The sequence below is a fragment of the Mustela nivalis genome (genome assembly GCF_964662115.1).
Source record: "Mustela nivalis genome assembly, chromosome: 12".
Taxonomy (NCBI): domain Eukaryota; kingdom Metazoa; phylum Chordata; class Mammalia; order Carnivora; family Mustelidae; genus Mustela; species Mustela nivalis.
This window is the reverse complement of record NC_139031.1, coordinates 64,763,804-64,907,982: the sequence shown is the minus strand read 5'-3', so window position 1 is coordinate 64,907,982 and position 144,179 is coordinate 64,763,804. Positions and strand designations below refer to the sequence as shown.

General features: G+C 38.0%; 1 protein-coding gene across 2 annotated transcripts; it reads left to right on the top strand.

Annotated features, from left to right (window-relative positions):
- Positions 1 to 36,892: 36,892 nt before the first annotated feature.
- On the top strand, positions 36,893 to 97,735 carry SDHAF3 (succinate dehydrogenase complex assembly factor 3). Of its 2 annotated transcripts, none has more exons than XM_082693595.1 (2): positions 36,893 to 37,185; positions 96,972 to 97,735. In XM_082693595.1, exons 1-2 carry the CDS (start codon positions 37,012 to 37,014, stop codon positions 97,173 to 97,175), a joined length of 378 nt encoding a protein of 125 aa, XP_082549721.1. In that variant the 5' UTR covers positions 36,893 to 37,011; the 3' UTR covers positions 97,176 to 97,735. The 2 variants fall into 2 exon arrangements, with proteins under 2 accessions (XP_082549721.1, XP_082549722.1); XM_082693596.1 differs by having other exon boundaries at positions 36,922 to 37,226.
- The last annotated feature ends 46,444 nt before the right edge of the window (positions 97,736 to 144,179 follow it).

Genomic DNA, 144,179 nt, shown 5'->3' with positions numbered 1-144,179 from the left:
TGCAAGGTTTTGAACACATACGCTGAAATGTGTGATGTGTGTTGAGAAGGGAAGTAGAGAGAACAGTGGGGCAAATAACTGGGGGACCTAAGCTTGGGTAGGGAAAGCTGCCTTCCAAAGGCAGTGAGACCTGAAACGTAAATTCGAGTTAGCAGGTACAGGGGTGGGGAAGTATTCCAGGGATAGGGAACAGCATGTGGCAGATTTCAGAGAGGAAAATGAGCAAGCTGTTGGGTTCACGAATTTATGTGTTTTAGGAAACTACCTTAACAGAGCTTTTTAATTTTTTTGTTTATTTAAAAAAAAAAGATTTTATTTATTTATTTGACAGAGAGACAAATCACAAGTAGGCAGAGAGGCAGGCAGAGAGAGAGGAGGAAGCAGTCTCCCCGCTGAGCAGAGAGACCGATGCGGGGCTCGATCCCAGGACCCTGAGATCATGACCTGAGCCGAAAGCAGAGGCTTTAACCCACTGCTCCCTCCCCACCCCTTTTTTAAAGTGGGATTGGATGATACCTGTTTGCCCACAGCTTCTTACCATTTGTAGGACGTGCCCCATAGACACAGTCTTCCGCGGGAGAGAGATCTCCTCTACAGAAAGAACAAGTTCATCGTTACATTCACTCTATGAGTGTCGTCTGCTCATTTTTTTTTTTTAAGGTTTAATTTGTTTGAGAGAGGGATAACAAGTAGGCAGAGCAACAGGCAGAGAGGGGAGGAAGCAGGCTCCCTGCCGAGCAGAGAGCCCGATGTGGGGCTCGATCCCAGGACCCTGAGATCATGACCCGAGCCGAAGGCAGAGGCCTAACCCACTGAGCCACCCAGGTGCCCCTGCTCATTTTTTTATACAAGATTTGTATTATTCTATTACATCTATACATGTAGAGAGATTGTATTATGAATTCATTGCTTAGCTTTAGTGATTATCAACGTAGATCTGGTTTATCTCTGTACCCCTTCCTCCCCACCACGTCATAGTTGTTTGGAAGTAAATACGTGGCTTTGGGTTTTGGTATGAAATAATATTTTGTGAGCCTGTTCCGGAGTGGAGGCTATGGGAAGATTATTACTGAGTTTCCTCGAGGAACTTGGGAAGGAGGGTCTAAGGTGCCCTCATAGTCCTGAAAGAGGAAGAAATTGGAAAAAGATGTATGCGTCCAAGAGAAAAAGATCGTCTAAAATATGCTGGAGTGTGGAGTCCAGGGAGAACAAACTGACATTCAGAAATTCCCTAGGTCTGTGATGGGTAAGAATATTTTAGATGTATAAAATTCCACTTAATGTTCTTCATTATTTAAGGCTGACTTGTAGTTTGTCTCCATTTCCCTCAAATTCTAGTAAAAATGTGAATGTCCATAGAGCTTTGGTTGCAAACCAAAATCAACTCTGGATAATTAAAACAAAAAAAGGAAATTAGTAGAAGGATATTGTTACCAGAATGAAAAAAAAAAAAAAACCTCCCACCCTCCAAAGGATGGGAATTAGAATAGTCTAGGGATGTATGTAGCAAGCATCAGTGGGCTGTTCTTAAGGTTACTGCCATTAGAGTGAACAACTTGAATTTATGTTTGCCTTGGTGACCTGCTCATGGTTCAGATTCTAGCAAGAGAGCCTCAGATGGACCTAGCCTGGATCACAGGCTCATGGCCTTGATTTATGTCCTTTCAGAGGCATAGCCAATGGATGAGCTTGGTCTCCCGGAGTAGAACAGTTAGTAGATGCTGAGCGGGCAAAAACAACAGATGTGTGCTTCTCAAAAGCATTTTCTTTTACAAAAATATAAAGTGCCACATAAGTAGCATTTCCGTTGTACCATGCAGAGTGATTCTTGAGCTTGAAATTTTGATTAGGATTCATGAATGCGAAGCTACTGTCTTCGTGGCTTTTTTGTCAGTGGTGGTGTTAATTCACCAGAACTGAGTTCTAGATTCCAATTAATACGGCACAGAATGCAGATACCCAAACGCAGAGACACTTCTGCATCAAACAATAGTCCCATATAAATGCAAGTCATAGGCCTGCCTTGAAAACCAGAAAAAGCAAACAGTTTTCCAGAGTCCCATGCTAAAATCTTTTTTAAAAGATAAATCCTGCTTGTAGTCAAATTATGTATCCGGGTAGGAGAGGAGAGGGAACCACTGTCTTCTCGGGACTTGGGGTCAGCTCTCAGCAGGAAAGGAGGCAGAGGGATGAGTTGGGGGAGGTTGGAGGCCATCCTCAGAGAAGATCGTGTCTTTTTTAGATAAGGGTAGTGGCAGTGGAAAGGAAGACAAATATGGAGACTTGAGATACTTCGGAAGTCAGACTTGTAGGATTCTACACTGTAAATACTTTCTGAAGTGAGAATCCAAAAAGGCTGTAATGCCTACTACTGTTTGCTTTTCATAACCACAAAATGTTCCTCCAAATCTGAGTAACATTATTATTCTTCCAGCTCCGCAAATACAGAAAGAAGCCCCGCACGTGTTTAGTGATTTATCCAAGATGAAAAATGAATCCTGTCTCTTTGTTGATTTCCAACTTGTTTTATATTATATTATAGCACACGTGGCATCTCATTTTTCTTAACGATAGGGTTTGAAGGCACTTCCAGGTACCTTGATATCTTCAAAACCAAGATATCGTCTGTCTAAAAGCCCCCATTCTTTTTCATGTTGTTCATTTTGGAATGGATGACAACCGTCTATGTGTTTTGAGTAAGGAAACGGACAGCATATCACAGAAATCAGGACCTTTTCAGAAACCTACTTGGAAATTCTACTTTTCTTATATCTATTTTGTCATATTTTGTTCATTCTGACAGATGATGACAATTTCCATGAAGAACGTTTGTTAGGGCAGAAACCAATCATGATTTCTTTTTACCACATCTCCTATGTGGAGACTCCACAGTTGCAAAAAGACAGATGGCACAAACCATGTCTGCTCCACGGAAAACATGAGGTTTCTTAGCATTTGTTTAATTAAATACGGCTGCTTCCACAGCTTCTGAACCGATGTTTTGAAGAAATAAACTCTCGAAAAAGAAAAACTTATTCATTTCATTTTATTTGCAGAGTTCATGCCAAGTTTTCCAACCAACGCTGTTTCCAGAGCTATAATAATATCCCAGAGAACTCAGGAAACTATGTGAAAAATGGACTGACTCGCGAGTGTTTAGAGCAGGGACTTGGGTTCAGCTCTGAGCGCGCCCTCGTTCATATGTAGCACTTCCTGGTGGCATTACAGTTTGCCTGATTTCTAGCCTTCGGAATGCACACCCAGAAAAATCCAATTGCTGAGGTTATGATGCTTGTTGGAGGGATCTAGGGATTAAACCGGAGGAAACAGGATTTTGGTTGCTGGCTCTGTTAGTGATTGTCTGTGTGACTTCAGACAAGTTCCTCAGCTTCTTTGTGCGACTCCCCTTCCCCACCTGGCACCTTTCTTTCTCCCCAGCAGTGAGAGGAGCCATGAAAAAGAGAGGGGAAGACACTTCCCGGCCAACCTAAGTAAATCTGAACTCAGGGTTCCTGATACTCGGTCTCTTTAAGTGGAAAAGAGGATGATTAAGAAGACCAAGTAACTGGCAAATGATCCTATGTAACCCGGTTCTTTGGTCTACACTTCCAGAGAAGTCTTTTTTTCATTTGATTGTGACATACAGTGTTAGTTTCAGGGGTACAATATAGTGATTTGACACTGTATACCTTGTGAAAAGGTCACCACCATAAGTCTCAGTCTCATCTGTCTCCACACGAAGTTGATACAGTGCTCGGAATACAGTGTATTCCGTATGCCATACATGACACCCCCATCACGGGCTTATTTTTATAACTGGAACTTGGTACGTCATCCTTTTGGCTCTCTCCCTCAGCCCCTCCACTCTGGCATCCACTAATCTGTTCTCTGTATCTATGAGTCTGGGTTTTGTTTGGTTTGGTTCTTTTAGATTCTACATATAAGTGAACTCGTGCAGTATTTGTCTTTCACTGTCTGGCTTATTTCATTTAGCATCATACCCCTCAAGGTCCATCCATGTTGTTGCAAATGGCAAGATAGATTTCATTCTTTTTTAATAGGCCTGTGTGTGTGTGTGTACTTTTCAAGTAGTGTTTTTGTTTTCCTCACATAAATACTCAGAAGTGGGATTGCTGTATCCTCTGATAGCACTATCATTAATTTTTCGAGGAACCTCTGTGCAGTTTTCCATAGTGGCTGTGCCAAATTATATGTCCACCAATGGCATAGGATAGTTGGTTCTCTTTTCTCCACATCCTTACTAGCATTTGTTATTTTTTGTTATTTTGATACTAGTTATTCTGACAGGGGTAAGTTGGTATCTCACTGTGGTTTTCATTTACATTCTCCCAATGATGAGTTAAGTTGAGCATCCTTTCCTATGCCCATTGGCCACCTGTATGTCTATTCAGAATCTCTGTCCATCTGGGGGGAAATACCTATTCAGAATCTTTGGGAGAATGTCTATTCAGAATATCTGTCCATTTTTTAAAAAAGGATTTATTTATTTATTTTGGGGGAGGGGCAGAGGGAGAGGGAAAGAGAATCTCAGGCAGACTCCCTGATGAGTGTAGAGCCCAACTTGGGGCTCAGCCCCAGGACCCTGAGATTGTGACCTGAGCTAAAATCAAGAGCAGGCCACTTAACCAACTCAGATGCCCAGGTGTCCCTCTGTCCATTTTTAAATTGGATTGTTTGTCTTTCGGTCATTTAATTGTATGAGTTCTCACATATTTTGGATGTTTCCCTTATAGGATATATGATTTGCCTTGTCTCAATCAGTAGCTTACCTTTCTCTTTTTGTTGATGGTTTCCTTCATTTTGCAGAAGCTTTTAATTTTAGTGTAGTCCCAATAGTTTATTTTTGGTTTTGCTTCCCTTGCCTTTGGAGTCAGAGCCAAAAAAATAGCACTAAGACTGATATCAGCTTATCGCCTATGTTTTCTTCTAGGATTTTTAAAAAAGATTTTATTTATTTATTTGACAGACAGAGATCACAATTAAGCAGAGAGGCAGGCGGAGAGAGAGGAAAGGAAGCAGGCTTTCTGCTCAGCAGAGAGCCCGATGCAGGGCTTGATCCCAGGACCCTGGGATCATGATCTGAGCCAAAGGCAGAGGCTTTAACCCACTGAGCCACCTAGGCACCCCTCTTCTAGGATTTTTATAGATTCAGGTCTCACATTTAGGTCTTTAATCAATTTTGAGTTGATTTTTGTGTATCGTGTAAGAAAACAATCCAGTTTCATTCTGGTTGGTTTTTTTTTTTTTTTTTTTAAGTGCATTTGTTTATTTATTTATTTTTAGTAATCTCTACACCCAACATGGGGCTTGAACTTAACCATCCCGAGATCAAGAGTCGCGTGCTCTTCTGACCGAGTCAGCCAGGTGCCCTACATTCTTCTGCATGTGGCTGTTCAGAGTCCCTGGCACCGTTTATTGAAGAGACTATCCTTTCCTTGCTGTATATCCTTGCCTCCTTTGTTGCAAATTAATTGGCCATGTATACTTGGGTTAATTTTGGGCTCTCTAGTCTGTTCCAGTGGTCTGTGTGTCTGGTTTTATGCCGACACCTACGGTTTTGATTATGATAGCTTTGTAGATGGTGTGAAATCAGGGAGAATACCTTCAACTTTGTTCTATCTTTCTCAGAATAGTTTTGTTTGGTTCTTTGGAATCTTTTGCTTTTCTGTCTACATTTTAGAATTATTTATTCTAGTTCTGTGAAAAATGCCATTGGAATTTTGATAGGGATTGTGCTCAATCTATAGATTACTTTGGGTGATATGGACATTTTAACAATATCAATTCTTCCAATCCATGAGTATGGAATATCTTTTTCTAAATTTGCACCTTCTTCCACTCCTTCATCAATGTCTTATGGTTTTGTTGTTGTTGTTGTTTTGTCTATGGTTTTCAGAGTATAGGTCCTTCACCTTCTTGGGTTAGTTAAATTTATTCCTAGTTATTTCATTTTTATAGAAGACTTTCATTGTACAATTCCACGCATTGTTGAATGTCTAGATTTCAAAATTCAGTTCAATCAGCTTCTAATGGTTTATATCTATCTGAACCCTACAAGCTGAAAATGTTTCTCTAAAAAGATATACTTTTCCGTTATTATTTTTTACAAAGGTTTTTATTGTTCTTTTTTGCTCCAGAGAAATTTTGTGCGGAGGAAAAGATAATAATGACTGATGTGTCAAGGGAAGGTTTGTTTAGACATGCGTTAAGGATACAACCTGATGTTGTCATAATATACTGTGTACAGTAGATCTAGTCCAATTCTTGCTTTTAGCAGATGCCTAGCTCTAAAAGAGAGCATTAGTTTTGTCTGCGGGAAGTTAAGTACTTGATAATTGGTCACCGGCAAGTACATCCTGCCTTTTACAAATGATTACTTTGTGATTATTTGTTCTTCAATTCCCTTTAGCCCAGGAGAATTTACACCCAGTTGAAGCATGGAAATACACTAACGCCGTACATCATGGTGTATCTACAGTTAGGGACTTTGTAGTTTTCCTTGGCTTGGCTCAGGGACTTGTGCCATGCAATCCTTGTTGCTCCAAGCTCAGCTGGGCTGACTCCATCCCTTGGTATCTCGGTTGGCATATGACCTAGGCTTCACAAATGAAAGTACTACTCTATCCTTGCCCCTGGTGACTGGTTCAGGACTCTGTGTGTTATCCTCTCCAGGCCAGTGATAGTTTGGGAAAGAGAAGTTCTTTTGGCACAGCCTTGCTGGTAGGATGTAAGCCCAGAACTGTCTTGCCCATCTTTGCCATCATAGCCTATTTGTTCTTGTAAAAGGACATAAAAAGACAATTTGCTAAAAAGGTAGTAAAAATGAATAATAAATATTCAGTCTTATTAGTAATTAAATCAATGCAAATTAAAACAATAATAAGACATAATTTACTTTTTGAATTGGAAGGTGACTAATTAATTAATTAGATGACAAGTGTTGGGATGCTATAAATGCTCAAGCTTATAGGGGTAGAAATTTCTGTGGTGTTTTCGAAAGCAATTTGAATGTGTATCAGTATTCTTTTTTAATTTTTTTATTTATTATTATTTTTTAAAAGATTTTATTTATTATTTGACAGAGAAAGACACAGTGAGATAGGGAACACAAGCTGGGGGATTGGGAGAGGAAGAAGCAGGCTTCCCACCCTGCAGAGAGCCCAGTGCGGGGTTTGATCCAAGGACTCTGGGATCATGACCTGAGCGGAAGGCAGACACCTAACAACTGAGCCACCCAGGTGCCCCAATATTCTTTTTTTTTTTTTTTAAAGGTTTTATTTATTCATTTGAGAGAGAGAGAGAGAGAGCATGCACAAGCAAGAGGAGCAGCAGAAGGAGAGGGAGAAGAAGGGTCCACAATGAGTAGGGAACCTGATGTGAGTTTCGACCCCAGGACCCTGAGACCATGACCTGAGCTGAAGGCAGATGCTTAACTGACTGAGCCACCCAGGCACTCTTGTATCCATATTCTTTACCAATATCATTTCTTTGTTGCAATAACTGGGCATCTATTTTAAGGAAGTAATTCTAAATACAGAAGAGTTTGGGGCAAAAAACCAGAAACAATTACTATCTAAAGGTATGAAAATGTTGAGTAAATTATAGGAGATACATTTGGGATACTTTAACATCAAGCAGATCCAGCAGAATATAAAATTGTAGTTTCATAGTCTCTTAATGCCATTTGTGATATAATTGAGTTGTTATATATAATAGGATTTGTCTCTATGATATTTTCCTTTGAAATAAATACATTAACTAATGACTATTGTCCACTTTCAAGATCTTTTTCCTCCTGCTGCAAGGACTGCTGTGCTCTCTCCTCAGGTGAGACCTAGGGGATTCTCAGGTCAAAGGTCACTAACCTCTGCAGCAGAATAGGCACAGGTGCTATTTACACTTGGAGGGTCCCTCTTCATACAGTTTGTACTGAGTGAAGGGTTTGGCCTCGAAATGGTGGACACAATGTACGTACGTGGTAGTGGAACCGTCACTTCCAAGCATTGGGTATTAAAGCCCAATTTTTCTGGAAGCTTGAGGAGTCTTCAAGGAAATGGCAGAGGAAATAAGAAGTGAAATAAAATGAGTAAAGAGGATCAGGAGGTTAGGAATTGGGGGAAATCCTTCAACCTTCTGGAAACATCTAAACATCACTGCAAATCAGTAAGCTTTTTTAGAACAGAATTTCTCTTTTTGTTTATGGGAAAACAGCTCTTTCTGACTATTTTTGTAACACATTTTTATAACACATTTCTGACTAAATTTATAACACATAGGGAAAATGTAATACAGACTCTCCGTAATGCATGCATAGTACTCTGCAGAATAAAAACATTCCGACTACGTAATTTTTAAGTCTCAATGCATAAGTAAAAGTATGGAGCCCTTGTTTAGAAGATTTTTTTTTTTTTTTTTTTTTTAAAGATTTTATTTATTTGACAGGCAGAGAGAGAGAGAGAGAGAGGGAAGCAGGCTCCCTGCTGAGCAGAGAGCCCGATGCGGGACTCGATCCCAGGACCCTGAGATCATGACCTGAGCCGAAGGCAGCGGCTTAACCCACTGAGCCACCCCAGGCGCCCTGTTTAGAAGATTTTATACAGAGAGAGGAGACGCAGCCAGAGAGGGAACCCAAGCAGGGGGAGTGGGAGAGGGGGAGAAGCAGGCTTCCTGATCCAAAGACCCTGGGATCATGACCTGAGCTGAAGGCAAATGCTTAACAACTGAGTCCCCCCACCTTAACAACTGAGCCCCCTGGGCGTCCCTGGAGCCCTTATTTAAAAAGCAGGGGGGAAAATAAACAAAAAGCGGGGAGAAAAGTGCTGTTAAAGGTACCCAAGAAGCCTTTTCCTTTTTGCCGTGGTCTCTCTCTCTCTCTCCACGTTGTCAATGTGTTTTATTTGGTATCCTATGTCATTCGAAGTAAAGAAAATTTAGATATTAAATGTTTGCATGAGATTTCCCATTTATTTTTATACCGTGCAGTGCCAATTTTCAATGTAAGTATCAGGACACAGTATAAAAACGAAGGGGAAACCTTCTGCCTCTGGGGGTTCGGAAGAGAAATACGAGCCCTACTGAGGCAGAGTGGAAGAGGGGCAGGAGCAGAGCAGAGCCGTGAGGGGAGTGCAGACCCTCCCAGCCGTTCCAGGGCGCATGTGGCTTGTGTGTAGGGCCTGATGGTTACTGGCTTCTGCTGCCGCCAGCTGCTGCCAGCCCAGCCTTCGTGGGGAGAGGGACAAGCGTGGGATCACACAAAAACTGTGGCTCCAAGATCCTGGGGCGTGCCCCACGGTCCCATTGGACTTCAGTCACAAAATCCAAATCCAAAGATAACATTATTAAGAATTTCAAGGCGGTGACCACAGACCATGACACCCCCGTGTGAGGCCCTCCTGAGCACCTGGCCCCGTGACTGCCCTAGTCTCACGGCCCATGTGAAGAACGCACCTCCGCTTGCTCGCCTTGCTGCCGTCTCAGTTTCGGGATATGTGGTTCCAGTCTAGGTCACATTTCTCTCTCCCTGGGTGCAAACGGAGCTTAAGATTATATGACCGAATTCCGTGCTTATTAAAAAACATTACCCATGGGCACCCAGGTGGCTAAATCAGACTTTTTTTTTCCTTTTTCTTGTTAGAATGGCTATTGCTATTTTTTTAAATTTAAATTAAAATAGCCAATGTATAGTCCATCATTAGTTTCAGATGTAGTGTTCAATAATTTATCAGTTGCATATAACACCCAGTTAAGCATTGGACTCTTGATTTCAGCTCAGGTTATGATCTCAGAGTAACGGGATTGAGCCCAGCCTTGGGCTCCACATTCAGCTTGAGATTCCCTCCCTCTCCCTCTGCCCCTCCCCTCTCTCAAATAAATAAATGAATCTTCAAAAAAAAATATTACCCAAATAAAACCACTGGACACTAATTAGACCCTTAGTGTGACAAGACCGATGTGAACCTCAGTTATTTTCTTACAGTGAGGGTTCTGTTTCCCTAGCTGGTCTGCAAAAGCCCTTGTGGGCAGAGACACTGTTTTGTACTTCTTGAACCCCTTGCCCCTCTCATCACCTCCTCATTGCCTAACATGGGACTGGAGTCTTCTATTTCTGATGGCGATAACTTGGCATGTTAAGGTTGATCTCTCGAAATGAGGTAGTTACTCTCTCTTTTTTTTTTTTTTAAGATTTTTTTTATTTATTTGTCAGAGAGAGAGGGAGAGAGAGAGAATACAGGCAGACAGAATGGCAGACAGAGGCAGAGGGAGAAGCAGACTCCCTGCCGAGCAAGGAGCCCGATGTGGGACTCGATCCCAGGACGCTGGGATCATGACCTGAGCCAAAGGCAGCTGCTTAACCAACTGAGCCACCCAGGCGTCCCAGGTAGTTACTCTCTTTAGAACAATGAACCAGTGCCTAGTCCTGGGTACTGTTCTAAAATTATTCGCAAGTTCATTAAGAAAGCATATTGAATCATATAATTTTAAAGCTGGAAGAAGGTGGTGGGGTTCACCAGCAGGTTTGCACTTCTGGTCTAAAGTCACACAGCTCATTCCTGACAAAGCCAGGACTAGACACCCCGTCTCCAAATCTCAGGTCAAACGTTCTTCATAATACATGAAACTCCTGTTAAAGCTTTAATTAGCAACCTAATTTGAATCCTCAGAGCTAGCTGTATGACACACGATGGGGGAGATGGCGGATATCTGAGAATGAGAAGAGTAAGAACGAATGAGAACTGATAGAGAAATGTTAGAACGATTCATTAGCAACTTGAGAAGAAGAATGAGAAAAAGGGAACGGCTTCTTCACGTGATTTAAAGTACCGCTGTTTGTGTTTTCCTCTTGAGTCTCCATCGCCTCCATGTAGTTTATCCTCTGTGGTATAGAAATGGAAAATGTAACCTCCAGACCAGCTCCCCCATCGTTCTCCACTTGGCTGGCAGCCTTCCTCCACCGTCCACGGTGCTAATATTAACATCAGTCTGCTGTTCCTCTAAAGCTACACCCGTCGATTTCCCGCAGGTTTTTGGTGCATTTATCTCGTCTTGGCTGCAAATCTAAGCTGTTGGATACTGTGGAGGATATAAAGGTAATTAAATAAACAACAAAACAAGACAATCCTGTCTTTAAGGAGCTCAGAAGCAAGGACAGGAGACACCGGGTTTCTTTGCTGTTTTGTTTAATCCAAGTCACTGCTACCTGTTATTATGACTAATCAAAAGTTGAGGTGTACTAGAGAAAAACAAACAGCAGATGGAGAAGCTGGAGACACTGAATCTAGTTCTTACTCAGCTTTTAATTAGCTGTATGACTTGGGCAGCTCACTTAATCACACTGGATCTCCAGTTTTGTTTTTTCATCTCTCAAATGAGAGGCTTAGATGGGAAATAATTTCAAAGCGCCCTTCGAAGTCTAAAATCCCAATTTATGATTACAATATATTTATGTGAAGTAAGCCATCACCTAATTTATTCCAGATTATGCTGAAATGATCTTATAATTAACTGATGTTACCCTCACTCTCATTCAGAGTGCCGAATAAAATCGAAGTTACAAATTGAAGTGAAAACGAAACCGAGCTTTTTAGCGTTGGTGATGTTGGCAAGAAAGTCAGCAGAGAAGGTTTAAATGATGATTATATTATATTCTTTTTGTTTAGCCTTTGCCTAATCCATAGCAGCTGAGTGGGGAGGCCCCGCCGTGTCCTGTCTTTTTATTTTAAGGTACAAAGTGCACACGTGTGTGTGCGTGCACACACACACATCTTATTTCAGGGCAAAGGAAGGTAAAAGAAGGTATTTTGGCCCAGGGCTCACAATTCACCTATTCTTTGCGCCAAGTGAGGGTTTCCTCTTTCAGCTGTGGTTAGTCTTGATTTCTGCATGAAGCTCTGGGCAGGCTGGTACATATGCATATACAGCTTTGCCACAGATCATGCCCAGAAACCCTAACAGCTACAAACTGTGCATTGGTGGTCCTGACCTGAGGACCCCGATTGGACGGGATGCAGTATAGAACGCGCGTTCTTGTCCGCATCCTCAAGGTTGGCTTTTTTTCCCTTAACATTTCAGCATATCTTTGCTTTCCTTTGATTCTTCTGAGGCTTTAGGGCGGCCACTGGCAGAATTACACAAATAGAGTGTTCACAGCTCAGCAGTCCTTGGGTCCGCATTGGGAGTTCTACGTGGGTGGCATGGGAGTAAATGCCAAGAAGAAGCCAGGACAGATCTGTTAACAGAAATTAAATGACTCAGGATACGGCTCTGAAAGCTTCCATTAAAAGGCTGGCGACACTTAAAAATTGTAATAGGAGAAGAGAAACGTCGATTTAAAAATTGCTAATAGTTTGAATTTGTGGGCCTTTTAAAAATACAACTTTTCACATGTCTGCCAATTAGTATTTTTCATACTTTTAAAATTAGGAGGCAAGGTAACCTTTAGGATGGAGTTTAGTTTTGCACTGGATTTTTTAAAAATTGAATTCAGCAACAAATTTTCTTTGTGTTTCTACTCTGGCAAAAATAGGGCTGTGGAAACAGATTGAAAGGTGAAGAAAATATCAGCAAAACGTCACCTAAAACATAGCCTGTTCATTTACATTTATATCTTCTAAGGGATACTATCATTTATCTTGATATAATCAAAATCAATTTCACTGAATTCAGTGTGACTACAATAACTGCCATATCAATGATCTGTGCCCATCTTTCTTTTTTAAGATTAATGATCTTACTATTAATGCATAACCTGCTCAGGATTTCCATTAAAAAATTACAATGATTGAGCAGTTCATATTACATATATTTAAAAGTATAGTCATTTTCCCCCCCAGAAAATAGTCTCCATTTTAGCTTTTCAGGTGGCAGATATTTCAAGTTCTGTTTTTGTCTGGTTAGAGGCATACCTATCTGAGTATACAGCAAAATAATTCATTTTCATTATTTTCCTTTAACTATTGGACATCAGAAGGTTAAGAACTGTCCCTGCAGTTGCTTCCCCCGGTTGTTAGCCTCCCCCCACTGAGCAGCCACAGAGCCTGGTTTCTACACCAGAGCAATCTTTTCCTCCAGGAGGCGCCATACTAAGCTAAGATCTGCATCAAGTAATGGCTTCAGACAAGGCTTTCCTGGGACACAGTTAGGTAGGTGTTCTTCCCTGCCTCATTGCCAGGACCATTATTCTCAGGGAAAAACTACTTCCAGAGAGATTATAAGAGACTTACTGGCTGCCAAGGGGAGGAATTTTGAAAAGAGCTGTGGAGCTGGAGGAAATGATTCTGAAATCGTTCCCTGGGATCTCAGAAAAAGCAACTCATAACAAGAGAAGACTTCAATTCCTTCTCCTTCCTTCTGGAGGAAATGATTCTGAAATCGTTCCCTGGGATCTCAGAGAAAGCAACTCATAACAAGAGAAGACTTCAGTTCCTTCTCCTTCCTGAAGACAAGGGGGTCTTCCCCCTGTGGAGTAACAACAAAGATTTAAGATTTAAGATGGGAAGCAGCATTCCCCCCTACAATCAAGGAAGGGCTAAGATCTTTCATCTGTAATGGAGTAAGTCAGAAGATAACTGACATTTAATTGCAGTCGACTCTACTGAGTCTATTGGTGTTGCAGTAGAGGGAAGCCTACCCATCAAATTGTTATCCCTTTCATGCAGCTTTGGCTTCTTACATGACCTTCCGGAAGATGAGCAGACATAAGGCAATCATGGTAACATTTCACGTTACCATGGTAACAATCAGGTAACATTTCCTGAACACTTTCCTTGGGAGGATTGTTCTTCTGGTGTCTTGTTGTCCTTCACAGCCTTCTTGAGAGCCACACAGGCTCTTTGTAGATGCAGATTCTGAAAAACTCAAATAAATTACTTAAGTTATCCTTTATAAGCAAGTTGGAACAAAGGATAAAGACCAAGACTTTTGAATCCAGACTCTGTGGTCTCTATGCTAAAATTCTTAGGTTGCTAAAATTCTCCCTCATGGTCCCAGCAAAATTAGGTAGTGGGTTCTTTGCTTTTGGTGACTGTTATAGTCATCTATGCTGTGTAACAAGCCACCCCAAAATTTAGTGGCTTAAAATAATAGTATCTTTTATAGTATTTCATTTTTTTAATGGTATAGCGATTTAAGAAGGGCTCAGCTGGGTAGCTCTGGCTCAGAATTTCTCATCTGATTGTAGTCAGACAGTGGCTGGAGCTGGAATCGTAGATGGCTAGAAATCTGAGAGCTGGCCAGTCATCTCTCTTTTTATGTAGTATTTCAGGCCTCTCCCTGTGGACTCTCCCTATAGGTTTAGTTTGTGCTTCCTCACAGCATGGCAGCCCCAGGATAAGACTTCTTAATGTGGTATCGTAGGGCTTCAGTATAAGTGTTTCAGCAAATTAGGTAGAAGTTGTATCTGAGATTGAGAGTTAAGAGGTATGCAGCTTCTGGCTTCTCTGATTGGAGCCCTCCTTCTAGGACCCCAGTTTTTAGACCTAATGTGTTCCTGGAAAATATACTATATGGTAGAGTTCTTCCTTGGACTACTAGGGCATTGTTGAAAAACTGCAAATGCATGCACTTATGTAACAAAAAGTGACACTTAAGTCTGCATTTGGCAAAAGAAAGACAAAATGAGAAAAGGCCAAAATTCGATGGCCACCTCCTAGAGAAACCACAGTCTGTAACTCAAATAAAACAATAGTTGGTGAAGGAGATGTGCCATGTGTGTATTGTTATTACATTCTTTTTTTTTTTAAGATTTTATTTATTTATTTGACAGACAGAGATCACAAGTAGGCAGAGAGGCAGGCAGAGAGAGAGGGGAAGCAGAGTCCCCGCTGAACAGAGAGCCCGATGTGGGGCTCGATCCCAGGACCCTGAGACCATGACCTGAGCCGAAGGCAGAGGCTTAACCCACTGAGCCACCCAGGTGCCCCTTGTTATTACATTCTTAGATAGATTTGTATATTGAGATCAATCCAGCCAGAAGCCAGATCCTGTGCATAAGCTTCTGGAAAGTAAAGTATGTGGTATAATCAAGGAACAGAAGTTGGTCTTAACAAGTCTATATTAATTAGGGCAAATGATAAATGACTCTCACAAAAAGATTTGAAAATACTATGGTGCAAATGAGAAAGAATGTTATATTTCCTTTATACATTGGTCCATAATTAATTGGCAATTTAGAGTATGTGGGTTGTTAAGCTTCATGATGTAACTTAGGGACTCGGGATGCCTTCGGTCTTGTTAAGTCACCCTCTCATGTGCTGGTATGTTCAAAATTGGTTCATTAGTTGTTTTTTTTTTTTTTTTTTAAGATTTTATTTATTTGTTTATTTGTCAGAGAAAGAGAGAGAGAGAGAGAACACAAGTAGGCAGAGAGGCAGGCAGAGGCAGAAAGAGAAGCAGGCTCCCCACTGACAAAGGAGCCCGATGTGGGACTCAATCCCAGGACCCTGGGATCATGACCTGAGCTGAAGGCAGTGGCTTAACCAACTGAGCCACCCAGGCGTCCTGGTTCTTTAGTTTTATGCTCTGCATTTGAGCCTGGGTGCCGGAAGGGGAAATAACTTCGATAGAAAAGAATTTCAGTTCTTTTTTGGTGGATCTGACTCAGAATGTGCACACATCACTTTTGTTTGCACCCACTGGTTAGGATTGAGTCATATGCCTCTGCCTAGATATAAGGAAGACTGGACGAGGTGATGTCGGCTTGGCAGCTGCGCGTTCAGTTAAAATGTGAGATTTCTGTCTCTAAGAGGAAGAAGGGAGAATAGTATTAGGGGACCATGAACAATCTCTGCCATAAAATTATCCTGGAGTTACAGAGTCTCATGGAAGTGCTAGGTCGGGAGGTAATTATGCTGAAGACATGATGTTCTCCTCATTCTCACTTTTGTCATCTGAACCACTGAAAACATATGTAGTTAGAATATTGTTGGAGAATACACAGGGTTCTGGCTGAGGGTCCAAAAGGAGTGGAGCCAGATAGCTCATCAGCTCCAGATTACAAGGCAAGTTTTTTCTTGTGGTATTTCTATGGGACCACTTTGCCATTGATAGTGTTGCATGAGAAATCAAGAAACACATACCTGTTGAGCACTTAACATATGCCAAGTATTGTTTTGGGAGCTCTGTTAGATAAAAGGAGTGTGAGGTAATCCTTGCCTCCACAGAGCATAACATCTACTTGGGTAGGGTCAATCTTGTAAAGTTGAAGAGAATGAGATCATAAATAATGATTTAACATCTTTGATGACTCATTGTGTGCTCTGTAACCCAAAAGGACCCTATGGCCTGTTGAAGATCCATTCTAAGGGCTCAGCTGGGTGGGCTGCCTTATGCAGGCGGAAGATAAGCAAAGACAGAACAACGACATTACTGAATGAGAAGCTAGAGAGAGAAGGTACCCCAAGAGTGGTGGATGGGGGATTGACAGTGCCGTTCGATCCAAATCATCTACCTGATTATCCCGACTCCTGGTCTAGTGAGTTCTACAGAGAGTAGCACAATGGAGTCCAAGGATGAAAGGCATTCTCTGGGTTGAAGTTCTCTTAGGAAATTTCCTGGGGAAGTAAATGTCACCTATCTTGGAGAATGGATAAAATGGAGAAAACAAAGGGGATCTTTGAGGATAAAGAGACAAAAATGGGAAAGGGAGAGGCGTATTCTAGAACCCATCAGTTTTGCCAGTTGCCTGGACTGAAAGGTTACACAGAAACAGACTGGGAGGAACAAGGGCTGGCATCAGTTTATGAAGGAGTATAAAGGCCTCGTCAAGAAATCTTTTTAATGTGCTGTCTATTGTGGAAAGCAACAGGGTGGGCTTGGCAGCAGATGTTTTTAAATAACATGCTACACCTAGACAGTGAAGGCACATGACTTAGCTACATTAGAATTTAAATGTTAGCTGGGAGTTGCTAATCACAGTGGTTTCTTGTGGAACCTGGGGCACACACAAAAGTTCCATTTTGGAGATCTATATTTAACTAGCTAAGCATCTTTTACTGACTTTGGTCTTTGAGTGTTTGATCAGTTTCTGTTTATTGTGTTTAATGAGCCTGGTCTCACACAGCCTCCTTCGGGGCTTCCTAAATATGAGTGTCTTCAGCAGGGGTTCACTGAGGCCTCCCCAGGCCTGTCTCTCCCTCAGAGGAGTGTGGGGGCTGCGGTAGCATTACTGGTTGTTGGCACAAAGCCATGAAAAGATAGACCCGGGGCCTATACATGTGTGCTTTCATGGCCAAAGTCAAGTACTCCTGTAACATCTGGGGACATCACCTTAAAGATCTGAACAAAGTGATAAAAAAAAAAAAACTTGCTTGAAGTCATTCTACTCTACCAATATTACAGAAAGGCAGAAAATAAGGAGAAATTAAGTAGAGGAGCAAGTGTAACCTGGTGCCTGCATTTCTTGCACCTTTCCACAGGCCAATGAAAAGCATTTGGCTAGACATTTGTTTGATAAAAACATGTAATGTGTGTATATTGGCACATTCCCAATGCCAAGCACAATGTCTGGCACATAGGAGATTTTTAATAGATTGTGTTGGATGATTGAATTAGTGATCATGTAAAATAGTTGCGGGACAAAAATCAACAAGAAAAATCATTAATTATGTGCCTGCTTGTGGAATAGCTTTTTTGTTTGTTTTATTTTAAAAAGGTTAAAGGGGGGAGAAAGAAGTAAGGCATAAAGAAAAAAATGAAAAATCACTTCTAATTTCACTTTTCCAAGATAATCACTATTAACATTTAGGTATATTTCTTCCATTCTTTTTTCTTTGTATGTCTTGGTCATATATACATTTTAGCTAATTTAAGCCTAGTACATAACCTGCAAAACAGAGACATAGATTACAGAATACTGCAGGGACTTATTAAGCTTTTTTATAAGACATAAAAAAGATATGCAAATTGATAACTATATCTTATATGAGTCACCATCGCTTTTTTGTGAAATGAAATTTATTTATCAAAAAATCACTTAAACATTAATATTAAAACAATGATTGATATTTTACAACCTTTTTACATTTTATTGTGTTAGGTCTGAGATATCTGATGTGTGCCGTTGTTCCTTGAGCAACATGGGTTTGAATGACATGGGTCTACGTATATGCAGATCCTTTTTGATAAACACGGTATGGGATTATAAATGTATTTTCTCTTCCTTATAATTTTCTTCTTAACATTTTCTTTTCTCTAGCTTTATTTTAAGAATGCAGGTATACACTAAATATAACGTACAAAATATGCGTTCAAATCAACTATGTTATTGGTCTGAGATAATGGTAAGTGGGGAAAGTCAAAAGTTATACATGAATTTTTGACAGTGCAGGGGTTTGGCACCCCAACCCCTGTGTTGTTCAAGGCTCAACTGTGTTTGATTTTACATTTAATTCAGACCCGCCGTATCCACATTTCAAGTGCTCCAAAGCCAGGCGTTCGTCCCACATGTCTGGAGCCTACTGTATCGAAACACATACCTCATGTTGTGCATATGCTCCTTTTTCCTGTAGATTTTTAGCAGCATTCAATTAAGGTCTACTTGATATTAAACTAGAAGAGAGCAAGATTTAAAAAAAAAAGCAGATAAAAATTCGAAAGATTTTGAAACCACTCAGTAGTGTGTGTGCGTTAGTCAAACTTGACCTTCTCTGCTGAGGCTTTAACAAAAGCAAGAGGGAAGTAAGAGGCGTGTATCCTGATTGCCCCCGTACTGGTTATTTTGCTAGGACATGATTGCAGCCTCTAAGAATTGGCTTCTCAGAGGAGCCTTCAGTCCAGAGATCTAGGGTGAAGATAGCACTCAGGCCAGCAAAATATTTTAATACATTGGCATTATGTAAATTGGATGCTATCCTTGTTTTCCATGAGCCCTGGAAGGCTGTCCACATACTTGAAGTTCAATGTTTGAGCCTCCTCTGCTCTATCAGTACGCCAGGAAAATAATGGGCTTTTCTTAAATAAGATATAAGGCAGCTTCTGTGAAAGGCATTTATTGTGCAGTCAGGATGTTTTCCCCTCCCTTTTCTTCTGCTTTTCTATCTAGCTGCACAGGAGGTACGATCAGGCGCCTGGGAGGGGCTCCAGGGGGGCTGGTATGTGTTCTCCCAAACCTTCACCACAAACCCAGGCTGCCTAAGCTGAAGCAGCCACACAGAGAGCTAAGGAAACTTTAAAAACTTAATTAAGGGAAAAAAAGCAAACAAAATAATACTATAGTGGATTTACTTCGTGCTGTAGCCTCGCCAGGGAAACCGCAGAGCCTGCGTTTATATGTTTCTTCTGTAAGACGTATCTAATTAAAACAGGAGACCAGACAACAAGCTTTCTTCTAAATTCATTTAAATACATGTTTATGTTTGTGTTTAAATTCCCTGTGGGGTAATGTAATGCTGATCCAAAGGCATAAAAGCAATTTGGTTAGGCAAGTGTAGGCCTTCATGAATACTTTTAGCCTTAAGTACTTAAGATTTAATCCCTCCCTTACCTCATACAAAAGCCGTCTACTGAGGCTGGGCAAGCCCCATGACCTGAAGAGAAAACTTCCCTGTTGGGCTGATTCATCTCCGTAGTATCTTTTCTCTATTGCCTTGGCCTTATTAACTCAAAGATTTTTATACCTGAGCCTTATTTTTGTTCTTTTCTTTTCTTTTTTTTTTTTTTGCTCTTGATTATTTGTTATTCTTTCAGATAATGTTTTTCTTTAAAAAAATTATTATTTCTCTTTTCTTTTTCTTCTTTCTTTCTTTTCTTTCTTTTTTTTTTTTTTTAATTTTATTTATTTCTGAGAGCAAGCAAGCACAAGCAGGGGGAGCAGTGGGCAGAGGGAGAGGGAGAAGCAGGCTCCCTGCTGAGCAGGGAACCCTGGGATCATGCCCAGAGCCGAAGGCAGAGACTTACCCAACTGAGCCAACCAAGCGCCCCTTCTTTTTCTTCTCATACCACTTTTTTTTTTTTTTTTGAGAGCGATGAAAATATTTTACACTGGACTTCAATTTGGAAAAAATTTAGATAATGGCAAGTTATCAAAAATATCCACATTATACATATCTGAATAAGAAGATGCAATTTGGGTAGGTGAGATGTCATTCTCTGTTAGCTGAAGATATGGATTATGTTTTAGGACCTCACTTCTTCATGTGTGGTCCGTGGTCCGGCAACATCGGCATCACCTGGGCGCTTGTTAGAGATGCAGAATTTCAGCCCCCCCCCCCAGTCAGCTGGATCGAAATCTGCATCTCATTAAGATACCCAGATGTTTCGTAGGCACGTTACAGTTTGAGAAGCAACAACGCAGAGTAAATGCTCTTTCCAGACAAATCATTCTTTCCTCAGGCTCATCTTCTGGCAACATTATATAGGTTCTTCAGTAAGAAGACTATGGAAAACATGGTGTGTGCTGGTATTAGGCTTCTCAAGTGGCCTTTTATGGACCGATTAGGAGCCTTTTCAATAGAGTAAAAGTGAAACATTACTGGATAATTTTTTAAGCCTTCCCTTAATTATGTCTGAACTGAATTTATAATGGTGCTGGACTCTAATGAGGTATTTTTTTAAAAATATTTTATTTATTTATTTGACAGACAGAGATCACAAGTAGGCAGAGAGGCTGGCAGGGTCGGGGAGGGCGTGGAAACAGGCTCCCTGATGAGCAGACAGCCCGATGTGGGGCTCGATCCCAGGACCCTGAGATCATGACCTGAGCCGAAGACAGGGGCTTTAACCTACTGAGCCACCCAGGCACCCCTCTAGTTAGGTATCTTATAAAGTGATTTGTTTTAATTTGTGAACGTGTTTAAATTGGGTACCTGTGAACAAATAAATTTCTTTCTTTTTATTTTAAAAAAATTTTTAAGTAATCTCTATAACCCATGTGTAGAGGCTCAAACTTACAACCCCGAGATCAAGAGTGTCATGCTCTACTAACTGAGCCAGGCAAGTGTCCCCCCAAACTTTTCTTTAATATCATGCACGTATACACAGCATAATAGACTCTCTCTGTTTCTTCTGCCATGGTACTCAAGAGAGGCTGTAATTCCAACATATTTTCATAAAGGAAGATTGGGCTTATATTCTTTTTCTTTTAAAAAAATTTTGTTCTTGGGGCACCTGGGTGGCTCAGTGGCTTAAAGCCTCCACCTTCGGCTCAGGTCATGATCCCAGGGTCCTGGGATCGAGCTCCTCATTGGGCTCTCTGCTCGGTGGGGAGCCTGCTTCCCCCCCTCTCTCTGCCTGCCTCTCTGCCTACTTGTGATCTCTCTCTCTCTGTCAAATAACTAAATAAAACCTTTTAAAAAAATAAAAAATATTTGTTCATTTGATCCTATTTGAACTTAGAAATGTATATTTCATTACCAGTTGCATATGTTGTGACATACTTGAGAAAGGCTATAATTCCATCATATCTCCATTTAAAATAATCTCAGGCTTCCTACTGGGAAGGGAGCCCGATGTGGGGCTTGATTACAGGACCCTGGGATCATGACTTGAGCTGAGGGCAGATGTTTAACAACTGAGCCATCCAGGCGCCCCAAGAACAGTTGTTCTTCAAGAGATAATCTCTTGGAAATCTGCACCACGTTTACTGATTCAAGATAAATACTGCAAGATCTGACAGACTCTCAGCATCAATGATAGGAACAGAACGTTTTAGTCTTGGACTTGTGTTGTGAAATCACTCGAATTGCTACTACTCATGCCACCTGAGAATGACAAATTAAGTGAAAATTAGTGGTTAGTCTCTGTCTACCATTCTATAGTCATGATGATGAAGAAGGATCATTTATCTGGGGAACGAAGCGCGGAGGCTGGGATAATTCTAGGGACTACATTATTCTGAACCAGTAATGTCTTAGAAATTGTTTTCAAGGTTCCATTAAGAGTGTTTAAGCAAAGTAACATTTGTTCTTTCTTTATAAAATAAGACTTTGGCAGTGAATGTTCACAGGATATTTTAAAAAATATAACAGCAAATATCACAAATGTCTTAGAATTAGGCTCAATTTTAGAACAAATCATAAATTTTTAAATTACTTTATCTAATTGGATCTCAAAAGGCCTTTTGGATAGTATGATTTCAGTTAATTTAAGTTTCATACATCTGAGATTGATGTTATGTCTAAAGTGAAGTAAGTTTAGGGGCACCTGGGTGACTCAGTCGGTTAAGTGTTCGCCTACAGCTCAGGTCATGATCTTGGGGTCCGAGGAGACTGCTTCTCTCTCTCCCTCTGCCCCTCCCGCCTGGGCTTGTGTGCATTCTCTCTCTCTGTCTCTCTCTCTCTCTCATTCACTCTCTCCCAAATGAATAAATAAAATCATGAATAAAAAATAAAGCGAGATAAGATTAAAAAGACCCACTTCTTAAAATAAGAAGCGCACTTTCTACTGGCTATCAGTTTATATCATCATCATCGCTAACACTAATCAGCACTTTTTTTTTTTCCTAAAGATTTTACTCATCTCTGACAGAGAGAAGGAGAGAGAGCACAAGCAGGGGAAGTGGCAGGTACTTCAGACGAGGGGCTCAATCCCAGGACTCTGGGATCATGACCTGAGCCCAGGCAGCTTAACCAAGGAGCCTGGGTGCCACCCAGGCGTCCCTAATCTCCAGTTTTCTTTTTCTTTTCTTTTTTTCTTTCTTTCCTTTTTAAAAGATTTTATTTATTTATTTGACAGAGAGAGAGAAGCAAAGAGAGAGGGAACACAAGCAAGGGGAGTGGGAGAGGGAGAAGCAGGCTTCCCGAGGGCAGGGAGCCGGGTGTGGAGTTGGATTCTAGGATCCTGGGATCATGACCTGAGCTGAAGGCAGACGCTTAAGGACTGAGCCACCCAGGTGCCCCTAATCAGCACTCTCTATATGTGCTGTAGACTAGCTAGTCTAAATCCTTTTTGCATATTAAATTGTTAAAACACAGAAGAGGCTTTTGAGGTACAAAATATCATTCTCATTTTAAGAGATGGAAACAGACCCAGAGAGCTTCAACATTAGTCCAAGATCACGTAATTTAAAAATGGCAGAGCTGGAGTCTAACTGAATATAAATATGATTTAGTCACTTTAAATTTGTGAGTATAAACAACACATATTGTGAACTTACTTCAATTTGGGGGTTGGGGAAGAGGAATGACTTCTCTTGTCAGATAATTCTTTTTTTGTATTTGTTTATACATATGCTTACCTTTGCTTTCTGCAGCTTAAAACCATAATGGCACTATGAAGTTGAAATCTTTGTCTGAGTTTATCATTTAGAATTTTCTTCTTCATTTAAAAAAAAAAGATTTTATTTATTTATTTAATTGACAGACAAAGATCACAAGTAGGCAAAGAGGCAGGCAGGGAGAGAGGGAGAAGCAGGCTTCCTACTGAGCAGAGAGCCCGATGTGGAGCTCGATCCCAGGACCCTGGGACCATGACCTGAGCCGAAGGCAGAGGCTTTAACCCACTGAGCCACCCAGATGCCCCTTCTTCTTCAGTTTTAAAGAAAATTATATAATATACAATTTTACATTATAATGTATATATAATAAAATTATATTGTATATTATAAAAATTCTTTTATACACATATAATATAATGAGAAAGTAGATTAATAACTGCTCAGCTGAAAGTCTTGCCTTTGGTTTCAATGTGATGTTTTAATCCAGTTTTATATTCTGTGGGCATAGACTTTACCCTCAAGACAATGGGAAAGCTTTGAAGACTGAAGACATTAGCTGACTGTGTGATCATTTAAATGAGGGAAAGAGTTTCGGCAGGTAGATCAATGACACCGGAAAAAAGAAGTTTCAACAAGAATTTCTCAATAACAAGATAGAGGAAGAGCGTGAAAAGTGTTATAGGTGTCTCTCCAGTCTTGAGTCTAGGTATACTGAAGAATGGTAGAGAAAGAGGTCTTTGGAGGAAAATGGTGAGTTTAAATGGGACCTAGACTCAAAAGAGATGATGCGCTGTCCAATTTGAACTTATCCTATGTTTAGATAGAAGGGAAGGCTGAAATTGTAGAGAGGTCAGTGGTGTGTGTGATTTGATAAGGTGTCTTGGCACTTTTCTAGGCAAGGGTACATTGAGAACCTCCAAAGTGGTTAGAATGGGCTTGGCCAGGTGGGGGCAGCAGAGCATCACCAATCACTGGGGACCGCTGGACAAGACAGGGGCACTGACTGAAAGCTGATATTTGGACTGAGCCTTTTATATTAACATTTAGGGATGGGAAGAAGAACTGCAGCTCGCTAAGGACACAGAGGAAATGGGGCCCTAGAGCTGGGGTCACTTGCACAGTACAGACATATGGGAGCCAAAAGATTTGATTTCTAGAAAGATTTCCAAAGGTTAGGAGATAGGTATATAAACCGAAACCAAATGTCAAGTGACTTTGAAGTAAGTGATTTTAGAAGAGTAGTGGGGCCAGTAATATATTAAAAGGGATTAAGTGGGGGAATAAGAATGGAGATAGAGAAATATGTAATTTTTTTTCAAGTTTGCCAGTGAAGGAAGCAGAGTGATAGGATGGTAGTTTGAGGGGGAGGCAGACTAGATGGAGGCTTTTTTTTTTTTTAATTTTTTTTAAAAGTATTCTCTTAAGTGTTTCTGAGCTGCATAGAATAATCTCATAAAGAGAATAATTGCAGATACCAGTGAGAGAAAGAATGAGTGGATAATTATGAAGCCACTTCGCAGAAGGATTGGGATATAATCAAGAATGGAAGTTTTGGGTTAGAGGAGAGTGGGAAGGAAGATCAGGATAATGGAGATTTTGTGGATCTTTATCGAGACAGCCCACTTTTTATAGGTAAGCTGTGTTCTGAGTGCTGATTAGTTACTTGGACAGCTTGCACCATGTTTGGAGAGAAACACTCCGGCATATGGGGGATGTGGCATGTGGGAAGCGGGGTCAGTTCTGGACTGAGCTCTTCACCTCCTGCTCTGTCATTGTGGATACAACCCAGAGTTCTATTCATCTCTTTTCACTTTTACATTCTCTTCCTCAGAGACAATTTTTGCCTTTATGGCTTAAAATATTGTTAGCTATGTAAAATCTCCATTCCCATGATCGTAGAAACTCTTTGGTATTGAAGTACTGGATATTTAGTAGCCAGTTTTTAACACGGTTCTTGATACCTTGGGTACTTTTCCCAGAACCCACGTGTCTCCAAGTTGGAAATTTAGACCATAGGTTCCCAATCCTGCCTGCACATTAGAATCACTGGAGGAGCTTCTAAGCAGTGTCAGTGCTTCACCCCACTCTCAGGGATTCTGATTCAAGTGGTTTGGGGTGGGGCTTGATTATCAGTATTTTTTTTTTTACTAGTTTTCCAGGTGATTGTAGTATACAGCCAAAGTTGAGAAGCACTGATATAGGCCAATAGCAAATTCCACTGGTACAAAAAGCAACTTTTCAATGCATGATGTAGGGTTGGGCTGACCCTTCAAATTCAATGTGACCAAAATATAATGCATTTCCAAAAGCAGCACCCCCCCAACCGACTTCTGTCTTTGTCAGTTGTACCACCCAAGGAAGAACAGGGATACTCACTCTTTCATTCAACCAGTTTTCCCATACCCCCCCCCCCACCCCGCCAATCTGGTTTGTCCCTAAATCCGGCGGCCTTCAAAGTCCCACGACTGTACTCCTACTAGAGGTCTGCTTACCTCAGCCATCACCTCCTGGCTATCTCTTTGTAGTCATGGGTTCATTACAAGGCCCTTCTTTCATTTGAATGAAAGTAGGTATTAATTTTTTCTTTTAACAGCCTATTTTGCTCATGGCTGCCAGATTATTCTTTTTCAAGCACTGTTCTCACCATGTCCTTCTGGTTCAAAGTTTCTAGTAACTCCTTATTCTTACCCTTTAATAGTGAACTGTGGGGGCATCTGGCTGGCTTAGGCAGTAGAGCATGTGGCTCTTGATCTCAGGTTTGGGGTTCAAGCCCCACGTTGGACATAGAGCTTACTTTAAAAAAATGGTAACCGGTGTTGTATGCTTTTTAGGACTCTCCATATTCTAAATCCGTTCAAATTGCAAAGTCATTTCTCTGGTCTCAGTTTCACCAACTGTAATCAGATGTTAAAAAATCTGTACGTGTAAAATATATGTGTTATATCTACCTATCTATAGCTATATCAAAACATATGTATATTCTTTTTAGCTCCAAACATTGTATTTTTTGACAATTTCCCACTACTATCTGGACTATTCACAGTAACTAGCCTATTCACAATTCTGACTAGCTTGACTTCTTCACTGTTTTAATGTTTTAATGACACAAGTGCGATGTTGCTTCTTATGTTGTTTTTCTCTTTTGAAGACCACTCAGTCTTTCCTTCACCTGCCCATACTGTGTCTGTCATTCCAGGCCTAGCAAAAATGCCAGTCATCTCTAGTGTCTTCCTAGAAGAGCAACTGAGTATACATCACACAACTTAAAATGAAGTGCATGTTTCGTGTAGTTCCCAGTCCTTCACTGCCTCCTCTTAATATTTTCTAAATACTCTGTTATTGTTATATCCCTTTCTCTTGCTGTAACGTTTACATAAGAGAATATTTGAAAACTTCCAAATGGTTGTACTTTTCTAATGTAAACTTTTGTTATGATTTTCTAATTGCCTGTGTGGTGGTCAGAGCATTTGGTCTGTGTATTTCCTGCTTTTTAAAAAAATTCAGTGGGGGCGCCTGGGTGGCTCAGTGGGTTAAAGCCTCTGCCTTTGGCTCGGGTCATGATCTCAGGGTCCAGGGATCGAGCCCCGCATCGGGCTCTCTGATCAGCAGGGAACTTGCTTCCTCCTCTCTCTCTGCCTGCTTCTCTGCCTACTTGTGATCTCTGTCTGTCAAATAAATAAATAAAATCTTTAAAAAAAAATTTATTGAAGCTTTTCTTTATGATACGATCTACTTTGTTTTTGAAAAGATTTTATTTATTTGAGAGAGACAGAGTGCAAGCAGGGGGAGGAGGAGAGGGGAGGGAGAAGGACAAGCAGACTCTGCACTGAGCAAGGAGCCTGGTGCAGAACTTGATCCCAGGAGCCTGACATCATGACCTGAGCTGAAACCAAGAGTCGGACACTTAACCAACTGAGCCATTCAGGTGCCCCATGAGCTAGTTTTTGATCAGTTTTTGTAAAGATTTCATGCAAGCTTGAAAATAATATGAACTTTTTTCAACAGCTTTTAAAAATAATAACATAAAATAAAACATATTTTATAAATAAAAGAGATAGAACCTATTCAGAACTGGAAAGTACATCAACAATCCTCCCAGAAACAACAGTATTGTTAATATTTTAAGTATTTATTTCTAGATTTCCTCTTTACCTTAAAAAAATTACTATTTATCTGTCTATCTATCTATCTATCTATCATCTTCTGCTTTTGGTGCTGGTGCTTAACAATAATTCAGATGCACTTTCTCACACTAAATATCATCATAGGCATCATTTTTAAAAGCATATTAGATATTCCATTACATATATATCTCATAATTTACTTAATCAGGTCCCTGATGTCAGGCATTTCAATTTGATTCTGATTTTTACAACAATAAATAATGTTTTGTACTTCAAATCTTAAGGTAATGGGCAGGAAAAATAGTATAGTCACTCCTTTCTGCTAATTCTTAAAAATGCAATTAAAGGTATATTTTCAAAAGCTGCAACTGGATTGGAAAAATAAAGGAAGTTCATCATGTTCTAGGAAGAATCCCTGAGAAAAGGAGAGTGGATGGAACCTCCTTTAATTTCCTTTAAAAAGGAAATTAAGCTCAAAAGGTGAGTAGAAGAGTAGTGCTAGCAGCAGATGAGAGTGATTCAAAGAACAGGCCACGTTTGGGGAGATGGAACTAGGAGCAGGGAGGGCCCTTTCAGCTAAGAAGGTGACTGGTCCGGCACTTAACAGCAGGAGCAGCCAAGTATGTCTGTACGCAGGTGACTGTGGTGAGTACAGGAGCCTGGCTTAGAGAGGAGAGTGCCCTTTGGTGGCTTGACAAGGGGAAAGGAATTTTTAGAAGTGGAAGACTTCCCACTGAGATACCCACACTGGTATGACAGCCTACTGGTTCAGCCTTTCTGTCCTGCTACTCTCACTGAAAATAGATGGGCAGACAATCCTTCGAGCTCACTTTGCCTTTCCCTTGAATAAAGCAGAGAGGATAGAAGCTCCAGTACAGCATCTGAACCCAACAGTATGTCCTCAGTGAGAATCACCCACATTTAAGGAGAACCAATATCAGGAAAGATAACGAACTTAAACAGAGGAATCCACACCTCGGGAAATAGTTCCAGACAAGCAGAACAGGGCTTTAGAGGAAGTAGACAAGGACTTTTGCATAAGAGTATCCAAGAAGAGAAGAAAGGAGAGTGCATTGTTAACTAAGAACAGTGAATGAGACAGTAACTAAGACAGTGAATGAAGGGCAGAGGAACACACTGGGAGAGTCAAGGAATTCTTCCAGAGCAGAGTACCAGGGGATACAATTATGTAAAGTAGAGATATAAGTGACTGATGTAAAGTCTCAGCATCCATCCTGCATAAATTCCAGAAGGCAACAAGGGAGATAATAGAGGGAAGATAAATTTTAAAGAAATATAATAGACCAGCATGTTTCAGATTTGAAGGTCACATATCCTCAATCTGAAGTGGCTTAGAATTAAACACAACCAAAGCAAACCTAATAAACCCAAAGCACCAGAAGCCTAGTCCTAGGTTCGAAAATAAACTGAGGAAGAAGAAATGGGGTACAGAAGTTGTGCTAAGGCAAGAAATTCATAAAAATTAAATATGTATTGATTAAAAGAGTACTTTTAAGCAACCCACAATTCCAGCTGATAACCACAGGGGACTTGGCTGAAGGTAGGCAGGCAGGGAAACAGAATCATGCCAACGTTTTTAATTTTAGGGGAGGAGGTGGCTACTGCTTAACTTTAAATATTGTTTGAACAATGTAAGAGTATAGACATACCTTTTTTTTTTAGTATATGTGCTGCCGAAGCGAGCACTAGACATACCTTTAAAATGCAAGAGTTATAACCAGAAATACAGAAATAGAATATAAATCTTTCCAATTCGTAGTTCAATAAAACGAAATACAGTAGAAATAATCTGGACTTTGTGGTAAGCAGAAAATAAAATATGACAGCAGGGACTATTTCAAAAAGGCACAATCAATATGAATAAGCTAAACTCATTTACAGAGAGAGTTAATAAAAGTAAATCTAGCTATAAATAATGAACAGGGCATGAAAGAGAATGATAGATGATGGCTGACAATAAAAAGGTACCAGAAACAAACACTAATAAAAGGAGAGTAATTGTAACTATGTATTAATATTAGACAAAATAGAATTTAAGACAAACTATTTTAAGGGTCCAGAGTAACTCTTTGCTAAAAGGTATAAGATATAACAATCATAAATCTTTTTTTAAAAGATTGTTATTTGTTTATTTGTCAGAGAGAGAGAGAGCACAAGCAGTAGGGAGCAGTAGGTAGAGAGAGAGGCAAGCAGAGGGAGAAGCAGGCTCCCCGCTGAGCAAGGAGCCCGATGTAGGACTCAATCCTAGGACCCTGGGATCATGACCCGAGCCGAAGGCAGACGCTTAACCGATTGAGCCACCCAGGTGTCCCAACAATCACAAATCTTAATAGTCTAATATAACTGACTTTCAAACTGACTTTTCTGTTTAATTTAACTTCCAAAACATAGAAAGCAAAACCAGATATAACCAAATAGAGAAATGAACAAACCTACAATCGTACTGGGCAACTCCAATGCTCTACTTTCTGAAACTGAAAATCAAGTAGACAAAAACTTAAAAAACAGAAAATTTGAATAATTTAGCTTGATCTAAGATATGTTTCACATATACATTTTGTACCTGCACAGTAGAAAGAATGTGGTCTTTTAAAATTTATTTTTCCTTTTTTGTTGTTTTTAATTTGAATTCCAGTAAAGTTTCCATATAGTGTAATATTAGTTTTGGGTGTGCAATATAGCGATTCGACACTTCCATACAACAGCCAGTGCTCATCACGTATCTCACCCATCCCCCACTCCCTCCCCTCTGTAACCACCAGTTTGTTCTCTATAGTTCAGAGTCTGTGTCTCTCTCTCTTTCCCTCCTTTGCTCATTTGTTTTGTTTCTTAAATTCCACATATGAGTGAAAGCATATCGTATTTATGTTTCTCTGAGTTATTTCACTTAGCATTGTACTCTCTAGGTTCATTCATGTTGTTGGAATGGCAAGATTACATACCTTTTTTTTTTTTTAAAGATTATATTGATTTATTTGAGAGAGAGGGAGAGAGAGGAAGAGCACACAGTGGGGGTGGGAGCAGAGGAAGAGGAAGAAGCAGACTCCCTGCTGAGCAGGGAGCCCAATGTGGGTCTCTATCCCAGGACCCTGAGATCATGACCTGAGCCCAAGTCTGAGGCTTAACCAACTGAGCCACACAGGCATCCCAAGATTTCATTCTTTTTTAATGGGTGAGTAATGTTCTATTGTATATATGTTCTATATCTTCTTTATCCATCCACTTACTGATGGACACTTGGGCTGCTTCCATAATTTGGCTATCATTGATAGTGCTGCTATAAACATAGGAGGGCACATATCCCTTTGAATTAGTGTTTTTGTATTCTTTCAGCAAATACCCAGTAGGAGAACTACTGTATCATAAGGTAGATCTGTTTTTAACTTTGTGAAGAAACTCCATACTGCTCCAGTGGCTGCACCAGTTTGCATTCCCACCAACAGTGCAAGGTGGTTCCTTTTTCTCCACATCTTCTTCAACACTTACTGGTTATTGTGAAACACCATATTCTTTTAAGCATACTTAGAGCCTCAAAAAACTGTAAAAAGGCTCAAAGGAAATTTGAAGAATTCCTTTTCCCAACAAGTTGATAAATTACAACTTTTCTATTGATTATAATGCAGTAAAATTAAAGAACAGTTATGAAAGAGAAGTAAACATCATTTTTTACACCAACTAAATAACTTTTGGGAAAGGAGGATATAGGTGTAAGTGATGAACTATTTTGAACAAAATTCACATTGTGTGGCCAAAGCAGTGTTCAGCAATCATTCTTAAGGTTTGCTTTTTTTTTTTTTTTTAAGATTTTATTTATTTATTTGTCAGAGAGAGAGAGAGAGAGGGCGCAAGCAGGCAGAGTGGCAGGCAGAGGCAGAGGGAGAAGCAGGCTCCCTGCCAAGCAAGGAGCCCAATGTGGGACTTAGTCCCAGGACGCTGGGATCATGACCCAACCTGAAGGCAGCCACTTAACTGAGTGAGCCACCCAGGTGTCCCTTAAGGTTTGCTTTCTATATTAGTGTTAACTTCTAAAAAATTTAATGTGGGTTTTTTTTTCCCTATGTAAGATATTTTCATTGCTCAAAAGTTGAAACTATATAAAAATGTAAACCTAGGAGCATTTCACTTTCATTCCTAGCCCCTCTGCCTTGCCTCTCACTGAAACTCATCCCCATAGGTAACTTTAAAAAATAATTTTTGGTTTATTTTTTTGTATGAGGGATATATCATATATTTTCTTTCTCAATTCCCATTTATGCAAAAGCTTGCCTACTATATTAGACATTTTCCTATTAACTAATATGATGGATTTTGTGTTGAGAAATCCATTGATCTCTGGGGTGCCTGAGTGACTCAGTCAGTTAAGCATCCGACTCTTGATTTCAGCTTAGGGTCACGAGGTTGAGCCCCATGTTAGGCTCCATGCTGGGCCTAGGATTCTCTCTCTCCCTCTCCCTCTGCTCCTCCCCACTTCTCTAAAAAGTTAAAACAAACAAACAAACAAACAAAAGAAATCTATTGATTTTATTATTATTTTAAAATCAGAAATGGGTGTTGAATTTGTTTTCAGCTTCTGGGGCAATGGTCATTTTTTTCCTCTTAGGAAATACTAGTATCATTAGTATTTTAAATTATTACGTATGACAGTGTACCTCAAGTTGATTAATTTTCCATCCTCATTTATCAGCAATTGTAAATATTTAAAACATTCCTTAGAGTTAGATATTTCTGTACAGGTATAAACACATTTAGTGCCTCCTTGATATTTCTTATGTAACATACTTCAGAAACTTTGGAATATACTAAATGAAGACTAATATATTTTCTAAACTGACTTTCAAAGAATAGCCTCTCCATGAATGTATTTGCTTCTTCCATTCTTTGAGCTGTTATGTTTAAGCTTGAAATTTTGGCTTTCAAGAAAATGTGCTTCCTTACCATTGCATTTCCGTAGTTAAGAGATACTCAGACGCCAAGTCAAAGGGTTTAAAGCAGTCCTTCCTCTTACATTTTCACCTTCACGTAGTGATGTTCCTATTTAGGATTTAGGGCAAGCGGAAAATGAAAGACCATTTGCGGCGGTGCTGTTTGGGGGACTATAGGTAGTGACCGTAGTTAAATCCAACTTATTCATCTCTCCAGGCTTCTAAGCATGTGAAGGTTGTTTGAGTCAGAGATGTATCTTGTTCCAGGCATTTAATTTTTCATTATTCTCAAAGACTGAACATGTAGAATTTAGTAGAAGTAAGTTAAAAAATGAGCCACTTCTGCAACAAATCCAAGTCTGCAGGTGTGTTTCCATACCTAATGACATAAAACAGTTTCCAGATCTTTCACTATTCTCCCATTCACCAACCCTCTCTTATTCTGCTGTAACCTTATTCCCTAGTAAGAATTTTTTTTCAACATACTCATGTAAACACTAGAGAATAATACAAAGTAACAGTGCAGTATGTGCCACACAGGTGTTTCCTCTCTTCTTTCAGTTTACTTTTTCTTTTTTTAAATTAAATTTAAAAAAATTTTTCATTGCATTTTTTAACAACATTTTGTTTTTAAAGATTTTTATTTATTTATTTGAGAGAGAGACAGTGAGAGAGAGCATGAGCAAGGAGAAGGTCAGAGGGAGAAGCAGACTCCCCATGGAGCTGGGAGCCCGATGTGGGACTCGATCCCTCAACTCCGGGATCATGACCTGAGCCGAAGGCAGCGTCCAACCAACTGAGCCACTCAGGCGTCCCTTCATTACATTTTTTATTGATCACAAAAAAAACCTGAATAGCTTTTTCTGATGCATAGAAGTACACAATTAAAAGCTAAAAGAAACAAACCCAGCGACACAAGTAATATAAAGCTATAACCTAATATAACGAAATAGGAAATGTAAATGTACAGGGCGCCTGGCTGGCCCAGTCAGAAGAGCATGTGACTCTTGATCTTGAGGTTGTAGGTTCAAACCCCACACTTGGTGTAGAAGTTACTTAAAAGTAGAATCTCGCCCCCTCCTCAAGTTTATTTTTTCTTATTCACTGTTTTTTCTCTGTCTCCTTTGACCTCAAAGTTCTCTATCTGCTTGTCTGCTTGTCCAGAAACTTCTCTAGCAGCTTCTTCTATGTTTGTGCGGAAGTTGGTCTGCACAAGTACCACACTGCAGAGAGCAGCTGCTGCGCTGACTACTTTATGGGTATGGGTATATCGTGCTGGTTTTGTTTTGTATGCCCTGAAAAGCTTACATGATGTGTTCAACACAGAGTTTGGAGGAGTTTCCCCTTTCTCTTAAAAGTCCTTTCAGAGCAGGGGTGCTTGGGTGGTGCAGCCAGTTAAGTGAGTGGCTGGTTTTTTTTTTGTTTGTTTTTTGTTTTTAAAGATTTTATTTATTTGTTAAAGAGAGAGAGAAAAAGATAGAAGGAGCAGGGTAGGGGAGAGGCAGGGAGGGAAGCAGGCTCCCCGCTGAGCAGGGAGCCGGGTAGGTGTGGGTGAGGAGGGTGGGGGGGTGCTATCAATCCCAGCACCCTGGGATTATGACCTGAGCAGTGACTTAACTGACTGAGCCCTCCAGGTGCTCTGGAACTGACTTTGATCTCAGCTCAGGTCTTGATCTCATGAGTCTGAACCCTGCACTGGGCTCTAGCTGGGCGTGGAGTCTATTTAAAAAAAAAAAAAAAAAGATCTTTCAAAGCAGTGATTTTAGAATGGATATGTGTCTGCTTCTACGTTTACAAAACATTTTGGAGGAAATCTGGGAGAAATCATGATTAGATTAGTAGAAGTGGGAGATACTGAAAATTACCTAACCCAGCATTTGGCGTGTAAGACAATCCAGCACAGAGTGCTTGAGTGACTTGCTTAATAACACACAGGAAAAAGAAACACATGGAAGAAGGATAAAGGAAAGGCCTACATGAAGTGTACTGATCCAGATTAGTGGCCAGGAGTAAAACTCAGATCTTATTTTCAATTCATGGCTATTTTGACCACAGAGGAAAACTGGTCAGCCTAAACTGGAAGCTCAAGGAATAAGAGAAAATTTTATCTTCAAAACATACCTCACTGTCCAGCTCATTGTAATAAATAAATAAATAAATAAATAAAGGCCATCTGTCATTATAGATGTTATTACTTGATTCCTCTTCCCAAGGCCTAACCGCTACATCTTGGCTTCTCTCTCACCCATCATTTGCCATTTCTGAGTATTGATTGCCCAATGTTCTGTGGCCCTTTTCTGCTCCCTTTAGACTGAATTAAGTCTTTTATTGTTATTTTTTATTAATTCATTGGCAGAATGTTTTCCCCACATTTTTATAAGAGCTTTGGCTCTGAAAGAAGTATTTATTATACGTGTAATTTAGCCCCAAAGGAAACCAGAAAAAAAGTAAACTGGAACAAGAAATTAATTTTCAATTTATAAGGATATTAACAGATGAAGGGTGGTTAAAAAAAATTTCCTGAGGTAAAATAACCACACTGCCATCAGTTCTTGCCATTAATGTGGTTTGTCATAATACCAAATTAAATCCATTTTTAAAAAACTGTTCTGTGCTCTTTTAAACAAATATTTTTCCATATTTTAAACTGAAGGAAAAAGTCCATTCAAGGTAATCAATACTAGAGTACTTACTATTTGTCAGGCACTGTGGTGGGCCCTGAAAAGGACACCAAAATGAGTAAGTCCCTGCCTTTGCTAGCAGGGTGTGGGCCTTCCTTTTCTTTCAAAAAGTCTTTGTACAGAAAAAGGTCTTTGAAGGAATTATATAAATTTCTATTCTCTTGCTCCTTCATCACCAGCAGGTCATATGAGTCATTTGACACCCTCAAAATAACGAGATGTCTGTCCTCATGGAATCTATATTCTAGGGTGTGTGTGTTTGTGGGGGTGCAGACAGTCAGCAAGTAAGCCAAATTTGTGTTTTAGAGGAAAATAAAGCGGGGGGGGGGGGCATAAGGAGTTCTTGGCATGGTTATGTAATTTCAAAGAGTGTCTTTGAAGGGAGGGTCTCAGAAGGGGAAGTGAAGTAAGGAGCTGGGTGAAATGAAGGTGTTAGAGAAGACGAGATATATGTGGTGGAGAATTTGAAGCATAGGGAACAGCCAGTGCCAAGGCCTTCAGTTGGGAGTGTGCCTGGCCTGTTCAAAGATGACCAGTATGTCTGGAACTGGCCAACTAGGGAGAAAGCAGTAGGAGAAAATTTAGAGAGCTAAGAAGTCAAGAGTGGGTTTTCCTTAAGGATTTTGTTGAGCAGAGGAGTAACATGATCTAATTCACAGTTTAGGTGCATCATGACCAAAGCTGATCCTGGCCAGAAGCGGGTACCCAAGAAGCTACCACAATATCAGGAGGCGTTGTCTGGAGAGAGAGAGAGAGAGAGAGATGGTTGTGGTTGAGGGCATGGGAGAAATGGTCAAGTTCTGCATATATTTTGTTGGTGGAACCATCAGGATTTGCTGAAGGACCAAATGTGTGATGGGAGGGAGGGAAGGAGGCCACGTTGCCCCCAGCTTTCTGTAGAGTAGCAGCACTCTCAGTATCACCTTTGAAAAAGGTGCAGATTTTATGTTTTCAGCTAGGCAATTTAATCAGCCTCTCCAGGATAGCGGCCCTGGAAACAATACATTTAAAACAATACATTTAAAACAATACATTTAAAATAACAATACATTAAAAATACATTAAAACAATACATTTAAAATTCTAGGGGCGCCGGGTTGGCTCAGCGGGATTTCCACTCAGGTCATGCTTTCAGGTTGTAAGATCAAGCCCCGGGTTGGGCTCTGCACTCGGAGTTGGCTTGAGATTCTTTCTCCCAGTCCCTCTGCCTTCCCTCCCACCTCCCTTTCAAACAAACAAACAAACAAACAAACAAATAAATAAAATGTTGGGGCGCCTGGGTGGCTCAGTTCTTAAACACCTGCCTTCCTCTCAGGTCATGATCCCAGGACACTGGGATTGAGCCCGGCATCGAGCTCCCTGCCTAGTGGGAAGCCTGATTCTTCCTGTCCTGCTCCTCCTGCTTGTGTTCCCCTCTCGCTATGTTTCTCTCTGTCAAATAAATAAATCTTAAAAAAAAAAAAAAGAAATGTTTGTCTATGATTTTTCTGCAACCAATCTGACTTGAGCTGATGAAACCTGCTGGCTCACGGCTCACTGGAGTTAAATGAAAGAGGCTGCACCTTCTGGGTACCATTTAGGAGCACAGCCATGTGCACAGTATGTGGGTTGATGGGCTCCTGAATGGAGAGATTAATCCTAATCCCACTCTGATTCCTCTCGGACAACACAGGAATTTGTAAATAACTGAAGTGGGTCTAGCTAACCATGGAAGAGGATTTGATGAAGGCTTTCTCAGGCCTTTATCAGCAGAGAAGGGTGAGATGCATGGAAGAGAGGATGCGGCGTGACTGAGGGGGTGACAAAAGGCCCACGTCAGTCCTCTGGCCGGCTGCCTCTCTTCTTGGGACAAGTTGGGTTTTAGCAATCTGGCCGTACCGCAGGTACGTCTCCACCGAGGCCACGCCCCCTCCAGGCAAGAGCCCGCCCACTTCCACGTCAGCCGCAGCGGCTCGGTTTCCGGAAGGTCCTGATTTTAGAGCGGACCAAACCGGATGAAGGTCACGCGCCCTCTTCCGCTAATACCCGGCTTAAAAGTGCGGTAGGCGCGCTTCGTCCCTTTGCGCAGGCGCGGTGTGCGGTCCACGCGCGGGGCTATGCCGGCAGGGCACGTCTCGCGGGTCCGGGCCTTGTACCGGCGCATCTTGCTGTTGCACCGGGCTCTGCCCCCAGACCTCAAAGCCCTTGGCGACCAATATGTGAAGGACGAATTTAGGAGACATAAGACCGTTGGTTCTGACGATGCCCAGCGTTTCTTGCAGGAATGGGAGGCAAGTGAATGCCAACTTTTCTTCGTCCCAGACCCTAAAAGGTGCCCCTGTTTGTCCCCGTGAGAGACAGCCCGTCCCTGCTGGTTTCCCCGGGCGCCGCGCAGGATGCAGCAGCGGCAGCCTGTTCCGTTTGAATTAAACAGCGCAAAGCTGTTCCAACAGTACTTCCCAAAGTTACATCCGGAGCCCGTCTTTCTCCCCGGGTTCCTGGCTGCCGCTGATCCCGTTACCTCGGCGTCCCCAATACAGTTCCTCCTTGTAAGCTCCTGCGCGTGCCAAGCACCGGAGGGGTGAGAATGGCAGCTTACGAAACCGAGTAAATCACGTCAAGTAGCTTTTTGCCCCTCCAGTGCCTTGCATATAGCAGCTCCTGTTAATAAGTGAATGGTTTTCTCATTATCTAGTTTTCAGATTTACAGGATTGTTTCCGTAATTACTGTTTTTTAAAAAATTTCCATGCTCTTTCTTGGGTCTTAATGTTCTCAGTTGACTGAGACGGGTATCGGATACGACCATAAGCGGTAGAGGAGAAAAATGCTCAGTTAAGTCAGGCGAAAGTTGATTTCTCCGGAGTCTCACATTGCGTTACTTTGTTTCATTGCCCTGTCTCTTTGCCCTAAATCTTAGACACCTGCATTAGCGATTAACTCTTTGACTACCCCCCACCCCCTTTTTGAGTGAGGGAAAAAGAGTATTTCGTGGGGTTGTGGGCCTAGCAGCATTGCTCTTAGATATGATTTGCAAATACCAAGAAATGAATGGAATTGGAAATTAGAGCGACATCTCAGGTATTTGAAAGCAGGAAGCAGTGTCGGTAAAACAGCAGGTAAGCGATTATTGGAAAGCCTCCCAAATTGGTGGCTAGACTGTCTTTTTTCTTTTTCTTTTTTTAATTATAAAGTTTTTGGTTAGGGTGAATACAGACCGTTTTCACTGTATCTTAGATTCCCGATTGTAGCTTGCAAGAGGGTTATTTAGGACAGTCTTGAAATTTAGAACTTTAAAATCATGTGTGTGAGCGGTAATTAGCCTGTATGGAGCCCGGGGAAGTTGAATCTTAAATGCAAATTGCTTTTTTTTTAGTATGGTTACTTGGTCTTAGAGCGAGAAGAACTGGATTCAAGTTCAGATTCTGGAATTTGTTAAATGTCATTATCACTTAATTTTTCCTAGTCTTCTTATTTGTGAAACAATAAGTATTTATGCACCTCTAAATTAGTGTCTGTAAATTCATTTAAAAGCGCTTTGTAAATTGCTAATTGCAGTGAGTCTGTAAAAAATTAAGAGTGTTTAAGTGACATCTTTTAAGCCAAGTCAGTTTGTGGCAGGACAGGAAGGAGAGGCTAGCTTTGTCTGAGAAGAAATAAGGGCACTTTGAGAGTTCAAAGTATAAGAACTTGGAAGCTTTTTAGCAAAAGAGTAGAAACTCAGAATAAATTGATAATAAGCTGGAGGAGAGAGTATGGGTGAATGTGTTGATTGACTGAGGAGGTTTGGTATCAGGAATTCAGCTTTTTTTTTTTTAAATTTAATAATTTTATACTTACAGAAGAATTACAGAGACAGTACTGAGTTTTCCTCCATACATCCTACATCCACCTTCTCTGTATATAAACATGTATGTAACCATGGTGCAGTTATCAAAAATAAGAAATTGACATAAAGAGATTAACATTGCTGCAGTGATGGTAACTACTGGCTTTATTCACATTTTGCCAGTATATCCAATAATGTTCTTACTCTGTTGCAGGATCCAATCCAGGATCCCACACTGCATTTAGTTATCCTGTCTCCTTAGTTTTCTCTAGTCTGACAGTTCTTCAGTCTTTTCTTATCTTTCATGTGCTTGACACTTTTTGACTATCTCTCAATTTGAATTTGTTTGTTTTTGTTGTTGTTGTTGTTCTCATGATTACATTGATGTTGTGCATTAGTGAGAGGGATAACAAGCGTGAGGAGTTTTTATCAACATACCATATCAGAGGGCACATGTTATCAATACAACTTACTACTTGTGATGTCAACTGTGATCATTTGGTTAAGTTTCTCCACTGTAAAGTGACTGTTTTCCTTTTTGAAATTATATATGCATTTTGGGGAGAAACTCTGAAACTGTACAAATATTCTGTTTCTCTGATTTTGCCAACTAGGTTAGCATCATTGATGGATCTTGCCATTGTGTTCTCTTGGTGATTTTCTATTTCTCTCATTCCTTTTGAATTTATTTATTGGAAAGTTTCAGTGGGTAAGCCATGTCCCTTCTTCCCCATTATTGATCTAACATTTCCACTTATTTTTTGGAATGAAGAAAAGTGTGTTCTGTGGGAGTAGGGCTCTGTAGTTAATGAGTTAACAGCTGGGTAAAGTTCAGTTTAAACCTAGTAATCTAACTTGTTTGGATAGAGTATTAATTCTCACAGTTGTAAGGCAGCTCAGTCTAAGCCTGGGAGTTGGAAGGGGTGATGTGGGCTCTGCCAAGAGAGCCAGTTTCTCTTTTTTTCAAGGATGAAGGATAAAGAAGATTCTAATGACTTGGAGGGGAGAAAATATTGGCTAGGGCAGTGATACTGGAAAGTGATATCCTCCAGTCTTATGGGCTGTTCCCTCCTATGAGTTCTTCAAAACATCTAATTTATGATTATGTTATACCTGTTGTGACTAGTTATGGCCTGGATTTCTGTTGTTTTGGGTAATGATGATTACATATTTGGCACACATGAGTATTACTAGCTTGATGCCTATGTTTCTGTCAAGCTAATTGAGAGTAACACAGTTGTGGAGTTCTTGTGCTTTGTGGACTTTGGGTTTTGATACTCTCTCACTTCTAAAATTACTTACGAACTTGAATGGGTTCTGAATTTGTTGTACTTTACGGGGCAAACTTAGGTATGGGTCCCACTGGAGAAAAGAGAAAGCTCAGGCATCTTAGAGGCCCCAGCATTAGGAGGAAGTTTCTCTGGTCCTTTCATTTGTAATCATGGAAAACCATGTCAAATGATAGAGGGAATTCAGCTGGGGAAGTTTCTGTTCCAGGACCACTTAGGGGAAGGTAGGAGAAAGTATTTCATTTTATCCTAAGGATAAAAATGTATATGCTTATTTACAGAGTAAATTGTGAATTTATATAGTATTTTACCACAAGAGAAGAAAAAGGGAGGTTCAGAAGAGCTGTTGGAAATATTTGAAGGAGAATGTTTGATATCTGGTTGGTAAAATATTTATTGTAATCTTAAGTCTTTTAGGAGGCAACTGTTAGAAGTGGAATTGGGTCTGGGTGGATCAGGGGTCTTATTTATTATTGCATTTTTGAAGTTCTGGCTGCTCAGTTTTGAAGAGAAGCTGATTTAGGTAATACTTTCCATTTTTTTCTCTGGTGTCTGTCCAGTTGTGGAGAGAACTTCTTACCACTTATTTTCTGGGAAATTAGAATAAGTGCTGAAGATTAACTGGCAAATAAAACATGTTTGTGATAGAATGTGAGATGAAGGGTAAAAAAGAGTGAGCTCTTGGGAGCTACTCAGAAGAGACTCCATACGTTTAATTTTTCCTTTTCTGCCCTATTTGTTTATGTCTTCTGCTTTCTTTCTTGGTTTCTTTTGCTTTGCTTAAGGAACTGTTTTGCTCTGTGTCTATAGTTTATAGATGTTTACAGTAGAACTTGTTTCTGGAAAAAGCCAAATGGATTACACATTCTAGAAGTAGATATTGATCATTTATTATTGCGGGGCAAAGTGCTAGGCATTGTGGGGCACAAAAATGAACAACAATTGTATTTTACTTTGACATGTCCAAGATTTACTTGTGTGTATTATACAATTATAATACAGTATGAATGTGTGTCTGTTAAATGTGATGGGAGCAGGTAGAGAATGGACGAAGTTGAGGGCCACATACAATGTCTGAGCTGAGCCTTGAGTAAGTCAAAATTACCATGTCATGAAAAAGACTTCCTAGGCAGAGGGAGTAACATATGCCGAGGTACTGAAGTAAGAAACAGTGTGACTTTTTCCAGGATCTTCAGTAATGAGCTTAAAATTTAGTCTCTAAAGTGAGCAATTAGGAAGAAATAAAACTAGAGAGGTGGCCGGAGACAGGATATTCTTCTAAGGACTTTAGATTTTTATTTGGAATTACTGAAAGATTTTAAGCAGTGGTGAAATGATTCAAATTATATTCTAGAAAGACCACTTTAGCAGCAATATAAAGGAATCATTGAAGAATGAGTCAAATTGAAGGTAGGGAGAATTGTTAGGAGAGTTGTAGTAGAGATGGTATCTATCTGTCTTTATATATGTTGAGAATGTAGGGTATGGATGTGTGTGTTATCTTTTATAAGGCAAAAATGGGACTTAACTTGAGGACCCACATAGGATTAGTGAAAGGGAAGGAAATAGAATGGAAAACTCTCAGGCTTAAGATCATGATACCAGTAACCAGACTATGTATTTAGAAGGAGCTGGGTAAAGAATGAGTATGGTATAGTACATTTTGTGGTAAGCATTCTGGTGGGAAAGTCAATTGGAGATGTTCTGAGGTATATATTAGTCTCATACTCAGGAGAGAGATTGTAGCTGGAGGTAGAGAACTGAAATTCCTTATCTGTAGTTAGTTGCTGGTTCAAAGTTGTGGCTGAAAGTGCCCAGATTGGGTAAACTGTGGGGGAACGTATTCAAAGGTAGACCACTAACATTCAGGAGTTAAGAGAATGAAGGCAGTAGTATGGTGCTCGCACTGTTCTGTTCTTTTCTTCTGTATCTGGTGATTTCTGGCTACTTCTTGTGTCCTTCTTGTGTTTAGTTATTTATATTTGTATGGTGGTCTAGATATCATATGTAACATTTGATGTTTGTTTTGTTGTATTTATTGGAGAAGAGGAAGTGCTTCATATTTCCTGTAACCATCCATTTGTAACTCACATGGAATATCTTTGTCTTACTTAGGACTTTGAAGTAGATCATCAGATAAAACATGTATGATTAAGTTGCCTGTTGCCTATATTTAAAGTTTCCTTAACTTAGGATAATTAGGCTTGGATGGGTATTCTGCAGTTCTTAAAATTGTATGCCTTTCTTGCCTAATTTGGGGACCTCATTTTGTTGCTTTTGAACATTCTGATTTGTAGTTTGTATTTTAGCTTGCAGAAGAAAAGGAATGAATTACCTCTCTGTTCAGTAGACAGATCATATATGTCCGGGATGCATCTGCCAAGTATGAGTGAACCTCTCAGTTGTACGTTTATTCTGCATGTTACTCAGTGTAGTGTTTTTGTGATAGTTTGTTGGATGTGATGGTTTACTGAATAGTGATGTTTGTTTTCAACATTAAACTTTACCTCTTAAAAATTTTTCAGTCATATTCTGGTCTTTATCTAGTGGTTGAAAAAGGGATAAGGAGAGGATATGAAACTCAATCATTGGAACATAAAACATTTTTTTCCCATTTCTTAGCATTTGGCTTTTCAGTGATATTTTTAAGATACTGTTTTTATTTAGGAATATTTAAATTTTATTGGTGTCATGAGATGTGTTCTAATAGAACTTTTGTTATAAAGGTATTTTAAAAATTCTAATTTGATCATTATTGTCTATATCGATTGTTGTTACCAAAACATAGAGGTCTATTTTATTTAAATGATTTAAAATTTATTTGAACTTACAGATTTAAAATACCGGTGATAATATAATAATAATATACTAGTGATTATGCTTCTAAAATAGATCTCTACACCCACTTTAGGGCTTGAACTCAAAACCCTGAGATCAAGAGTTGCATGCTCTACTGATTGACCAGCGAGGAGCCCTAAAAAAATAAAATAAAATAGATCTGTACATGTGTACATATAACACATAGTCTTAAAGATTTGAAATAAGTTTTTGCATAGAATTTAAGAACATAAAGGATTGTGGGGTGCCTGGGTGGCTCAGTGGGTTAAAGCCTCTGCCTTCGGCTCAGGTCATGATCCCGGGGTCCTGGGATCGGGCCCCGCATCAGGCTCTCTGCTCCGCCGGGAGCCTGCTTCCTCCTCTCTTTCTCTGCTTGCCTCTTTGCCTACCTGTGATATCTGTCAAATAAATAAATAAAATCTTAAAAAAAAAAAAAGATAAAGGATTGTATATACATAGTTTTACTGGTTTTACTTGTTTTTTAAAATATATTTTACAGTTGCTTAATAAGAACAAATATCTGAGATTTTACATAAAGAGTATTTGAATTTAAAGGGAGCTTCAGATTGCTGTAGTAAACTCTTATTTTTTTCAGTTAATGTACTTAAATTAAAAAAAAATCAAAGTAATGTTATGTGATTAAAAAATTAGTGTTGGAGGGTTTATAATAAAGAGCAGTATTTTCTATTCTTATCTCTTTTTAAGGTGACATTTTTCTTTTTATTTTGATGTCTTTTATGTTTCAAATATCTTAGGAATTTTGGTTTTCTGTCCTTATTTACAAGAAAGCAATAAGAAAGAGAACTCTGCCTACATATAGGCCTTGTTGATTGGAAAGTTACTTTTAGGCTTACAGAGTTTTCATTATCTGCCTTAGATTTGCTTCTCACTCCTGATTTTCTTATCTACGTGGTATCTGTGTTCAGTTGGTTATGGCAGTTTGGCTTTTTCTTAAGCTCTGTTCTTTCTTTTCTATTCTAAGCTGTAGATCCTAAATCTGCACTGTTTCATGAGTTCAGTCCTCTACCTGCTTCCTGTCTTGAGAAATTCACTGAAATCTGTTGGTGGCTAATGCCTCTATTTTTGTTCTCGGTCATTATGGATTACTCCTTTTGAAAATACTTTACTATCAGTTCAAAGGAGTTTGGGGAGGAGAGGAAATAAGAAATATGCTGCTATGATTTCTCCAGTATGTCCTCTTAAACTGAAACCCCAGTTCTACCATTTTAAAGAGAAAGTAACTGAGGCTTTATAGAAGTAAAATGACTTGTTTGGTATCACACAGCTATACAGGACCAAAGTCTTGTGTTCTTACTTTATGAAATTAATGTTTCCAAAAAACTATTAAGCTTTTGCAGTATAAAATGCTATCAATATTTTTCTTTTGAATTTTGCTTGTTTGCTTGCTATAATTTGTGTATTTGCTTCTCCATTTTTTGTATTTTTCCTAAGGGAAAGAGAAGCTGCTTTTCTTTTTTTAAATAAATATTTTATTTTTTTATTTGGCAGAGAGAGACAGAGAGGGAACACAGGCAGGGGAAGTGGGAGAGGGAGAAGTAGGACTCCCTGATGAGCAGGGGGCCCAATTTGGGGTCTTATCCCAGGACCCTGGGATAATGATCTGAGCCCAAAGCAGCTGCTTAACAACTGAGCCACCCAGGCGCCCTTGGAAAGAGAAGCTTCTTAATCATGTTTTTATCCTGTATACCTCTAGTGTAATAAAATGTTTAATTATTGTTTAAAAAGTGATTTAAGTTTATTAGCCCAGGGTGTGGTTTTCAAAATTCTTTTCGGTAATGAAATGAGAATAGAAGTTGCTGTGATATAACTGTTAAACTGTAGTTAGTTAGGCACATGTATTTTCTATGAAATTTTTGGAAGCCTTATTTAGGCCTCAGTGGTCTCAGTTGGAAAAATGATGTTTTATCCTTGAAGATAAGGATGTACTGTTAAGTTCTTTTACCTCTAAGATATGGTTATATTAGATGAGTTAAAACTATTATCAAATGGCTTAACCTACTTTACACTTTTCATTGGTAACACAGATTTTTTTCTCTTTCATCTTTTCTGTTAGTTTTAGGGTAATATCTTTTTATAGTAATAGAATGGTTAAAAAAATTTGTTTTTTTATAATAGTTATAATTAACATAAAGTTAAAAACCCCTGAATTTTAAAAAGTTAAAAAAGCAAATGAAATATATTTTGAATTAATGTGATACATGCTTAATTAATATAAAATGCTGGTTAGCTTGGATTGGGAAAACACAGCTCTTAAAAAGAGTGGGCAGGGCGCCTGGGTGGCTCAGTGGGTTAAGCCGCTGACTTCGGCTCAGGTCACGATCTCAGGGTCCTGGGATCGAGTCCCGCATCGGGCTCTCTGCTCATCAGGGAGCCTGCTTCCTCCTCTCTCTGCCTGCCTCTCTGCCTACTTGTGATCTCTCTGTGTCAAATAAATAAATAAAATCTTAAAAAAAAAAGTAAATAAAAAGAGTGGGCAAAAGGGACCCCAGTAAAAGAGCAGTCTATGATTTATTTACAAGGATATTAATTGTGCTGTATATATATGGTAATAATGACAAATCAAAAACAGTATAGATATCCAATGATGGAGAAGAATGAAATGATAGCATAGCCATATGATGGGTGGGTTACTATGCAGCTAGAAATAGTGTTTCAAAAGAATTAATGACTGGGAAAACTGTTCATGTTATAATTAAATGTAAACGGTGTTTATCTTTGGGTCGTATGGTAAAGGATGATTGTAATCTTCTTCCTTGAACCACCTATTTTCCAGATTCTCTGCGAAGATGAATGCTACTTTAGTAATTACAAGAAAAGCCAATAAATGTTATTTTTAAAAATGCAGCTGGATATACTCAATATTTTTGTTACCAGTCTCATGTCATAAAGCACTTGAGGTAAACACATGAAGAGTCAAATACCAGCACCTTATAAATGCATTTCCTAATTTTGCCATTTAAATTTTGTAAGTTAGGGGCGCCTGGGTGGCTCAGTTGGTTAAGCCTCTGCCTTTGGCTCAGGTCATGATTCCAGGGTCTGGGATCTAACTGGAATCGGGGTCCCTGCTCAGTGGGATGCCTGCTTCTCTGTCTCTCTCTGACCCTTCCCCCACAACCTTGTGCATGTGTGTGCTCTCTCTCTGTCTCAACTAAATAAATAAAATATTTAGAAAAAATAAATTTTGTAGGTTAACTTAAACTACTTCATGATTAATAAATAATGTCAGCTATATATTTTATGATTCTTGCTGAGTTTTGTAAATGAAGTGAAATGAAAAAAAAAAAATCTAAACATGTATTCAACAATGTAAATGGCCACTTAAATGAGACAAAAGAAATGAAAGGTATCCAGATTGGAAAGAAAGAAATAAAACTCATTTTATTCACAATGGGATTATGTAGAAAATCTGATAGAATCTACAAAAAAAATCTAAAATTAGTCAGTTTAGCAAGTTTGTATGATAAATGATCATTATACAAAAGTTAACTATTTTTATGTACTAGCAATGCAGACTTGGAACTTAAAACTTAAAAATGCTACTTACCATCAAAAAATATTAAATACTTAGGGATGATGTAAACAAAGGATGTACAAACCTGTACATTGAAAACTATAAAGCACTGCTGGAAAAAAGGTATGTAGACTCAAAATAAAACTTACCTAGTTATTCTTTTTTTAATTTTTTAATTAAAAAAAATTTTATTTATTTTTAAAATTTCTTTTCAGTGTTCCAGAATTCATAGTTTATGCACCACACCCAGTGCTCCATGCAATACATGCCCTTCACAATACCCACCACCAGGCTCACCCAACCTCCCACCCCACTCCCCTCAAAAACTCTGTTAGTTCCTCAGAGTTATTCTCTTTTACCTAACCACTGGAAGATACATTTTAGAATCTTTAGTGCTCTAAACTGATATCAGAAAAGAATCATCAGGGCCATTTTCTGGTATAGTATTAAGTTTATCTATTTATTTTTAAAAGATTCTGAGAGAGAGTGCATGTATGTACACAAGCGGGGGCGGTGGGTGGAGGGGAGACAGGAGAAGCAGGCTCCCCACTGAGCAGGGAGCCTGGTGTGGGCTGGATCCCAGGGTCCTGGGATCATGTCCTGAGCTGAAGGCAGCTGCTTAACTGACTGAGCCACCAAGGTGCCCCATGTTAAGTTTTTTTTTAAAACAACTTGAAGAATCTTCTCTTGCTTAATTTCCTAGAGATCAAACTTAAGTATTCATTGATTCTCCAATAACTTAATTTGATCAAAATTAAATTGCTACTTAATAACTTAAAAAAATCTGTAGTAGTTTAATTGTTCACATTTTCTTTTTCTAAGTATTATTAGAAGATTTGTCAGGCTGACAGGTGGGACTGGGAGGGAGATTGGTTAACTATTGGTTAGTCTTCTGGTAGGTTAGTCAGAGAAGATGGAAGACCTGTAAATAGGCTGAATTGGTGGCTTGGAAGCTAGTAGGTTAAGAAAGCGATTCCAGGTGGGTATATGTCACTTAACATTGTGGTTATAATTCCTGGTAATTGACCTTGTAGGTCTGGAATTAGACTTTATATACCAGTGTACCCAGAGATGATCAGATGTTGGCATCAGACTCACACTAACTAAATTTATAAATTTTGAAGTATAAACCAGAATGATGATTGAAGTATAAACTAGAATATTCATTTTTGTTGGTTGGTTATGGGGACTGGTGAAGTGGAGGGTGGGGGTAGGGCTCTTCTTTGAGTCATAATATTTATATCTACATCCAGGGAACTCTTTTTCGGATGTGTCTCAGAATACAGAATTTTTTAGATTTTTAGAAAGGTAATAAGGACTATGACTGAATTTTAAGAAATAACTGGGGTGGCACCCTGTAGTCAAATACATTAATACTCCACACTAAAATATTTGACTTTTAATATTAAGTGAAGTAAATAAAGGGTTTCTGTCCATTGAGATCAGGATTTGCTGCCAGATAAGCTCTGAAAAAGCTTTTGTTTGTCGAAACTTTTTGACTTCAGAACAGTAAGTAAGGGATTGTGGACCTCTATTAAGCTTTCTCGGAAACTGAATTAGTGTTTAGAAGGTTGCCGAGTAAACATGGAATTAAAATAATGGGAAGTGGGTAGGCATGAGAGATTTTTCATCAGGCCTCACTATATCTACAGCAGAGAACATCATGGATTCTGCTGCTTTCCTGCTCTTTTTTTCCTGGACAGTGTGAACACATACTAGCAAGTTTGCCCCCTTGTAATAGTTTATTATTTTATTATTTTCATTGTAAGCACTTTCTTTCTGTCAAAGCATTATTATTATTGCCATTAATGTGTTAATAGATTAAGCTAGCAAATTTCTCATCTGGGCCCTAGAGAATTTAGATACTTCCCATGGTATGTGGATTTAATTAGCTTAATTCCAAAGGGAGGATCATATGTATCTTATTTACAAAGTTTTGCTCTTCTCAACTCCTAAATCACTAGAACGTGGAAGCATTTCCAAAATAAACTGCATTTTGACTTTTGTGCTCTCAAACATTAAAATATTTATGCTTTATTTGAATAGATTTTAAAAACATACACCCACATGGTTTATTTTCCTTTGGAAAGTTATCATTATTATAAACAAATAAAAATTGTAAAATGTTGTTTATTGTATGTTTAAATTGGAGAGGTTTCTGGTCTTTGATGCAGTGACTCTTTGCTGAAGGTGAAGAGGTCTACAGTTTGTTTTAAAATTGTTCCATTGAATAAAAAATGCATACACTTCTCATAGAACGCTTACCCCTTCCAAACTAAGAATGGCCAGAGGTGGCATGGCAGACACACATGTACACATATACAAAATCAGCTACGATGACACCGGCGTGTAGTATCAGCGGGTGTAGCTTCACAGCAGACATTCTAAACAGTGACTCTTCAGAGACGCATCTTGTTCTAGCACCTCCCACTTCCCAGCATGGGCCTCAATGGTTTGTGCATGTTACTTTTACATTTTATAAGCAATGGATATGTGCACTTGATAACTCAGAATTTCTGGCCAATAACCTTAGTTAACAACCTTAGTTAATAACCTTTTTTAGCTTGTAAAAAAGGCCATGAACATCTTTGGATGCTTTTACAAGGCCAGGAGCAAGATGCACACAGTGAGAAAAACTTCTTATTTTATTTTATTTTTTTAAAGATTCCATTCATTTATTTGACAGAGATTACAAGCAGGCAGAGAGGCAGGCAGAGAGAGGAGGAAGCAGGCTCCCTGCTGAGCAGAGAGCCCGTTGCGATGCGGGGCTCTATCCCAGGACCCTGGGATCACCACCCGAGCCAAAGGCAGAGGCTTTAACCCACTGAGCCACCGAGGTGCCCCAAAACTTCTTAGTTTAAAATATTTGGAAATATGTATAACTTTGATAAAGTGTCTGAGTGTGCTGACTCCCTTGGCTACTTCATTCATGTAAATCACTTAATAGTTCCAAGATTTTTTTTAGAAACTGCAGCATGATCATATTCTAACTTTGTAATTAAATCCGATGAGGGGCTGCTCTTTTGCTGTCAGATTATTCCACATCTATTTGGTCTTCAGTGGATATGCCAGAGTTTTTGGATTCGATCGTAAGCTAGAACTCTGAACAGAACAGGAAAAAAATTAGCCAGTAATGACCATTTGGGGGGCATTAGGATCTTTCCTTCTTCTCTTAGTTGGCCCCAAATGCTCCATTTTTGGACCATCATGTTTGGATTTCCCAGATACTGTCTTCTACAGCTCAGAGCAGTTGGAGCACTGCAAAGGAAAGACAAAGCAAAAACTGCAGTGCTGTTTGGGATCTCTGGATTTTTCTTTTTTTGTACTTCTGGCTTACTTGACTGAACAAGGCAGAACAGACTCTTTGTTCTTTAGTTTCATGGGTCACTGTTAGCCATATTGAGTATTGTTTGCTAATTTGTACATATAATTTTAAAGAAGAATTGGTAGTTTAATGATTATTTTTAGGTCAGTTTAAAAAGTATATATTTATATACTATATTTGAGATAGGACTATTTAAGATAGACATTTCTATGCCATTTTTGGCTATTTAATTTGTTAGTTTCACCTAGATTTGACAAGCTTTTGGGACAGAGTTTGTAATAATAGAAGTTTCTGAAGCTTGATACTTTTTGTAACTACTTTTATGCTATATTTCTGAGAAGTTGTTTATAAATTGATTGCTTTTGAAATTTAACTATATTTTAAGTATCTTGGCAAACTTACTATTACAGGGAATTCTTTTGAGAATCCTTTTGTGAAGTGAATAATCAGCCCATAATTTGTTTCTTTGTGTAAACCTGCATTTGCATACATCAAATTTGTTTTAAATAGGGTGTGTCTACAAATGTCGATGGCGTGTGTCTAAAAAGAATAAAATTTAATTTCTGTTTGATGTGAAGAACAAATTCAGATTTGGCACTTTTGATGAGTGAGACATAACAGATCATTTTAGTTCTATTCTTTTCAACTAAATGCTATCAAAATGTGCTCTACACCCTAAATTAAGGAGGTGGCAAGTGTTCATATATTAAGATTGAACTACAGTATATTTTAAACTATATTTTCTTAAATAGTAACAGAGTTAGTATGAAGTTATACAAAGTTTAAAAAGTTATTTAGTAGTTTTATCTTTCTTAAAAGCAAACTGGATCCCAAATCCTAATGATTTGTTTTTCTTTTTGTTTTATCTTTTTAATTACAGAAGTGTATGTTGCTTTTAATACAACATGTTTGTTAGCTTTCTACTTTAGTTTGATTCCCAGCAGCTTACTGCCTTGCTTAATACTTGGAAGATACTGATAATTCATCCTCCTTTTATGGATACTGAAATGCTTTTAACCAGAATTAATCATAAACAGCTATTTAGTCCATAATATAGCATAAATATGGTACACTTATAATGAAAAAATAAAATGTAATAGCTATTGTGTAATATTCTAACTGTTCTGTGGTTAAATAGACTTTTTCTGCAGGACAATCTAGGAGTCTAACTACTATTTGTTACGTTATTTCTCTGGGAAAGGATATACAAATCAAAGCTGATGGCATTGGGAACTTGGCCCCATCTTTCAGATCCTCTGCACAGCCTAGTGGATAGTCTATCAAAGGAGAATCTTCTCAAAATTGACATGGGTACTGTTGGATCCCATGGAAAGTAAAGCCTTTCTTTGATAACTGTGGAGGGAGTCAGTGGCTTAGGGAACCATTGGAAATGTCCTGGGATTTAGGAGAAACACCTCTTTCAACATAAATAGAGCTAGCCATTTGTTTTTCCATGGTCTTTACCAATTGAGGGTGATGATGGGTAATCCAGAGGACATTAATAAGGTCGAAAACTGGAAAGGAAGCAAAGTATCAGGAGAGAGTTTTCATCACATCCAAGGTAGGACCTGAAGAAATTGTTCCAAATGTAGGCCTTGAATTTTGTAAAGATGTTGGTCACACTGTGCCAGGGAGAACTAAACAGAAGCAGCCCACCTGAGTTGATTTCATTCAGTGCCTCATTCAGTGTTCATTCATTCATTCATTCATTCAGTGTTCATTCATTCATTCAGTGCATACTGTTTTTCAGGGGATTCAGAGATTAATACATGGTCAGTATCTTTAAGGAGTTTATTAAGTTTGCTACAAGTCTGTATAAGATAGTATGAAATCAGTTTACCTTAAAGAATAGTGGTAGAGGGGTGCCAGGGTGGCTCAGCCAGCTAAGCATCTGTCTTTGACTTGGGTCATGATCCCAGGGTCCTGGGATTGAACCCCGCTTGGGTTCTCTGCTCAGCCGGGAAGTCTGCTTTTCCCTTTCCTTCTGCCCCTGCTCATGTTCTCTCTCTCAAATAAATAAATAAAATCTTAAAAAAAAAAAAAAAAGTAAAGTGGTTGAAAATGTTGGTCTTTCGTCAATGGGTACTATGAGTTAATTGGGAAGAAAACTTTTTAGCCAATTGAATTCATGATTAGTCCGTTTTCTACTCCGTGTATCTATCTTGTCACTTGTTCCTTGATATGGATCCATTCTGTTGGATTTGAAGATCTTTTTATCTTTGAGCTTGTTTTAAAAATATGGCTTACCCCTATGGGAGATTGCATTGTAAACTTTTGTTAGTAACACTTAAATGATTATCTGACATTGGCTAACATCCAGTCACTTACCTTGTAACCTTGGGTAATTTGATGAACCACTCCAAGCCTGTTTCTTCATCAGTAAAATGGGAATACCAGCAGTAGTTACCTCTTAAGGTTAAGGAGTCAGTAAGATGATAGATTCCTAACAGTTGCCTTGTATGGTAGTACTCTAGAAATGCTAGCTATTTTACCTCTAGTGTAGGGTACGATGGAGATTAAAAGCAAAGAGGCAAGATTTTCAGGGAAGACCTTTGAGGGTGCTGAAAACAAATTTTGTGATTTCATTATTTTTAATTCTTCCTTTTCTCTTATCTTATATAGCCAATTAGTTGCTAAATCCTATTTATTCTGTTTCCTTTTACCATGCCAGAACCCTGACTTACTGTCTCCACTCTCATTACCTCTAGATGTTTGTAGTAATTTCATGAATAATTTTGCTGTTAGTCTCTTGTCAGCTTATAAAACACAACTTTGACCATATTATTGCCTCTGTCAAAATCATCACTGTTTTCCCATTGACCTCTCCTTAACCTAGAGTTTACAACTGCAAAATCTGGCTCGAATATATTTTATTTTATCGTTCATCTCCGTATTCTCTGCTGTGTATCCTACGTTCCGCTTCTACTTGCGTGCTGTTCTCTGGATGTGGTCGTAAGTTGTTTGGCTTTCACTGTTCATTTGGCCTAAATATTTTCCTATATCTGTATGACCAAATCGTAAAGTGACTTTCACAACAGCCCTAGTACTTTCCTATCCATTCTTTCTTAATTAATTCTTCCAGTAAAAAGCAAAATTCTATTTTCCAATTTCCTGAACAGTATTTTTTTGGTATTTTTGTTTTGGTACGTAATGCTTTCAACATTGTATTATAGTTATTTGTGTACATCCTTTTGGTACTGTTGGTGGTAAGTTTCTTGAGGATAAAAATTATGTTTTACCTATCTTTGTGTACTTTAAAGCTCTTAGGATGGTATTTTGTTTATAATAAATGCTCAGTAAAGCTCCCCGCCCAAAGAAAAAATGTATGATTATATTTCAGATGAAGACCAAATATACTGATGTCCATAGTTAGATTAAAAAGTTAACCAATCATTTGAATGTGTGAATTGTAGTCTTTGTAAAGATTAATAGTTTAAGCAAAGGCTTTTATTCTTATATGAGACTTCTTGCATTGTATTTTATAAATACATAAGAAATTTTATTATTTATTATATTATATATTAATATATTATTATATATTTATTATTATTATTAAAGATTTCATTTATTCATTTGAGAGAAAGAGACAGAGAGAGTACAAGGAGAGGCAGAGGCAGAGGAAGGGGAAGAAGCAGACTCCCCGCTGAGCTGGGAGCCTGACATGGGGTTGATCCCAGGACCTGCAGGCAGAGGCTTAACCATGTAAGCCACCTAGGCACCCCTACATAAGAATTCAGTGCTGTATTTCATAGGGCACTATGAATTCATGTTTTTACCTAGCTATTGATAAGTTAGCAGGCATCTGAATGTATGAAAAGCAGGCTCAGTTTTTATTTTTTATTTATTTTTTGCTATGTAATTGTTAATAAGCTTTTGGTCTTTATAAAATTTATATTCAACACCTGTGGTTCCTAATTACTCAGGACAAGTTAGTGTAGCTTTATATTCCTGTCTCCTTTTCCCCTGAAAATAGTCTTGTAAGTACCTAAAGTGGGAAAGAGATGAGGAGTGAATATTTAAGGAATTTAAGATCATGAACTGGGAGAGACCTAGGATAGCCATAACTGCTAAGAGTCTTGGAAACAAAACAGAGGTTGACTGTCTGTCTCGCAGTTTCCTTAAGCTGCAAGGAACACTGTCTTTTCTTAGGAAGAAGACAGGAGCGAAGAGTTCCTATGCATGATCATTTTCACTAAATTCTTCTGAGAATATGGATCTAGCTTATAACTGTATTCTAATATTAGGAAACAAATACTTAATGAGATGCTGGCATTTTTTTGTGCAAGTGTAATTTCAAAATTTTCCACATGATGGCAGAAGATCCTTTTATCTGGAAAGGCTAGTCACTGAAATTCAGAAAAGTTGGTTTCAATTTTATCTGAAATAGTATTTATCTTTCATATTGCAACTAGTAATTTTCATGTTTGTATTGTCTGATATAGATATGTTATTGCTATTTTAAGTATTTTAAATATTTTCACTAATTTTAAAGTGGGTTTCCTCCCCATTTTCTTGTATACAGTTTAAATCCATTTTTGAAGATTTCGTGGGTTTTCCTAGAATAGTTTTTAAAATAATTGTTTTGGTGTCTTTTTTTTTTTTATTAGTGTAGGGGAAATTTAATATGGTTATTTACTGTCTATGAAAGTATGAAGCTCTATAGGTAGATTCGTATTTGACTTTATTTTAGAAATTGAGGAATTGATGTAACATGCATTTTTTTATGTTAACTTGCTTAGAATTTTGAATGGCTGTTTCATGTTTCTTGTTCTCTTTACTGTTTTCCCTATCATTGTCAGGTCTTCTCTGAAATCACCCTTGTCTTAATTTAAGAAATTCATTCATTCTATAATTATTTATTAAATGCTTGCTGTGTTTCATATACCACTATAGACAGACGATAATTCATAGTGGTAAAAAATTTCACCAGATATAATCTGTTTTCTGGAGTTCAGTCTTACAAGCAGACAGCTACCCAGATACATTGTGATTAATGTTTGTGATTCTCACTGAAATAGTATACTTCTGCTAAAATCTTAAACACCCTGCAAGTTTTATGTAGGTACAGCCGATTAACTGTAAAATTATGAATTACTCAAATGAAGACTTGAAAAAGATTAAAATAAAGATTTGGAAATTTCATAAAAACTTAAATAGGCCAATTGTTTTGCTTGTTTTGAACACTAGATGATTATCTGGTTTAAAAAAAGGGGGAATAACATGACATTTTTTACTTGTAGCTAGTAACATTCTGGCCTTTTTCAGTGTGCAAGTGTTTTATCTTAAATATTATCTGTATCATTTGTCAAAACTGAAATGCTTGAGAGTAAAAGCACTAAAATTGTAAACAGACATAAAATGTATATTTATTAACTTATATATTTGGCTTATATTGGTAGACCTGTAAAATAGCTCTTTATGGGGGTTCCTGGGTGGCTCAGTCGATTAGGTATCTGCCTTCGGCTCAGGTCCTGATCTCAGGGTCCTGGGATTGAGCCCCATATCAGGCTTCCTGCTTGCGGGGAGCCTGCTTCTCCCTTTGCCTGCCCCTTGTCCTGTTTGTGTGCTACTCTCGCTCTTTCTCTGACAAATAAATAAGATCTTTAAAAATAATGGCTCTTTATGAAAACTGTCCAAAAATAAATTGTCAAAATATAAAAATTATATATATATTTGTTTACTTTAAGGCAGACCCCTCACCCCATAGTGATTATATGAACAATACAAAAAGAACATTTAACTCTTGGGATACATTAATATTAGACCTTTCTTTTTAGCTGTTTCTCTCTGTAATTCTGGGTCCCCTTTTTGTGAAGAATATAGTTTTGGCCATATGGTTTTGTTATTGAAAGTTTTCCCTTAAAATTGCTTGCTGTAAGCTTTTTCAAAGTTCTGTTTTATGATTAACACATTTGAAGTATTGATTTCTTTAATTGAGAAAACTTTTCTGTAGGTGTTGAGATATCAGAGGAGTTAAAGGTAAATTCTGCTTAATGGAGGACAGTTTTCAGATCAATGTTTTGTGACATTTAAATGTATCAGTATTTAAGCCCAAATATTTTAATAGGTACTATTTTTTAGTCTCCATTTAGAATAGTTTTCTTAAGTATTTTTAAAAATATTTTATTTATTTATTTCACGGAGAGAGAGAGAGATCACAAGTAGGGAGAGAGGCAGGCAGAGAGAGAGGGGAAAGCAGGATCCCTGCTGAGCAGAGAGCCCGATGCAGGGCTTGATCCCAGGACCCTGAGATCATGACCTGAGCCAAAGGCATAGGCTTCATCCACTGAGCCACCCAGATGCCCCAATTTTCTTAAATATTTTTATAAGACAGAACTTGACAGACAACACAGAGAAGTTGTCTTTATGATTATTTTGAATGTTTTGCCAAATTCAGATGCTCTAAAATCATAGGACTTTTCAATTTTTATCATTTTAGTATGAATATAAATACTTCCAATTATAAATAGCCTTTTTAAAAGATTGCTGTCAGAAATTGTGATAGATATGTAATGATAGAACTTGAGAATTAATTTTGTATACTATTTGTGCCCTTAAAATTTGATTTCTTGTTTTAGTAGCAGTAAATTTCAGTCTTCCTGCTTACAAGCTTTGTTTTTTTAAAAAATGCCATTTGTCGCAAGTTAAAAGCGTAAGCTTTTTGCCTCTTCGTCTCATATGTTAAGAATTCCTACTGATTTGAACAAAATGTAACCCAAATTTAAAGACTCGTTTACAAAAAAGCTCAATATTATTGTAGAATACTTAGATTGATTTACAAATTAGTTTTTTTTTTTAAAGCTCCAGTATTTTTTAAATCTGTAGATGAGAGGCAGCACAAAGAGAAAATTCATGCAGCCATGCTGAAGTGTTACATTCAGTATCAGCTTTTTAAAAAAATTTTGTGGATTACTTTTACTGTGTAAACTATGGCTTTTTTACAAGTGTCAATTTTGACAACAAATTAATGTTTTGATTAGAATATCACAGTTTGGGCACAGTTATAAATTATGTATGCATCACAACTAATTCCAAGTACATTCCTTCTCTGAGGGTCTCTAATAATAACTGTTTCTTTGGCACTCCACCAAAATATGTTCATATTATCACTGTAAAAATGATGTTGAACTACTCCCCCCCCCCCCCCCCGGCAGAATTTGCAGTAGCATTCAAATGTCAGATATTTTACCTTTAAGGAGTGAATTTCTGTCAACTCTAGACTGGAAAGTTAAGAATCTTCAGCCACTGTGTGTGGGTGCCCTTGCTTACCAGTCAGGTGTTGCTTGCTGTCTTCAAAAAGAACATGTTAGTTACACTGCATCAGGAAAGGGTCAGGAAAGAGACGTGGGTTATTAATAGTCATCTTCTAGATTTAACAATGCATTAAATTGAAAGCTTGTCTTTGTTGCATCTCTTACACTACTAGACCAGACTGGCGGAAGTTGGAGGTACAAATGAAGGCTATCTTAATGCAACTGCTAATACTTTGGTAAAGAGTGAAAAAATTTCAGGACAATTTTAAACTGGATGAAATGTGAAAACCATGGTAAAAAACCAGGATGATCCTTTACCATCCAGAATGTGTGGTTGTTATATTTTATCCACTTAAAGTTTATCAGGCAATAGTTTTGGTAGCTAAGTAGTGTACTATAGTTTTGGGAATAAAATACTGAATTTAGTCAAGATTTCTTAGTTCTTGACTGCACTGATTTGCTCTATCACCTTTTTCATATTTCATAGTTTATTTGTTCTTTAATTTCTCCATCTTCCAAATAAAAAGAATATTTGCCTCATCCATTTTGCTAGAAAGTATTACATGAACAAATTAGACCTGGCAAGACATTTGGATCTTAAGAAGCAAGTATAAACCTAAAAGAATTATTGGCCGCATAAGGTGAAAAGTTAGGGCTGCCAATAATAAGAAATACCAATGAAAACATTCCCCTAAGCTTATGGGCTTAAATCCAGACCTTGCTGGAGGGGGCATAGCTATAACGTACTGGATGACAGAGAAATTGCTGTGGTGCCACGCTGGCAGAATGTGCTAGAAATCTGCCTTTTGAAGTTTGCCAGAAATTAGAATCCAAGCTATGTACAGGGCAGTGTCTCACTAAAGAGGGGCGCTGTTGGCCACGGTTGGTTGGCCACTGGGCACTGCCTGAGTTGAGTGTCAGAGGAGCTCTGAGGGAGCAAGTCTGAAGAGGGAAAGTCATTTACTCCTACGGAGGCTCTCCTATGCCCTCTACTGACAAAGATTAATACTGTGCTAGCTGGAAAAGAAAAATATTTAAAGGGCCCAGGTCTGTTTTACAGAGCAGTCTTTGGGTGAATTTGGAGCTATAAATTAATAATTTGGCACAAAACCAAACAGCTTCCTCATTTTGCTCTGCTCTGGTAAATTACAGTTGCCATTCATCGTGGAATTTGTAATTGCTTCTTGCAAGGTTTTTTTCTTTTCTTTCTTCCTTTCTTTTTTCTTTCTTTCTTTCTTTTTTTTTTTTTTTAAATATTTTGGGCCTAGTTGTAGCTTATGAATGTACTCAGTTCTGCATCAGTACTATCTTTCTTTAAAATTTAAAGTTGTCCATACTATATTTTTAACACGAAACAAATTTAATTATATGTAATTTAAAAAACAGATATTTTGATTTAATTACCATTTAATAGGTATCGCTGTAAGTTATGCTGTCTTGCATATTCTAATGTGCCTGACACTGGTGCCTAGAAGAACATCAGTTGAGCTGAAACAGTTTGTAGACACTAACTGGGTTGGTTGTATGCCTGTGTGTAGTACTAAAGTTATGCTTGCACTTTCTTCCCTTAGTACAACACAAGACAATGTCTTTACACAATGCAGGTTTTTTTTTTTTTTTTTTTAAGATTTTATTTATTTGACAGAGATCACAAGTAGGCAGAGAGGCAGGCAGAGAGAGAGAGAGAGAGAGAAGCAGGCTTCCTGCTGGGCAGAGAGCCTGATGTGGGGCTCGATTCCTGGACCCTGAGATCATGACTTGAGCCGAAAGCAGAGAGGCTTAACCCACTGAGCCATCCACATGCCCCTACACAATGCAGTTGTTAAAGTAAAATGTTTCCTATCAAAACAGGAAGGTTATGTTTATTGGGGAAAATATTTTATTCAGCTCAAGTCCATTTTCAAAGGAATTGCCAAACTATATTCCAGAGTGACTGCATCATTTTACATACCTGTATGTAATATATAACTAACCAGTTTCTCTACATCCTTGCCAGCACTTACTGTCTCTATTTTGGTAGCCATTTTGGTAGTTGTGTAGTGATATCTCATTATGTTTTAATTTGCACTTTCCCAATGACTGATGATGGTGAACAACTTTGCATATGCTTCTCATCTCAGGTATGTTGTCTTTGAAATGTCAGTTCACGCCTTTTGTCCATTTTCTAATTTTTTTTTTCTATTGAATTTGGAGAATTTTTTATCTGTATTCTAGATTTTAGGCTATTGTCAGATGTGGTTTGCACAAATTTCTTCTAGACTGATTTTTTTTTCATTCTCTTAAAATAGTCTTTTTCAGAACAAAAGTTTTAGATCTTGATGAAGTCCAATTTATCATTTTTTATTTTTATGGATCATATTTTTGGTGTTAAGACAAAGAACTCCCATGTTCTGAAGATTTGCTCCTATGTTTTTTCCTCCCTTGAAGTTTTATATTTTTAACATTTAAGCCAGTGAACTTAACACATGTAAGCCAGTTGAATTAACACATGCATACAAGTGTAAGGTTTAGTTCAAGGTTCTTTTTTTTTTTTTTTTTTTTTAGGCAATGGATGTTCAATTGCTTCGGTACCATTTGTTGAAAAGACTGTTTCTCTACCATTGAATTGTTTTTGCACCTTAAGTCAATTAGGCGTGTTTGTGTGAGTGTGTTTCTTGGTTCTCCATTCTGTTCCATTGATGTGTGGCTATTCCTCTACCATACTATCTTGTTTGCTGTAACTATATAGTAAGTCCTAACATTGAGAAGAGTGATTTCTTACACTTTATTCTTTTCCAAAATTATTTTGAATATTCTAAGACCTTTCCCCCTCCATATACGTTTGAGGATAAGCTTATCTATTCCTACAAAAGCATTTCTGGGATTTTGATAAAAATTGTGTTAAACTTGGGGGAGAATTGTTATCTTGACTGTGCTGAACTGTTTCAGTCTTTAAATGAAATAAAATTAAGAATACAGGTTCTCAGCGGTGCCTCAGTAGCTCAGTGGGTTAAAGCCTCTGCCTTCAGCTCAGGTCATGGTCTCGGGGTCCTGGGATTGAGCCTCGCATCACACTCTTTGGCAAGGAGACTGTTTCCCCCACTCTCTCTACCTGCCTCTCTGCCTACTTATGATCTCTCTCTCTCTGTGTCAAAAAAAAAAAAAAAAAAAAAAGAATACAGCTTCTCAGTAATCATTATTTCAAGAGTTCAGGAGTCACATTGTTTAGTGGCTATGCTCTTAGACAACATAGCTCTAGACTCCTATACATGCTCATCCCCTTTTTCTGGAACATCTTCCTCCTACTTAGTTTGACCAACTTCGTATACCTTGAGAGTCAGTCTAGATGGCACCTTGTTCCAGGCCTCTTCTCTGCCTCATGTCTTATTTCTCAGCCCAAGGGCTCCCATTGAACTCTAAATTCATTTCTATTTGTGGCAGTTATTCTCTCACTGCTTTTTATGATTACATTGTGTATTAATTACCTTTTTACTTCTCTGTTTGATCACTAAATTATAAGCTGCTTTGAATCAGAAATTATATGATTATCCTCGTATCTCTAGCACCTGACATTTAATGTGTACTCAATAAATAATTGGTGATATATTAACAGTAGTATCACATCTAGTTAACCTACTCACCAGTTTTTACAATTGTGGTCTCCATGCTTTGGGGGCATAGATTTATATATACTTACTATTTTATAACTTGTGAGCATGTCTTATCATTAGCCAGTATCTGAAGCTTCAGGCCGAATATTCATCATTAACAGCAGTGAATATAAATTTGTATTGCAGGTAGTCTTGATGGTTTTGATAATTTTGGGCTGAGTTTTTTAAACCTGAATATGTTGCCATTTTTTAAAAACTAAAGCATATTTATCACAACCAATGAAGTTCATTCTGTATTCATATTTGTTTAGTTTTAACCTAATGACCTTTTTCTGTTCTAGGAACTTGTCTAGGAGACCACATTACATGTAGCTGTCCTGTTTCTGTAGACTCTTCTGGACTGGGAGAGTTTCTCAGACTTTCCCAGTTCTTGATGACCTTAACAGTTTTGAGGAGTGCAAGTTGGGTATTATATAGAATGTGCTTCAAGTGGGACTGTTGACGTTTTCCTCATTAGTAAACTGGGTCTGAGTTTTGGGAAGGGAGACCATAGAAGTAAATTCTGTTCTCATCACATATCCAGGGGACATTTTTGCCATTGTTTTTACTTCAGGAATCTGGTTGATGTACTAGCAGTATAGGTACTATTAGTGTGATGTACTAGTGCTAGTAGTTGGAAAAGTGACTGTTGTATTTGCTCTATCTTCTTTGCTGGCGCTTGTGTTATTTATTTATTTATTTTTAAAGATTTTATTTATTTATTTGACAGAGAGAGACAGAGGGAACATAAGCAGGAGGAGAGAGGGAGGGAGAAGCAGGCCTCGATCCCAGGACCCCAAGATGATGACCTGAGCCGAATGACTGAGCCTCCCAGGTGCCCTGGCACTTGTGTTATCAATGCTGTGTTCAACCAAAAGATTCTTCATAGGCATCTTTTAAAGCCACCTCACCATTTTATGAATTAGTTAAATTAGGTAATATAAATTGAAAATCTCTTTAACTGGTTTATCAAACTAGCACACCCAAATACCATATACCAGAAGCAGACGGAGAGGTAAGAGGGAGAGGTCTCTGTCATCTTCGGTGTCACCGAGGACCTGGAGAACTAACCTCATGTACTGTGTGAATCCTACATGATTGTGTTACACAGTTAGGAGGGTGCCAGTGACAACCTGTAACTTAAATACCAATAAAACAAAATTTCCCTTATTTTTTACATAAAAAACTTATGTGGAGATTCTGATTCTTTTCTTCCCTTGCTCTGGTGGGTTGCCTTGCTGGAATCCTGTATCTCTCAGGAGCTCACATCTCACCCTGGAGACAATGGGCTAGTGAACTCAAAGAATTTGGAAGATCATTTGTCTCCCTAAATTGATTCTTCTCTATATTCTCCAGACTTCTTCAAGTTATTATTCCTTTGTGCATGGTACCCTTGTTAGGACAATTTCCTTCTGTTTCCAGATAACAAGACTGAATGTTTTGGTTTCTACATTCCAGTTAGTTAGAAGGGGGACCCTTAAAGAAATCACAGCCATTGTTAGGTTCCTTGGTTTCCTTTTCAGGGTGGGTTAATGAGGAGATTATTTCTAGGAGACTGACATACATTTCTTTAGGAATATAGAATTTGAATGCTGTCATTGTTTTTCCTTTTTTCTTTTTAAAATTTGCATTTCTTTTAAACTTATAACCACTTTCCTAGTTTCTTTATAAAGAATTCTTTGAAGTGGGAAGATACATGTGCTATAATGCTAGAAAAAGTAATTAGAAAATAATATAGAACAAAATCATTTTAAGGAAACCCAGTGTACAGAATATGAACTTAAGCTGTGGTTAATTAGGACTGATGATTTTATTTCCAAAGGGATTTTTTTAAACATTAAGAGTTTTAAGAATAAACCCTTTCAATCTGTAGTTCATTTAATAATTCAACTTATAAAATTAGGTTCATGCGACTTTTTCAAAATTGTCCATTATAAACTAAGGTATATATCTTTAGGCATTTTCAACAGATTCCTATTGTTAAGAGATTTCAGTTAATAGATTCTGAATAAAGCAATATTTGGACAATCTGTGCTGCCATAGATTACAAATGTAATAGTTAATGAGCCATAGTTTTGGTGGGGGGCGATTTGGGTGGGCATCTGTAATCTTTTTAAGGAAAACATTTACCTTATGCATTTAGTCTATAATCTGTTTTACCTCATATAATACTATATATTCTATATATATTAATATAATTTTGTTACTTTTACTTATTTTAGCACTTATGGGCTATATAATAATCAGAAAATTGAATGTACATTAACTAAATAATACCAACTATTAAAACTCCAAATAGGAGTGGTAAATTGGAAAACTCAGTAACTGGCATTATGATGCTGCTGTAAGAAAAAGAAACTCATGATACTTTTAAATAAGGCGTGTGGCAACATGCTCAAGGAAATTAATATTTTATGTCTATTCGACATTTTTTGAGATGCTTCCAATTTTTTTTCTGTATATTTTTTAGGGCATTTTGTAAAAGTATTGTTGATTTTTTTTTTTTTGTTTAAAAATATGAATTCAGGATGAATGCAGGCTTAGGGCTTTGGTCATTCCAGGTGAACTGTTAACAGTTGCACATTTTTCATTTGTTACTTTGCCTTCCCATTGTTTCAAGAGATTCTCTTTTTATTATTCACAGTTATTCTTTGTCATATAGTTGTCATCTGAAGCATTACCATTTAGAAGAATAATTGCATGGATTTGAATACATATGAATATATTTGTATCGATTGTGTTGTTGTTCATTTTTAGCTTGAAACTAGTTCATAGTTGTTATTTTCAGTTATTGCTCCCAGGTGTTAATGCTAAAACTGTCTGACTCAAGTGAAACTGACCTTTTTAAGGAAGATGTATTCTAGCAAAGTTAAATTTGAGTACATGAAATTCTATTTACCTAATAATATGTATTATGAAATTTAAGATGGGGGGGGCTAACATGTACTGCTCTATATAACTTAGAGAAAAATATACCTATATACACATACGAAAACAGCCTATTTTTATGTTTTCTTTTCAATATTTGTTGATGATTCAACAGCATAAAGAAAATATATTTGCTGAGAGCAAATATACAGAACATAGTATAAAAAAGTCACTCATTTTCTTTAGACAAATTCTTCATTTTACAGCAAAATAGCATGCATATTTCTAGGTTCCTTAGATTCTAGGTCTGTAATATTCATATAATTAATGGCAACTTCTGTAACAATCCCAAAGTCTCAGTGATTTATAGTAAAAATTTGTGTCTTCCTCTTAAAAAGTGTGTGTGTATGTTCCTGTTCAGGCAGCCCTCCTGGAGGGCTTTCCTCAAAGCAGTGACACAGAATCTAAACTCCTTCAACATTTTAGACATGTGGCCATTGTATATGACCTTTAAATTCCCAGAAATATGTGGGTGCTTTCCAAAACCTTTATTTTGCAAAGCATCTCATTCATTAGCCTTTTATTCCAAGTTTTTTGGTTAGTCTGGTTTTTTTGCCTCAACTGTTAATCTCTTGCCCCAGGCATCAGTAACTTGTATGTTTGCCTGATATATTTTTGACAGATGTCCCTGTTGATCCCCCCCAGCACTGGGAGAGTTCCGAGAGGACAGATAAAAGCAAGCCCTTTGAGCTGCTCCCCTAAGGAGTCACCAAACAGCTCTCAACAAAAAAATCCTAATTGTTTGAGAATAAGGTCTGTTCTGTTCCCTCTGATACTGGATACTGGATACCTGTACAGGGAAAGTAACCTGTTGTCCTTCACCACTGTCCAGCTGGAGAGCATGGGACAGGACCAAAGTGAGTTCAAATATCACAGAGCTCCCTGAGCTCCAGTTTCCTTGGTTGCTACAAGCTTTCCATTAGTTTCCAGAGTTCTGAAAAAGTTGGTTTTGACAGTTTTTGCCAGTGTACTTGTTGCTTTTATGGAGGGATAAACTATTGGAGTTTCCTACTCTGTTATTTTTGGTGACATCTGTTTGTATGATTTTTAATGTTTGAGAATGATTCTGTTCTGAGGATATTGGGAAAGACAAGGACATGTTACCTACTGGATGCTGATGAGAAAGTATCCAAATGGAGAACTGTAGGCAATTGTCAATACAAGATTGTAATGAAAGGCAGAGATGTCAAGGTTTGAGATTAGGCTTTGGACTTGGTAATGTTGAAACTTGGGAATTGAGAAGTAGATTTGTGAAAATAGCAAAGGGCTGCTAAGGCCTTTAGTTTGGATAACAATATATAGTCATTGTGTAAAAGGAAACCTGTGAAACTGGTGTAGTAGATTTTTTTTTTTTTTGAATGAGAGAATGTAGGGGATTTGGTATAGACTAACACGTGTCAGTTTCTTTGTCACCCCTTTTTTATTTCTGAAATTTCTGTATTTATTGAAATGTGATTGAATACATTATCCTATTAGTTTCAGGTGTACATCATAGTGATGCAGTATTTTTAAACTTTTTTATAAAAATATTATATTTTTATATTTTTATTATATTTTTATTTATTTTTATTATATTTTTATTTTTATTATATTTTATTTTTATGAAATCCCCACAATAGGTCTAGTTACCATCTGTCACCATACAAAATTATATTATTATTGACTATATTTCCTATGCTTTACATCTCCATGATTTATTTATTTTGTAACTGGAGGTTTATACTTCTCTCTTATTTTTTAAAGATTTTATTTATTTATTTGAGAGAGAGAGAGAGAATGAGAGAGAGTTTGAGAAGGGGGAAGGTCAGAGGGAGAAGCAGACTCCCTGCCAAGCAGGGAGCCCAATGCAGGACTGGATCCCAGAATTCCAGGATCATGACCTGAACCAAAAGCAGTTGCTTTAACCAACTGAGCCACCCAGGCACCCAAAAGTTTGTACTTCTTAATCCTCTTTACTGACTTAGTCCTACCTATCCCCTCCCCACCCTGGTAACCAGCTGTTTGTTTCTTGTATCTGTGAATCTGTTTCTATTGTTTGTTCTGTTTTTTAGATACCTCATATAAGTGAAATCATACGGTATGTCTGGCTTATTTCATCTAGTACAATACCTTCTAGAGCCATCTGTGTTGTCACAAATGGCAATATTTCATTCTTTTTTAATGGCTGAGTAATAGTTCATCACACACACACAGACACACACACCCATCTTCTTTACACATATATTTATCATTGTACACTTAAGTTGCTTCCATATCTTGGCTACTGTAAATAATGCTGCAGTGAATCTAGGGTCTTTGTCATCTCTTAAAAAAAATAACTAGCATGTTGTCTGTGAGACTGTACTTAATAATTAGCTGCTATTGGGATTGGAAGTAAGAATGATTACAATAGCAGTGTTTTTTAGTTTTAAATCAGAGAATCACTAATTTGTACTAAATAAGAAAGACCTAAATGCTCAGAGTCTTCTTTATTTTTATTACTCTTTTCCCCTCACTTTGCCAATTCTTTCCTTCCAAAACTCAGGTAGCTTATTTCAAGTTACCATTAATACCAGAACTTTTAAATCTCTGCTGAATCAACTTGAACAACCATTTTAACAAATACTTTCTGCTATCCTGTCCTTCAAGTAATCAAACTGATCTTATCCTGTTCTCCATTTCTTCTCCTTCCCATATTTACTTCTTCATATTTAACAGTTTGTTGCAAGCCTGCAGGCATTTAAGAAAAAGCAATGAGATGAAATTTATAAAAAATTCCAATATACTTTGCCAATTTCCAGGGTGGAATACCAGAGGCTCTAATTATTTGGAACTGAAAAAAAAATCCCATTAAATTTAAAAAGTGTAGTTTATAAATATAATATAGACTGAATCATAGCCCTTTGGGAATTTCAAAATAATTTTTCTCTAGTGACTTGTAAGTTATTTGTCTTTTAAAAATCAATCCATAATTAGACTGGAAAGGGAAGGATCTATCGTGAAAGTTTTAATTGCTCCCTGAGTGTATTTTACCAAAGTAATAGCATTTTTTTTTAATTGGAAAAGGACGACTGTATAGTATTAGATTGTGTTATTGAAATCAGAAATACCAAAAGCATTTTCCCTACCATAGTGGTCTAGTTAATGTTAACAATTTATATATGTACTAATGAAGTGTAGAGACTTTAAGGAAATTCGATTTAGGGCTGAATATTCAATTACGTGAAAATGTATTTTTTAAAAATGTATTTTTTAAAAATATTACTGTTCTATCATTGTATGAGGATTAGTATAAAAAGTTACCTCTTTACACTGGAGATTATGTATATGGTTTGGAAGCTGGTATCATTTCAAGGTCAGGGCCTAACTCAGTGAAATGGGGAAACTTATTAAATGGGAGCATAAATTCTGTGGAGTGCGGCATTTCCATTTCTCTGTATTTTTTTACTGTCTGAATATGACCTTCCCAAAGTGGGAAGTGAAAAAGAAGAGAAGTAGAGCATGCTGGCTCAGTTCCCCTTGACTCTGTAGGTGGCATGGGGGACAGGTCCAACATACTCAGTCCTGTCTCATTTTTCTTGGAACCTGTAGTGATTAAGATTCTTAGTAGCTGCAGTGGTTCTGAGCTCAGCTTGTTAAAACTATAGTATAGCAGGTCATACTGTTTTTGGAAAAATAGTCTAAGGTCTAGTTCAGCTGAGCAGAGTATACATCAAATGTAACCGTATGTGACTTGTATTATCCTCACTATTGTATCTCTTTGTTATTATGGCAGTTGAGAACTGTTTGTTGTGGGAATTAATAATATTTACATTTTGAGATTTTGTGGTTAAATTGTGTTTAAGAGCCTTTTAAAAATAGGGTCCTATTTCTGTTTGAGAAGTAACTTTTTAAAAGAAGAATAGATAAGACTGTATGTGAAATTGTACATTTGTTTTGTAAAAGAAAATTATTTTTCTTAAATTGATTCTACTACAGTATGGTATAACATTGAGAAATAAGCCAGAGTTTACAGTTGGTCTTAGTACTATATGGTATAATATTTATGAGAAATAAGACAGAGCTTTTAGTTGGATGTACTATGTAGCCAGGTGCATTATAAATGATTAGAAATTATGTCTTCATAGTTTTCACCTTGAGTCATTTTATAGATCGGCCATCATAGAAATTTGTCCAGTTTTTCTTTATTTTGATTAAAGCCTAGAATTTTTAAGGTGAAATTATTTGCTATATGTAACACAAAATGGACCTCTTGTTTCTAGTAAATCTAGGCTAACATGTTTTGGTTGAAAAAATTTTCCAGAAACATTACTTTGCTAAATATATATATAAAACTTTTTTGCATAATATTTTTCTTAATAATCATTTATAAGTCTGTTATATTCATCCTGAGATCATACTGAATACATTAAATTTCCACTTTGGGGTGAATGTGTGACTCAGTGGGTTAAGGCTCTGACTCTTGATTTTGGCTCAGGTCATGATCCTAGGGTACTGGAATTGAGGCCTAGTTCGGGCTCTGTGCTCAGCAGGAAGTCTGCTTGAGGATTCTCTCTCTCACTCTGCCCCTTCCCTGCTCGGGCATGTTCTCTCTCTCCCTAAAATAAATAAATATTTTTTTAAAAAATTCTATTTTAATATAATGAATAAAAGTTTTATTAAGGAAAGTAACCTTCCTCCAAATCCATATCACTGAGTATATTAATATATTTGTGTTTGCTTGAAAGTGTTTGCAATTTAAGATATACCAAAGTAGGATAAAATTACAAAAAATCTTGCTAAGACTCCGACCTGTATAGCCACTCTAATTTTAATACTAATTTTTAGATACTAAAACTAGCTACATATTATGATTCCTGCAATTAAAATTTACTTTGGTACATACTAAGCTCCATTTAACTATATTGTTTTCTTCTCCAGCAGTTGATTTCAGTTTTGTTCCAGGGTCCATATTAGCTTTTCATTGTTAGAATGACAGTGATAATTGGTTTTTCCAAATATTTATTGCTGTGAAGAATTAATAATCCTTAGAAGCTTCATTTTGGTTTATTAGCATTTATGGGTATGTGCTATAGAACACATTCTATGATGTTATTTGATGAAGAATTAAGAGAGGATGAGTCAAAGTGATAAAAAGTGATATTGTAAGTACCTCTTTTTTTTAGTGTTATAGTAGTTGTTTTTATTGTCATTTATAGTTAAGAAAGATTTTTTTTAAAATTATTTATTTATTTGACAGAAAGAGGGATCACAAGTAGGCAGAGAGGCAGAGGGAGGGGGAAGCAGACTCCCCACTGAGCACAGAGCCTGATGTGGGATCGATCCCAGGACCCTGAGATCATGACCTGAGTGGAAGGCAGTGGCTTAAACCACTAAGCCACGCAGGCGTCCCATGAAAGATATTTTTATTTGATGAAAAGCTCTTCAGGGCATTCCTTTCATACTGTTTCTTTTTGTCTAGCACTTAAAACATTGCAAATTTATTATTAAACATTATCAGTTTCTGGATATTAGAGGGTGGAATTAAGAGCAGGGTTGGTGATAATTGGCCCCCTTTCCCAGGTATTTATGTTAAGTAGCACCAATTTTTTACATGGGCTGTGAATGTATATCTTTGTTTATATGGATATTGTTAGGATGCAACCTTTGTGAAGGAAAAAGGAGTCAGGAAAAGAGACTGTTAAACTATTATAGTAGTGTTTCTCAAACTTCCGGGTATAGAAGAATCATTTGGTCGGCTTCTTAAACCACAGATTATTGTATCCCACTTGAAGTTTCTGATTCTGTAGATCTGAGGTAAGACTAGAAATTTGTATATTTGTAAGTTCCTGGTGATGCTAATGCTGACTCTTCTTGTCTTAGAGATTTAAGACTGATAAAGCTGACCGGAAAATCTGTAGACAGACTTCACTTTAGGAAATGAATGTGGATTAGAAATCTAAGAGGCATTAGGGTATATGGTCACCTGCCAGGAGGACATAATTATCAAACATTCTTTTTATTTTTTCAAAGCTGTAAGTTTACATAGCTTTAAATGTTAGTAGCACCAAGACATTTATAATAGACATTACTGTCCTATCCCCTTCTTTTCCATTCCTGCATTTTTTTGCTTCCTAAAGACTGTCACTTTTAATTAAGTCAGGTGATACGTTCACCTGATCTTTCTCTCACAAGTGTGCACACACAGAATGCCTTTATAGTGTATGCACATTGCCTGTACAAAGCAAAGTAAATTTGTAAGCATCTAGTTGAAATACAGAGAAGGGAAAGCATAAACATTTCTAATGTGCAAATAAGTAGAATTGGACAAATTATATTAATTTACTGTCTAGCATTTTTTAAAATGTGAATCTTAAAATATGAAGAGCTCTGATTGCTGTAGTTTTAATGTTGGTCTACCAAATCTTCCCTACAAGGTTTTAGATTGATAAGTAAGAAAAAGGAGGGCATTTCAGATGGAAAGAATAGCTAGTGTAGACGTTTAGAAGCAGGAAAAAGCAGACGTAGAGATGGATCTAATGAGAAAGGTGATTTGGTATTTATTTTTGTAATTCATTGATCTTTCCTTACCTATTTGAATAAAATATCTTCCCTGCTAAATAGCAGCTTCTAGTGGCCGTGATAGATACATAAGTCAAATAATAAAACTGTGGTACATGCCAGCATAGAGTCAAATACACACACACACACACACACACACACACACACACACAGTAATATATATTATTGTGGGCGTAGGGAATACTTGTTTAAGTTGAAAATAATTTTGGGGTTGGTTCATAGATAAAATTTAAATTTGATCCAGTGGGAAATAGGACAGACACCATTGTGGTTTCTAACATAAGAGAATGACAATATTTAATGTCATTGTTTCTGAATGTATAGTGGCAAGGTAGTAAGTATCCCCAAACTAAACTTATGGTTTGTTGATTCATGGTTCTTTTATATATCTATGACAGTTGTACTGCTGGTCCTCTTGATGAATTGTTTGAACAACCAGGAGTGAAGTTGTGGAGTAAAACCTATCTACCAATTTGGGGATGGAGGAGGACAGACTAACATAATTTCTCTTAATTTGTTGTACACTGAAGCCATATACTATTATATAAATAATTGAATAGTGAACTTAAAACTGTAAGAAAGATGGCAAAATAAATATATTAGGGAACATAGTTAAAAAGTTGTTACCGTGGCTATGAGGAAACTCTACTGGGAAACAGTAGCTTGGAGTTCTTAGATCAGTAATGGAGTAACTCACTTTTAAAAAGATTAAACTGTAGCTGGTTGAAAAGGAGAGAGGTGGTATCCCAATGAGAATCATCCTCTGAAAATAATGGTTTCTGTTAAGCAGTCTTTAAATTTTAATCATCATTTGACAAAGTTTACACATACATAAAATAGCTACATTTTATCATTTACATAAAAATGAAAAGCTAAAGGAAACTGATGTGATTGTTCACTACTGAGACTATTCTTTTAGGATATAGGTTTTACATACAGAGGAAGTGAAGAAAGTATGGATGTCCTTACATAGAGGAAGCGATGTCCTTAGAACTGCTTTTAAGTTTAGTTTTAGAAGACCGGGTTATACTTGTATTTATATATTGGCAAAATACATTTCTTGACTTCAAATTAGGTTATCTGAAAGAAATTTTCCTGTTTTTGTTTTGTTGCTTGTTTTTCTTCATTTTGGTTACTGTTTAGTATTTATTTGGATGGTTTTTAAAGTATTTTATTGATTTGAAGATTAACATTTGACTCTTAAGTATAGGATTAAAGAGACTTTTCCTTTTAAGTATTTTTTGATGAAAAAATTAAGATTTTAGGGCAGATTCTGTGAAACAGTATGAAGGAGACATGAAAACCACCCCCAGACAATCACATTTTTATTAATCCTCACTGAATATCTTCATGTTATTGGGATAAATTAGGGTCTGAATTCTGATATTTAGATTTACAAGCTCATCCATTCAAATTTGTCACGTTCTGTATGTTTTGTGACATGTAAGGGGTAATCTACAGATGGCTAAATTGGCTATTTCCCTCATAAGACAAAATTTGTCAGGTGAATTGAGAACATGGGATTTGGTAGGTCAGCACATTTTATTCCTTTTCCCTGCCTGTTTTCTTTAATAACTATATATTGAAGTTGGTGATGCTAAACTCTGAGGGCATGAGTGCCTAGCCTTGCTCCTTTGCCGGCAGGTTTTTGACTTCAAAGTCTAACCTTATAAAGAACATAATAACATAAATAATTGCTGTAAGATATATGCTAGAAGAAATATGTACAGAGTGCCAGGGGAGCATCGCAGGCAAATGGGTTAGGGATACAGATGTAATGGAGAAGAAAGTGACACACGAGCCGAGTCTTGAAGTCCTATGCTGTGGAATGAATAAGGATATTCAAAATAGAGGGAATATATGCCTGTTGTTGATGTGTGAATGAGACTGGGATCTGTTTGGGAACTATAAGTGGTTTGTAATGAGTCTGGTGACATCAGCAGGTAATGGAGCATCTTGTAGAACAGTAGAAATAATGGTAACCATCCTTGCAGTTTGAAGGAATTGCATGTCTGAAAGTTATTAAGCATACTAAGAGTGACATAAAAGGGCTTTTATAGTGGTATAACTTTCTCCACCATACGGTCATGCTTAGGGGATCAAAATACTCATTTGACTGATCCAGGCAGTTGGACACTTGAAAATGCTTGATAAAGTTTTAAAAAATTCAGTGCCCTTTTCGCGCCAAGGCACTTAAAGAGGAGTGTTGAGGATGGATTTACACTTTGGCTTTGTGTTTTCCTCATGCTTTTGACTTTAAGAAAAAAATTGTGTTGTTTATAAACTAATTTCTGTTCTCTCTTCTTGTTATTTCTCTTTTTTAATTTATCAGTAAATATCCTAAGTTCATTCTTCATATGCCTAATCATATAGTCTCTTTTATTTGTGTTTATTTTTTCATTTTTTGGTTTGTTATAGATAAATGTTTTCTGGGTAACTCATATAGTATATCACTGTGACAGTGATAATGCTACACTCTCTTATTTGGTTCATTAGAATAATGTTTAAACACAGAAAATAACTTTTTAAGACCTAGTATATTCTAATTTTCTGTTATATTTGTCTTCTGCAAATAAAGTAGTATTTAACCTGTTTTGGATCATGGCATATGACCCCAAATTTAAATGTAAAATTGCTGTCAATTTCATGTGTGATTTAAAAAATATATTAGTTTGATCAGGAGTAACTCACCTGATCTTTTAATAGATTGCTTTGGCAAATATCTGAGGATTGTGTAAATTATTTTGGATTTTTTGGGATGCAAGCCAAAATATAAATTAGTAATTAGAAAGTAATCATTTTCTAAAAAGATTACATCAAGGTATAATTTGAATGTATCCTGTTCTTTCTAAGTTAGTTTATGTAATTATTCATTTCATCTGTTTTTAAAAATGGATTATCCTGCCCTGTAGATGACTGGTAAAAATATTTTAAAAATTTTAGAAAAATGTATAGACTTTATACAGCTTATTTAACAAATGTAAATCTGTAGAATAAGAAAGTAAAATAATTACAAAAATGTATATTTATTTTTTATAAAAAATAAAAAGGCATGAAGTTGACCTCTGTACATTATCTTTCTAAAATCCTGCTTTTTTTCTATTTTCTTGTTAATTATGAAACTGAAAGTAGTCTTGATGCCTAAAAATTTTAATGGTAAAGTATTTGGTAAAGAAAAGAGGTATTTTTTTTCAGTGTTCTAAAATTCATTGTTTATGCACCATACCCAGTGCTCCATGCAATATGTACCCTCCACAATACCCACCACCAGGGTCACCCCATTCCCCACTCCCCCTCCAAAACCCTCAGTCTCTCATGGTTTGTCTCCCTTTCCAATTTCCCCCAACTCACTTCTCCTCTCCGTCTCCCAGTGTGAAAAGAGGGTTTATTAAAATGCTTTTTGAGTCTTGTCATAATGATACCAGAGTATCATCCACATAAACTGTTTCTGTTTCCTATGAATTATTAAATCAGTTATGTATTATATTCAGTTATGTATTATATTCTCACTTATTCTTGCCATCTTTAGATATTATAGTTAATTTTATCTCCTTGCTGATTTCTTGAACTCCCCCTCCTCCAGTGGCATTCGGTTTTGAAGAGGGAGTAAGTAAGGAGGGGGTTGGCTAGTTTTTTTTTTTTTTTTACCAACTTTACTGTAGACTATTGATCTACAGTGATTTGCATATATTAAAGTGTACATTGGATGAATTTTGACCTGTGAATCTATCACCACTATCAAGATGACAAAATACCTATCCCTCCAAAAAGTTTTCTTGTGCCTCCTTCTAGTCTGTTCCTTTTATTGCTTTCCCCCTTCCTTCTTGGACCCATGTCAACAGTGATTGTGTCACTATGGATCAGTTTATATTTTCTAGAATTTTATATAAATGGTATTATACAATAAGAACTTGTTTTTGCCCGGCTTCTTTTACTCAGCATAATTATTTTTGGGATTCTTCAATGTTGTAGCTGTGTAATGGGTGGGTAGTATTACATTGTATGGCCATACCAGAATTTTTGTATCTATTTATCTCTTGTTGAACAATTTGAGTTTCCAGTTTTGGTTATTACAAAGCTGTTTTGAACATATAGGTACAAGTCTTTGTGTGGACATATACTTTGATTTCTCTTGGGCAAATATCTATGATTGAAATAGGCATTTCTTTAAATTTTAAGAAACTACCCAACTCTTTTCTAAAGTGGTTGTATCATCTTCCATTGCCAACAGTTGAGAGTTCTGGCTGCTCTGCATCATTGTCAACACTTCATGTGGTTAGTACTAGTATGTATGGTTAGCCATTCTAGTGGGTGTGTAGTCTAGCTCACTGTGATTTTAATTTGGATTTCCTTATTAATGATGTTTAGCATTTTTCCATGTTCTTATTGCAGTCCCTATTCTCTGTTCAGATCTTTTGCCCCCTCCCTTTTATTGTTGGTCTATTATCAAGTTAAAAGAAATCTTTTTATATCCTATTCAGGTTGTTTGTCAGATCCATGTTTTGCAAATATATTTGCTCAGTTTGTGGCTTATCTTTTCATTTTTCTAACAATTAAGTCTACTTTATTAACTTTTTCTTAAGCAGATTGTTTTTATTGTTGTATATAATAAATTTTTACATATCCCAAGGTCACAAAAATATTTCCTTATGATTTTTTTTTAGTTTTATAAATTTTTGTATGTGGTGTGAGGTATGGGTTGAGTTTCACTTTTTTGCATTTTACAACTACTACAGCTTGTTTTGTTGAAAAGATAATCTATTTTCCAATTGGTTGCCTTTGCCCCTTTGTAAATAATCATTTGGCTGTGGGGGCTATTTCTAGATTCTTTATTCTGTTATTTTGTGTCTTTTTGCTAAGTAATACCACATTTATCCTGCAGTGTAGCTTTATAGCTAGTCTGGAAATCAGGTAGTGTAAATCTTCCCATTTTGTTCTTGTTTCTCAAAACCATTTTGACTATTCTAATTCTTTTGATTTTCCATATATGTTTTAGAATCAGCGTGTCAATTTCTACAAAAACTCTGTTAGAATTTTGATTGGGATTACATTGAGTCTATAAATCAGTTCGGGGAGAATTGACATGGTTTATTTCTCTAAATTATCTTTGATTTTTATGTGTGGGGTGATGCTGTTAATTTAGGTACTAACTCATCTTACTGAGCACCCTTACTAATTCCAATGTTTTTAGTCAATCTTTTAAAGTTTTCTTGATTGGTAACTGTATTATATGCCAATTGTTTTGCCTGTTTTTCTGTAGTTTTGTCTTGTTTCATATCTTACTGAGTTGATGATTGATTTCTTCATATTTTGGCACGTTTTCTCCCAAACAGAAATTTTAGAGATATTAATCTTATTTTTATAGATTGTATTTTTGTTAAATCCTAATAGCAGTCAGATAATTGATAACTAGAGTAGGGACTTAAAGAAAAATGCAAAGTCAAAAAGAAGAGTAACTCTCCTAGAAGACAAGTTGGAATCTTCATATTAAAGATGAGGTTTTATAGTTCTACTAATGTTTTCTCAAGTATGTGCTTTGAGATCTGTTTAATTTCTTCATTAAAGAGGTTCTAGGGACGCCTGGGTGGCTCAGTTGGTTAAGCAGCTGCCTTCGGCTCAGGTCATGATCCCAGCGTCCTGGGATCGAGTCCCATATCGGGCTCCTTGCTCCACAGGGAGCCTGCTTCTCCGTCTGACTCTGCCTTCCACTCTGTCTGCCTGTGCTCGCTCTCACTCGCTCTCTCTGACAAATAAATAAAAAAAAATCTTTTAAAAAAAAAAGAGGTTCTGTAGATTTTTTTTTTTTTTTTTTTTGGAACATTTGTTAAACAGTTTTACAGTTTTTCTTTTTCTTTTCTTTTTTTTTTTTTTTCACTTTGGTGCTTCTCAAACCCTAAAATGCTAACAAATAGAGTTAATTTCTAAGAGGGAATATAGGATGCAGCATTTTCCAAATCTAAGCAGAGAATTTTCTTTTCTAAGGAAGAGCATATAGTCAGTGAAAAATACTTTGTGAAAGACTGTGCTCTAAAAGTGCAGTTGATAGTTCAGAACCAATGATGGTAAAACTGCTAGCACTTAAGCACAAATTGAGGCCACAGCACAGGTAGAATTGTATTCATCACTGCTTTGCACTTGCAGTTTTCTTTTTTACTGAAGTATAATTAATATACAGTGTTATACTGGTGTTCTACTGGTTTCTAGTGTACAACATGGATTTTACAATTCTGTACATTACTTAGTGCTTACCACAATATGTGTAGTTACCATGCAACATTATTACAGTATTATTGACTATATTCCCTATGCTGTACCTTTAATCTCCATGACCCATTTTATAACTGGAAATTTGTACCTCTTAATCCCACTCATTATCAGTTCCACTCATCCTCTACCCATCTCCCTTCTGGCAGACACAAGTTTGTTCTTTGTATTTGAGTGGTTTTTTCTTTTCCTTGTTAATTTTGTTTTTTAGATGCCAAATATAAATTAAATCATATGGTATTTATCTTTCTCTGACTTATTTCACTTAGCATAATACCCCTTCTGCCCATTCATGTTGTTGCAAATGGCAAGATCTCGTTCATTTTCATGGCCCAGTTATATTCCATTGTGTGCGCATGTGTATATACATATATACATACATACATATCTATATACACCATATCTTCTTTATCCTTTCATTTATTAATGAGCACTTGGGTTGTTTCCATATCTTGGCTATTGTAAATAATGCTGCAGTAAACATAGGAGTGTGTATGTTTTTGAATTAGTGTTTTTATTTTCTTTGGGTAAATACCTAGTAGTGGAGTTAACTGAATCACATGGTATTTCTATTTTTTCTTTTTTAAGATTTTTATTTATTTATTTGACAGATAGATCACAAGTAGGGAGAGAGGCAGGCAGAGAGAGAGAGGAGGAAGCAGGCTCCCCACTGAGCAGAGAGCCCAATGCGGGGCTCGATCCCAGGACCCTGGGATCATGACCTGAGCCGAAGGCAGAGACTTTAACCCACTGACCCACCCAGATGCTCCTGTATTTTTAATTTTTTGAGGAACCTCCATACTGTGTTCCACAGTGGCTGTACCAATTTACATTCCCACCAACTGTGCACACAGATTCCTCCTTCTCTACATCTTCATCTACACTTTTTTCTTTTTTATGCTAACCATTCTGACTGATGTGAGGTAATATTTCACTGTAGTTTTGATTTGCATTTCCCTAATGATTAGTGATGTTGAACATTTTTTCATGTGCCTGTTGGCTGTCAGTGAGTGTTGTCTTTGGAAAAATGTTTACTCAGGTTCTCTGCCCATTTTAAAAATTGGATTGCTTGATTTTTTTTTTTTTGGTGTAGAGTTGTAGGAGTTTTTTGTATACTTTGGATATTAGCCCCTTAGCAGATATATCATTTGCAAATATCTTCTCCCATTCACTGGATTGCCTTTTTGTTTTGTTGATGGTTTCCTTTGCTGTGCAAAAGCTTTTTATTTTATTTTTGTGTAGTTTCAATAGTTATTTTTTATATTTTGACAGATTTTATTTACTTGAGAGAGAGAGCACAAGCAGGGGGAAGCGCAGAGGGAGAGGGAACAGCAGACTCTTCCACTGAGTGTGGAGCCCAATGGAGAGCTTGATCCCAGGACCCTGAAATCATGACCTGAGCCGAGTCAGACACTTAACCTATTGATTGAAAAACCTATGATTTTTAAAAATGTATTTTTTATTTTGGTTTGCTAAGATTTAGTTGAGGATTTCTGCATCTATGCACACCAGGGATATTGGCCTGCAGTTTTCTTTTTTTTTGTAGTGTGTTTGTCTGGTTTTGATGTTAGGGTAATGTTGGTCTTGTGGAAGTTTTCCTTTCTCACTTTTTAGAAGAATTTGGTTTGGTAGAATTCATATGTGAAATCATCTGGTCCTAGACATTTGCTCAGACTTTTTTGATTGCTGATTCAGTTTTTTTGCTAGTAGGTTTATTCAGATTTTCTTGCCTCCACCCCACTCAGTTTTCGAAAATTGTATATTTCTAGGAATTTATCCATTTCCTCTAGATTGTGCAATTTGTTGGCATATACTTTTTCATAATAATCACTTATATCTTTGCATTTCTGTAGTGTCAGTTATTTCTCTTCATTTCGGGTTTTATCTTCTTGGTTTCATTAATCTTTTAAACATTTTATGTGTGTGTATCTATATATCCATCTATACACATAATTTCCTTTTATTCTTTTTCTGTAAAGTTAGTTCATTTGAGATTTTTTGTTTTGTTTTGTTGAAGTAGTTCTGTATTGCTATAAACTTTCTTAGAACTGCTTCTGCTCTGTCCCAATGATTTTGGATTGTGTGTTTCCCTTTTTATTTGTGTCCATGTGTTTTTTGATGTCCTCTTTGATTTATTGGTTAACTCACTCATTGCTTAGAAGCATGTTGTTTAGCCTCCATGCATTTGTGTGACATTTTAATCTTCTTAACTCCACTTTCTCTTCCACATTTTAAGTATATGACCTCATATCTTACATCTTTTTGTGTCTCTTGAGTAATTTATTGAGACTTATTTTGTGGCCTAACATGTGATCTGTCCTGGAGAATGGTCCATGTGGACTTGAAAATAATGTGTATTTTTGGATGGAATATTCTGTATATATGTTTGGTCTATTGTGTTTTTCAGATCTACTGTTTCCTTGTTTTTGAGTCCAGGTGATCTTTCCATTGATATAAATAGATGTTAAAATTCCCTATTACTTTATTGTTGTTAAATTTCTCCCTTTATGTCCATTAGTGTTTGCTTTATCTATCTAGATGCTCCAATGTTGGGTGCTTAGATATTTATACTTGTTATATCCTTTTGTTGGATCGATCCCTCTATTTAGTGTATTTCTTTGTCTTGCTACAGTCTTTGTTTTAAAATCTATTGTGTCTGATATAATTATTACTGCCCCAGTTTTGTTTTTTTAAATTTCCATTTGCATGGTTTATGTTTTTCCATTTTTTTTTTCACTTTTAGCCTGTATGAGTCTTTAGGTCTGAAAGAAGTCTCTGGTAGGCAGTATATAGGTGGGTCTTGTTGTTTTTAAAATCTATTCAGTTACATATATTTTATAGTTGGAGCATTTAGTCCATTTACATTTAATTTTTGATAGCTATGCATTTATTGCCATTTTGTTAATTGTTTTCTGGTTGTTCTTGTAGTTTCTCTTTTCTTGCTCTCTTGCCTTATGTTTGATGGTTTTGTGTGTATCTATAGGTTTTTTACATTATGGTAATGCACATGTGTATATTTGTATTAAGTTGATGGTCACTTGAGTTTGAACATATTCTAAATTGAACACATTCTAAAACTGCTACATTTTTACCTCCCCCTCCACATTTTATGTATATGACTGCATATTTTACATATTTTTATTTAGTGTCTCTGGACTAATTTTATAGACATAATTCACTTTACTACCTTTGTATTTTAACCTCCGTACTGGCTTTATAAGTGATATATCTACTACCTTTACTATATGTTTGCTTTTATAATATACTTCAAGTCCCTTTAACATTTCTTGTAAGGCTGGTTTAGTGGTGATGAGCTCCTTTAACTTTTTTCTGTCTGGGAAGTCTTCTGGTCTGCAAAGTTTCTGCTGAAAAATCAAGCGATAGTCTTACAGGGTTTCTCTTATATGTAGCTTTTGCTGCTTTTAAAAATCTCTCTTTATCATTACTTTTTGCCATTTTAATTATTATGTGTTTTGGTGTGGAACTTCTGGGGTCAATCTTGTTTTAGGGGCTTTCTATACTTCCTAGATTTGGAAGTCCAATTCCTCCCCCCGCCCCCATTAGGAAATTTTCAGCTATTTCTTCAAACATGTTTTCTGTCCCCTTCTCTCTAACTTCTTTTTTTAGGGATTATTATAATATAAATGTTATTACACTTACTAGTGTCACTGAGTTCGCTTAATGTATTCTCAATTTTTATTACTATATTTTTTTCTTTCTGCTGTTCAACTCAGTTGCTTTCCATTATCCTGTCTTCCACATTGCTGATCCATTCTTCTGCATCCTCTATTCTGTGGATTCCCTTTAGTGCATTTTTTCACTGCTTGAATTCTTGAGCTCTATGGATTCTTTCTTATATTATCCATCTCTTTAAGTTCTCACGGAGTTCTTCCACTCTTTTATCAAGTGCAGTGAATATTTATGATCATTACTTTGAATTATCAGGCATTTTGCTTATCTCCATTTCATTTAATTCATTTTCTGTCCTTTTGTCCTGTTCTTTCATTTAGGATACATTCTCCTTTCTCCTCATTTTGTCTAACTCTTGTGTTTGTTACTATGTATTAGAGAAGCTGGCTCCATTTTCCTGGTCTTGAAAGTAGTGGCCTTGTGTACAGCAGGTCCTGTGGTGCCCTGTCGCTCAATCCCATTTAGTCATAAGAACCAGGCACTCCAGGGGTGTCTTCTGTGTGGACTGCATGCACCCTACTCTTGCGGCTGAGCCATGCTTGTTTTCAGCCCAGTAAGCTGCAATGACATCTGCCTGCTATTGGGCTTTACTGAGGCCACCACAAGCTTTAGGTGGTTGGGGCCAGCAGCCAGACTAGGTGTCTGCAGTTAACCTCCCTGCCACAGTTGCGGGTGCATTGAATGGAAGGGCTTGCTCCCTGTGCAACCAGCTAAGAGGCTCAGCTATAGAAGAACTGCAGGCATGCTGGTGACTGGGGTTATCCTCCCCTCTCCTCAGGACAGTCATCACTTTGGAGTGGTGGTCTCTGTGGAGGCTGCTTGCAGGGTGTGGTAGAGCTGGAGGTGCTTTGGAGGGAAGTCAGCCAAGGCAGGCAGGTTAGATGGGTAGGTTCTTAGGAGAATGCAGGGGCCAGGCACGTTGTACTAGCAAGATAGATACTGTTAGTTCTGGCTTTCCAGGTTGTGGAAAGGAAACAACAAAATGCCAGCATTTTGTTCCTGGAGAAGTTTCCTGAAGATCCCTGCCCTGCCCACATAGGTTCTGAGATTAGTAAATAAATCTCCTTCATGTATATCCAGGCACTTTCAAACTGCTGCTTCTGGGCTGTGTCTCTGGCCCAGTTCATTATGCTGGCTCTTAAAGAGCAGGGACTAGGTTTCCTGTCAACCTTGGCCCTCCCTGGTATTAAGCCCAGTGAGGTTTAAAGTACCTGGAGTTAAGTCCTGCTTATTTAAAAAACTCGTAAAGTTAAGCCCCACTTGTTTTCAAAGCCAGATGTTTGTTATGGGGACTCATCCTCCCAATGTGGGTCTCCATTGCCTGGTATGGTGTCTGATTTTCTGGCTTCTCTGTGCTTGGGGTGTCCCTCCAGTTTGTGTTTAGTCTTTTTGGAGTTTCTGCCTCTTCTGCCTTTTCAGTGTGGCCTCCTCTCTGTGAGTAATGTGGAAGGTCTTTTCTGCTAGTCTTCAGGTCATTTTCAGAGCCAGTTGCATATATGTAGTGGTTATCTTGTTATGTCTGTGTCTGTGGGATGAAGGGAACTCACAATCCTCTTCTGGATCTTTCCTGAACTTCCCTGCCTCTCTCTCTCTCTTTTTTTTTTTTTTTTCCGAAAGTCAATTTTGTTTAAGAATATCCTTAATGAAATAGCAAATTTTATTAATTTTATTCAGTCTTTACCTTTGAGTATGTTCTTTAAATATTCTCTGTGAAGAAATAAGAAGTATTTATGAAACAGTGTGGCCTCATACCAAAGTATGATGATTGTCTTGAATAAAAGCTCTTATAAAGATATCAGGTTGAAAGTTAAGGTACTCACTTTTTAAAGTTTACAGTTTTTACTGAAAAGAATGTCAACAAGTAGTCATTTCTCAGATGTGGGTATTTGCAGATATTTTCTCAAAAATGAATGGAGTGAGCCTGTCACTTCATGGAAAATTGACATTGATGGCCAAAGATAAAATTTGAGCTTCTGCGCAAAAATTTGGATTTTGGAAAACTGTCCTCCCTGTACCCCCAATTGGTAGACAGTTCCCAAGACAAAGACTCTTCTCATTTTGTCAGTGGAGTTATTAGTAAATATAATTTTAAAATATTGTATAGTAAAACATCAACATTTGGGAGATCAGTATAACTCACTGAAAGTAGTGATTTTACAAATGACTAGTGCATGGTATTACAAAGCCATGTAGAAATAAAAATTTCATTCAGAGAGTAAAGTGGAGCAACTAAGAAAGGTTTATGGATATGGTACATTGCAACTTTCCAGAAACTCCTACTTGTTTAGTTTTGGTGTAGTATCAAAGAATAATAAACATAATTATCAGAAAAAGTACTAAAAATGCTTCCTTTTTACAACTGTTAATCAATTTGAGGTTAGATTTTCCTTATGTACTTCAAAATTACGTATCGCAATAGAAAAGAGAATCCAGATGTCTATGTAGTGAACCAGTCATTAGATTTGCAGACCTATAAAACAGTACCATCCTTCTAAGATGTTTTTATCTTTAAGTTATTTTTCATAAAAATGTGCTGTTATTTTATGAGTTGATTGGTAATTTTTTAATGAATTTTAAAATGTTTTAATTCTTAATATGGTGAATACTGATATAATTCACATAAAAACCTCTTTGTACTTAAGAATAGGAAATTCTGAGACTAAAATATTTGACAACCATGAGTAAAGATAACCTTTGACAGTGTCATCAGTAAGAAATAAGATTTTGTATTTTCACTTTAAGAAAATATCCATACTCCCCTCAAATGTCTGAAATTATGAATCTTAAAAAAAAAAAACTAGATATAGATAAAGCAGGCATATTTGGCGATTATGCATTAACTTTGTGCATATAATACCTTGGGAGAATGGTTTCAGGTAGATGTGTGGACAACACTCATTTAGTTCATCATTAAGAAGGTAATAATTATGGAGTACTTTCTTTGCTCTAGGTACCATGTTAGATGAAGAATTCAGTAGTGAAAAAGAAAGATGTGTCCCTATGTTCATGGACTTTTCATTCTAGTGGGGAAAATAAAAATACCAGATTAGGATACTGAGAACAGGAGTAACAGTTATATAGGAAGAAATCCGGAAGGCCTAAAGAAGAGACATTTAATTTGTGACTTGATGGTAAGAGGCCAGGCATGAAAAGAGCATTCCAGGCAAGAGTACTCACAAACACACATAACCAACCACAAAGAGAATTCTACGGTATTTTACAGACTGAATGCAAAGATCTTTTTAAAAATATTAACTTTATAATTTAATTCTCACAACAATCCTATACTATACATGTAGGGTAGTTCTAATTAATAAAGATGTCCAGTTAGAGAGTTTGACAATAGTTTTTATCATGTTAAAATATCCTGTGTTAATTGTTCATAGTATTATACATTTAATTCTATATCTAGAACATAATGAAGTATTGTAAACTTATAGAAGCAAATTATATTACAAAAGAATAAAGTTGCTAAATCATAAAATGTACATATAATGCATTTGCCTTCATAGTTTTATTTTATTTTTTTTTAAAGATTTTATTTATTTATTTGACAGAGATCACAAGTAGGCAGAGGCAGGCAGAGAGGGAGAGAGGAGGAAGCAGGCTCCCCTATGAGCAGAGTCTGATGCAGCGCTCTATCCCCTTCCTCAGAGGCTTTAACCCACTGAGCCACCCAGGCGCTCCTTAACTTCATAGTTTTAAAAATGACCAGGAAAAAATTTTTTTTTTAATTTTGTTTTTGGGTGATGAAGAGTTGCCTTTAAGTAAGATATCTTATGTTATAATATTTACCTTAAGTACAATGGATGAATTTCCTAAACAGAAATGTACTTACATGTACTGACTTTCTGCTATTACAAAATACTTGATTTGTATGGGACTAACGTCAAGGACAAATAGTGTTCAGAGTAAACAAGTATAAAGAGTGTTTGTGAACCAGATCTCCTCTACATTTCCTTACTACATCCCTACCAGGAACCTTCCAAGTTCATGCTTTTAGTCTTTTTTTTTTTTTGCTCTGCTTTGAGTAGCAGCTAACACCTTTTTTGCTTATCCCTGGAGTCACAGGTGAGTCCTGAGTCGGCCTCCCTTCCCTGGGCAGAGGAACCTGGGGAACTTGATTCCAGAGAGGCCCAGCTCATGGCCACCTGAGAAATAGAAAGAAAAACTACTTTCTATTCTTGTTGTTTGAGTTCTGTGAATCGGTGTGATGTTTTAAAACTATTCGGGTGCTGAAAAATAGTGTAAGTGGTATTTGATGTTTTGTGCTATAACAATAGATCTACGATCACTGACATGAAAATTATAAAATCTGTCAGCAACAAAACAAAACAGATTATTAACATAGATTCCTTTTTTTTATAATATAACATATTCTGTATTAACGACTTGGGCAGCTGTGCTTCAAATCCCCAAGGTGTCTTTGAATTTAGTTATTGTAATTCAGGTAACTTTCAGGTTTTTTATGGAGGGGGGTGTTTTTGTTGTTTTTGTTCCTCCAGAAGGCATGGCATTTTTAATCAGTTCTCCAGGGAAAGCTTGACTGAATGTTCCAAACTTTGTTGGTTCAATGTTGCTAAATAAAATCTTCTAGTAATTAATTTTGGGGAGAAAGGTAACTTTCCTTCTGGATCTACTAGTTGTCTTTCTCTTTGGGAGTTTACATTGAAGGAGTACAAATAATTTAATTTAGCAAGACTCTGAAAGATTACTCTTATTTTAGCTTTCCAGGAGATTGTGGGCATGGCAGCACCATATATGCCTAGAAGGGGTATTGATATGATTAATAATAATACATATAATACATAGTTCAAAAGAAAGATTAGGCTTCCTAAACCATTTGTTTTCACTTTTCAAAGGGGCCTATGATAAATGCTTTTCTAAATATGAATATCCTTTTGTGAAGCGATTTTATTTAGGGTTTGACAGTTTGCATTATCGTATCATGATTTTGGGGCTGTTCAGTTGTAATTTTGTTTTAAAGAACAAAAGGCAAGTAACAGATATGTGATTAAACAAAATGAGAATTTGAGTTTTCTTTTGTTTGTCTTTCTGACAAATTGATTTGGGGCAAATCATGAAAACCAGAGCTGTAACTTCCTCCATTCCAAAATTTGTCAAAAAGAGCTTTTTGCTTTGTTTTCCTTCCATTTAATTACTTAAATAATATTTAATATTATAAAAGATCAAAACATTACAGAAGTGAAATATTCAGAATAAAATATGAAAGACCACCCCCCCAAACGTTTGTGGGCATCCTTTCAGCTTCTTCATTTACATGTATAAATACGTAAGTATTCTATTACCTATATAAATGTGTATGAATTTTAAAAACATATAAAATGACTTTTTTTCAAAAAATTTTTTTAAATGACTTTTTTAAAAAACAATCTGCAAACTGCTTTTTTCACTTAGGGGCCTCTTTTTAACTGTTGCATAGTTTATGTGTACTATATTTAATTTGACCAAACCTTATATCTGTTTCTATATACATGTAAGACTTTTTTTTAAAGATACGAATGGGTCTAGTACCTTTTCTGTCCTGATAGTCCTATTATTCACAATTATAGTCTGAACTGCCTGAAGTCCATAGATTTATTTACTTGATTCCTGGCTTTTTGTGACTCTATCACTGTCCCATGTTCAAATGTTTTTCTCTTATCAACAGTGTTCATTATTGGCATCTTAAAAAATTGTGGCCCACATTTGTTTCAATTTTTTGTATGCCAGGTTTATAAGGAGTCTTACCCTACTTTGATGCTGGCTTGTGGGGCAGATGGTGCAAATCCAGTGATTCATATTATAAATCCAAGTGGTAATTTAATGGTATATAAAGTGAATTTAATCAGGGTTCACAAGCATATGCTACAGTATCAAGTTGAAATCCTATGTATTCTTTTGGTAAGGAAACTGCTGTGAAACCTATTTAAAAAGTTTGTTATGTCTTACTTAGATTTTTAAAAATATGTATGGCTTAAAAATTATGGCAATGGTAAGGTATTTAAGAAATAGTTCCAAAAGCAGAAAGAAGAAAAACTGCTAGTAACAGTAGGGTTTTTTTAATTAAAGAACCTAAGTGTGTTCTCTAATGAACATTTACTACAGAGGAAGGAGAAACTTTAAGAAGTGGCTAATTGGCAGGAGAGTGAGGATCAAACAATAGTAATTAGCAGGAAATAAAAGGGACAAAACTTTGTTACCCAGGTAATCGTTAGGACCTAATTAGAAATAAAGATCTCCATGTGGGGTGGGGGGCGGTGCCTGGCTGGCTTAGTATGTGGAGCATGTACTCGATCTTTGGGATGTGAGTTTGAGCCCCATGTTGGGTATAGAGATTACTCAATAATGTATGTGTGTGTTGGGGGGGGTGTATGTATAGTTTAACAGAAGTTTATTTCTCATTCCCATAGGACTGTGGGACTTACCAGCTGTGCTCTCCATGTAGGGCCTCAGCATTCCAAACTACTTTGAGTTTCTGGCCCCTTTTTCTGTGTGGGCTTCCATGACTGAGGCAGGAAAAGTACTAGAGTCTTGCAACAACAAATAAAGCCTTAAGCCCAGAAAATTAAGTCTTTAAAAAATTTTTTTGAGGATAGCCTCAGAGCAAACTAGTTTTCTTCTTTGAACCCTGATGACTCTGTAAGTAAAAAAAAGTTATTTTAGAAGTTGACATGGCAAAGAACAGTTAATACTTAATCTGAAAAAGTTTTTTTTGACTTACAAAAAATAAATTTAGCAGTAAAAACTTACTATCCTTCATTCGTTCAAACAAAAAGAATTGAGAGCTGTGGTTTTTGGTTAGAGAACTTAATATTTGAGAGCAGGCTAGTCTCGAGTCACAGGCCTGTGCTTAGATTAGGCCAGGGGAGCTTTCCAGTGCTTTGGGATGCTTTGTAGGTATATTTAAAGGACTGATTGAAATAATAGTTTTAGTTGAATGGTATTTATACATGGCTAATTCTGTTTAAATTGCTGTGTTATATGTGTGCATGTGTGTGTACATTTTTCAGTGAATAGAAAAAATTTCAAACATACACAAACATAGAGAGAATATAACAAGCCACCAAGTCCCTCTCACTTGGCTTTAGTATTTTTCTACTATGGCTAGTCTTGTTTCATTTGTACCTTCATCTACTTTGTTCCCTCACCCTCAGATTATTTTAAAGCAAATCACAAGCATAATTTTATTCACATACTTTAATATTTATCTATAAAAGGAACTCTAAAATTGTGATCATAATACCATTACCATATCTCCAAAATTAGTGGTAAATTCTTAGTATAATCAAACATCCAGTTTTTTAAATTAGCATTTTTGTTTGAATAAAAATATAAATTGATATATCATAATTGATGTCTGTTAAATCTCCCTTTTCTTGAAATTAAAAAAACATTTTAGCTTTTTAATTTGAATTAACTTTAGATTTACAGTGGCAAAAATAGTCTAGCTCCCCTCCTTGTTAACATCTGGCAGAATTATAGTACAATGATCAGAACTAAGAAATTAACATCAGTACAATATTATTAACTACTTAGTATATTCAGTCTCACCAGTTCTTATGCTAATATTCTTTTTCTGTTCCAGGGTATAATCCAATGTTCTACACTGCATGTGGTTGTCATGTTGCCATTGTTTCCTCTGATCTGTGACAGTTCTTTAGTCTTTGCTTTCATGACATTAAAACATTTGAAAACTACTGGTAGTTATTTGATGAAGAGTCCCTTAGTTGCAGTTTGATGTTTTCTTATGATTGCATTGAGGTTGTACATTAGAGAAATATTATGGAGATGACATACCCTTCTCAGTGCAGCATTATCAGGGGTTCCATGCTGTCAATATCACTTATTACTGGTGATGTTAACCTCGATCATGTTAAGGTGGTGTCTTAGTGGTTTCTCACTGTAAGGTTATTTTTCCTTTATTTGTTCTTAGATAGAGGTTGTTTTTGTAGTTTTTTTTGTAGCCTGGATTTTGCTGATTACATTCCCATAGTGATGTTTAACATGTGAATATGTAAACTGGGTTAGATGTATAGGGTTCTTAGGTACAGGTTGATTTTTGGTATAGGTGATAAGTATCGGGGGGTACTCCTGTCTGGTTGTTTCTCTTGTTAGGTTATCCTTTTAGTTTTATTAATTTCCAAAGGTGGCCAAAAATTCAAAAAAAATCTACAGTTCACTTTGGGGGGGGGGGGTATTTATTTATTTATTTATTTATTTATAACATACAATATATTATTTGTTTCAGGGGTACAAGTCTGTGATCCATGAGTCTTACACAATTCACAGCACTCACCATAGCACATAACCTCCCCAGCGTCCATTACCAGGCCACCTATCCCTCCCATCCACCTCCCCGCTAGGAACCCTTAGTTTGTTTCCTGAGATTAAGAGTCTCTTATGGTTTGTCTCCCTCTTTAGTTTCTTGTTTCATTTTTACCTCCCTTCCCCTATGATCCTGTTTTGTTTCTCAAATTCCTCGTATCAGTGAGGTCATCTGATAATTGTCTTTCTCTGATTGACTTATTTCAGTTAGCTTAATACCCTCTAGTTCCATCCACCATTTGTTGTAGCAAATGGCAAAATTTCGGGTTTTTGATGACTGCATAGTATGCCATTATATAAGTGTGTATGTGTGTATCATATATAATATATATATGATGTCACATATATGTCACATATATATATGACATTTTCTTTATCCATTCATCTGTTGATGGACATCTAGGCTCTTTCCATTGTTTGGCTATTGTGAACATTGCTGCTATAAACATTGGGGAGCATGTGCCCCTTCAGATCACTACATTTATATCTTTAGGGTAAATACCCCATAGTGTAGTTGCTGGATTGTAGGGTAGCTCTATTTTCAGCTCTTTGAGGAATGTCCGTTCTGTTTTCCAGAGTGGCTGCACCAGCTTGCATTCCCACCAACAGTGTAGGAGGGTTCCCCTTTCTCCATATCCTTGCCAGCATCTGTCATTTCCTGACTTGTAAATTTAAGCTATTCTGACTGGTATGAGGTGGTATCTCACCATGGTTTTGATTTGTATTTCCCTGATGCGAAGTGATGTTGAGCACTTTTTCATGTGTCTGTTGGCCATTTGGACGTCTTCTGCCCATTTCTTGATTGGATTATTTGTTCTTTGGGTGTTAACTTTGATAAGTTCTTTATAGATTTTGGATACTAGCCCTTTATCTGATATGTCAGTTGCATATATCTTCTCCCATTCTGTTGTCTTTGGTTTTGTTGACTGTTTCCTTTGCTGCGCAAAAGCTTTTGATCTTGATGAAGTCCCAGTAGTTCATTTTGTCCTTGCTTCCCTTGGCTTTGATGATGTTTCTAGGAAGAACTTGCTGCAGTTGAGGTTGAAGAGGTTGCTGCCTATGTTCTCCTCAAGGATTTTGATGGATTCCTGTCTCACACTGAGGTGTTCATTTTGAGTTTATTTTTGTGTGTGGTGTAAGAAAGTGGTCTAGCTTCATTCTTCTGCATGTGGCTGTCCAATTTTCCCAATACCATTTGTTGAAGAGACATTTTTTCTGTTGGATAGTCTTTCGTGCTTTGTTGAAGATTAGTTGACCATACAGTTGAGGCCCATTTCTGGGTTCTCTATTCTGTTCCATTGATCTATGTGTCTGTTTTTGTGTCAGTACTATACTGTTTTGATGATGACAGCTTTGTAATAGAGCTTGAAGTCTGGAATTATGATGCCACCAGCTTTGGTTTTCTTTTTCAACATTCCTCTGGCTATTTGGGGTCTTTTCTGGTCCCATGCAAATTTTAGGATTATTTGTTCCATTTCTTTGAAAAAGTTGATGGTATTTTGATAGGGATTGCATTAAATGTATAGATTGCTCTAGGTAGCATAGACATTTTTGCAGTATTTGTTCTTCTAATCCATGCACATGGAATGTTTTTCCATTTCTTTTTGTTTTCCTCAGTTTCTTTCATGAGTACTTTATAGTTTTCTGAGTACAGATTCTTTGCCTCTTTGGTTAGATTTATTCCTAGATATCTTATGGTTTTGGGTGAAGTTTTAAATGGGATTGATTCCTAATTTCTATTTCTTCTGTCTCATTGTTGGTGTATAGAAATGTAACTGATTTCTGTGTACTGATTTTCTATCTCTATACTTTACTGAATTCGTGTATGAGTTCTAGCAGTTTTGGGGTGGAGTCTTTTGGTTTTTCCACAAGTATCATATCATCTGCAAAGAGTGAGTGTATTAGCTGTTGTGAGTAAACTGTTATGAACAGAGGTGTGAAAGCATCTGAGTTCCTGCTTTTATTTATTTTGGGTATATACTTATGAGTGGAATTGCTGGGTCCTATGGTAATTCTTTCACCTTGTGAGGAACTGCCAAATTGTTTTCCACAGTGGCTATACCATTTTATATTCTTATCAGCATTCGCTAAGGGTTCCATTTTCTTCAGATTCTTGCCAACACAACAGGGCTTTGATTTGCATTTCCCTAATGATGTTGAATAACTTCTAATGTGTTTGTTGACCATATGTATATCATCATTAGAGAAATGTCTACTTAAGTCTTTGTCCATTTTTAAATAGGGTTGTTGTCTTTTTGTTGAAATGTAGGAGTTCTTTTTATGTAAATCTGAGTTTTTTCATCAAATAAATAGATTGTGAATATTTTTTCACTTTATTTATAATGTTTTCTGCTACATAGAAGCTTTTGATGAAGCCCTGTTTATTCTTGTATTGCTCATGTTTTGGGGTCATATTTCAGAATGTGTTGCCAAATTCAAGGTCATAAAGATTTATCTGTTTTCTTCTAGGAGTTTTATGATTTTATCTCTTATATTTAGGTCTGAAATTTCATGGATTTTTGTGTTAAGTTTCGTTTATTATGGGAGGTAGGGATCCAGTTTTCCCAGTAGTATCTATTGAAGAGACTATTCTTTCCCCCACTGAGTGAACTTGACACCCTAGTGAAAAACAATTGGTGATAATGTGGAGGGTTTATTTCTGGACTCTTAGTTTTATTCTGTTGGTCTGTATGTTTATATTTTGATTATTTAATGTAGCTTTGCCAGTTTTTAAGTTGTATGCTGTGAGTGCTCCAACTTTGTTCTGCTTTTTCAAGGATGTTTTGGCTATTCGGAGCCTCTTACCTTTCTATGTGAATTTGAGAATGAATTTTCCCATTTCTACAACTGAATAATTTTTTTAAATCCACTTTTTGGATTCTGTTTTGGACATTTGTCCATGCTAATAGGGATTTAATTAATTTACCTGTTAATGGATTATAAAGTAGTATCTGAAATTCTAGTCCAAGATGGCAACATAGAAGACCTTACCTCCAACATTGTCATACCAAATCCATAACTATTGTTAGAGCAATTCCTCCTGAAAAAAAGCTGACAGGTGACTGAACAGCTTCTTCACAACAGAACATAGATATACCATGTTTCTGTTTCTTTTGTTGTTCTCTACGTGGTAACATATGGAACCTGAACCACTGCAGACTATAGTGGGGAGGGACTAAAGTACTGAGGGATGCTAAGCAGATATGTTTGCTCTAGACCAAAGGAAAAAACCTGTGGTTTAAAACGGCAACTAGAATGTCAAGGAACCAGCTCTAGAGCCCTGCCAAATAGCAGGAGAGCTGTTGGTAAGTACCAGGCTTTGTGTTCCTCCTCTTGGAAGTACAGCTGGGAGAAGAGGCTGGGTGCCTTGACATGCCTGCTGCCTCAGGGAGCCCCAGGCCATCTAGTGCATACCAACACCAGATGCCTTGAGGCACAGTAAAAAAGGCTGCCATTTAAAAAGAGAAACTACAAGAAAAAGATCTGGAGACATCACAATTCCAGACTTCAAATTTTATTACAAAGTGGGAATAATTAAAATTGTATAGTATTGGCATGAAAATAGACCTATAGATCAATGGGACAAAACAGAAAACCCAGAAATAAAAATGATTATATAGTCAATTAATCTGTAACAAAAGAGGAAAGAATATACAGTGGGAAAAAGACAGTCTCTTCAACAAATGCTGCTGGGAAAACTGGACAGCCATATGCAAAATAATAAAAATTAGACCACTTTTTTTTTTTTTTTTTTTTTTTTTTTTTTTTGCTATATGTAAAAATAAACTCTAAGGGCCTAAATGTAAGACTTGAAACCATAAGTATCCTAGAGGAGAGGACAGGCAGTAGTTTCTCTGACATTGGCTATACCAACATCTTAGGTCTGTCTCCTGAGGTAAAGGAAATAAAAGCAAAAATAAACTATTGGGACTACAGCTAAATAAGAAGCTTCTGCACAGTGAAGGATACAACCAACCACATGAAAAGACAACGTACTGAATGAGAGAAGATATTTGCAAATGACCTATCAGATAAAGGGCTAGTATCTAAAATATATAAAGGACTTAACAAACTCAACACCCCAAAAAACAAATAATCCGGTTAAAAAATGGGCAGAAGACATGAACAGACATTTTTCCAAAGAAGACATGCAGGTGGCTGACAAACACATGAAAAGATACCCGGTATCACTCACCATTAGGGAAATGCAAATCAAAAGTACAATGAGATATCACTTCATACCTATCAGAATGACTAAAACCAAACCGCAAGAAACAAGTGTTGTCAAGGATGTGGAGAAAAAGGAACTTTCATGCACTGTTGGTAGGAATGCAAGCTGGTGCAGCTACTGTGGAAAACAGTATGGAGTATCCTCAAAAAGTTCAAAATAGATTCTATAATCCAGTAATGCTGTAATAAACTATGGAAGGATGCCAAGTGTCCACTGATGTACAAATGGATAAAGTATGGTATGTATATACAGTGGACTATAGCTGAGCCATAAAAAATGGAATCTTGCTATTTACAACAACATGTGTAGAGCTAGAGAAAATAATACTATGTGAAATAAGTCAGAGAAAGACAAATACCATATGATTTTACTAATGGGGGGTGAGGGAGAAGAGAGACACCAAGAAACAGACTAAGAGAACAAACTGATGGTTACCAGAGGGGAGATGGGTGGGAGAATGGGTGAAATAGGTGATGAGGATTAAGGAGTGTACCTGTCTTCATCTAAACAAAACAAAAACCAAAGAACAACTACAGTATAAAGGATCTGAACAAGAAGGGAAAATCTGCCAAACAAGAAGGGAGCTGTTGAAATTCTTTCTGGGTAGGAGGGGCTGATAAGAGCCTTGCTTTACTTTTCCCCTTCACCTTGATAGCATGGACAGGAGAAGGATATGGGTGCGCTAGCTGACCTATCACCCCAGTGAGCCCCGGGACCCTAGGCCACACCAGCCCCAGCCGTCCCACCAAGGCAGCCTCAGAGCAACGTAAACCAGGACTCTCATGGTCAGCACTTACTGCAGTTCCAGCCATCATCAAAGGTGACACAGGTACCAACCACCTTGGAACACTCTAGACCCACACCACTCTGGCTCCAGATGGCTTTGCTAGGGCCCTCTTACCTCAGAGTGCTCTGGAACCTCCTATCTTAAGTGTACTGAGCACCCTGGGACTTTCAGCACCTGCCCCACCAGGGCACCTTCTGCATTGAATGCCTGAGGACCCCCCACTTTTCTTTCACTTTGGCTGTCCTGCCAGGGTGCCTTCTGCACAGAGAGATTGGGGATGACCATATAAAAGACCATTCCTTAAAGGTTAGGAGAATTCTAATTCATAGAAAGAAACACCAGATGTCAAAGTGAGACAGAGGGAATATACTCCAAATGAAATGGAGATAAGCAATATGTATGATAGAATTTAAAGTGGTGATCAGGAAGGTGCTCACTGGACTGGAGAGAACTCAGAAAATATAAAACAGAACCAGTCAGAGTTGAAGAATACAATAACTGAAACAAGAAATACACTAGAGGGAATCAGCAGTAGATTAGTGGATGCAGGGGAACTGATCAGTGATCTAGAAGACAAGGTCATAGAAAGCATCCAAGCTGAACAGCAAAAGGAGTTTAAAAAATGAGAGGCTAAAAGATATCTTGAACAATAATCAAATGCACATTCACATTATAGAGGTCCCAGAAGGTGAAGAGAGAGCGGAAGGAAATAGACATCTTGGTCAAGGAATCACACAGAGTTCCAAACAAGATGAACCCAAGGAGGTCCACATTACTTGACACATAGAAATTGAAATCTCAAACATTAGAGATAAATAGAAAATTTTAAAGCAGCAACAGAGGGAAACAGCAGCAACTTTGAATGTATCTTATTACTCCCTTTTGGCCTGTAAAAAGCTGAAAGAATATTCTTGGTTGTAGGCTTTTTTTTTTTTCCCCTATTTGGCAAAGAGTGATAGTTTTCCAAAGAAAAGTTAAACTAAACCAAGCTTATAAGAAATTAGTTAAAGGGACTTCTTTAAGTGGAAAAGAAAAGGCCCTAACTGGAAGTAGGGAAATATGAATAAAAAGATGTATAATATGCCAACATTTATATGAACTGTGGAAGTGGGAGTTAAAAAGTTCCTTTAGAATGTTTTCAAACCTAAGTGGCCACCATTTTAATGTAACTTGTAATGTTACATATAAACCTCATGTTAGTCACAAACTGAACACTTAGAGTAGGTACACCAAAAAATAAAGAGAAGCCAAGCATAACATCACAGTCACTAATCACAAGGGAAAAGAGTAAGAAAGGAAGAAATGAGCAGAGAACTACAAAAGCAACTGGAAAGCAGTTTAACAAAATGACAAAAACGTACCTGGCAATCATTACTTCAAATGTAAATGGTTTATATGCTCCAATCAAAAGACATTAGATTACTGAATGTGTAAAAAAAAAAAAACAAAGACCATCTATATGCTGTTTACAAGAGACTCATTTTAGAGCTGAAGACACATATAGACTGAAACTGAAAGAATGGAAAAAGATACTCCATTTTAAAAGGGAGGGGAAAAAAAAACGGGGAAGCAATACTCACATCAGACAAAATAGACTTTAAAACAAAGACAGTAACGAGACAAAGAAGGGCACCACATAATGATAGAGGGATCATCCAACAAGAGGAGACAGCAGTTATAAATAGCTATACACCCAACAGATAGAAAGGGAGAAATTGGGAGTAATATAGTAATAGTAAGGGACTTTAACATCCCACTTACATCAATGGGTAGATTATTCAGGCAGAAAATTAATAAGGCAACAGCAGCTTTACATTTTTTTAAGACCAGATGGACTTACATATATAACATTCCATCCAAAACAACAGAATATACATTCTCTTCAAGGGCACTTGGCAATTCTCCAGGATAGATCACATGTTAGGCCACAAAACAAGTGTCAGTAAATTTAAGAAGATTGAAATCCTATCATCCATCTTTTGCGACCACAAGGGAATGAAACCAGAAATCAGTCACAAGGAAAAGATGGAGAAAACCCAAACACATGGAGGCTAATGAACAAGCAATGAGTCAACAAAGAAATCAAGTGGAAATGAACAAAACAAAACATGGAGACAAATGAAAATGAAAACACAACAGCCCAAAATCTTTGTGATGCAGTGAAAGCCATTTCAGGAGAAACTTACAGTGGTACAGGCCTACTTCAAGAAATAAGATAAATCTCCAACAACCGAAGCTTACACCTGCAGGAGCTAGCTAGAAAAAGAACACACAAAGCCCAAATCTAGTAGAAGGAAGGAAATAATAAAGATCAGAACAGAAATAAATGAAATGGAGATGAAAACAATAATGGAAAAGATCAGTGAAACCAAAAGCTGGCTCTTTGAAGAGATGAAGTATCTGAATAAACCTTAGTGTATTTGTCCTTCCTCCTACTGAAAAGTACCATGAGATCGCTTCCATTTTTGCTTTGACAAGTAATACCAAGCTTCTTGTGCTACTCATTCACATGTTTGAAAGTGTCTTTATGGCCATAGTTCTCAACCTGGGTCAGTTTTGCCTGCCAGGAAATATTTGGCAATGTTTGCAGACATTTTTGATTGTCAAGATTGTCAAGCATACCTCAGGGAGGTATACCACCACAAAGTATTATCCAAATTATCCAATTTGTTAATATTGTGAAGGCTGAGAAACCCTGCTGTGGGGTATACTTTGAGGTGGGATTGCTAAAGCTTGGGGTATGTGCAACTCTTTTCTAGTTATTTTATGAAACAGATTTCTGTAAAACAAATATTTTCAATACAGGTAAAGGTTTGGAATGTCTTGAATTAAAGTTTCTTTGGTGATAATGGCAACCCAGCAGTTATAAGCAATTTAATTAAACCAGATGGAGTTAGTGGCATTACATAGAGTTAACTGATATATTTACTTACATAGAGGGCGCATATAATCTTTTAACTTTATGAACTAAAACACATGGTTGCCTCCTGTCTGATGAAAGATTGACTATACAGGAGAGTCTGCTTCAAAAAAGTATCCCCTGTGTAAGACAATAGTAGTTGGAATATTAGGCTAAAGATGATGATTGAATAAGAGAAAGATGATAGCATGAAAAATGTAGAATTTTTTCCTGACAGAAATTATTATTAAATATAGAAGGGTTAAAGGTTTGAAAACGTTCTCTCTAGTGTGATTTAAATTAATGCTTTAATTGTAACAAGGGAATTAATCATGAATTTTGCAACCCACTTTTAAGTTTTTAAGAGCCCTCCATCCCCATAAAAACCCAAGGAAAGCTACAGCCCCAGAACTATCGGCAATGCTTATGTGCATACAATTTAGCACATGACTGTTGGGTGGTTTATGCATCTTCTTTGAGTCTGTTCATGGGTCACACCCAGCACACAGATTTCTAGGTTAAAAACTTTTCTAAAAAGGTATATTTGAAATTGTCAGTGAGTAGTAAAGACACAACTATATTGTTTGTATCTTCAGTGATGGAGAGAAATAGGTGACTTGGAATTAGAATTTTTCAAGTCCTCTAACATTAAATGGATGAGTACTTAATTATATAATTATATATATATAAGCCTTTTGTTTTTTGTCTTTTTATTAGGTATATGCAGCAGTGCTATGGCAACAGACTAATGAAAACAGACAAAATTCAACAGAAAAAGTATGTTTTGGAGCTGCCCTCCCAGAAGAAAAACTTAATGACTTTCGTGATGAACAAATCGGACAGTTGCAGGAGCTGATGCAAGAAGCAACTAAACCCAATAGACAATTCAGTATGACTGAATCCAGGAAACCAAAATGTTAGACTATACAATAATGCTTAACAAGTATTTTAAGTTGCACTACCAAAGATACAGATGTAGTGAAAAGAAGGGCCATCTGTACCCCAATGTTCATAGCAGCAGTGGCCACAGTCATCAAACTGTGGAAAGAACCAAGATGTCCTTCAACGGACGAATAGATAAAGAAGATATGGTCCATTTATTATGCCTCCATCAGAAAGGATGAATACCCAACTTTTATATCAACATGGACGGGACTGGAAGAGATTATGCTGAGTGAAATAAGTCAAGGAGAGAAAGTCAGTCATATGGTTTCACTTACTTGTGGAGCATAAGGAATAATATGAAGAGTATTGGGAGATGGAGAGAAGTGAGTTGGGGAAATCAGAGGGGGAGACAAACCATGAGAGACTGTGGACTCTGAGAAACAAACTGAGGGTTTTGGAAAGGAAGGGAATGGGGGGTTGGTTGAGTCTTGTGGGGGTATTAAGGAGGGCACGTAGTGCATGGAACACTGGGTGTGGTGCATAAACAATGAATCTTGGAACACTGAAAAAAATTAAAGAAAAAATAAGTATTTTAAGTTCAGAAGCCCTTATTTTAACTCCCCTGTTTTTTTTTTTTTACTTTATTTCTTAAGCTTTTAGGCTTTATGAATGCCTGGTATTAATGAAATATTTTATTTTGGGGATGTTATTAATGCTGTCTGTAATATGTAGATCAATATGAGTAGTAGACAAGACTTCATATTATTGAAGTAACACTACTTGCTGGATAGGATTTGATTTTTGGACTAAATAAGAAAGTGACTCTTTCTTGGAAAAGTTGTGGAATTTTGCCAGAAGTTTTTTTATATATAAATTTAATGCTGTTCTTGTTCAAGCATTATTAGCCTCATGGTTTTAGCTTCAACAGGTAAGTATATTGTGATAATAACAGATGTGGAGTTCCAACAAGGTTGTTATTTACATGCATTGTCAACCTGAAAGTTTCATCATTTTTACTTAATAATGTATGATTATTTTTGTAAACAGCCCTTCTCCAGATACAATGAAAGATTAAAAAGCTTTAAGATTCGGTATCATACATTGTATAACCCATCATATAAATGATAGTGTAATGTATTTACAGTGTTTATCAATAACAGATGACCCATTAAATTATATAAAGATATAAAACACTTTCATAAAATTTTTTGTTTATAAACAAAGTTAAGTGGTAATCCCATGCACATCCTAAATGTTTAATTTTTAAAAATTACTAAAATGACTTGTAACTTTTTAATTATGTATGTCTACTTTGAGATTCTAAAGTGATCATTTTTCAGATGCTGTTGCATTTATTCAGATCTTTAAAAATTGATCCATATTTACTCTCTTGCCATATTGGGCTGCTTCTCTGTGAACAGCTGCCAGACTCCTCACTCCTTTTAGCAGTCCTCATTGAGTCTAGAGCCCTCAATGTAAATTGATATAACCACTGTGGAAAAGAGCATGGAGGTTCCTCAGAAAATCAAAAATAGAAATACCATATGATCTAGTAATTGCACTACTGGGTATTTACCCAAGAATTCGAAAACACTAATTCAAAAAGATGTATGCACCCCTATGTGTACTGCAGCATTATTTACAATAGTCAAGATATGGGTCCTAAGTGTCCATTGATAGGTGAATGAATAAAGAAGACACAGTGTGTGTATGTGTATATATAAAATGAAATATTACTCGGCCATAAAAAATGAATGAAATCTTGTAATTTGCAACAAAATGGAAGGACCTAGAGGGTATTATTCTAAGTAAAGTAAGTCAGACAGAGAAGGACCAATGGCATATGATCACTTATATGTAGAACTAAAACACAAAACAAATGAACAAACAAGCAAAAATCGAAACAGTCTCATAAATACTGAGAACTGTTAGTTGCCAGTGGGGAGCGGGATGGGGAATGCAAAATAAATGAAGGGGATTGAGAGGCATAAACTTTTGATTATAAAATAAGTCATACTGAAAAATATGAAAAATATTTTTCATATTTTCACTGAAAAATACAGTATAGAGAATATGACAGTATTCTAAAATAGTCTATAATATTGTAATTACTGTGTGTAGTGACAGAGGGTAACTACACTTACTGTTGTGAACACTGTGTAATGTATAATTGTTGAATTACTATGTTGTTCACTTGAAACCAGTATGATAGTATACATTGACTATATACTTCAATTAAAAATAGAAAAAGTAAAGCATAGGTTATATAAGAAGAGAATAAAGGTATTTTAGTTTAAGTATAAATATGATTTCTAATGTTTAACTCATTTTTATATAACCACTTTAGTGGTTACATGTTATATAGAATTTTTGAATGTAAAACCAACCACTAAAATGATTGTTTTATAGAAATGAGTGTGTAACTTTCAAGCTAGTAATTGAGGAAAAATGAAGTAGAAAAAAATTTTATAAAATAAGGAAAGTAAAAAGAAAAACAGAATGATGAACAGAAAAAATTTGAGATTATAGAATAATTAAAATTTGTTAATAACACATCAAATATGTGGACTAAGTTATCCAGCTGGAGGCAGAATAAACTGACAAATATAAATAAAACCATTTATATACACACCTACAGCATAAAATAAAGTTTGAAAATAAAATTTTGGTGAAAGTTATACCAATGAAAAGTAGTCTGATATAGATATATTTATAAGAAAGCAAACTTATTATAATGAAAGGTTTAATTCACCGAAAGGGTAATTTTTAAATTGGTTTACCTAGAAATAAATGATTAAGCAGCTCCATATTTTAGGGAGTTAACACAGTTGTAAGTCACCAATGAATCAATCAATAAATACTAATGGATCCTAAAATATAAGTGGAAATGAACACTGGTGAAATACTCTGTGAAATTTATGGGCTGTAGCTTAAAACAGTAGCTGGAGGAAATTCATAGCTTTGAATGTATCTAACAAAAAGAAAGACTGAATATTAATGAGAAGTATCTATCTTAATAAATTAGAAAAACAGCACAAAATAATCCCAAAGGAAATAAAGATTAGAGCCGAAAGTAATAAAAAAATGAAGTTTATTCTTAGAAAAAGACTTCTTTTCAGTGAGAAATCTCTGGTAAAGTTGGATAAGAAAAAAAAGTATCAGGAGGGAAAAGAGGACATAACCATTTCTTTTCTGACATTTAGTAGATATACTATGAACAACTCAAAGCCAGAAAATTTGCAGCATAGAAGAGCTAATTTTTAGAAATTATATAGCTTAGCAAAGTAGATCATCCCCCCCCAAAAAAAGGTTCTATAGCTCTTCCATTAATTTTATCAATATTAATAGAAAGAAAATTTTAAACAACTTCTTTGCTGAGTTCAGCTAAATATTCAAGAACTTAAACAAGTTTTTCTAGAGAATAGAAAAAGAAGTATACTTCTTCCTAACTCATTTTGTGAGACGGTCAAATATCTGATACCAAATAATGGTATCGGTAAGGAAAATTACAGGCCAATTTCACTTATGATATAGATGCATAATTCTAAATATTAGTAAAACAAATACAGTAAAAGATGACTCATCATGACTTGGTCACGTTTATGTTAGAAATCTAAGGTTGTTTTCACATTAGAAAATCAATTACTATGATCCACCACATAATCAAATTAAAGATTTAATTGTGATCTCATTAGAGCTATAAAAAGCATTTGCTAAGCATTCAACATCTATTCATGATAAAAATGCTCCTAGCAAACTAGATATAAAGGGCACTTCATCCGTCTAATTAAAGGGTTTCTATCAAACATCTGCAACAAACATAATGAATCCTTGAAAGCTTTCTCTTTGAGATTGGGGAAAAGACAAGAATGTCATCACTGCCTTTCAAATCAAAACTATAAGTCTGAAATAATTTTAATGTATATGTTGAACATCCCCAAGAATCTACAAATTATTAGAATTAGAAATTTAACAAGTTTGTTAGATGCAAAAATTGCTGTATAAAAATCAATTGCATTTCTTTCTTTTAAGTTTTTTTTTTTAAGATTTTATTTATTTGTCAGCGAGCGAGAGAGAGAGTTTGCACAAGCAAGTAGAGCAGCAGGCAGAGAGAGAAGCAGGCTACCTGCTGAACAAGGTGCCCAATGCAGCACTGGATCACAGGACCCTGGGATCATGACCTGAACCAAAGGCAGCAGCTTAACCGACTGAGCCACCCAGGCATTCCCAAATATCAATTGCATTTTTATATAAACAGCACCAATGTGAAAATTTATAAAATATTAAAATAATAAACAGAAAGCAATTTCACAAAAGGTATTCAACTGGAGAAAAATTTGAAATTCTACTTAAAGACTCTAAAGAAAACTGAAAATGTGCTATTCTTTTGTTCACTTTGTTACATTTGTATAGTTTTGATTGCCAAGTGCTCAGGTAACATGGGACAAAGCAAAATTCTTTAAAGCATTAAAGGTCCTTATACCTAAGGCTAAACCTTGACTATATTATTGAATTCATTCATATCCTGAGGGCTAGCAGATCAGCACCTGCACATTTGGCATGCTTCATTTTTTTGGATTTAGTTTCTCATTGCAGATTTGTCAATGTCCAGTGAATTTTGTTAACTTGTATTAGGTTTATGAATAAAGAAACATTAAAAAATTAAAACCATTAAAAAAGAAACATTAAAGTGTTACTCCATGCTCAAGGAGTGGGAGATTTAGAATTGTAAATATAATTATTCCCAAACGCTTTATAGTTTCTAAGTAATCTTCATCAAAATTCCAAATGGTTTTTTAATTAAAAAGCACACTTAAGGATTTATATCAAAGTGGAAAGGACCAAAACCAGCCAATTGACTAAGAAGAAGAATGTAATAGAACTTTCTCTGCCTGCCAGTATTGAAACACATTATAACTAGTTATGAAGAGAGTGCAACATTTTATTATATGGAGGCGTAGCTTATGGCAATGGTGGTGTAGCTTATGGCAATGGTGGTACCATCCTATAGGGCAGAAGGGACTGCTTTTCAACAAATGGTTCTGGGAAATTTAGGTATTCTTATGGAAAAAAATTCTTGGGTACCTAGAGTTGTAGATTTCTTAAAGATCAAAAGGTAGAAGGCAAAATTATGACACTTTAAGAATACAGTGTAAAGAGTATCTTCAAAATACTGAGATAGGAATGGATTTTTTTTAAATAGGCTTCACATCCATCATGGAGCCCTATGCAGGGCTTGAACTCACATCCCTGAGATCAAGACCTGAGCCAAGATCAAGAGTCAGATGCTTAATCCAGGTCCCCCAGGAGGGTTTTTTGTGCAAAAGTGAGTGAGAGAGAGAGCACAAGCAGGGGTGGGAGTGGAGGGCCAAAGGGAGAAGGAGAGAGAGAATCTCAAGCAGGCTCCACATCCATCGTGGAACCCAATGCAGACTTGATCCCACCATTCTGAGATCATGACCTGAGCTGAAATCAAGAGTCAGATGCTTAACCAACTGAGCCACCCATGTGCCCTGGGGGAGGATTTTTTAAAGACACAATCAGCTCTAGCTGTAAAGGAAAAAAGTGAACATAGCTCAACAATTAGCAAGTTATTTTTTCCATCAAGAGCAATAAGCAGTCCAAATGCTTGCCTCGGATTATGAAGAGGTAGTTTTATCACATCAATAACGCTCAAAGAAATAATACAACATCTAAAGAACTATATATCAATAAGAACGATGTAAGATCCAAAACAAAAGGGAGGAAAATCTTGAACAAGAGATTCATAAATTCAGATGGTCAGTAAACAAAAGCCTTTGTTTCATTTGTAACAGAGAAATGCAAGTATAAATCACAATGAGATTGTATTACACAACTTTCAAATTGCCTAAAATAAGGAAACCGACAATAACATCTCATTGAGAATGATAGAAAGTAATGGAAACTCTCCTGTCTTGCTAATGAGAGTGTTAATTAGCATAACTTCTTTTAGAAAACAATTTGACATTCTCAAACAAATTTGAAGATGTTAAACTGTCTAAACACTACTGCATTATGATGTGGTGGTTAAGTACAGACTCTGTTGCCAACTCCATGGATTTGAATCCCATCTTTTTACTTCTATGACCTTGAGTATATGACTTCATATATAAGAGGAAGATTTTTTTTCTCTTACTCCCAATTACTGTCCTAGGAACTAAGTTTTGCCCTCATGGGATTTTTTTGGTGACGATTAAATGAGTTCATCTATGTGAAATGCTCCTTACAGTATCCAGAACATCATAAATACTATAAAGAGTTTTCTATCATTGTTATTGCTATCATTATTATTAATATTACTTTACAACCCACAAAATCACTCTGACATGTACACGAGATAATCTTGTGCATTTGTAGAAGATTAGGATACTATACAAGAATGCTCAGAGAAGAATGATTTTAGCAGTCACAAGCCAGAACCGATCCTAATGTCCCTCAAACAGACTGGATAAAAAGTTATAGTACATAGAGAGCAATGAAGCAGAATGCACTACAGCCTCTCCTAACTACAAGACTGATGGAAAGAAAGAAGTCCTATCTAAGCACACACAGTATGAATCCATTGGTACAAAGTTCAAAACCAGGCAAAGTGAAGGAATAGTGTAAGGGATGCAGATATTAGTCGTAAAACTATAAAGAAAAGCAAGAAAATAACAGTCACAAAAATTAGGAGGATGGTTACCTCTAAAGGAGCAAACAAAGCTAGGGCTGAGAATGATACATGGGGCTTTTTAGGGTTCCTGGATGATGGTGTTTTATATTTTAAAGGTTTCCATGAATGTTTACCATTATTCCTCTCCTCTCCCAACATACGGCAGACTGGACCTTGTTTAAAAAAAGGAGCATTGCGGTATTGAGTATGATATTGGATTAAAATCAAACAAATCAGATACCCATACTCAATATTCAATAAAGTAGGAAAATAATAATTTTATTTTATTAAGAATCAACTACAGATTATCTTTAATTTAATATAATTAGTTCCCCCTTTTTTAGTATAATCCAACTGTCTACAGTTTTGATTTATTCATAGCATTTCATGAATGTGTTCAGTATGTACTGCAGGAATGCACCGGCTTGAGAAGGAAAATAAAGATAAGGCTTAGTTTTCTGTTTACTCTTGTTTTTTGTTTTTGTTTTTTTGTTTTGTTTTTATAAAGCTCTTTGCTTTCTAGCCCTTGGCCCTATTTTATGTTGATGTGTTTCAAGTGAACTTGGTTTTGCAGTGAATGGCAGGTGAGGTTTGTATGAGACTGACAGACAAAAGACTCTAGGACCTTTATAATGTCAATTAGATTCATATAAAGCTGTTTAATCTGAAGAGGCAGAGAAGTTTATCTGGTCTAACCACATTTTTCACCTTTTCATTTTTAGAATTTATTTGGTCAAGAAATGCATCTTCACTTTCAAAGATTAGTGAATTTGAAACACAAATTTGCTTGTTTCAACTAGTTTTGTGGTCTGAATATCTCTAACTGTGATAGAAATGTAGAAATGCTGGGCTCAAGCAGCAATTATTATGGGCTTCAATAAATGGGTGATTTCTAGACAAGCTCTAAGACTCTGTGCTATTTTAGCAAAGAAATAATGGAGTTCAATGCTAAATACCTGACATAGTATACCCTTTTCAGGGTTTCAAAACATCTCAGTGTAGAAGCTGATAGAAGCTGAATGTTAAATAATTGTTGCTAAGCAACTTTAAAATAATAACTGTCTGCAGAGGAACAGCCTATCTGGTGAATGCCGCCACTCACATGAGATCACTGGAAAGGGAATCAAGCACCAGGATAAGAAGAGGAAAATTGTAAATTTAAAATGTGTATCACAACGAACTTGTAAGACAAGCTCACTCAAAAGCAATGTGATTTTTATTTTTATTTTCATAAAGATTTTGTTTATTTATTTGGCAGAGAGAGAGAGCGAAAACAAGCTGGGGGAGTGGGAGGAAGAGCGAGGGAGAGGGAGAAGCAGGCTCCCAACCTAGGAGCCCAATGTGAGGCTCCTCCCCAGGACCCTGCCATTGTGACCTGAGCCGTAGGCAGATGCTCAACCAACTGAGCCACCCCAGCACCCCAGCAACGTGATTTTTCAATGATTAAAAGAAAACATTATGGTTAAAACATTTGAATGAACTAGATTTGAATTAGTTGATCTTTTACACCAACTATTCTAATGTTAAGGAGATGTGAATTAGATCTCAAAGCTTTATGAAATGTTCTGCCTTCTAGAGACAGGCATCTCACATTGTTTAACTGGTGTCCCCATCTGTCTTCCTAGAGAATCCAAGTTCCATAAGGGCAGGAATTTTGTCTTGTTTGTTGCAGTTTTGTCAGTATGCACAGCTGTGCCAACCACACCGCAAGCACTCAATAAATATTTGTTCAATAAAATAATGATATCAAAAATAGCGCATCGGTCAAGATCGTTCTGGAAACAGAAAACCATTAATTTGAATATAGAAGGTTTACTATAAAAAAGTATTAACTATAATAGAGAAGCAACTAAGAAGACCTAGGGAGAACTCTAAAGGTTGCACTATCCAAGGAAGGACTGAGTTGGAACGGGGTTCCCTCCCCAAGGCTGGGATTCAGAGCTTGCTGGAAAAGATGCGGTTGCAGCCCGCGGGCCAGCAGAGATGACGGTTGTATTTTCCAGGTTAGAGGTGGTCTGTCTTTCTGGGCAAACAGGAAGCTGGCAGGTGGGTTTGCAGAGGGAGCAGTGTGCAGCCCGGGGTACGCGGTGTACATTTCTGGAGGACCCAGTGTAAGAACTTTGGGAGTGTGGGCAGGCTGAGGCGGGCAGCAGGCACAGAGAGAATCAGGTGCTGAGAGGCCTGGGAGGGCCATGTGAAGTGTTCACCAGGCCAGGCCAGGCTACAAGCTTGACAAAAGACTAAATCTTGGGTGTGCAGCCGGGGCAGAGCACCCCTGGAAATCCCAGACCTGTGCCACTGACCCCAGGCTGCAGGAGCCAGAAGCAAAGATGGAAGCACACCGTCATCAGGGAGAAAAATCCATCAACAAAGCTCAGTATTGTGCTCACTGCAAAGGAGGACTGAAGTCCGTATTAGCACAGAACTAGTGACGCAGGACGACTTCGGAAAGGAGAGGCAATAAACTGACATCCAGCACATCCAGCTAACAGAGATGCTCATTTCATGCCAGCCGGGCTTCAGATGGAGCCTCTCACGTAAACATCAGCTCTCTCATTGTTTGGGTTGCTGTTATTTTCTGTTTTATAGATGAATAATCTGGAATTTAGAGGAGTGAAATAACCCGCTAGAGAGGAGAGAGCTGGTAAGTACAAGAGCTGGGATCAACGTTTAGGAGTTTGCTAGCATCTGTGCCCTTCACCCCTGCACTGTCACACTTCCTCCCAAAGGAAAACGGGATTGAATTGGTAAAGGTGATAGACGGGCCCGCTGTTGGGTCAAGACTTATGGGTCATGTCCTTATCAAGGGACACATCAGACACTTGCTTTCCGGTGGCCTTACCCTCCCAGAGAGTCTCAGGTTCTCAGCGTGCTATAGGCACCCCTGCATCAATTCCTCCTAGATGAGTGCCCTGCGCTGGGCACCTGGTGGTCAGGCCAACACACAGGACAGTCCTCGCTTGAGTCCCCTATGCAGGGAGACAGTGATGGCGTGGCAGGAAACACTACATGACACCTCTCTCAAAAGTAGGAGACTGTGTAGTAAATTTCCCAAAGTTCTGACGTCACACAAATGGCCTCTAAAACACAACAGAGCCCTTAGGATCTTTCACATTCAGGAATGGAGAGAAATACACCTGTTCACTCTGAGAACCACACGAAACACCCTCCCATTTTTGTTCTTAGGATTTTAGCCTTAGATCTCTTCACTCCATTCTCTCCCTGCGTAGTCTGTCAACTCCTTTGGCTCTCGGTACCATGTATTTTGGTAATCCCCAAATCTCTGTCTCCAGATCACATCTCCTCCTCTTGGTCTCCAGATCTCTGAATCCAATCACCCCCAGATGTCCTAAAAGCCGAAGCCCGCAGTTCAAAACTAAATTCATTAAACGCCTTAAACTTGATTACCCCTCAGTGTTTGGGCTTCTTTTCTGTGAATTGAATTGCTTACCCAGCTGTCATCACCAGAGACTGGCAACCTGGATAGTTTCCTCTTCCTCACTTCCAAAAGAATTCATTTCCTTCCCTCCTTTCCTACTTGATCCAATCCAGCCCCAAGTCCTGATGGTCCTAACTACTGAGTAGCTTCAACTTCGTTTTGTTTGTTGGTTTGTTTGTTTTGTTTTGTTTTGTTTTTAAAATCAGCACTTTCATTTCTTCAGCTCAAGGCATTCTCTCATCTGGATTTCCCTTCTTAAATGCCTCCAGGACTGCCCCCTGGAATGTATGCTCCAGAATGCAGCTTGGGTACTTTTTCTCATTTGAAATCTCATTGTTACTTTCTTGATTTAAAAACCCTGCAGAGCCATTTTATTGAGACTAAGTCCAAACTTCTTAAGGGTTGTTCTAAGACCTCTATGATCCAGCCTGTGTGGATTTTTTTGGTATCAGTTGGGGGTTAGGCACAGAAACCACACCACAGTCACTGCCACTGGGAGAACCAAATATAAAGAACTATTAACTCGTTACTGAGGAACTGACAAAGCCGAAAGAGAACGCTGAGAGGGCGCAGAAGCAGGGATTGCAAGAAAGGGCTCTTACTCTGCAGGAGGGCTGGAGGAATGAGGGAAGAAGGGGAAGTGACTCAACTTGAAAAGCTTAGAGGTGCTGCCCTGAGCTGCTCATGCTCCCCAACACCCCATGCAGACAGGGCAGTGGGCAGCGGGTGCTGGTGGCTCTGAGACGAAGCCTGAGGAGGTTAGTTTGCAGCTGGGGGAGAAGGGGCTGCTGCATCCTGAGGGGAGAAGTGAGGCCAGGGTGACACTCACAGAACGAGAGCAAGTAAGGAGCAACAATACGTTTCTGGACGGAGCCACCCCTCCCTGCTCTGATCTGGTTTATCTGGCATCCCCTATTAGCAGAACCTAACAAAAAGCCTTTTGGCAGAGCAGACATGTGATTTGTAGAGTCCCGGCCCCAAAATCACAAACCAGGTAGAGAGGGCTGGGTTCGAAGCTAACCAAGAATGACTTAATAACAGGCTGGATCTGTCCCTTGGGCTGGTCAGCGTGCACACACGTCCTTTCTGTGCCTACGGGTCTTCCAAACGACGACAGAAACAGGTCCGTGTTTTCTTCTAGCAAGGTAACCATCCTTTGCACAAACACGTTCTCATCCTTTTTTCAAAATGAGGAACCCAGAGACTCAATAAACACATCTACCTTCATTAGTAACCCTACCATTTATCTATAATACCTGTTCCTGAAATTCGGTCACAGTTCCATTTGAGTATTTAATTGCCTAAAGGCTAAAGCGTAACCTGCTAAAACAACTTGCATAAAATAATAAAGGATAGGATGTAAGAGAAAAATAAATTTGTACTTACGAATACACAAACATATACCCATTCATCTAATCAGCAAAGAAGAAAAAACAGATAGCCGTTAGTCATTGTTTCTACAACTAGTCACAGAGCCACTGTTTATATTTATACATTCTTCTTCCTCTGCCCATCCCATGTTTCCTTTGCTCACAGCCATAACTGCAGCAGGTCAAGGTATTTTAATTGGTGAAGGTTCTAAATCTTCATTCGTAACAGGTCTGATTCTTTAGCAGACCTGCCATTTTTGGGGCAGAGAAATCCCTAGATTCCACAGGTCGTCCTCCCTGTTCCAAACCAGCTTCCTTCTACTAACCAGGGATAATCCTCTCAACCAGCAGATCAAGTCCCCCTTCGCTTACTGAATCAGTAGCCTGAGGGACTCTCGATGGTCAGGAGGTAGTCTCTGTTTCTCATTCAATAGAACCGTCCTTGAGACTCTTGATGGAAACATTTCTGCCTTCCGAACCAGCCAACCTCAGAGGTGTAGGGAGAGAAAGCAGGAATTCTGCATGTGGAGTATGAATGATGCGGGAACCACATGCAATTCCGTATGTTGATTCCTGGACCATGTATTCTAACCGTGGGAGAGGCTGTTTTACTGACTGGTCGCTGATTTAAAATATGAACCGGACCCTATAAAATAGAATCCTGTCCTTTCAGGATATCATTTCCTAACTGGCACCCTAATGGCCTTCAGTAAGCTGCTTCCCCACTCTCCTGGGCAAACTGCTGCTAGGTGACAGGTATTGGAAAACTAGCGAACCCCCTTGGCATGAGCCCAACATATGCCTTCTTTGCTCTGGAATGAGTTCCCTGATTAGACGTGATATTTGCATAATGCTATGATGATGAATGAAGCATTTCAGAGGTTCACAAACTGTGGTGCTGGCAGGGCATTTTAAATAGGGGTGATCCATTCATAGCCAGAATCAGGACTATTTGATGAGGATAAATTCCTGCCTCTTCCATGTAACCCGTGGACTTCATCCCTGAGGAATACTGGTATACCAGGGCTCAGTCTCGGATGCTGGCAGGTTAGGACCTCAACAGCAGTGGGAGTCAGGTCAGATTTGGTGAGAAGACTGACTTCTACACACTGGTGTAGAGAGCCCACTGACAGCCTCCATTCTTGCCACCTCGGCCACTTTGTACAGGGGCCCATTGAGTAAGCACTGCAATGACTGGGGAGAGATTGGCATCTACACAACTCATCACCACACCTGATTACTGAGAACCTTCTCTGCAATAGATGCTTTTTGATGACCAATAACACGGCATACAAATAGTTTCACACCCTGTGCCCTTCCTGAAAGTTTCATCCTCATACTTCTTCCCCAGACCTCACTGGAGGATATTTTCCAATATTGTTCTTTCCAAGTCCTTGATCATCGAGATCAACTGTGAACAACTGTCCATAAATCCATGTAGATACACAGGTCTTTTGGTGCAAAGTGAACAATCAAATAAACCACCACTGTTTCCTTTATGGCCACCCTTCACCGCCAGCCCTGAGAAGGATTGTAACACTGCCATCATCTACCTCTGGTTGCTGCTAGAATATCGTGCAGAGACACCTGTAAACCAGGTCTGAGTTTTTCTCACGTCAATCAACCATCATAGGAATTCCCATGCAGACTTAAGTATGGACTGGAGGAAAGGGGTGACGCAACCCAAGCGGGCGCCAAAGAAGTCTAAACCATTTACTCATAGAAGCTGCTGACAGGTTGCTATCGGATACACTCAGCACCCAGGTTTCACTGGTAGCTCAGATCGCATGGTCCCCTGATACCTCATGGTTAGGCATTCAATCTTTATCATTACCTCGTAGCAAGCCAAAACCCATTTCTCAAAAGGAGACCTTTTTGCGGAAGAGGGCATGAGTCTGCTTCAACCCCCCCTAGGTTCAATGCTGTTTCTTCTTTCATGGCTTCCCAGAGCCTGCCACCTCACCCCAGCTTGTCACAGACATTTTGTGTCTCATCGGATCTGCAGAGTCAGAAGGCCCAAGAGCAGGTGCATTGCAGTGCTGACTTGCTGAAGAAACGTCTGTCGCTTTGGACCTCACTCAGAAGTGGCAATTGTATGGGTTACCTGGTAAGGGTCCCCCTTCCCAGCTTGGACTTTCTGGTGAAGACTGTGAACGTCGTGTAGTCTCATTAGTGTGGTAGGCTGGCTTTCTCAATGCTACGACTTTATACGTAATGCTCCATCGCTCTGGCAAGCCTTCCTACACCTTTCCTGGCCCTTCCTTGCCATTTTGGCCTCAGCTTGGGGTAGGGGGGCAATGCTGAGAGACTGCAGGGCAGTCTTCCTGTCCCCTCAAGCCCAGGTTAGGTGTCTCTATTTTGTGTTCTCACCGTCCACTTGGCTTATCACATTGTGTTGGAACTGCTTGTTAAATCATCTATATCAGTGTTTCTGAACCCAATTTTAATATCATCACCTCAAAAGAACCATTCTAGATATCTTTATCTAATTCCTATACCCCCCCATAAAATTTTAACACCACATACATAGTCATATCTGTTCATCTGCTGCATGTATAGCTGTGCCTTATACACTTTAAAACAGTTTTGCACCCTCACAAGAGCCAATTTTCACCTCACTTCTAGGCGATATTACCTCTCCCCACCCCCATCCTCCTTCAAGAGAATGCCTGGTCTATGGCATCAGCTCCCACCAAGGCAAAAGCCGTGTCTTGTTCTTTTCTGAATTACCAGAGCCTGGCATGGTACTTGGTATGTAGTGAAGACTCAGTATTTTGTAACCAAGACTGATACAACCTACAAAGGACATCAAAGATCTGAGATCAAAGCAGAGTGATATTGCTACTGTCTTTTACCTTTGATTTACTCTTACAGAATTTGCTGGGCTATGATTTTTTCTCCTTTATTATAATTTTTTAACATTTTTCTTCTCAAATTGTAATTTTCTTGAAGGCCACGACCATTCCTTATCCATTCATTGACTCTTTCTAGAAAGATGGTGCATGGTGTTTTGCACAAGAAGATAGTCAATGACTAGTTATTCAAGTGTTGGAAATAAACTAAGAAACTTAAGTCCTGTCTGAAAGCAACAGTTGCTTTCAGTTAAGCCCTCAGGAATGGATCAAGAAAGAGGGTGGGGGGTGATTTCCCTAAAGGGATTCCAGGACCATGAGAGAATTTTCTATAAGCTGCTGCCTATTCCATTTCTTCTTCCTCTGTACTCCCTTCGCTTTTCTTTTCTGTGTTTTTCTATATGTCAGTCTCCCAGATGGACTGGAAATTCCCCTCACCAAGGACTATTTTTCTTCCTCCATCTTGTGTTGCCTGCCCCTCGCATGCTATCAGACATGAAAGGAAACAGCAGAAGCATATCCATGTGTATGAGTTCTCCCTTTGCCTCTGACTGGCTGTCATCTTTGGCTAATTATTTGACTTCCTAGGTCTCCATTTATTGTACGATAAATGAGAGTAGTAACATTAACTACCTCAAAGGAGTGAACATCTCCTTTCTAAGGTGGACGTACACTCATACCCCCTCTGGGTCTCTGGCCCATGCCAGACGAGGGTAATAGAGGTGCCTTTGTTAATACAGAGAGAAGGACAACTATTCTATTAGCCAAATAATACAGTAGATTATATGAAAAGGGGGTCATTCTTCTAATGCAAAGAGTTTATCTTGGAGTATTTTATCCTGAAACTGACTCATAAGGGCTGACTTCTTCCTTTCAGGCTGATCCCTGTACTTTCAGCATCTCTGGATTCTGTGCCAGCCCTTTTCCTTATGTTCAGATTTTTCCCTCCTTCTGCCATGTTATTCTTCTCCCTTTGAGCAAGCAGGTCCACTCACTCACTCACTCACTCACTCACTCACTCACTCACAGTTTTCCTGGCTACTCTGGGCCAGAACTGGTCCACATCCACACCTGCAAAGGAGGCAGGGACACATAGCCTTGTAGCCCCCAGGAGCAGAGGGGTTCTATTAGTGAGAAAAATGGGAGGCAATTATGTATCTCTGCTGTGTATGGGAATGATTTCAGTTGGATACATGTGAGCACTCAGGTGTACTTAGTGATTAGTTATTATTGGGTACTTAGTGTTTATTCAATGAACATACAGATGGAAAAATTACCATATCCACAAGAGGAAGAATGACACCTACCCCATATTTATTCTCCTCATTTTGTAGCACATAGCCTGTGCCTGTGTATCTATAGTCACTCAACGCGAGCCCTAAGTTCTGAGACCTACAGGAGGCAACAGCCTTAAACCTTTTGTTCTTTTCTCCATTTGAGGACACTGAAGCAACGGCAGCCCTCAAAATTTAGAACGCTGTTTAAGCCTCCTTCCTGTATGTTCTCAAGGACCACCTTCTTTCTGCCTTGCTCATGTAACCATCTCTCTTTCAGCAAGTAAGGCCACCCACTGGCAGTTCCCTCACCATTCCTACTTCCTCTCTGCTTCCTTCACCTGGTTCCATCCCCACTTAGAAAGTTGTATTCCTCCCTATCCACCCCACCCCAAATGATGTCTCTTCATTTTAGAGACTTTCAGCTTCAGGGTCCTTACCTTCCCTGGACCAACCATTCCTCCGTCTCTTGCTATCCACCTTCCGCCCTGATCTCTAACTTCCTCCCTGGATTCCTCTAACACTGCTGAAAAGCATCATAACAGGCTTGATTTTTCTTCCTGTATGTTAGCTTCCTGTGAGCAAGAATTATGTCTTTCTCATTTTTCCTCCCTTTGCAGCTTTTACAATGTCCCAATACCCATTAGATGGCCCATAAACATATTTTGATTAATTGTGCCATTGACCATGGTGAAGCCTGGGCCTTGCTGCTGTGATGGATGAAGGTTGATGAGGGTCAGAGGGAGATATCGTCACCTTGGCAAGGTGGATGAGATCTCCTGTTGCACTGGGTCTCCTGCCTCCTCTGTGAGCAAAGCAGGCTCTTGCTGAAGTTTTTTGTTCCAAAGCTTCCTTTCCCTTGGCTCTTTCATATTCCTAAGGCCAGACAGGCCTAATTATCCCAAACTTTCGTAGTAACAGGGACCCAAGCAGAGCTAACCACAAGTCCAGTTTCTTTTCCTCTCTGAGTGATGGTATCTCACTGACTGAAAGACTTGGGTCGGTGGTCAGGGTATTCTAAACACATCATAGGCAGCTTTGTGGCGCTTCTGAATTTTAGGCAAAAGGCTACAAAAACAAATCTTGCCCCTCAGAGCCCATAGGTAGGATAGGTCTATCTCTGATCAGGGTTTTATACAGAAGCCAACTGATATAAAATGCTCAGAACAATCCCTTCAATGCGAAAGACAAGAAACCCCTAACTCCACGGATCAAGATTCTTGAGAGCAGAAAAAAAAATCCATTCTACATGGTGAAAAGGTGCTTATTGATATGGTTCGGTTAGGCCATATAACCGACCCATTCAGGAGCAACATCTGAAAATGCATCCCACCATCTCTTACTTTGGAAAAATCCCTGGGGCCATAACTAGCACCCTCTTGCAGTCTGGGCTATAGAAAGACGGGGACATTGCCTCAGAAAAGCCAAATACTTCTGCCGCTGTGCCTCCTAGAAGATTCAATGGCCTTGCATGTGTCCACATCACCTGGTGCTCACATCTGCCTACAGCAAGCACATTGGTGGTTCCACTTGGTGCAACCTCAGTGCAAGATCACCAGGTGGGTTTCCACTCTGGATGAACATTCAGACCTTCAGGTGCAACAGGCTTACCCAGGACAATGTCCACTTACTCTAAGAAAGGAGCCAGAGGAGAGGGCATCCAGGGCAAGAGCATCAGAGAGAGCTTGGCTGCAGCTCTTGATGTTGCCAGTCTCATGCACTGCTTATGTTCTGGCCACAGGAAAGGAAAAGATGCTGCATAAACATGGATCACGTCAGCACAGGGAAGCCGCCGAGTTCAGAATTCCTGAACTTAGACACTTTGCTCATCACCTAGCACCCCAGAGGTCATGTGCCAAGCTCCCACCCTTTCTTAGAGCCACAGTCCATCCATAAATGACAAGTTATACAGCGAACAATCTCGGATAACGACCTACAACATACTTAGGAGTACTTTTGGTGCTCTCAACGGACCACAACAGATATGTCAAGAAGTTTGACCGTAGACCTAGCTGTGCCCAAACATGTCTGAGGCTGGAGGAAGATTTATAGTCCAGCTGTTAATTCTGTCTTTTCACCAGGTCATGTGTGGAATCCTGATGAAAGGGACTGTGGGAAATAGCTCTCCTATCATCTGTGGCCTCGGGAGCCAAAAGAGAAGAAAGTTGGGGGAGACATATTGACCAAAGCACAGTAGGGCCTGCTGCCTAACTGGCTAAGCCATCTGCCCTAAGCTCTGACTTTGGACAAATCACTGGAGCACCTGGGCAGCTCCCCTGGTTAACTATCTGCTTCTGGATTTTGGCTCAGGTCGTGATCTCAGGAGCTGTCCTGGGATCCAGGTCTGCGTCAGGCTCCCCACTGAGCAGGGAGTCTGCTCTTCTGCCTCTTTCTCTGCCCTTCCCCCTGCTCTAGTGCACGTGCTCTTTTTCTCTCTTAAATGAATCTAAAAAAAAAAAAAAATCACATATTCACTTGGGTTTTCATCTTCTCTACTGCCACAAGAGACTTTCGGAACATATTGCTTTAGCAATTAGTCTTGCTGTAGCATTATACAATCCCATAATTTGGGGCAAGTCTATTCTGGATTCACTGAGCTTTAGCATCACAGAGGACACATAAATAGGCCCTGCGTTAATGCCTTCAAATGAAAAATCCATCCCACGTCAGAACCTTTGCTCTTATGCATCATCATGCTATTTTTAGATTTTTAAAGCATTTTTCCTGCTCTTATGCTAATGGGACTTGTTTAAAAGTCAATTGGCTTTAATTCACATTCATAATATTCAATTTTATAAGGTTAGCCTCTTTAAGGATGTTTTTAATTATTTTGGACACATTCGATTTCTGGGAAAAACCATTTTTGTAAAGAAAGTAGCACTGCGTGCTATTGTGTATAAATTTTACACACATAAAATATTGTGTCGGGTGGTATTCATCAGCTTGTGAAGTGAAAATAAAACCACCTCAGTGGGACCTAACATCCGAGTACAGAGAAGTTTCAGTTTATTACCTTCTAAGTCAAAACCCCTAAAGGAACTATTACCTGGGGACCTCTCTATCTGACTTGGCTTTCCTCTCAGATTTGTTTAAATCCTTGCCAGAGGAATGGTAAAGCTCTATGCACTTCATTACCTCTTTTGAATGATCTGAACTTCAGAAAGACACTGAAAGGGCATAATGATTTACAGAAGCAGAATTGAGAGAAGATCTATGATTAAATTAATTTAGAAACGAAAAATCCTCTGACAGATGATATTCACCTCACTGCAGTCATCACCAAAACACCCCCCCAAGTTGGTGAAGTGTATTTTTACAACCTTAATGAATTGAGGTCTTATTGGGTCAAGTTATTAAGTCCCGATTACAGGGATAACTACGAAGAGATTAAAAAATATCAACCTAATTTGGCCATTTCTTTAGCATGATTCTCAGGGGCAGTTGGTCTCCTGCCTCTAAGGACGGGATTGACTTTGGGAAAGAGGCAGATGCAGCAAATCCTGGGGGTGCCTGGTCTGATGGTACGCTCGGACTCTATAAAGAGACAATGGTAAACTGACAACTTTCCGTGTGGCTGAGACCCAGTTCTGTCGAGGAGTCAGACACACGGTTGACAAAGCATGCTGAGAGTTTTTGTTCCAGTTCTTGCTTTCATAGTTCATATGCCACCCTAATTCCCAGCCCTCTCAGTTTTGATACCAATACAGGTTATAGGTCTTGGATTATTTACTTCTCAGTATAATCCCGCCAGCTCTTTTGGCTTTTCTCTCTTAGTTTTATAACAATGTGATCATAGAAGAGGTCAGCACATGCTTTTACCTGAAAAAGTCTGAGAGCCGATATTGGCAGGGAGATGGGAGGCTGGAAGGGCCACGTGAAACCTTAGCAACCTCTGCGGAAAACAATTACAAAAATTGTCCCTTCATGTGTCAACCTCTGTGACATAAAAACAAATCACCAAACCTTCCAGAGGTCCACAGGTCTATTCCTGTGACACTCAGAGAGAGCCCAGAGGTTGGATGCGATGGCCTCATCAAGCCCGGGGCCGAGCAAATATTTCTTATTTGATGATTTTTGGCTTTAAAAATGTTGTCACAAAAATTCGAATACAGAAAAGATGGCAAGCGTGTCGTCAGGTAGTGTCTTGCTTCTAATGAATGAAGAGAAGGACTGAAAAAGAATGCTTGAGGATTGAATCCCATAAAAGGAGTGCGGCGAGTTGCAGCAAATAAAAGCAGCAAAACAAAGCTGGGGAAAGACTTCCAAGCACAGCAGTATAAAAGACGAGGTTGTGCCCCAGAAGATGATGGTGCTGAGGAAGGATTCACAAGAATAGCCTTCCTTCATTAAGTAATATATGTTTAAGGACTGTCCTGAAGTTTACCTTGGTGATAGGAGAAAGACAAGGGTAAAAATTAGTAGAGAGACTTATTTTTCTATTATATCAGAAAGAAAAATGGACAGACTCTTTCATTTGTGCACTACGGAATTACAGTGAAAATAGGGATAGTAACTCAAGGGAGTGGGTCCATTTGGGAAGAAACACTGGACAGGTCCTATCAAAAGATGAAACACTTGCTCTCTGGGGTGATATTTGAGCAGGGAGAAAGATATCTTAGAGGTAGGGTTGCCAGATTTAGTAACAAAAAACATATAGTGCAATAACAAACACGGGACAGTTAAATTTCATTTTCATGGAAAAAAGAAAGTTCTGTGAGTGTCGTATTTTTAATTAACCCCAAAGAACATACTAAATGAATCCAATGAATACATATAATTTGAATTTTACTGGGTATGCTGTATTTTACACCAGAGGAAGCCAGGATAGCTCCTAGGAGAGTGAGGAGGCAGAACTGGATGGTTATAGGAAGACCTGGACACTGGTACTGTTTTTGACAAGGAGGGGAGCAGCAGCTAGAGGGAGGTAAGAGGAGGAGCCAGAATTGGGTGCCTTTGGAAAACACTGGGTTTCCTGCAATCGTGAGGTGTCCTGTCCTCCTTTATGGTAGCTGTCCCATCTGGCGGGAGGCATAAAGGACAAACCTTCAGGAGAAAGGAGATCTAGATGAAGCATCTCAAACTAAACTAGTAATTGGGACCGGCCAGTCAAAAAAATACATTATCAAACTAAATTATTATTCTCATCCACTTTTCTGGAAACATGAAGCGCAACAGAGCTCAGATGATGATAAATGGCAGATGCTGGGGAGACAGAAGGATCTGGTGAGGGCAATGGCGATCTCCAGCTAATAAGTCTTATCTGAAGGCGACCATATCAAAATACGTAGAATGTGCCACCCAAAGAGTAAGCCTAATGCAGACCCACTGACTTTTACTTAACAATAGTCAATATTCGCTTCTTAGTTGTAACAAATGTACCACACTGATGCAAAATATTAATAATAGGGGGAAAACCAGGTGTGTGAGGAGAGGGTATATATGGGACTCTGTACTTTTTTTGTGAAATTACTCTGTTAACTGAAAAACTGTTCTAAAATGTGGAGTATATTAATTTCAAAAATTGATTACTATGCTGGAGATCACCTGGAGCTTCTTGGAAACGCAGAATCACAGCCTATGGAAGCACGCTGAATCAGAATCTGCATTTTTAGAAGCTCTTTGGGGGGTCTCCATGTCTGTTCAGTTGAAGAAGCACTAACTAGCACACCATCAGAAACTCGGGTTGCCATGTCTGATGGACTTGGTTTTCACTTCCATCTATTCTATCTTTTTTTCTAATGAGGCCCCTGTGGGCAAGTTACTGAACATCTTCAAAACTCTTGTTTTTGTTTTTTTAAATTTCCAACACAGGGCAGTGAGAATACCTAGCTCGAAGTTATTAAGAGGAAGAAATGAGATCATGCTTATAAAGCTCCTGGCATGGTGCTTGGCAAATAAAAAGTAGTCAGTAAAGGTTAAGGATTGCTTATTCCTAACAAGGGTTGGAATGGTAGCCAACACCCAGGAAGAATTCGAACTTCTTAGAGTGAGTTTTGTCTTCTAAACTTCCAAGATGCCTTTTTTTCTATGGAAGGAAGGAGGGAAGGGAGAGGAATAAAGAAGGAAGAAATGTCTCATTCCTTAAAGGACTATGAATGCTAAAGTCACTCCTCAGATAGCAGGATTGTTCCGTTCTATTTGTGGAAATAATTGGCACTGTTCTCTTGGAACTCTGCATGAAACCCAAATGAATCAATCTGCTAGACTGACACGACATAAATGAACTCATTTAGTTCTCTTTTAGTCCAAGTGACTCGTTAGCTACTCATCCTGACTCTCCTGCTCCATGGAAGGAAACACAAGAGTCCCCTTCAGTCCTATTAGCAGCTGAAGTCCCACTGTGTCTCAGCACTGGATCCGGTAACCTGGCACTGGTGTCTCTTTGAGATCCTATTTTTTCTGGAAGATAGGTAAGGCTAAAATGGTTTCCTTAAGGTAGACAGTTTAGGAAGACTTATTCTTCCTAAACAATAGTCTTCCTAAAGAAAGGTTTTTGTGTTAATCAATCCTTTCATTTCCTGTGTTTCTGATGCTTTGATGTAAGACACTCTATATCTGGTGGTATCCATCTCCTGATCTGTGGGCTTCACCAGATCTGCATAATAATGCCTACATTTATTTTTTTAAAAGATTTTATTTATTTATTTGACAGAGATCACAAGTAGGCAGAGAGGCAGGCAGAGAGAGAGAGGAGGAAGCAGGCTCCCTGCTGAGCAGAAGGCCTGATGCAGGCCCGATCCCAGAACTCTGGGATCATGACCTGAGTTGAAGGCAGAGGCTTTAACCCACTGAGCCACCCAGGCACCCCAATGCCTACATTTTAAAACAGCGTTTTGAAATGTGTTTTACAGAGGACTCTATTTGACAACAGAGCAGTCAGTTTTGAGCATACAAATGGACACCTTAGGGTAAGTGCCCATAGTATCAAAAGTCAAAGGATATACAGTTTGTTGTCATGGATAGATTCCTGCGGATCTGAGTACAGAGAAATATTCAACTCTCCATGCCAGTTAAAATAGGATGATGTGATCCTTTCCTAAAGCTGTTTGTTCCGTTTCAAAAGTTTGTTCTTCCTATTTCTATCGAATTCCTACTTGTGCCTCAGATCCAGACTCCAAACCACCTTCCCACTGTAGTTACGATAGCCATAGTTCGCTCTCTGTTTGGTCCTCTCTATCGCATTCCATGTATCTCCCTGGTTCGTGCTAGTTGTTGGTGGGTCGGCCTCCTCTGGCCCTGGTCCCCTGGAATTAGGAGTTCCTGGAAAGTGGGGGTCATGCCATTCATCTCCGTATTCCTGGCACTCAGCGGAGAGAGACGGGGAGTCAACACCTACGTCATGGTTTTTGACTGTAGCAGTGAGCAGGAGAGCTAGTCTCAGGGTACTGGTGTGCTAGGGCTGCTGTCAGGACAGCAGATGTATTCTCTGTTCTGGAGGCTAAAAGTCTGACATCAAGGTGTCACTAGGACCCCACTTGCTCCAAAACCTCTAGGGAAAAAGCCATTCTTGCCTCTTGCAGCTTCTGATAGCCCAAGCATTCCTTGCCTGTGACAGCAGAACTCCATCCCTGTGTCAGTGTCCACATGGCCAACGTCCTTCTGTGTCTGTGTCCAAATTTCTCTCTTGATAGAAGGACACCAGTCATGCTGGATTAGGCAGCCACCCTACTTCAGTATGACCTCATCTGAAGTAATTACATCTGCAGCAAGCCCATTCCTAAATAAGGTCACATTCTGAGGACCAGGGGTAAGGACTTCAGCGTATCTTTTATGGGGGACACAATTCAACCCCTAACAAATAGTAAGGATCTTACAGGAAGTCCCACAGAAGGCATGGTCTGTCCTTCCATGCCATCTTTTTATAGGAGAATTCGGGCTGAGAATTAAGATCACATATGACTTTAATAAGTAGCTAGAAACTGAACGTTAGAGAAACAAAGTGAAAAGAGTATAGCTGGAAATTCATTCTCTTAAATGATATAAAAATACCTCTGACCTAGAACTCTCTAACATTCACTAAATGAATGAAAATTAATGAACAGACATCTTTATAATTGTCAGTGGAATGAAATACCATTTACTCTTTACACAGGTCTGATCCGGATATTAGAATAATAAATAGTCACTGTTATTTCATGTTAACTAAAATTTACTGGATGAATTACTAAAATGTTGGCAGCTTGCATTCTAATCACTTCAGTAAATCACAAGAGAAAAGTGGGATAATTAATTCTTGAGGACACTTTGGGGATATAATGAAAAGGGTGGTAAGACTTTGAAAGTGTCAGATGTCAGCAGCGTTGGTATCAGCACTGATGGCAGGTGGCATCCCCTGGGGGGACATCACTACCTTTGACATTTAGCCATTGGCAGCCTTGCCCTGGGTAGGAGCAATGTGGGTGGGGGCATCGTGTAGACCCTGCCACAGTGGTCCCAGCAGTGGTAGAAAACAACACCATGCTAAGCTTGGACAGCTGAGGAAGAAAATGGCAGGTTCCGATAGGTAGCAAAGAGGACTTGACATGACATACAGCAGAAGCTCCCTCCAGGTCCCAGGATCCTTGGGGGAAGATTAGAGCAGCCATTCCATAGTTCTGGCAGAACACCGTGAGGCAGAGCTGGACAGCTGTGGAGTGGTGACAGTCATGGCGACATTCTTTACCTGAAGACTTGCCTGACTTTACACGCCCGATTCTACAAAGGGATAAAGATCAACCAGAAGGTCTGAGGGAGCAAGAAAGCAAACCTTGTGAGGGCAAGAGACAGAGGTGATATGAGGGAGGAAGACGGACTGAGAAACGGAAGGAGAAGCCCCCAGCGAGATCACGATGTCCTCCTGATTCATCAGGGATGATCTGAATAACAGGGTAGAGAGCCCCAGGGATGGTCTGGAGAAAGGATGAGGCTCGGAAGATGTCTGGAGACTTCCTAAGAAGCATGTCAAAGAGGGAAAGATGGGGGAATAAACTTTTTTTCCCCCAGAAGATGGGAAGGGAGTGGGGAATATTTAGGTGGATTTGAGAGGGTAGAATGGTGGGAAGGGGGTAAGAGTATGGAGGCAGCTGGTGTGTGGTGATGAGACGCCTAGGGAAGGTTGCAAGGATGGGTCAGGAGGGCCACTGACATGCTGTCCTAAATGTCCTAGTATGCCAGAGGCAAGGCTGTTGTGTACAGTTGTTCAGGTGGGGCACTTCTAAGGGAAGCTGGGTGGGGGGTGTGTGGGGTTTAGACTCCACCGAGCTGTGGGTCTCACCTCAAGACGGCACCCCTTTTGGATGAAGCAGGAAAGCTTTGTAAAATTCACAAGGCACCATGTAGACTGGTGTCCTGACAAATACCACCTTCTTTGGTCATTTCTGACTCCTGGGCCTCTAATGTATTATCTTCCGTTTACCTCCTATTTGGAAATAATCGTTCATTCTGTCAAGTCTGGGGCCTGTGTTAGTTTTCCCCATCAGCTCTGACAGAAGTCATCAACACCAACCTGAGAAAGCTTTATGCTGCTCCTCCACTTGCGCTCTCTCCGTCTGTTACCGCTCAATACTTTCCCTTGCCTTCATATCCAGGCCTTGTTTTCTGCACGGACCAGAACCTTCGCGGCAACATGTCTGTTCGGGGCTCAGTCGTTCGTCCTTCTCAACAAGCTCTTGGTAACACTCACTCCCAGGTCGCGCACAAGCTTCTCTGAGAGGGAATGGCATGAAGCCTTTCTCTTGGCCTTTCTCTTAGGCTAAAGCTTTCTCTTTTGAGTCTTGAAACATTTGAATATTTGTAAAACTATCAACGGTCTCTCCATGAAAGTGCATACAATTACATCAGTGTTTTCAGTAGTTCCCAGATTCTGTAAAACTCCTTCCTTGCCCAGCTCCACAGACAATTTGAAGGAGTTGTAGACTCTTGTATGTTATATATTGTGATTACTTCCTCTTTTGTAGAATTCAGGGTCAAGTGCAAAACAAAAACTTGACATAACTGAATGTCTATGGTACCCAGAAGCATCTGCTTTGCCACGACTGTTCTGAGACTCCTGTACTATATTTTTTTGCTCAAGTCTATTTCCTGGTCTCCAGCTTCATTCCCTGCATTCAGGCCTTAATAATTTCTAACCTGATTCATTACAGGTTAGAATTGCTTGCTTATTGTCCTGATTCATACCCTCCTTCATTCCATGTTCCACTCTGGCTTCCAGAGTGACCATTGTAAAATAAACTCAGGGGCCATTCCCTTGCATAAAACCATTTAAGGACATCCCAGCAGCTTATAGCTAGTATGTGATCAGACCCCGTGACCACTAATCCTTTATAGATCACAGTGTAAAGCTTCGTGAATAAAATCTAGTTTTGCTCCAACTGAGACAACGTGATCAGAGAGAATGGGAACGGAGAGCGTCATGCGATCCCACATAGACCAGAGTGAATCTTGCTCTGACACTAACAACAACCCAGGATGCAAGAACAGTCCTTGTTTCCCAGAGCTGCGGTACCCTCGTCTCAGAAGCCTGGAAGAAATCTCCAGAGTGAGGACGGAAGGCAATTCTATCCCAAGACCACACAGTGCTGATGGATGGCCAGAGTTAGGCTCTGGTTGTTCTACTATGGTTTTCTGTCCAAATCTCTACAAATTAGGGTTCTCAATTCTCACTATCTTCTGTAATTTTAAGATGTATGAAAAAGGGAAAAATGAGTTTTCTGGAATGTGAAATGAGGCTTATAATTCTTTCCTCCTAACTTTTGCTAAAATACATAGAATAGATTAACATCCTGGACCTGGACCTGAGGATTATTTGGGGGGCGACTGGAGGAAGCATGGTGAAGGGCGGCGCAGGAAGATGGGAAAGGAAAGAGCCACGAACAGGCGTGTTGCTATGGTGTTCTTGCTGTGAGCAATGGGGCACCGTCTGCCAGGGGCTTCTGGAAGAAGGTATAAAAACAAACAAGCAAACAACCAAAAAAATAACAAAAACAAAACCCTGAGAATTGTCTCTCCGGGGCCTGAAGAAGCAGTACATCTTCGATACCCTTCCTTCATTGTTTGAGGGGCATCCTGGCTCCCTTAGGCACTTTTGCCTTCTCCCTTGCACAACCTGAAGAATATATATATATAATTTCTTTTACCACCAGGAAGAGCCCTCAGATAACAAAAAAGATGTTGGGGTTTGAGGGAGATGTCTAATGGTGACTTCCTGAATCACCTGAGGGGACAGGGGCCAACTAGTTGGCTATAAACAGCTCAAGACTGATCACTTTAAAATGTAGCTTACTTTACAGTTATGGGTTTTGAATAACTATGGTACTTCATATAGTAGTAGGTGGCATGTAGCTACACAGACACACATACACACAGTACTGAAGATCTTTGTATACTTTAACCTGATGTGATAGCATGTTATTTTCCATTCAGTTCTCTACTGGAGACTCAAAAATGATAGAAAATCATTGGTTTAAAGACTGGCAACCAAGCCGCTTGCATGACGTTCCAGTCCCTAATGATCTAGGCACCTCTATATCCGGGGCCTCATGTGCCTTATAGCTCAGCATGACAAAATCCTGTGTCACTTCATGCTCCAAGGCCTTTCAACATGCGGTTCCTCTCCCTGCACTGTTACGGACTGCATCCTTCAAAGCCCCATTCATCTTCTCTTCTGTGCAGGCTTCCCTGGCTGTCCACCTCCCGACATTCCTTTCCTGCGTGTTTCCACCCCTCCACCTTGCATGCACGTCTTTCTGCATGCATCTCCTTCTTCTCTCACTATTAACTGACATACGCGTCCCCCGCCAGACTGCATCATTGTCCGTGTTTTATATAAACGTAAATCCCCATCGTCTCCCACAAAGTTGACCCAGGATAGAAACTTACTGATTATTGTTTAACTAAATCGAACTGTATTTCCCAAATCCCTGTAAGGAGCTCCACGGCTGCAGAGCTGGGGGGTGGGTACATTCCTTCAAGCTTCAAAGTCTAAGGTCAAAAGAAATAACAAAGGAAAGCGCATTTTTCTTTGCCATTGTGGGAAAGAGTTGGAATTTTATTCTAAAAGGAAAGCCATTGAAGGGATTGAAACGAGTCATGTGATCCAATTTGCATGTTAAATCTATCACTTGGGTATGCTTTCATTTGGATACTAAAGAAAGCATTGTTCATGGGTACTGAACCATTTCTACCACACGCATTATGCAAAAACAAGTCCACATCGTGGAAATCGTCAAGGATGATTAGAAAGAGAAATTTAAATGTGGCAAGTCAGACAAAGAAATTACCCTGCCACCTTCCAATTCTCCCATATATGAATTTTCTATTGGGAATTCTAGCCTTCTTACAGAAATATCTCAGCTAGAACATTAGAAGTAGGTCTTTTAAGCCTCTGGCAGAAAACCCGATGGCATTTCCCAAGGTATAAAGTATACAGTGTCCTAATGATAATCTTGGCGGAAGTTTAAAAAATGGGAAGTCTAAAAAATGGGCAGACTCTGTGTGTGTGTGTGTGTGTGTGTGTGTGTGTGTGTGTGTGTGTGTGTGACCATCAGGCCCTCTGGCTGGGTCTACCAGCAGACCGGCTGCCTGACCCAGGCATCCCATCCCCGGGAAGGGGAACCTCTACGGTCTTTCCGAAGCCAGACAGAACCTTTGGATCTTCCATGCCTAAAGTCAACTGTCTTATATTCCCTGCTCTGTGACCATCTCTGAGAGGTCATCTCTCTTGACCTCTTGTTCACTAGCATTTACCTGGGCTTAGACATTTCTATTGCAATGCCTGGAACCACGGCATGGACTGGTATTTCAGGATGATAACCATTTTTCAAGGAACACTGAACACAGTTCAACTTTAAATATACTTTCCTACATGATTCATATAGAAATGTCCCCTTAACTTCAGGCACCCTGGTGGCATTCTGAAAGCAACGGATAGAGAGGATTAGGAGTCAGTCAGATCTGCTGCTGTAATAATGGTCATCCCTGACATCTCTGACTCCACCCTTGTCATTTATAACATGAGGATAATAATGCCTACCATATAGGGCTGGGAGAAAGTTTAGAGTTGGTGTATATACTGTGCCTGGCATGTAATAGCTACTAAACTAATAATAGTATTTATTACTTTTATACTTTTATTACTTCTACGGATTCTACCTTTCCATGGGATTCATAACTTTCTAACCATGAAGAAGTAAGAGTTGCAGTCTCTTTTTTCTCTTTGATATTTTTATTCTGTTATCTCCATGGTGATGCATCTTGTCTTTTCTCACAAAAGAAGTCATTCCTCCCCAAAGGACAGGTCAGAACTCAATTTCCAAGCTTCCTTTGCAGCTAACTTATATCGGATTGGGACGATAAAAATGGGACTTCGATTTTTAAAATTTTTAAAAATTAATTAACTTATTTATTTTGCGAGTAACAAGAACAGCTGGGGTGGTGATTCTTAGCATTTTGAAGGTTGAGTTTCTGAGGCAGAAGCAGCCCCAGTGAGAGCTACTGGTGGTTGCAGTAAAATCAAGTCAGTAAAATTTCATGAGGTGACCTGGGGCTTTGTTCCTTAGCCTTAAGAATCCTTCACCCACTATCCTGTACTAAGGTAATAGAGGATGTTACCCTTTCTGCTTTATCTAGCCAGAATAGGTTCTATGATTCTGGGGTTATTTGTTTTCAAATAAACTCTGTATTTGGAGTAATTTTAGACTTAACAGAGAATTTGCAAAACAAGCTGCAGTTAGGAAACAATATACAAAATCATCCTTGCTTCTTACACCAGCTTGTTATGCCCAAGTTTTCCTGTCCGAGGGACCACCAAGGAGCCAACACGAATGCAATCACACGAGGGTTTATTCGACAAGCTGAGGCTTGGGTCCAAGTATACCCAACACAGCGGAATAGGGATTTGGACCCCGAACCGGATTACAGTCAGAGTTTTTAAAGGCAGAGTAGGGGTGGACTTGGCAGTAGGTGATTGGGCCACGACTGCTGGCTCTATGTTCCTGTTTTTTATGACATGATTTATTACAACGTTAAAGCTATCCTATTCCTGATTGGTCTTTGGTAAGGCATGATGCTTTTGAAACCTTTGGTCAGCCTTTCCTGAACCAGGGGTAAATGAGTTGGGTAGGTGAGGACAAAGGGGATGTTCAGAAGGGCTCTCAGGGTAAAGAAGACTGTCAGGATATTGGAGGCCTGGTTATTATCGAGCCAAGGCCGTTTTTCCCTCTAATGAGACACTAACATGAAGACAATTGGGAGCTTCCTGATGGAATGTCACATTCCTCCCATCAAACATCCTTGCCAGTGAGTTTTAGGTTTAGAAGAAATTTAAGTTTATTTACATTTCCTTCCGCCTTAGCCTCCTTCAGTTTTATGGAGGGGAGGGCGATGTTAGGGCTTGAGGAACTGAGTTACTTGTCTCTGGAAGTTGGGCTAGTGATAAGATAGCTTCTTTGTTGTAAATCAGTAGGATATTTGTAAACCAAGGGAGACTCCTGTCTTGCAGGACTGTGATCCCTGCAAGCTAACCATTTGTTTTCTTTTAGGGCAGCCAGGGGTGCCTGAGGAATGTCACATATATTATCGAGGGGAGCGGGTGGAGAGGGGGTGCAAGGTGCCAGCTTTTGCTTTGTCCTCAGCCAGCCTTCTGCTCCCTCATCAAGCTGCAAGTTCGGAGGTCCCTAAGACTACTGTCAATTTTGGTGATTCACTAGGACTCATACAACTCACTGAAATCTGTCATACTCTCAGCTAGAGTTCATTTCAGAAGAAGGAAATAGATTAAAATCAGCCAAGGGAAGAGACTCATAGAGCAGAGTCCAGCAAAGTTCAAAAAGGGAGCTCCCCTTGGTCCTCTCCTCAACTCTCCTACTGCATTAACTTTCTGGGCAACGTGTATGAATTGCTCACCAGGGCAGCTCACGCAAGCTGGGGTATCCAGAAGTTTGTTGTTGTTGTTGTTGTTTTTTAAAGATTGTATTTATGTATTTGACAGAGAGAGATCACAAGTAGACGGAGAGGCAGGGGGAGAGAGAGAGAGAGAGAGAGAGAAGCAGAGCTGAGCAGAGAGCCCGATGCGGGACTCGATCCCAGGACCCTGAGATCATGACCTGAGCCGAAGGCAGTGGTTTAACCTACGGAGCCACCCAGGCGCCCCCAGAAGTTTTATTGAACACACAGACCTGGCTGGCTGTCCACATGGCTAATCTTATTCTCCAGCTCATTGGAAGGCTGAGCTAAATACTGTGTGGCCAAAAGTCCCTATTCTTTTGTCTTATTTTATTTAAATTCAATTAATTAACACATAGTATATCATTAGTTTCAGATGTAGAGCTCAGTTATTCATTAGAGTTGCATATAATACCTGGTGCTCCTTACATCACGTGCCCTCCTTACTGTCCATCACCCAATTACCCCATCCCCCCACCCACCTCCCTTCCAGCAACCCTCTGTTTGTTTCATAAAGAGTCTCTCATGGTTTGTCTTTCTGATTTTGTCTTATTTTTCCTTCCCTTCTCCATGATCCTCTATTTTGTTTCTTAAATTCCACATATGAGGGAGGCCATTTGATAATTGTCTTTCTCTGACTGACTTATTTCACTTAGCATAAGTTATTTCACTTAGCATTAGTTCCACTCATATCTTTGCAAGTGGTAAGATTTCATTTATCTGATGGCTGAGTACTATTCCATTGTGTACATATACCACTTCTTTATCTATTCATCTGTTGGACATCTGGGCTCTTTCCATAGAAGTCCCTATCTATTCACATTGTCAGACTATCTTTGTGCACCAAAGCCCACAGGTAGACATAGACACTTGTTACGTAGGACGTTCTCCAGGCTTCTTTGGCCTAGGTCAAATTCCCCACAACACATAAATCTAAATACAAATGTAGATCTGTTTCACATCAGTTTTGACATGAAGTCACTCTTTGGGCATCGTAGCTACCTACCAGTTAAGGATCTTACATATTCCAGGCCATTTACAAGCATTATTTCCAACCACTAGAGTGATACTTGTTCAGGCACTATGATATTTTATAGAGGAAAATACTGGGAGAGAAGAAGTAGAAATATGCCCAAAGTCATCAGGATAGTTATCACAGAGTCACATTTCAGAACCAGTCCTGATGCCAAAGTCAATCTTCTTTGTATTCAGTCACATGGACTCCCACAAGGTGCTGGTTTTACCATGTGATGGAAACATTTGCCCTGGGCTCTGCCAAGTATAGATAAGACTGATGGACTACTGCCCACTCCAACAAACTCTGATTAGACATGGACTTTTCTGGATCAGTCTTTTTATTTGAATTTCTCACATGCATATGAATTATTTTTTGAAAAATAAATGGTAGTTGAATGTTAATACAAAGAGCAGGCATATATTGCAAAGTTCTTATCTCTGTAATTTTTGCTACAAATTTTTAAAAATATATACTTTAAAAGGATTTTATTTATTTTTGAGAGAGAGAGAGAAAGAGAGAGAGGAAGCATGCACAAGCAGGGGGAGCAGCAGACAGAAAGGGAGAAGCAGGTCCCCCAGCACGGGGTTCAATCTCAGGACCCTGGGATCATGACCTGAGCTGAAGGCAGACGTTTAACTGACTGAGCCACCCAGCTGCCTCTGCTATAATTTTCTTAAGCTTATTTGAATCTCATTCTTTCTTTCTTCATAAACTTGCTAAGTGCTCACTGTTAGTATTCAAAACATTTCATGTTCATCTCTTGCAAATAATTAAAATTTTCACCTTCTTAATGTGCTTGCTTGGGGTCTGTGAAAGTTCAGAGTTTACTTCTAATTCTAAAAAATTAGAACCAGAATCAGAAGCTCAATCTGAACTCTTCCCTCAAAGGTGCAGCATACTCTTCCTGGTGAGAAAGTAGGGCTCTAGGAGTTCCAGGGTTAGGTGGGTTAATTAGTAAGTGTTAAGCATGGGTCACCACAGGAGCTGGTAGTAGGATGAAACTAATACCATGTCAGACAACAAGTACTATAGTGTCTTAACAATTAAAAGAGAGTTAAATAAACCTAAGCCAGGAAGGCTGACATTTCCAAGGAGAAAGTCTACCTGTGCACACTTCTAAGGAGATAGCAATTAAATTAACTCCTACCCATTGTATTTTCAGATGAGAAAACAGGAGCGTGATGCTCTTAGGTAGCAATATTAATAATGCAGCAATAATAGCCACTATTTATTAAGCGGGTTCTAGGTGGTAGGTGCTGTATGAAACAGAGAACATTATATCATTTCCTACTCATGATAACTCTGAGATAGGAATGATTATAATCTTTCTCTGTAAATAGAGAAATGAAGTTTATAAAGTTTAAGTAACTTGCCAAAGTGGACACAATAGCTGTGTGATAGGAAGAGGATTGGAAGTTAAGAAGTCTATGTCTGAACTCATGTTTTTAAAACCCTACTTTCTATTTCTAAATAGGAATCCATAGCCAAAAATGGAATCATAAGAAGAAGCCAACATTCCACTGTTACAACTTGATAGAAATCAATATGCCTTTATGTCTCATTAATGATTGCCTTAATATTGCATAGGAACAGCTATGTTGTAGAAAACAGAATCAGGACAATTAGTAACCTCCACAGGTATCTTCTTCTGAGGGACCTGTGCTGAGAAAGTCTATTTTTCTGACGCTTCAGATAAACCTTCCATCTTCCACTACTATCTTCTGTCAATCTGGTATACTCAGGAATATCAAAATGCAACAGGTCTTGAACTTTCCTGAGCAAATAAATGCCCTCAGACTGATTTTCTTCTTCCTTCCCTCCCTTCCTCTCTGTCCTTCAGAACTTCATATTGATTCTGGCTCAGGTTAAACAGGTATAACAAAGTAGAAATGAAAAGTGAGATTGACAAAAGAACCATTTCCCAATAAAAATGTCTTCCTATATAACCTAATTCCAAACCTCCTGAAGTATAAAAGAAATATATCCCCAGGGCAAATATGAGAAGTTTACTCAAGGAATTAAATAAATCTTCCGGGAAAAGGCAAAGTCTTAGAGTTTGTGGTTTAATATACCATAGTTTCATCAAACTTCCCCAATTTAATGGGCTCCCCACACAAGAGTGGTTATATTAATATCAGCAAAAGTGAGACACTGTGGCATCATGACAAGTAAGTTATGAAAATGATTTAACAATGATGGATTGTATACACTCAATAATAAAGAAGCGGAGCATATAAAGCAACCATTATTAGATATGCAAGAACAAGCTGAGGAAAGCACAATAGTGAGAGATTTTAATGTACTATTTTTTTTTCCAGAATAAAATAGCTCTACAGATAAAAATAAGCAGGGATATAGAAAATTCCAAAAGTTTCATTTAATATATAGGCATAGAATTTTTAATCTGATAGAGCAGTGTTTTTTGTACAATGATAAAATTTGCATTTGACCACAAAGAAGGCCTTAATGACATTTTTTCATAAAATTGAGAGTTCTGCAGACTGTATGCTTTGAGCCTTATAGGATGAGATTAGAAATTTAAAAAGGATAAATGACAAGAACTTACTTAAAATATAATAAAAATCCTTTAAATAATTCTTGAATGAAAACTGACCTTAAAACTGAAATTACAAGGTATTCAATGAAAAGGAGAACATCTTATACTCAAAGCAATGGGACTCAGCTAAAGCAGTTTAGAGAAAAAATCTGCAGCTTGAAATACGTTTAGTATTAAAAAGCAAAATATCAAAATAAAGGAATTTTGTATCATCTTAGAAAAATAAAAAATGGCAGTAAAATAATTCTAAGAATGTAAAAAATGGTCACAAGGAAAAAAACTGACAATCTCAAGAATAGAACACAAAGAAGAATGGAAAATAAATATAAAAACTGTTTTTCAAAAAAAACTTTAAATAGATAATATTCTCAAGAACCTAACAGGGAAAAAATGGCACATAGAAAACAAAATTATACAAGTTTATAAATATGAAAATAAGGAAATAAGCACAGGAATGAATGAGACTAAAATATCATTATACCACCTGAAACTCTGTGGCAACAAATGTGAAAACCTGAGAAAAATGATGATTTGCTAAAAAGCCTATATTAACATAACTTAGTCTAAGAATAAGTAAAAAATCTAAATGGATCAATCTTTATAAAAGAAATTGAAAAGAGAAAAAAGATTTTTCACTACAAAATGTGCCAGAACCATATGGTTTCATAGTCAATTTCAATGAGATCATTCCAGACAAAACATGAAAACTTCAACAATTTCATGAGGTTAGCATTTAAGTTTAAGAGCAAAAACTGATGAAAATAGTTCAGAAAAGCAAATTGTAGACCAATTTCATTCATAAGTGCAAAACCCCGCACAACATTACTAAGTAGAATTGAACTAAAGTTAAAATATCTATCAACATGAATAAAGGAGAAAATTATATTTCAACAGATACCAAACACTCTTAAGATGACTCAGGATTCTCACAAAAATAAGAAAACACTATCACCATTATAATTTATCATTTCACTGGAGGATATAGAGACTACAGTAAGCTGACAAGATGAAATAATTTGTCTAACTTTTGAAAAAAAAGAGATAAGTGCTTTGTTTTGCTAACTGAAACTATTTTTCTGTGAAGTTCTAGAGACTGTACCAAAGAACTACATAAACTAAAGGATATATATTAAAGTGACTGAACATAAGGTGAATATACAAAAATCCGTAACTTCTCTATGGAAACATCATTCAGAGATAGAAATGGAAATTACTTCATTATTAATAGCAACTTTTTTTTTAGATTTTTATTTATTTATGTATTTGACAGACAGAGATCACAAGTAGGCAGAGAGGCAGGCAGAGAGAGAAGGAGGGAAAGCAGGCTCCCTGCTGAACAGATAGCACGATGCAGGGCTAGATCCCAGGACCCAGGGATGGTGACCTGAGCCAAAGGCAGAGGCTTAACCCACTGAGCCACCCAGGTGCTCCTAAAAGTAACAGTTTTGTCAAATGCTTTTTCTACATCTATTGAGATGATTATTTAATTTTTATCTTTCCTTCTGTTAATGTGGTATATCATGTTTATTGATTACATGTATTGAACCATTTTTCCATTTCAAGAATAAATTCCACTTGATTACTTTATGGTTACTTTATGATACTTTTAATGTGCTGTTGAATTCAGTTTTCTGACCACAATGGCATGAGATTAGAAATCAAATATAAGAAAAAAGTGGAAGCCTCCCCACCCCCACATGTGGAAACTAAACAACATGCTACAAAATAATGTGTTAACCAAGAAATCAAAGAAAAAACAGAAGACACATGGAAACAAATGAAAATGAAAATATAATAGTCCAAAATCTTTGGAACTCAGCAAAAGCAGTTCTGAGAGGGAATTTATACAATACACGTTTGTCTTAAGAAATAAGAAAAATGTCAAACAATTTAACTTTACAACTAAAGGAGCCAGAAAATGAAAAACAAAGCCCAAGGTTAATAGAAAGAAGTAATAAAGGTTAGAACAGAAATAGAGACCAAAAAACAAAACAAAACAAAAAAAAACCCCAAAAAAACCCCAGTGAAACCAAGAGTTGGTTCTTTGAAAACTGATTAACCTTTAGCCAGACTCAACAAGAAAAAAGAAGTAACAACCAATACCATAGAAAAATAAAGGATTATAAGACACTACTATGAAAAACAATATACCATCAAAATGGACAACTTGGAAGAAAGGGATACATTCCTAAAACCATAGATTTTCTCCCAAAACTGATCAAGACACAGAAAATCTAAATGGACCTATTAGTAGTAACAAAACTAACCAATAATCAAAAAACTCCCAACAAACAAAGGTCGAGGACCAGAGGTTTCAGAGGTGAATTCTGCCAAAGATTTAAAAAAGAACTTATACCTATTCTCCTCAAACTATTCCAGAAAATAGGAGAGGAAGGAAAGCTTCCGAATATATTCCTTGAGACCAGTGTAACCATAATATTAAAACCAAATAAAGACCCTATGAAAAGAGAAAACTACAGACTAATATCCCTGATGAACATAGATGTAAAATTTCTCAACAAAATATTAGCCAACAAGTTTTGACAATACATTAAGAGATCATTAACCACAATCAAGCAGGATTTATTCAGGGATGCAAAGATGGTTAAATATTCCCCAATCAATCATTGTGATACACAAAAGGAAGGGAGGATAAAAATCATATGATTATCTCAAAAGATGTAGAAAAAGTATTTGACAAAATTCAACCTCCATTCATGATAAAAACTTTCTACAAAATGGGTTTGTAGGAAATATGCCTCAACATAATATACACCATATATGAAAAAGCCACAGTTAACCTCATACTCAATGGTGAAAAACCAAGAGATTTTCCTCTAAGATCAAGCACAAGACAAGGATATCCATTCTTACCACTTTTATTCAATATAATACCGAAAGTCTCAGCTACAGCAATCAGTTAAGAAATAAAGGGCATCCAAATTGCTAGGAGAGAATTTGAACTGTCACTGTTCACTGATAACATGATATTATATATAGAAAACCCTAATGACTCCACCAAAACTATTAGAATAAATGAATTCAGCAAAATTATGGGATATGAAATACCCAGAAATGAGTTGTATTTCTACACATTCATAATGAAATAACAGAAAGAGAAATTAAGAACACAATCACTTTTACAATTACACCAAAAAGAATAAAATACTCAGGAATGAATTTAACCAAGAAGGTGAACGACCAGTAGTGTGAAAACTATAAAACACTGGTGAAAGAAATTAAAGATTATAATAACAAATGGAAAAATATTCTGTGCCCCTGGATTAGAAGAGTATTGTTAAAAACGTCCATAGCTACCCAAAGCAATCCCTAACAAAATACCAACAGCATTTTTCACAGGACTGAAACAAATATTACGGAAATTTTCATGGAACCACAGAAGACTCTGAACAGCCAAGGCAATTTTGAGAAAGAAGAACAAAGTGGAAATACCACAGTATCAGGTTTTGAGATATCCTGTAAAGCTGTAGTAATCAAAACAGTAGGGTACTGTCTCAAAAACGGACACAAAGATCAATGGAAAAGAACAGGGATCCCTCAAATAAATCCACATTATATGTTCAATTAACCTATGAAAAAAGTAGGCAAGAACATATGATTGGGAAAAGATGGTCTTTTCAGCAGATGATGCTGGAAGAACTGGACAGCTACATGCAAAAGAACAAAACTGGATACACAAAAATAAAACCAAAATGGATTAAAGACCTGAAATGCCTGAAACTATAATACTCCTAGAAGAAAACACAGGCAGTGATCCCTTTGATTCATCTTTAGCAACATATTTGTGGCTATGTCCTCTTAGGCAAGGGAAACAAAAACAAAAATAAACCACTAAAGCTACACTAAAGTAAGTGAAGGAAACAATGAACAAAACAAAACAACTTACTGAATGGGAGAAAATGTATTAGTGCATGATATATCTGATAAGAGGCTAATATCCAAAATATATAAATTACACAGACAACTCCACACCAATAAAACAAAAATAATCTGAATTAAAAATGAACAGAGGATCTGAAGAGACATTTTTCCAAGGAAGACTTACAAATGGCCAATAGACAAATGGAAAGATGTCCAGTGTCACTCATCGTCAGGAAAAAGCAACTCAAAACCAGAATGACTATAATCAAAAAGAAGAAATAACGTGTTGGTGAGGATGTGGAGAAAAAAGAACTGTTGTGCACTGTTGTTTGGACTGTAAATTGGCATAGCCTCTGCGGAAAACAATAAGGAGTTTCCTCAAAAAATTAGAAAGTAGTTTTACTATACTATTCCATTGGTGGGGATTTACCCTAAGAAAACAAAAATACTAATTTGAAAAGATACACACACACACACACACGTGTATATATATATATATTCCATATATATTATATATATTGTAAATATTTATATTATATTATTTATATTATAATATTTATATTTATATTATACAATAACAGTATATTATATGTATTGTTATTATAAATAACACTTCAATAAGCTTAGGGATACATATCCCTAAGCTTATTGAAGTGTTATTTACAATAACTAAATTATGGAGGCAACCCAAATGCCCATTAATATATATACAATGGACTATTACTCAGACATTAAAAAGAGAGAGAGAGAGATCTTTCCATTTTCAACATGGATGGACCTACAGGGTAATTGCAAAGTTAAATAAGTCAGATAGAGAAAGACAAATACCATATCATCCCCCTCATATGTGGAATCTAAAAAACAAAACAAATGAATAAAAAAAAGACAAAATTAAAAACAGACCCATAAATACAGAGAAATGATTGTTGGCAGAGGGAAAGGGGTGGGGGGATGGGCAAGATGGGTGTGAAGGGGAGTGGGACACACAGACTTCCAGTTACGGAATAAATACATTGTGGTGATAAAAGGTACAGGTTAGGGAAAATAGTCAATGGTAATGTAATGATACTTTATGATGCCAGATGGTAGCTACACTTGCGGTGAGTGTGGCAGAACATAGAGACTTGTTGACTCACTATTCTGTAAATCTAAGACTAATATAACATTGTGTGTCAACTATCTGAAATAAAAAAAATTTCTTATGATAGTGGGTCTTAATATAAGATTACAATTACAAAAAATTACACTAATAAAGGGGAGGTGATGGGTATGTTCATGTTTCCAACATGATTTCATATTGGGAAACAAACATGATGATTTCATGATGGCTTATGTTGGGAGGTGATAAATATGTTAATGGCTTTCATGGTTTCATGGGTATACATTTATCTTCAAATTCATCAAGTTGTATACAAAATAGATGCACAGTTTTTTTTGTAAAAAGATTTTATTTATTTATTCATGAGGGGCAGAGAGAGAGAGGTAGAGGGAGAAGCAGGCTCCCCACTGAACAGAGAGCCCAAAGTGGGACTCGATCCCAGGACCTGGTAATCATGACCTGAGCCAAAGGCAGATGCTTAACCATCTGAGCCACCCAGGTGTCCTGTATGTACAGTTTTTACCATGCCAGTCATACCTCAATAAGGTGGTTTAAAAACAAAATAGTAAATAAAATGATAAAAAAAGGTAAAATCAGAAATAGTTAAAAGAAGTCATTGCTGGTGTATAGAATTGGGGTTGGGGTGGATAGGATAGTCATCCATTCTCTCAAACTCTGAGTTCTCTGTACTATTCCATTCTCTTAACCGGTAAAAATCATTTGTGTTACCGGTTACCAGCCAGTTAACCTTGAGCAAGATTCTTATTTCTCAAAGTCCCATCCCCCTCATCTATAAATGAGATAAGAAACAACAACTGCGGGGTGCCTGGGTGGCTCAGTGGGTTAAGCCGCTGCCTTTGGCTCAGGTCATGACTTCAGGGTTCTGGGATGGAGTCCCGCATCGAGCTCTCTGCTCAGCAGGGGAGTCTGCTTCCCTTCCTTTCTCTCTGTGATCTCTTCCCTTCCTCTCTCCTACTGTGATCTCTCTCTGTCAAATAAATAAATAAATAAATAGATAGATAGATAGATAAATAAATAAATAAAAAGAAACAACAGCTGCCCTCTCCTAGGGTTGATGTAAAAATAACAGTCAATTGTTGACCATAATGCTTCTGATAAAATAAGCGCTCAAAGCCTATGGCCTCTATTTTTTATGATTATACTTTAAAAGTTCTAAGATTTATTCCCCTTTTTAGGGCTCAGTGCTTCCACACTGTCCTCTGCTCTCAGGGAGCTAAGAGCCTGGCTTTAGAAGTAGTATTTCATCATCATGGCCAAATGTGAACTGTAAAGGGGTAGATTTCTGAGCAGACACACAACAGTCCTCCAGTTGTATCTCTGCCTGCTTCCAGCAAGGTGAGGATACCTCTCACCTTTTGTCAGGAATGCTGGAGGTAGATGGTACATGTGATTGTTGATATATGGTCAAAAGAAGTAAAGCTTGACTTGGAAAATTGTCTACTGTGTGTAATGTGAAAAAGGAATTTGAAGAACGGTATGGATAGTATGAGTTTTCACTAAAAACAGAAACACAAAAACTCATTAACCCTGTTAATTTTGTTGCAGACCTTCATATGGCTAAATTATTACAAGGACTAGATAATATTTTTTATTATTTGAACAAAACCACAATTCTTTTGAAAGGAAAACCAAACTGGTATTGGAGAAGAAAGTGCATGTCGTGGCTAGGTAGTAAAGAACTCAAGTTTATTTCCTATGAAATGTAGTTTTTGTACCAATTAAGCACTAATGAAAATCAATCTGTGAAAGGAACTATGATTCATCTCAAGACTACATTCATTTTCAAGACGAAGCCCCTCATTTCTGTATTCATACTTGTGAGCCTGCTTGTTTATTTCACGGAGCAAGGCAAAGAGATTTCCTACCGGAAATATTAGCATGTACATTGCAATGAAACAGTGGTTGAAATATTCTGAAATGTTACTGCAGGGACCCCATATGAACTTCCCTCCCGCCTGAATGTATGGGAAACTTTTTCCAGACTTCAAAGTGCTTGAAAGCTCTGCTTCCACACAGGGACCTAGAGCTTCTGAGTAGCTCCCAGGCAATAGGAGATCATGTTCAAATAAAGGGCAAGAGGGGAGAAGGGAATAATGCATCAAAAAGAATACAGTGAACTAAAATTCAGAGGCTGAGACTATAGGAGCTTCTCAGCAAGTGCAAGGGTTCTGTCAGGGAGGCAGGGGGAACAGCTTGTCAGACTTCCAGGAGGGCTGTGACCGTCACTGTTTCCAGGTGGCACTTATTTTCTCATGAAGAACCAGCACCCACCCCACTCCTTCTGCCAATAAGAATGCAAATAGGAGTACCTCACTGTCCTGTGGAAGGTGAACGGGAGGTAAAAAGAAAGATAAGTAGAGGGGGGAAGCCTGTGAAAAAGAGTAATGGAGGAAGACGCCATCTCTTTGGAGTATGGGGATTAAACCATTTAAAGGCTCCTGGATGTGACCTAGGATTGGTAATTGCTAGTACATGAGGGTGTCCCCTTGTGACCGTCTCTTTAATAATTAGCAAGGGAAAAAAGGATTAGTAAGATAAATGAATGAGGGCTTCTCTCTCAAGAAGGTGGGAGAGGCACCATTTGTGTCATCAAACATGCTTTAATAAGATGCCATTTCCCAGAAGTGTGATAGTGCTTGGCCTGCAGCTGAGAGCGTTGTTCTAGAAGGCTAAAATTTTTACTTTACAAGGCAATGGTAATACCTCCCCAAATCGTTCTCAAAATACTCAAAACTCTTCACTGAAGTTTGCAGTACTTTTGAATCCTTTCATAAAAGTTTTACCAAAGTACTGAAGAAAATGGTCTGACTGCAAGAAGGCAAGGCAGTTCCTCTGAAAGTTTTCACTTCTGATCAGTCATTTTCTTGGCCTAAGTTATTTTTTGTTGTTTTTTTGGTTTTTTGGTTTTTTTTTTTTTTTTAAGTTAAACCTTTTTGGGGGAGATAGCTGTAGATTCACTTGTTGGTAGAAGAAATAATACATAGAGAACCCAGATGCCCTTCACTCTGCTTCCTCACAGCTGTGATCCTTCGGGAAACTACAGAAGAATACGGATACTGACCTGGATACAGTCACGATACACGACAATCTCAACGCCACAGGCTCTCTCATGTTGCCCTTTCATGGTGTACCCACTTTTCTCTCAACTCGCTTCCTTTTTGACACCTGGAAACCACTAATCTGTTGTCATTTTGGCAATACCGTATAAATGGAATCCTATACTCTGTTACCTTTTAGGACTGGGTTTGCTACTTCGCATAACTCTCCATAGATTCATCCAGATTCCTGTGGGAATATAGTTCGTTCCTCCTTGTTGCTGAGTCTTATTGCGCTTAACTAGCCACCGAAGGATATCTGGGTAGTTTCTAGTTTGGGTCTATTACAAATAACTATGCTACAACCATGTGTGTACAGATTTTTGTGTGAACCCATTTTCATTTCTCCAGGATTAATGCCCAAGTGCCAATGTTAGATCATATGATTGTAGCATTTTCAATTTTGAAGAAACTCTTAGCTGTTTTCTAGACTGGCTGTGCCCTTTTACATCCCCAAGAATCCTGAGTACGTGCTCCAGCTTCTGTGCATCTGCACCCTATTTTGAGATTGTCTGCATTTCTTATTTTAGTCATTCTGAGAGGTAGGTAGTGACAGCTCATCGTGGCTTTAATTTGCCTTTCCTCGATGGCTAATAAAGGTGAATATCTTTCCCTGCGCGCTTATTTATTCATTTATTTTTGCCATATATATATCCTCTTCAGGAAAATGTGTGTTTATATCTTTTGCTTATTATCTAATTAGATTGTTTTATTTTACTGGTGAGTTTGAAAGTTCTTCTGTAGTCCTTGAGAGAGAAGTGGCTTGTGAACATTTTCTCTCACTCTGTAGCTTACCCTCTCATGGTCTCCACAGGGTATTTCACAAAGCAAACATTTTAAATTTAGATGAAGTCTAACTTACCCAGTTTCCCTTTTATGGACTGTGCTTTTTCTGTCAAGCCTAAGAACTCTGCCTAGCCCTAGGTCCCAAAGATTTTCTGTGTATTTTTTCCCCTAAATGTTTTATAACTTTAAATTTTATATTTGAGTCTATAATCCATTTTGAGTTAATTTTTTATAAGGTATGAGACTCAGGTGAAGGCCCCTTTTCTGCCCTATGATTGTCCAGTTCCTCCAACATTATGTATACAAAATGTTATCTTTTACTGAACCGCCTTTGTTCTTGAATGTATCTCTTTGTATAGCAGATATTATATGTACATAACTATCACAATCTACTAATTTAATCACTTCACCAATTGAAGTGAAATACAAAAACTTACCTCCTTTAAACTTCTATGCCCCCTCACCCGTTTTAATGTAATTGCCTTAAATATTTTCATTACCTCCATTTAGAACCACATCAGACAGTAGTATACTTTTTGCTTTCATCATCAAATATAATTTAGAAACTTCTCGAGAAGGAAGAAATCTATTGTATTTATGCATGTTACCATGTTCTTTCTTCCTTCTTAATGTTATAACATTCCTTCTGGCTTTCTCTTTAGAGAATTTTTTTTTTTTTAAATTATGTCCCGTTAGCCAACATACAGTACATCATTAGTTTTTGATGTAGTGTTCAATGATTCATTATTTGCTTATCACACCCAGTGCTCATCACCACATGGGCCCTGCTTAATGCCTATCACCCTCAGAGCCTCTCATGGTTTTAATCTCCCTCTCTGATTTCTTCCCATTTGGTTTCCCCTCCCTTCCCCTGTGGTCTTCCATGCTATTCTTTACATTCCCCATATGAATGAAAACATATAATATTTGTTTTTCTCTGATTGACTTATTTCACTTAGTATGATCCCTTCCAGTTCCATCCATGTTGATACAAATAGTGGGTAGTCATCCTTTCTGATGGTTGAGTAATATTCCATTGTATTTATGAACTACATAATCTCTATCCATTCATCTGCTGAAGGACATCTCAGCTCCTTCCATAGTTTGGCTATTGTGGACATTGCAGCTATGAATGTTGGGATGCATGTGCCTCTTCTTTTTACTACATCTGTAACTTCTAGATAAATACCTAGCTAGTAGTGCAATTGCTGAGTCATAGGGTAGCTCCATTTTTAACTTCTTGAGAAACCTCCATACTGTTTTCCAGAGTAGCTGTACCAGTTTAGGTTCCCCCCAACAGTGTAGGAGGGTTCTCCTTTCTCCACATCCTTGCCAACAGAATTTCTTTTAGCCATTCCCCACTCAGCATTAGTTGGTACAGATGGAGGTAGAACCACGGTTATTTTTCCCTGTGGTGTTTAGGAAAAACAGAATGGTTATCATCAACAAGCTTTCTGTCTTGATGACTGTTCCTTTACTTGTTCTTTGGCTAGAGAGAGCAGACTTTCACTGGAGCTTTTTGGTCTGTGCCCATTGGCTTCTTCAGCTCCACGTCTGGAATATAGGAGGCAAAAAGAAAACCCAAGCAACTCATCACCATGTTTCCTTGGGTCCTATATTCTCTAGTGGTCTGTTGTCTTTCTTCCACCTTCTTATGTGTCTTCTTATGTTTGTTTTATATATAGTTCCTGGGTTTTTTTGTTGTATTAATAGGGAAGAAGAGGGCAAGTATAATCAACCTCCTTCTCTTGGAAGTGAAAATGGCTTGAGTTTTGAAATTGATAAATTCCATCATTGATCATCTGAATAAGGACTCAACAAAGCACTAAAACTACTTCTGTTGGCTTGGTACCTAAAAGGCTACCTGCATTATTCTAGAACTCCCAAACCAATCTAGTCTTGCATTCTCTGTTTTCAAATCTAAGTCATGCTTTCCAGAAAGCTTCAAATTTGTTCTGTAAATGGGAAGCATCTTGAGGCCAAGGGCAATTTTTTATTTCCTTGGTTATTCCAAATAACCAAATTTCTTTTTCTAGAAATAGGTTGAAAGAGATCCAAGGATAAGGTGGCTATGTATGATTTTAATAATGATAGTGTGACTAAGACTAAATAGCACATAAATTCTAGGCTAGAGTATTTCCACAGGGCATCATATCATACCTTGAATTTTCACAAAATCCTATGCACTAAGTAACAATCTCATTTTATAGATAAGGACTTTAAGATTCTGAGAGATTATATAACTTATAAAAGGTAACATGACCATCAATTGATCCCAGGACCCCAAAAGTTGATGCTTTTTATATCCTAAAAGCCTAAACTATAGAAAGGAGAAAGAGTGGCCAGACACAAAGGAAATTCTAGCAGGAATGGTGGGATTTGTTTACTACTTTGATTTGGGATTTAATGAAAGACAAGGAATGAACAAGACTTTGGGGTTTACAGCAGAAAACAGTGACTACCTTCAGTTAGCAGCAAGAGATTCAGTTGCAGTCATCAGGGCTTAAAGAATCATAGTTGTGCCAGAAGAGTGGAATCTAGCTTAGGTCTCCAGAAATAAGTCCCAGATTGCATGTTTGACCAATTAGGGCACTTACCACCTCATCACTGGGAGTATTGAGTTCAAAGACACCCCCTCATATAGACTAGCACTGCTGCTTCAACTGTGGTTGGGCACAAGAACCCAGAGGCTGGCTGTAGCAAGCACCACAACTCAAGAAGTTGCTGAATGGCTGTGGAAATGTGGCTGCAACACCTCATCCCTCTATATCCTTGATCTGAAAAGTAATACAGCCTCAAAGGCAGCCCCTTTCAGACTTGTGTGTACCTCCAATTGGCAGAATATAATTGGTAGTTTGACCCACAGCTGCAGACAAACCTGAGAAATAAAGTTATAATTTTCTAACCTTAAGATTAAATTAAATGATTATTATTATTTTTCAAAGCACACTAGAAGGTAAGCTGAAGCAGGATGAACAGGCCAAACCATAATATGCTTTAGAGATCGCTAACCTCCAGGACTGAGGAGATGATGGTACCTTTTACTGAAATCAGAAACATAGTAAGAATTTCATAAGGGTTGATAATGAGCTCAATATTTGAATTTTTAGTGTGACAAGCAAGAGAGACGTTAATCAGAGAAGAGGACTTCCAGGATGGAGATTTAGACTGAGAGATGTCAGCAGGCTAAGAGAATCCAAAGCCATACTTGTGGCTGAGACTGACCAGGGTTAGGATACAAGCCAGAGGAAAACAGCAGTTCTAGGTGTCTTAGTCTTGAGAAAAATTAGTTCCTGGGCAGGAATTAGGGAACCACGGTCTACTTTCAGTCCAGAAGCCAAAGAAAACTCCTTTAAAAAAGTAACATGCCTTTTAACAGAAAATTGGTGAGGGAACAAATGTTGGAAAAATATAGTGAGAGGCTCAAAATGAGTCTTCTGTGAATATAGTTTATTGTGATAGAGCCATTCTATTAAAGAAGGTAGTGTTATACTTGGTGATTCCTATCTTAATTTAAATTGTCAAAAATCAAAGTAAGATATATACATAGTATCAAGTTAAATGATACATATTACTGAAGATGAAAAGCAGGAGTTTCTCTCTGTATCCCTCTCCATCCTGGACCCACTGTGTGAATCCAGATAGAAGTGGCTTAAACAATTGACATTTAATTAATATATTTACCAGTAATTTGAAGTAGTGCAGAAAGCTAAATTTTCTAAGACCCTGCTTGCCTGAAAATGCCTTTATTCACTCTCACACTTTGCTATAACGTCAGTTTGTCCCCTCAGAATACATTGTTATTACTTCAGAGGATTGTCATGAGGATTTAGCTCTGTAGACTAATTTCTGAGAGGCTTCCATCCAGAGGACTAACTGATATGCCATGAGGATGTCTATGACTGGATGTGTCTAAAGTTATAACTGTTTTCTATTATTTCTGGTTGGGCTTATTAATAGCAAAAGTTATTCTAAAGACCATCTGGGTATAAAGGCAGGAAGCTGTTCTTATAAATATGCTGAACTCTCACTTCTCCGAAAATCTCCTTCATTTG

Bases quoted from the DNA above. Each gene is read 5' to 3' on its own strand.
- SDHAF3 (XM_082693595.1), top strand. From the start codon at position 37,012: ATGCCGGCAGGGCACGTCTCGCGGGTCCGGGCCTTGTACCGGCGCATC. The intron at 37,186-96,971 runs GCAAGTGAATGC...TCTTTTTATTAG, and splicing joins GTTTCTTGCAGGAATGGGAG to GTATATGCAGCAGTGCTATG.